We start from the raw sequence: 144,179 nt of genomic DNA on the forward strand, positions 1-144,179 counted from the left end.
TTCTGGCACAATATGCTCTTTTCCAATAATTCGGTCTCTATTACAATCTCAAACAGCTTTTCGGTACCGGCTCCGGTTACCTTCACTACTATTTCCATTTTCTCAAAATCTCTTATCAACTCTCCCAAAGACATTATCATCTTGAGTCTCTCCTTTTTACTAATGGCATCAGCCACCATATTGGCTTTCCCCGAATGATAAAGAATCTCCCAATCATAATTCTTGATTAGCTCTAACCGCCTCCTCTGGCGTATGTTGAGCTCTTTCTATGTAAGAATGTACTAGAGCACTTATGGCTTAGGTAATTCTCGCACTTCTTTCCATACAAGTAGTGCCTCCAATCTTTAGGGTAAAACTATTGCCACGAGCCTAAGCTCATGGGCGGGGATATCGAATTTCATATTACCTTAATTGTCTTGACGCAGACGCGATTATCTTGCTGTGCTAAGAAGCACCCTAATTCCTTATGCGAAGCGTCACTTACAAATCACAAAATCTCCTTTTTCCATCCGGCAACGCCAACATAGGGGCCGTCACCAACCTTTGCTTCAGTTCTTAAAAGCTGTTCTCGCATTTCTCTGTCTATTCGAACTTCTCAGTCTTATGAGTAAGCCACGTTAAAGGGGCTACTATCTTTACAAACTTGAACGAACCTCTGGTAGTGACCGGCCAATCCTACCTCTGGTAGTCGACCCAACCAGGGTCATCAATTCATCAGTGGTCCTTTATCCAATCTCGTCAGAATCCTCCATGGGATCCTCCTCAGCAACTATCCCTTCTAGGACAACATCCTCAACCGCTACATCCTCAATATCAACATCATCCGGTCCTGCGTTAGGACGCTCTATTGGATCCACAATCTGATCTCCAATTAGTAATAAAACATCATCGCGTTGATGTTCCTCAACTTCAGGGTTCGGAGTCTCGCTACCATATACGATAATGAACTACGCTTCTATCGCTACATTTATAAGGGTTCCCATAAGGGTTTTAACTGTCAGTACTACGTTAGGTAGTCCGACTATGAACTTGGCAAGAGTTCTTATTATCTTAGTGAACTTATTATCTTAACGTCCCTTCATCTCTGAGGTTTATAACGCTTAGCTCTGATACCATTTCTGTAACACCCCCAGATCCGGGGTCGGGGATCCGGGTCGTCACGGTCTTTCTTTCCACAATATCACTTCACTTAATTAATAATAAATAACCTTATGCTGTGACCCCACACTAACACACACCACAACCCGTTATAGTCTCAGAGATGAAATTTAAATAAGTACAAGTCTTTGAATCCACAATTTAAAAGTTATTACAACCCAAAATGATTACTTGATAAATTTACAGTTAATTGCCATTATCTGCCACAAGTTATAATTATACATAATTGATTCTCAAAAGTAGATGGTCTGATCTACAATAGATCTACCTCTGCAGCTATAGTAGCTACAACATCAACGGGAAGACGCGGGACGCTTCCCACGCGCTTGCGCTGGGTCTGCTGGAGTCTGGCCATCTTTCCTAACTGTTGTTGTGTGATGAAAGAAGAAAGCAAGGGTGAGCAGCAAGCCCACCAAAATAATATGTATAATGATTTACAATATATGAGCCTACTCATAATACTCATGAAAGTCTTGGTCAAAAGAAATGAACCAAGTTGATAACTTAATGCGATGAAGTCGCAAAATATTCAGTATATATACATATATACTTTTCAAAATATTGGAAGTCCTCTTCCATGCATAATATACACAAAGTCCTAGTGTGTAACTGTATGAAAAAAATATCGTTGCAAGGTGATCTCATATATCTAACCTTGTCTCAACGTTTTTCTGAAAATCTTTGTCATACATAAGACAATTATTAATTAGATATAAGTTTAAAAGATGAGGTTACCAAATACCCCAATATACTTATATCTTTCCCAATACTACTTGAACTACCACCGTTCAAGTTATAATCAGTTTCAAAAGTTCATCACATAGATGAGACTACAAGACAAGATTTGAATAGATTCAATCTTTGAAATATTATTGAATGAAATAAAGTTACGAGATACTTTATTTAGTCCCAATATATATATATATCCACATATATATATCTCTTAAACATTTCCTGGAACCTCTGTTATGTAAAGTATGAACAGAGTTTGAAACATCCAATGAATTTTGGAAAGGAAAAGAATTTTGGCATAAACCAGATATCTTGCTGATCAGGCAAAGATACCAATAAGTAACCTTTTCTACTGTAGATGGATGAATTCCTCACCGGTCATCACCCTGGCCGCATTAGGACCTCGCGCTAGACCGTTACCCGGCCCCTCACGCGTTGATGGACTGCCACCCAGCCACTTACACAATAATAGACCGTACCCCGGCCTGTCGCTTATGCCGACTCAATCAAATGGACTTACTTCCCGAACATTGGGCAAGTAATCAAATTGTTTTCTCAAAACAGCAACCTCGTTGCGAATATAAAATACACCACAGAGCCGGATTCCCCAGGTTTTGAGCGAGTATTTAAATCCCCTTAAAAGGAAGATCTTAAATATAAAAAAAAGAGTTTTGGGATCCACTCTGACTTTTAAAAATCATTTTGAAGACTCGAAAACACTTTAAAGAGTGTTTGGAGTAAAGCTGATTTAATGAAGTAAATCAGTCCCCAGAATATTTAGAAAATGACCGAATATTATTATTTAAATAATATTCCCATAAAGAATAATCTTTTATAAAAATAATTGAAGTAGAAGTATTAAAACTTATACTTGAAACGAGTATTAAATAACCAAAGATATACTTATATGAAAGTATTATCTTTATTTGAATAATCGAAAATAAGTTTGATTATTAACAGTTTATTCTCTAATGAAATAAAGAATATATTTCAGCAAATAATCGGAGTCATAGATCCTCAAATGAATATTCAAATAATATTCATTAAATAATATAAACTGAGTCATAAGTCCTCGAATGAATATTCAAATAATATTCAATAATAATATATAAAAGAGTCATAAGCCCTCGAATGAATATTCAAATAATATTCAATAATAATATAAAAGAGTCATAAGCCCTCGAATAATATTCGAAATAATATTCAAATAAATAAATAAAGTTAAAGTTATCGAATAAACCTTATTCGATTAATAGTTTGGAAAACTATAACCATATATATATATATAAATATATATATATATATCCATATCCATATATACAAAATCTACTCGGGATCCTCGACTCCCGGTTTTAGAAAATATTTTCACCTTTGGGTCCCTATACTAAGGGTATATGCAAGTTACCGCTATCCTCTAGCATAGGTATTATCAACTGAACCAACAGATATATTTCAAGAATATGAAACAGGCATGCATATATACCATATCACATGCTACAATATATCGCAAGAATTTGCTAAATAACCAATATGCATTTATCGCAAGATCATGCATATACAAATGTATACATCACAACAACAGTATAACGGATAGAATACTTGCCTGAGCGACTGGGGGTTACGAATGGCTCGGGACGAGTCTGGTAACCTATAAACAACAAGTAAGTTGGAATTAAACCAAAATCACTTGTAATTCTATACTTTAACTAACTTAGACTCTAACGCTTGTTTTGCGCTCACTGATTTGCTTAAGTCGCTCGGGTACCCTCGGCTCCACCATTTTTAATAATTTAACCTTTACGAGTTTTAAAGCGATTCCTTCGAGAGTGTCTTACCAACTGCCTAACACACTTACCATAAATGTTTCATACATTAATTAACCCTTTTTGGTCTTTAACCTATGTTTCAAAGTAAGGCGAGGGGAAAAGTTTCGTTCGCGAAACGCCGTTACTTGAAACGGTCGTTTCTCCTAAACCGTGCATCGGAATCGAACGAACTACATATCAAAACGAAGCTCGTAACATGAGCTATCTAAACATGGCAGTGGTCATAATCTAGCAGGGGGTTCTCGGGTCCTAATGTTATGCACAAAAACAGTCCAAAGAAAATCGGACGTTACGACGGCTATGTTTACGCGATTACCAATGTTTAAACTACTCCAATTAACCACCAACCAACTCATAATCATCAATACAACAAAACTTCACCTAAACCATACCACATCAGTCCATAATCTCCAAGGTTTTCAACTCAAACAACCACAATCAAGACCTATGAACTATAATCAAGCTTCAATTACCAAAACACTTCCAAATCAAACCAAACTACTAATAATCACAATCCATGCTTCTCATTTCACAACACCAACCATTAAACTTACTAACAAATAAAGTAAAGGCTAGGGTTTGAAGTTTATACCTTCCTTGGGAGGTGTTAAGTTGCTAGGAAGCCTTAGGGAGCCTCCTACAAGCTTGATCTTTCCAAAGAAATCAAGAACACAAAGTTAGGCTTTGAAGTTTCTAAAAGTCCGATTTAAAGAACTGTAAAAATGAGGGTCTTACCATGATTATTTGGACGAGACTTGTGAACAAGAGTTGTAGGCCATCTCAATACCTTTCCAATGAGCTATAGAACACAATATTTGAGTGAGAAATGAAGGAGATACAGCAGTTTTAGTGTTCTGATTCTGTTTTGGCCGAGAGCATGAAGAACAATGCCTTGGTTTCTTTTTGATTTTGATGAAAAATGATTTGCTTGGCTTGGTTGCTTGGTTTTTGTGCTTGCTTTAGTCAATTACCTTCTTGCCCTTGAATTTGTGTGGTTACAAAGCCACCACACCTCCTTCCTTCCCATGTCATGCTTATGTCACCTTGCACATGTCATAATGCTCCCACTTGTCCACACCTTGTGGTTTGATGATGTCACAATCCCTGGCTTCTTGTACAAGCTTGTCTCTTGGTCACTTATTTATTTTACGGTTCGCTTATCTTTCGTTCTCGTTTATCGTTTGAGGGATCATACCCGGGATCTTATTACTTAGGTTCCCTTAACCTTTCTCAATATATTATATTCCTTTTATGATCCTCTCCTATAATCCTTTAATTTAAATCCTTTTTATCCTGTTACCTTATACTCAATTCTCTCCGTATCTTGTGAATTTCCGGGAAAAATCAAAGTGTTCGGATTTGGATTCTGACGATCTTTACATACACTTATATCCCATATAAAGTACTAATAAAATCTCAGAATATCCATATCAGAACCCCTACATAGTGTGGCATGAAAAGTTTTCTCATTCAGCAAAAACACTATTCATAAGGGTTTCAAAAATTTCCCAAAAATTGGGGTTATTACAGATTATATACTGCCAAGGGAGGGGTAGTATGGTAATTAGATATCTCATTTCCGATTCACTTTTTATTCTTAAAAGAAAACGAATTTGATTTGCAAATGTCTCACTCGGAAAAGATGAATTTGATACGAATGAAAATTTTAAAACGTGAATCTCGAAATTAGCTTTCCAACCATTACTCATAATAAGATTTTGAGCGTACGGTTGATTTTATATGATTTTTACAAGTTTGTGCTAATAATAACACTTTATCACATACAAATCAATTTAAAATGCAACGATCACCAAATAAATCCGTCCATCATTTTTAGAAAGTCTACAGGATTATTACGAAGATAACAGAACAAATCTCATGTAGTTATCTTACTCAGATAATTTTATAAAAATGTGCGAAGGTTAAATAAACCTTTATTTAAATCAAATAATTCCTTTAAATCCATAAAAATATCAACAGATCATGTAATCATGCGTACAGACAGGCAAACACACATATGAATACATCACAACTCATGTCTGATCATAAAAATTATTCTTCTTTAATATTATTCCTTTTTACGCGTTCCAGGTCACGTTATGCCTGACGGCCCGACGCTCAGCGTTTCAATTACGCTTCTCATTATCATTATCGACAGACACGTCACTAGGACGCAATACTTCACTTAAACATTCATTTCACACAATCATACATATTTCACATTTTATATACTTTAAATCCTTATTAGGACGGGTTCCAACTACCTGACGGCCCGACAACACAGCTTAACTCCTAAGCCGACTCTTTAAATTGAAACGCTTTTACTTACGCTCCTAGATTCTAATATAAAGTAACGACAATTAACCATCACTTAATCACATAATCGTAATCACTTCACATAAATCACACTTTATTGACTTAATTACGTCGTAAAATTCTCAGTCGTCACACCTGAAGTCTGTTTACAGGTCACTGAAAGAAGTTCATTAATATGTTCATGCCTCAGTGAAGAATAAAGGTTAAAGACTTTCAGGGTTTCAGAAATGATGAAGATTTTGTGTATAAGTGCTACCAGAAGATTTCAGTGTATTAGCATTGATTGGAGATAGACAGTTTTTAGGAATATGTTGTGAACTTGATGATAAATTAAACAAAACACCTTAGTAGGTTTAACTTAGTGTATTTTGTAGCACTCGACGGATGATCAAATATAGTCCTGACTGATGATTTAATATAGTACCAAAGGATGTTAATTTGACATCCACCGGGTGAGTAGTTTATGTAACAAATAAGTATTGTAGCACATTTCTGCAAACAACTTTGGATAGATTCTGTAGGAGCATATGAGTCATGTTGACTACTAGTGGATATGCAGAATATGTTGATTAATTGTAAATATAAGATGTCTTGTAATTCTGTATAATTGAAATGGAGTCAAGTGACAAATAGCTACCCGACGGATGATCAACAAAGCTACCCGACGGATGATCAACAAAGCTACCCGACGGATGACAAGCATGTACCAAACGGATGATCAAATTCAAATATCTGTTGATAGTGACAACACAGTCACATGCGTTGGGTGTTTGCAAAAGGAATGTGGCAGCTTGTTAAGCAGGGATTTGAGAACAAAGAAGCATTACCATTTCTATGATATTATGAATATATTCAAAGATGCTGGAATAGAGTAGTGAAGTAGCATGGAGTTAGACTAGATGTGTTTTGTTTTATTATCTTGTCTCATTGTCATGTAAACTTGGTGATATATAAACCAAGTGTAGCTTGTAGAACAATTATTTAAGCACATATATTTTTCAGAGAAACATTTTCAAGCTGTCTGTAGCATTTCTCTGTAAGTTTAGTTGTTCAAACTTGTAAGCAGCTGTAAGCTATTCAAGCTTCACAGAGTTCTCATTTGATATATATATATCTGGTGGATACTTTTAAATCCACCAGAAAGTTTTAAAAGCTTGTTTTTTTATTACTTTGTGTTGATTTATATAATTACTTCATTCCGCAATCTGCAAATCAAACACATATATATTTGTCGAGTTAGAACTGTTTTAAAATAATGAAAAATTAGCCAGAATTATATTCAACCCCCCTTCTGTAATTCTTGTTGTATTATTAGGGAATTACAATTGGTATCAGAGCAAGCTCTTGAAGTACAAAGAGTGTAAAGATCACAACAAACAACAAGATGAACAAGAAGGATGTTGGAGTCAAAATTCCATTTCTAGACAAAGATAATTATCACCACTGGAAGGTGAAGATGCACCTACATCTTCTTTCCCAAGATGAGGCCTATGTGTATTGTATAGAGAGAGGTCCTCATGTGCCAATGAGAGCTGCAACAGGCAATGAACCATATGTTCCCAAGCCTAGGCATGAATGGTCAGATCCTGATATTGAGCAAGTCGAGAAAGACAAGAAGGCCATGAATATATGAGTTGATAGTGATATGTTTGATAACATCATTAATTGCAAAACAACCAAAGAGGTTTGAGACACAATCCAGATTATTTGTGATGGTACTGAGCAAGTAAGGGAGAATAAGATGGAGTTGCTAATTCAGCAATATGAGCACTTCCACTGTGAAGAAAGTGAGTCTCTCACTGAAATTTTTAGAAGATTTCAAAAGCTACTAAATGCTCTGAAGTTTCATGGAAGAGTCTATCAAACAAAAGACTCTAACCTCAAGTTCCTTAGATCTCTTCCAAAAGAGTGGAAGCCAATGACAGTCTCATTGAGAAATTCTCAGGATTACAAGGAGTTCACCTTGGAGAGACTGTATGGCATCCTAAAAACTTATGAGCTTGAAATAGAGCAAGATGAGAGGATGGAGAAAAGAAGGAAGAAAGGAAGAAAGGAGGGTCTATAGCACTGGTTGCTGAGTTAGAGAAAGAGAAAGAGATGAAGGTAGAAGCTGTTGAGTCTACATCAAAGGTCTGTGAAAGTAAGGGCAAATGGATGGTAGCTGCAAATGAAGATCATTTGAGCCAAGATGACATGGATGATATTGATGAACATTTAGCATTCCTATCCAGAAGATTTTCCAAGCTCAAATTCAAAAAGAATTTTAGAGCAGCCAAGCCAAGTAGAAACATGGTGGATAAATCCAAATTCAAATGTTTCAAATGTGGCTTGGCAGGGCATTTTACAAGTGAATATAGAAAGTCTGATTCTAGCAAGAAGAAGTTTGAGCCTGTCGATTATAAACAGAAATACTTTAAGTTGCTCAAAGAAAATGAAAGGGCTTTCATCACACAAGAGAATGACTGGGCTGCATATGGTTTGGATGAAGATGAAGAAACAAACTATGTCAATCTAGCCCTGATGGCCAAGTCTGATGGAACAGAAACAAGTTCTTCAAATAATCAGGTAATCACCACTAACCTAGCATATTTATCTAAAGCTGAGTGTAATGATGCAATCACTGACATGTCCACAGAATTATATCACTTGCGTGTTATACTTAAGTCCCTCACTAAGGAAAATGCTAAAATTAAAGAAAATAACTTGTTTTTAAGTGAGAGGAATAATAAGCTAGAGTCTCAGTTTATTGAATTTGAAAAATTGAGAATTGAGTGTAAGATTGCTAAGGATGGATTAACTGAGTCCTTGAAGAAAGAAGAGATTTTAAAGAAGCAGCTTGAGAGAGAACAAGAAGTGATTAAAGCATGGAAATCATTCAGAGATGTCCATGCTCAAATCACTAAAGTTCAAGGTATTGAGTCTTTTTATGATGCAGCCTGAAAGAAGATTAAGGAGAAGCTGGAATCCAATTTGGTTGAAGGATTGTTGACAGATTTGGACTCGACAGATGATGGAAATGATCCGTCGGATAATCAAAAGGATTATCCGTCGAGTGATAAAGAGCCACATTCGTCGGCTGTGAGTAAACCTGTAAGCAAAGCTAAGCTTGCCAAGCTGAATGAGAAATATGGATCAGTTTCCAAAAACTTTGTTCCAGGAGAATCAAGTCAAGTGAAGAAGGAGAAGAAAGTTAATGTTGGTCATTTGTCCATCAAGAAATTGAATGACAAATTAGAAAAGATTGAGGTTAAAGCAGAAGCTAAAAAGAAAAAGAATAGAAATGGGAAAGTAGGAATTAACAAGCATAATAACTACAACCTGATAAATATGCACCAAGAAAAATATGTGTTAAATGTGGCAGTATTAATCACGTCTGTTAATTGCAAACTTGCCATGCCTACTCCTATGTCTGTACCTCCCTTTTTTCCCAACATGACTGTCATGCCTATGATAGTTATGTCTACTCAGAATATGAATGCACAATTTGCTAATATGCCATTTGCACCTAATCCTTATTATGCTGTATTTAGTATGCCACAAATGCCATTTAGCATGCCTTACTGGAATAACATGTTTGCAAATAGCATGCCCTTTCCTGTTAACCAAAATGTGCATGAAAATTCTGTACTAATGACTGGTTTCAAAGGTTCAACTCAAATGACTAAGGATTAATCAGAAATCCCTAAGTCAAATGAGATCAAACCTAAAAAATTAAAGAAGAAAGCTAACAAGGCAGGACCCAGGGAAACTTGGGTACCAAAATCAACTTGATTTGATTTTGATGTGTGCAGGGAAACATAAAGAATCTTTGGTATCTGGATAGTGGTTGCTCAAGGCACATGACTGGGATATGGCTTGATTTCAAAAGACAATGTCATCATTGAAGAGGTTGCCCTAGTGGATGGTCTCAGGGACAATTTGTTGAGTATCAGCCAGCTTTGTGATAAGGGCAACTCAGTAACCTTCAATTCAGAAGCCCGTGTTGTAACAAAAAAAGAGCAACAAAGTGGTTCTCACTGGTGTGAGAAAAGGAAATGTGTATTTAGCTGACTTCAACTCATCTAATGCAGAATCCATCACTTGTCTTCTCAGTAAAGCAAGTCAAGATGAAAGTTGGCTATGGCACAAGAAGCTGTCCTATCCAAACTTCAAGACCATGAATGAGCTTGTCAAGAAAGAAACAGTTAGAGGTATTCCTCAAGTGGAGTTTACTAAGGATGGATTGTGTGATGCCTGCCAGAAAGGAAATTAGATTAAAGCATCATTCAGAAAGAAGCTTGATTCAACAATTAAAAAACCTTTGCAATTGTTACATATGGATTTATTTAGACCTGTCAATGTGTTATCTATCTCAAGGAAAAGATTTTGCCTAGTAATTGTTGATAATTTCTCAAAGTTCTCTTGGACATATTTCCTAAATTCTAAAGATGAAGCTAGTGAAATCATCATCAATCACATAAGACAAGTCAACAATCATCCTAATATTAGAGTAAGAAGAATCAGGAGTGACAATGGAACTGAGTTCAAGAATTCTGTGATGAGATCATTTTATGAAGAGAATGGGATTTTGCATGAGTTTTCTGTAGCAAGAACTCCACAACAAAATGGAGTAGGTGGAAATAAAGAACAGATCCGTTATTGAATCTGTAAGAACAATATTTGAAGAATCAAAGTTACCAACATATTTTTGAGCTGAAGCTGAGAATACTGCTTGCTACACTCTGAATATCTTTTTAGTTAATCAAGCAAATTGCATGACACCCTATCAATTATTCAAGAATAGGAAGCCAGCTCTATATTTTCTTCATATCTTTGGCTGCAAATGTTTTATCTTGAGGAATCAAATTGATCAACATGGGAAGTTTGATGCTAAAGTAAATGAAGGAATTTTTGTTGGATATGCTGTGGGAAAGGCATATAGGGTCTACAATCTAAGAACCAACATTGTTATGGAATCAATACATGTTGTGTTTGATGAAAAAATGATTGAAGGAATGTAAGATGGAGATTTCCATGAAAGCCTCAAGTTTGATAATGTGGAGATGGTTAGTGATGACAGTGATGATGAAAGTGATCAAGAAACAGTGAATAAGGAAAATGCAGAAAAATCTATAACTAATGAAGCACATAATTCAACATCTGTCGAGTTACAAAATACTTCATCCATCGGGAGACAATTTGCCTTATCCGTCGGGAGACAATCAGCTTCATCCGTCGGGACACAAAGTTCATCATCCGTTGGAACATTAAGAGAAGCTGAAAGTCAGAATAGACCACCTACAGAAAGTTCCCCTTTCTCAAATCAAAGATTCACAATCTCAGGGGGAGTTTCTTTATAATTAAAACTCAGTCACACATCAAGACAATAATGAGGCCTCTTCATCTAGAGCTAATCTACCTCAACAAAGAAAATGGACTAAAGATCACCCTTTTGAGCTCATCATTGGTGATGCATCTTCTAGAGTTCAAACAAGGAGAGTAACTCAAGAAGAATGTCTATATATCAGCTTTCTATCTAAGGAAGAACCAAAGAAGGTAGAAGAAGTTTTGTTGGATCCTGATTGGATTTTAGCTATGCGGGAGGAGCTAAATTAATTTGAAAGGAACAAGGTATGGAAGCTGGTACCCAAACCTAAAGGAAAGAATCCAATTGACACCAAGTGGGTATTCAAAAACAAGATGTATGAAATGACATAGTGGTCAGGAACAAAGCTAGATTGGTTGCTAAGGGCTACTGTCAACAAGAAGGAATAGATTTTGATGAAACCTTTGCTCCTGTTGCAAGACTTGAAGCCATCAGAATCTTCTTAGCCTATGCAGCTCATGCCAATTTCAAGGTCTATCAAATGGATGTCAAAAGTGCTTTTCTGAATGAAGATTTAGAGGAGGAAGTCTGTGTTAGTCAGGCCCCTGGTTTTGAAGACCCAAATTTTCCAGAATATGTCTACTATCTTTTGAAGGCACTTTATGGACTGAAGCAAGCACCTAGAGCCTGGTATGACACTTTATCAAAGTTTCTTTTGGAAAATCACTTCACAAGAGGTACTGTTGATAAAACTTTATTCTTTACAAATGTTAATGGCTCTAGTATACTTGTTCAAATCTATGTAGATGATATTATATTTGGCTCTACAGATGAAAACTTTGTAAAAAAATTGCCAAATTGATGCAAAGTAAGTATGAAATGAGCATGATGGGAGAACTAACTTACTTTCTTGGTTTGCAAGTTAAGCAAGTTAGTGATGGAATATTCATTAGTCAAACTAAATATATTCATGATCTTTTAAAAAAGTTTAATCTAATGGATTGCATATCTACAAAAACTCCCATGGCCACTGCAACTAAGCTTGAATTAAATACTACTGAAAAGTCTGTGGATATTTCAAGTTATAGGGCATGGATGGCTCACTTCTATACTTAACAGCTAGTAGGCCAAATATAATGTTTACTACTTGTCTTTGTGCTAGATTTCAGGCTGATCCTAGAGAATCTCACTTAGTAGCTATTAAGAGGATTTTCAAATATCTCAAGGGAATACCAAAACTTGGCATTTGGTACCCTAAAGATTCTGGTTTTGATCTAACTGGTTATTCAGATGCAGATTATGTAGGTTGTAAAATAGTCAGAAAGAGTACAACAGGAACCTGTCAATTTCTAGGGAACAAGCTTGTGTCCTGGTTCAGTAAAAAGCAAAATTCAGTTTCTACTTCTACAGCTGAAGCTGAATATATTGCTGCTGGTAGTTGCTGTGCACAGATTTTATGGATGAAAAATCAATTGTTAGACTATGGTCTACAAGTGGATAGAATTCCCATTTTCTGTGATAACACAAGTGCAATTGCCATCACTGAAAACCCAGTGCAACATTCAAGAACAAAGCACATAGAAATCAAGTACCACTTCATAAGGGAACATGTGATGAATGGTATTGTGGAACTTCATTTTGTTCCAAGTGAAAAGCAGCTTGCAGATATATTTACCAAGCCACTTGATGAATCCACCTTTTCAAGGTTGGTAAGTGAGTTAGATATGCTTAATTATTCTAGAATTATTTCAGATATTTTTGCAAGTTTTGATGCAGCCAGAAATTTAATTGATTTTTCTGAGTTGGATGAAATTTTGGCTAAGTCAAAATTTACATCCCGACAGATGTTCATTATCCATCGAGTTTGATCATCCGTCGAAATATTATTTGTTAATAAAAGTCAATTACTTTTCTAGGTTATAAAATAACCCGACGGATAACTGATTTATCCTCATCCGTCGAATTGTCTCAATCTTAGCCGTTACAACTCTGAACATTATCCATCGAGTATACTTACAGTTTGTAAGCATGACACGATGGATAAGTGACATAATTTTTACAGTTTATTTATTTTTAAACGGCTATTTTGGGCAATTTTGATTGGTTACTTTACTTCACTTTATTATTTTTGACAGTTTATTCTTGAGATAGTATAAAACCTGAATTTATTTTTATTCTACTCTTTTATCATTCTCAATTCAATTGCTCTAACTTCCTTTCTTCTCCAAGCAAAAATTCTCTCTGCAAATTTCTCATTCTCTAACAATGGCACCAGTCGTCAAAATCATGTCTCAAAGTGGATATATCTATGAAAAGAACAACTTCACAGCTCTTGTGAACAAGGAGATTCAACAGTCTGGAGAGTTTCACAAGATAATGGATTGTGTGAAGAGCTGTAAACTCAGTTATGCTGGATCACCCACAATCTACTGTGAAGTTATGGAGGAGATATGGTCAACTACAGTGTACAACTCTACTGACAAGACCATAACTTTCAATCTCAAAGGTAAGCAGTTTTGCATTAATAGTGACATTGTCAAAGCAAGCTTTAGAATTCCAGATAATACTGCTACTGTTCCACACACAGACACTGATATAGTTAACATGCTAAATTCCATGGGCTATGCACTTTCCACCTCTAAGTTAAGTAAAATTAGTAGGTTAGGTCTTAGAAAAGAATAGAGTTATCTGTGTGATGTGGTAACTAAAGTTTTCTCTAGTAAAATTAGCAATTTTGACTCTGTTAACATTTCCATGCTTTACATGCTTTACATACTAGTTATTGATAAGTACTTTAATTTCAGTGACTTGGTCTTGTTTGAGTTAGGTTATAAGTTAGGAGAGCTTAATAAGAGAGGTAAAAGTGTCTATTATGCTAGATTCTTTATGATGCTTGCTAACCATCTCATTGAGAACATTGAAATTGAGAACCCAACCAACAAGCTGAATTGGTGGGTTCAAGAAAGGAGAATTATTGAAGATCTTAATAGAGAAAATCACCACAAAAATGTGCCCTTATTCTATTTTCCAGTCATGGAGGGACCTTAGGTAAGTGAGGTAAGTACTAATGTCTCCACTCTTCCAACCTCACATATTTCTTTTCCTTCAAGTGTAGCAATGGCATCTGTGTCAATGACCCAATAGATACCTACCCAAGCTACCAAAACAAAAATTTCTAAACCCAAAACTAAGAAAGCCCCCTCTGGTTTCTTTCAAAAGAAATAAGTTGCAAAATCCACTAAACACAAAGAGGGGTGTGTGAAGGTGAGTGAGCAAGGTGAGGGACAGGGTGAAAATCAAAGAAACCCTAAGGATAAGGCTGGTGAAATGAGTTTACTCAAGCCTAGCCACATCAAAATTTCCCAACAAACTGTGGTTGTTAATAAGTAAATAAGCTCAATTCTAGTTTCATCCTCCCAAAAGGATGTTACTATTGAAACAAGCTCCCAACCAGGAGCACAAATCAAGAGGGCTAGGGACACAAGTTCACCACAAACTTATGCTAGAAAGAAAAGATCAAAAACCTTTGGGGATGCACAAGGAACACACACAGTGCAAACTGGAGCTAAAGACCCAGTCACTGCACCATCTCAAAGTCAAATTGATGTGGCTCCAATAAATGTGAAGTCACAGCCAAAATCTCTAACAATTGAAGCACCTGAAACACCAAATTCACCCACACACTCACTGGATGTTGACATGATCAATACATCACTTTCAAATTCTTCATCTTTAACTCTTGTGGAGAAGCCAAAAATCCAAGCAATTGAGCATCATCTTTTAGATGATTTATTGGCTCTGAAAGGCATATGTCATAGCCTACTCGTTTATTCGAGTATTTAACTCAACTCAAATAAGAATGTAATAAGTAAATAGTGGATCTATCATCAGAGAGATCTCACAAAGTAACATCTGTCAAAGAATAAAGAAACATTGTTCATCTGCAGACTTGAAGATTCACTGGAAGAAGTTCAAGAATTTGATCATGCCTCAGTGATATAAATCAAGATCGTGGATTTAATCAAGTGACAGAGATCTCGTCAGGGTATCATTTATTACAAGGATTCAATCAGAATATCAAAGTTAAGACATGAAGAAACATCACGGAAGTTAGTCACTCATGAACCAGACAATACATCGAGTGTCAGCATTGAAGTGGCGGAATTGATTCATAAGTCTCAGTGACTTTCAGAAGATTGTCAGAAGAATGGATGCTGCTCAAGGTTAGTATTAATTCTCTATTAATTAATTAAGTCATATAATTTAATTAAGAAAATAAATTATATCTGCAAAGATTAATTTATTGATTAATTGAATTAAATTGATTAATTAATTTAGAATTAATATTAAGGATTTACAAGATTTTAATTGGTTTAAAATCTGCTTAAATTCAGCAAGACAATTTATTTGAACTAGTATGACAATCGGTATGACAATTGATAGTCATACCGAAAGTCATGCCAAAACATTTAATTGTCTTATTAGAATTTCTGTTTAGATTAAAATCTGTTATTAATTCAGCAAGACAATTTATTTGAACTAATATGACAATCGGTATGACAATCAATAGTCATACCGAAAGTCTTGCTAGCTCATTTTAATTGTCTTGCTAGTTGTAAATTTTGTCATACCGAAAGTCTTGCTGGCCAAAGAGATTGTCATGCCAGTACATGTTTACATTCGGCTGTTTGATAAAAAGGAGCAGAAGTCTGTTATTTCACAATCAATCAAAAAACACAGAACAAAAACTCAAGAACAAAAGAAAAAGGAGCAGAAAAATATTTCATCTCATCTGCAACTTCAAGATCAATTTCTAGATTGTAAAGTTAAATTCAATCAACTAGAAATACTTATCTTGTTCTTGTGTATCAATCTAGCGGATTAAAATCCCTAGAACTTAATCTCAAATCGCATTTAGCATTTGATCTTTTAATTACAAAAATAGAAAAAGTTCATGTCAAATTTATTCTAGATTTGTAATAATTGATTTGAGATTAATCCCTTGTAACCGATACCGTAGTTGTAACACCTTTCAAGTTTAATAAAAGTTTTATTTAACTTGAATTTTGTTTCACAATTTTATTCCGCATTTTATTCGACTAAACGGTATTGTTTGCATTCAACCCCCCCCTTCTACAAACAAATTGGGACCTAACAATTGGTATCAGAGCCTTCTGATTAACGTACAAATCTAGATCCTAGACTTTTGTGTTTCTTTCACTTCTTGAATTTTTTTTATTCACTCAAAAAAATTCATAATGACTACACAAAAAGTTGGAACCGTTAAAATTCCACTTTTCGATAAAGAAAATTATGTTATGTGGAAGAAGAAGATGCTACTGTTTTTACAGGTTGCTAATCCCAAATATTTGCAAGTGTTGAAGAAGGGTCCAAAAATTCCTATGGTTATGGAACCAGAGGTAATAGAAAATGATGTGGTGATCACCAAAGCGAGAACTTATGTGAAGGATCCTGAGGACTTCTCTCCTGCTGAAATAGAAGAAGCTTCCCTGGATGCTAGCCTTCAATTAATCTTAGTAGATTCCCTTAATCCCCTGATGAATAGACATGTGATGAATTGTAAAGATTCCAAACATATCTGGGAAACTATTGAGATTATTAATGAAAGCACAGAGGAAGTTAGGGAGAACAAACTAGAAATCCTAACCTCTGAGTATGAATACTTTAAATCCAATCCAGGAGAAGGAATCACTGAAGTGTTTGAGAGGTACAATGCATTGATCAACAACCTGAACATTAATGGTAAATACTATTCCATCAGGGAGGTCAACAAAAAGTTCCTTTTAACACTGCCAACTCATCTCGAACATAGAATCACTGCCATAAGAGAAGCAAGAGATCTGAGTGAGATTTCTTTGGAAAGGCTCTATGGTGTGTTAAAGACTTATGAGTTGGAGCAGATTCAGCAGAAGGAAGTTTACGGGAAAGGAAGAGTGGTCAGCACGTCTACTGCTCTAGTAGCTGATGAACAACAACAACAACCACAATATCAACAACAATCTCAACAGTCAGAAAGAATGGTACAGTCTTCCAAGGTTGAAGATAATGTGATAGTAGCAGAATTTGATTCTCCTACTACAAATCAATCAGGAGATGATTATTATTCCTTGGAAGAACTGGAGCAATTGGAGGATGAGTCAATGGCCCTGATTGTCAAGAGATTCTCAAATGTCAGATTCAAAAGGAATCCCAAGTTCAAGTACAAGTCCAACTACAACAGATTCCTGAAAGGTGGATCTTCATCCTCTAACACCAGCAGTGGTGGGTATAAAACAGGGATGGTTGATCGAAGCACCATTCGATGCTTCAACTGTAATGAGTTGGGACACTTTGCCACAGAATGCAGGAAGCCAAAACAAGCTAGGAAGAACTCTTACGATTCTAATCAGAAGAGTAAATCTGAAAGGGCGTACCTGGCAAAGGGAAGAAGCTGGGATGATACTGACAGTGAAGATGAAGAAGTTGGGAATCTTGCTCTCATGGCTAGTAATGCAAGCACCTCATCGTCAAGAAAAGAGGGCATTAAACAGGTACAACCGGTAGTGTAGATTTTTGACAGCGGATCGTCAAGACATATGACCGGAGATAGAGCCCTGCTATCAAATGTGGTTGAGAAAGCTGGCCCAGTGGTTACCTTTGGAGATAACAGCAAAGGTTTAACGGAGGGATATGGCTGTTTGCTAGCTGGAAATGTTATCATTGAAAATGTATATGTTGTGCAAGGACTTGAACACAATCTGCTTAGCATTAGTCAGTTCTGTGACAACGGCTACAATGTTTTATTCGACAAGCTGAAGTGTCAGATTCTGCACAAGAAAGATGAAAAACCCTCCTTAATGGGAATCCGGAAAGGAAATCTGTTCGTAGCTGACATGAACTCTGGAAGCAATCTTGAAGTCAATTATTTCTATGCAAAGGCATCGTCAGATGAGAGTTGGCTATGGCACAAGAGACTTTCTCATCTCAATTTCAAAACAATGAATTCTCTTGTCAAAAGAGAATTGGTAAGAGGTCTGCCTCAGCTGGAATTCTCTCCAGAAGGACTATGTGAGGCTTGCCAGAAAGGAAAGTCAAAGAAAGCAAGTCACAAAGGCACTGACACATCTTCCATAACTGGTGTTCTGCAATTATTGCACATGGATTTATTTGGTCCAGTTAATATCCTTTCTATGTCAAAGAAGTGTTACTGTCTTGTGATAGTTGATGACTATTCCAAGTATACGTGGGTTTTATTTCTTCACTCTAAGGATGAAACACCACAAGTTGTGATTGATCATATCAAGATGATTGAGTTAGATTCTAACGTCCCTGTTAGAGCAATAAGGTCAGATAATGGGACAGAATTCAAGAATGCACTTCTCAATGGATTCTGTACAGACAAAGGGATTACCAGACAATTTTCAGCTCCTAGAACCCCTCAGCAAAATGGAGTGGTAGAAAGGAAGAATCGTACATTGATTGAAGCTGCAAGAACGATGTTAAGTGAATCAGGTCTTCCAATGTACTTTTGGGCTGAAGCTGTCAATACTGCATGTTATACTCAGAATCGAACTCTAATCAACAAAGACTTCATTAAAACTCCTTATGAGATTTTGAATGAACAGAAACCTTCTATCAAATACTTTCATGTATTTGGTGCCAGATGTTTCGTGCTCAAGGATGGAGATGATCGTCGTGGTAAGTTCGAGGCAAAGGCATATGAGGGTATTTTTGTTGGATATGGAAGAAGATCATATAGAGTATATATCATTGATCAACACAAAGTAACTGAAAGTGTCAATATTACATTTGATGACACTAAACTCCCTAGTATCCAAACTGAAGATCCTTCTGAGAAACTGAAGTTTGATGATACGTCAGATTCAGAATCAGAACATGGTCAAGTACCTGAGGTTGTTGCTGGTGAAGAACCTGTTAATCCTGATGATACTCAAGGTAATAGTGATGGAAACTTTGGCAACAATGGAGATACCACTGCTACTGACGGAGAATCTTCAAGTCAACATGGCAATAACTCAGCGGGAGATGCTGAAGGATCATCTAGTAGGACACAACATCACAATGAATTTCAAGGCGAATCATCAAGATCAAATCTTCCAAGACAGACTGTCTGGAATAAAGCTCACCCTTTTGAGTTGATTATTGGTGATCCAGATGTTGGAGTCAGAACTAGACGTGCTACTCAAAATGAGTGTCTGTTCTCAGGATTTCTTTCTGAGATGGAACCTAAGAAAATTGAAGAAGCACTGACTGATCCAGATTGGGTGATTGCTATGCAAGATGAACTCAATCAGTTTGAAAGTCAGCAAGTCTGGAAACTGGTACCTAGGCCTGTACACAAGAAAGCTGTTGGTACTAGGTGGGTATTCAGGAATAAACTAGATGAAGATGGTGTGGTTACAAGAAACAAGGCAAGACTGGTAGCTAAAGGGTATTCTCAAGCTGAAGGCATTGATTATGATGAAACCTATGCTCCAGTGGCTAGACTTGAGGCCATCAGGATATTTCTGGCATTCGCAGCATTTTCAAACTTTAAAGTTTATCAAATGGATGTCAAGAACGCCTTTCTGAATGGAAAGCTGGATGAAGAGGTATATGTAGAGCAACCTCCTGGTTTTGAAGATCCAGATCATTTGGATTTTGTCTTCTTTCTTTTCAAGGCTATCTATGGGCTAAAACAGTCTCCAAGAAAATGGTATGACACTCTCTCTGAATTTCTTATTGAAAATAGCTTTATTAGAGGTGTCATAGACAAAACTCTCTTTTCTAAAACACATAAGAAGGATACTATATTAGTCCAAGTCTATGTGGATGATATAATATTTGGGTCTACTAATGATAATCTCTGTAAGAGATTTGCTAAGTTAATGCACAGCAAGTTTGAAATGAGCATGATGGGAGAGCTGAAGTTCTTTCTTGGATTACAAGTAAATCAAAGGTTAGATGGAACATTTATTTGTCAATCCAAGTATCTCAAGGAACTCCTCAAAAAGTACAATCTAGAGGATTCTGCATCAGCAAGGACTCCATCAACTACAGCTGTCAAGCTTGGACCATGTGAAAACTCCATTAAGGTAGATGTCACAAGCTACAGAGGTATGATTGGCTCGTTACTCTATCTTACTGCAAGTAGACCAGATATTATGTATGATACATGTTTATGTGCAAGGTTCCAAGCGGATCCTAGAGATATTCATCTCGTTGCTGTTAAACGAATCTTAAGATATCTTAAGGGAATACCAAATCTAGGTATTTGGTACCCTAAAGAATCTGGTTTTAACCTTGTTGGATATACAGATTCAGATTACGCAGGAAGTGTTGTTGATAGGAAAAGCACCTCAGGAAGTTGTCAATTCCTAGGAAGCAGGCTAGTCTCATGGTACAGCAAGAAACAGCAAACAGTTTCCAACTCAACGGCCGAGGCTGAATATATTGCTGCTGGAAGCTGCTGCGCTCAGATCTTGTGGATTAGGAACCAACTCCGAGACTATGGCTCTGTATTGAACAAGATTCCTATTTTATGTGACAATACAAGTGCAATAGCCATCACCAACAACCCTGTGCAGCACTCGAGGACAAAGCACATTGACATCAGGTATCATTTTATTAGAGAGCACGTCATGAATGGTACTGTTGAACTATTTTTTGTTCCAACAGAAGAACAAATAGCAGATATTTTCACTAAACCACTTGACGAATCCACATTTACCAGATTAGTTGGTAAATTGGGCATGTTGAATAGTTTTAGTGATTAATTTAGTTAATATCTGTGATCTGTTCTTGAATAAATTTACAAATGAATTTTTCATAAATGAAAAAAAATTCATTTGCAAATTTATTTTATCATTTTATCATATTTCTTGCTTATTTCTATGTAATATATATTATCTTATCTATTTTTATTTTCCCTACTTGTTAATTTAAAATATCTCAGAATATTTTATTTCCTCTAAAAATATTTTACTATGAATTTTATTTGCTAAAATTCAATAGAAATCTATTTTTAGAATAAAAATAATAAATTCTGATATATTGTCTTTGTTTCTGTAAATATTATAAGTCTGTATTTCAGTTTTACTATTTTGTAAATATTTTCTGATATTTTTACTAAGTTATATAAGTCTTTATAAATTTATATATGTGTGTGTTTCTGTGTTTAAAGCTGATATGACAATCGGCAAGACAATTGAAATTGTCTTGCTGAAAGTCATTTCAGTTTAAATTTTGTTTATTATATTATTCAGTACAGTTTTATACTGGCAAGACAATCGGTATGACTATCAATTGTCTTGCCAGTTATAAACCATATATATAATTATTTTCCTTTTATTATTATACTGGTATGACAATCGGTATGACTATCAGATTGTCATACCAGTTATAATTTTAGTATTTATTCTATTTTTTTCTTTTCCTTCTTTTGCCTGGTATGACAATCGGTATGACAATCCCGGATTGTCATACCAGCTGTAATATAAAGGCGTGTGATTGTTTTTTTTTTAAACCATTTCAACAGTTCATTTTTTTTTAGGTCGAACAGTTTTCTCTCTTCTCTCTCTTCGAACTAAAACCAACGAATTGCTTCTTTCCTTGCTCGAGTTTTTACTCAGCAAACTGAATCTTCACTCCTGTGATATATACTTACATATATATATACATACAGGAGTGCTGTCAAAATTTTCAAATTTTTTTTATATATATCAGTTTGCCCCTTCAAATTCAATTTGTGTTTGTTGATTTTGAACTTTTTATTTTTATTTCAATTTCTGATTTGTGTCTTTTAGTTTGTCAAAACTGCGTTTGTGAGTTAAGAATTTTAACGAGATACATTTCTGCCTAAATTTTTCGATTATAATTAATTTAATTCGAATTATTAAATTAATTTAATTAATTCGAATTTTCTTAATATTATTCTTAAAATTCTGAAAAGCGTGTGTCTTATTATTATTTTAAATGGCTCTCAATTTCCAAATTGTCGCGCATAATCAGGTTGGTTATTTTAATCCGGAAAAATGTGATGTTGAAAAATTTAAGCCATGGATTAGATTTTTAAATGACCATTCGATTGTTAGCTCTGCTATTAAATCAAATGTGATTTTAAACGTCGATCTACTTAGACTGATTTGCACAACCTCTACTGTGGCCGATGATTCAAAATCTTTTTCATTCACCGTCGCAAACACACAGTATGTAGTTGATGAAACAGTCGTCAATCGTGCGTTAAATTTTCCACTAGACAATTTCTGTAATTTACCCTCTGAAAATGATATCACAAATTTTTTCAATGCTATTCACTATCAGGGGGTGATCAATTTAACCAAACTTTCTAAATCAAATTTGGTGTCTGAATGGGATATTTTCTTCGATACACTTTCCAAAGTGTTTGCCAACTGCACAAAATCCAATTTTCATAACATCACTTCCACTCTGCAGTATATTGGTCTGGCGGTTGTTTTCAATCAAAGGATCAATTTTGGCAAACTACTTTTTCCCATTCTCTTGAGACGTCTAACTTCTGCTTTACGTGATCATTCTACAAATCGTAGGGTATCATGTTACTATGCTCGTTTTCTCATGCTTATAGCAGATCATCTTCTCACACCTGAACACCAAGCCCTTTTTGCTAACTCTGCAGTAACCGAACCCCCTCCAGTTAGCAAAAAGATTTACACTCGCCAAGACACAACCTTCAAATTCATGCAAGTTCCAGTACTTGTATCTGCTTTCATGGCCACTTATATTCCTTTACCTATTTTCAATCTTCCCGGTCATGAACAGCAACCTCAACCTCCAGTGGTTCAAGCCACCCAGGCTCCTCCAACATCAGATGCTCTTCCATTACAGGTAGTAATTCCTCACTCTCACTCCCTTCCTACTTCTGTTGAAAGACCCCCAGTGGTTGATAGGGCTGACCATGAAGTTGTAGAACCACAGCTTCAATCCCAGGTCATAGAGCCAAACACAGAGTCACATTCTATCTCAACCTCTCCCCCACTGTCTAAAATGTTACCCAGAAGATTACTAGGAAGTAGTACATTATTAAATATGAGTGAACCCTCAGCTCTGCCTCCTCCTAAGAAAAGAAGAACATATTCTGAGGCATCTGAAAGCCCATCCTTGTCCTCCCAACAGGACATGGACTTTGAAATGGCCAATGAACAGTTACTAGAGGCATTCTCTCAACAGGATGCATCTATTGAAATTCGCCATAGGGCCATGGCATCTTGTACTGAGTCAAGCACAATTCCATTACTCACAATGGAACCATACACTTCCCCAGCTCATACTCAGGACACACAGCGAGGAGTGCACATAGAGTCGATTACAGTGCCTGCCATAGTTACGGCAGAAGAGTAGTCACATGCTTCAGAGGGAAAATCTGACTCTCAGCCACCCTTAATAGAGTCATTTTCTCCCCTCCCAGATCAAACACCTCTGGCTCCCTCAAGGGATTCTCCACTCGCAGATTTATCTGGAGAAAGTGGAGGGCAACTCGGTCAATCTATCCCTGAAGCAATTCAGACATCTATTTCACATGAAATGATAGGTTTGACTGAGGATCGGGACTCGCGAATTCCCATTGCACCACCACTGACCTCTCTTGAAGAGGCTAGGGTGATTTTTACTGCAGGTACAGAAGAACAGCAACAGGAAGACTCCTCACGAGCAATTATATTGAGAGAAACACAAGCACGTGAGGTGAGTGAACCAAACACGAGTGAAATTCAGGTGAGAGCACACACAGACACAGATACTCAAAACCTGTTAGCTCAAATTGCTGCTCTAAAAGAAGAACTTGCTAAAAGCCAAGCTGAAGCTCAAGCATTCAAAGCACAAGTGGTTGAACGGTCTTCTTCTTCCACCTCTGTCAACAATCAGCTTGCAATCATAAGGAATGATATCTCAGATCTAAAGACCACTGTAATACCAAAGCTCAATTCTATTCAGGACACTCCAACTTTATCAGCTGATGACATATCCAACTTCTGCTCTCTACATACAAGAATGACTTCTCTTGAAGACCTCGTTGAGATGAATCATTCACTGGACTCCTCAAGATTTCTAAAGATAGAGACGGGCATGGAACATCTCAATGAAGGGATGAAGCACCTATATTACATGATCAAGAATTCTCATTGCCCTAATGAAGAACAAAGAGCTTATTTTGAAGGACCGTCTGGTGGAGGATCAGGCTCTGGAGGTGATGGAGGTTCCAAAGGAAGATCAGAAGAGGATCCCTCAACTAAGGGGGAGAAGAAAGGGAGTAGTGCCAAAGGGAAAGAAAAAGATACCTCTGCTGCAAACAAAGGAAAGGCTGATGATGTCTACTACAGTGGAGAACAGGATGACTTTGATATTTTTGACATTCCCACTGAACCAGTTCAGGAAGATAAAGATGGGTTATTTGAAGCTGAAGAGGAAAGTGATTTTGGAGAATGGGAAGAAGAAGCTCAAGTGGATCCTATGTTTGAGAAAGAATTTCAGAAGGAGCAGTCAGAGATGAAAAGAAAAGAAGCTGAACTCAAGAAGGTCTCTCAGATCATTGACATGAGAAAAGACATTCAAAGAACAGAAACTCTTCAAAAGCAACGTTTTCATGACATTAAGGCTCAAGAAAGGAGAAGAGATGTCAGACTAAAGATTGGTGAAAAATGGGATGAAGCTAGGAGAGTACTTGATATGCCTCAGCTGAGCACTAACAATGATAGGCAGTTCTTACATCTTCTTGACAAGCTGGAAATCTCAAATCCTAACAATGACATGTACATGAATGCTATCAAGACTGAAGTCTCAAGGATCACAGCTGCTTTTGATAGATCCCTAAATGAGATGAGCATTTTTGTATATTGTCAGAGTGAAGGATCATTCAAGGTGTCACTTCATCTATTTGAGAATCGTTCTTTGTCAGAGATTTGGGTTCTTTTAAACAAAGTCAAAAGAAGCTCAGAATTGAATGAAGTTCTTCGAGAAAGGCTTAAAGAGTTTGCCAGCAGGGCTAGTCCTCAAGTGGTCAACAATCCTCATCAGGTGAGATTCTTTAAGTCTGATTGTCTTCAAATCTGTCAGCTAGATGTACAATCTCTTAAAGACTACTCAGCTAAGCATCTGGTCTGGATGGAACATCATTTGAGAACTGCTGGATATTCATCCATGTTGAAGACTCAAGCTGCTGACTTGATTCAAGCTTATTGTGAAAAGAATGTTAAAAGGTACAATCAACTCAAGAATAAGCTGAAGTCAGTTGGAGTTCAACCAGTCAGACCAGCAAGCTTCACTTCAGAAAAGGATCGTGTCTTTGACAAGGAATTGCTTCAAGATTTAGAAGAAGGTGAAGTCAGAAGAGAAGACAACTGAAGTCAATTAGCTCAAAACTCAATGTAATATGATTAGAGCTTTATGAATCAAGATAGTCTAATGTAGTTATATGTTCAGGCTAGAGGAACATCTATCTTGTATTCACTTGTAAATTTCATTTGGAATCTGGAAAATGTTAAATATAATCCAGAACTTTTCTGCTATTTACTTTACATTACTGTTTATATCTTTTTCTTATTTGTTAGTTGAGTTATCCTCTAGGTATTTGTTGTTATTGTCTAACAAACAAATCGGGGGAGATTGAAAGGCATATGTCATAGCCTACTCGTTTATTCGAGTATTTAACTCAACTCAAATAAGAATGTAATAAGTAAATAGTGGATCTATCATCAGAGAGATCTCACAAAGTAACATCTGTCAAAGAATAAAGAAATATTGTTCATCTGCAGACTTGAAGATTCACTGGAAGAAGTTCAAGAATTTGATCATGCCTCAGTGATATAAATCAAGATCGTGGATTTAATCAAGTGACAGAGATCTCGTCAGGGTATCATTTATTACAAGGATTCAATCAGAATATCAAAGTCAAGACATGAAGAAACGTCACGGAAGTTAGTCACTCATGAACCAGACAGTACATCGAGTGTCAGCATTGAAGTGGCGGAATTGATTCATAAGTCTCAGTGACTTTCAGAAGATTGTCAGAAGAATGGATGCTGCTCAGGGTTAGTATTAATTCTCTATTAATTAATTAAGTCATATAATTTAATTAAGAAAATAAATTATATCTGCAAAGATTAATTTATTGATTAATTGAATTAAATTGATTAATTAATTTAGAATTAATATTAAGGATTTACAAGATTTTAATTGGTTTAAAATCTGCTTAAATTCAGCAAGACAATTTATTTGAACTAGTATGACAATCGGTATGACAATTGATAGTCATACCGAAAGTCATGCCAAAACATTTAATTGTCTTATTAGAATTTCTGTTTAGATTAAAATCTGTTATTAATTCAGCAAGACAATTTATTTGAACTAATATGACAATCGGTATGACAATCAATAGTCATACCGAAAGTCTTGCTAGCTCATTTTAATTGTCTTGCTAGTTGTAAATTTTGTCATACCGAAAGTCTTGCTGGCCAAAGAGATTGTCATGCCAGTACATGTTTACATTCGGCTATTTGATAAAAAGGAGCAGAAGTCTGTTATTTCACAATCAATCAAAAAACACTGAACAAAAACTCAAGAACAAAAGAAAAAGGAGCAGAAAAATATTTCATCTCATCTGCAACTTCAAGATCAATTTCTAGATTGTAAAGTTAAATCCAATCAACTAGAAATACTTATCTTGTTCTTGTGTATCAATCTAGCGGATTAAAATCCCTAGAACTTAATCTCAAATCGTATTTAGCATTTGATCTTTTAATTACAAAAATAGAAAAAGTTCATGTCGAATTTATTCTAGATTTGTAATAATTGATTTGAGATTAATCCCTTGTAACCGATACCGTAGTTGTAACACCTTTCAAGTTTAATAAAAGTTTTATTTAACTTGAATTTTGTTTCACAATTTTATTCCGCATTTTATTCGACTAAACGGTATTGTTTGCATTCAACCCCCCCTTCTACAAACAAATTGGGACCTAACAGGCTCACTTGCCATTTCTTCCTGAGTTTGTTGAGACATTTGTGCCTAATTTTTTATCAATCTGCACAGAGTCTACAATAGTCTCCACTCCAAACTCATTCATTTCTTCTATCCCATGGATATTCATCATCCGTCGAGTAGTGATTGTATCCCGACGGATAAGCCTAACAGCAGACATCAGTCGGATAGCCATACTACTGTCCCGATGGATATTCATCATCCGTCGGGTGTCTCTGCACAACTTCAAATTTCTTCAATTCTCACAAGTGCATAAGACTTAGTGGTAGTGCAATCACTCTTAGGACTGAGGGAAGGGAGTGAACTGAGTGAGAGGCTGGGTGTAATAACCCCAAAATTTTGAACTTTTTGTAACCCTTATGAATAGTGTTTTTGCTGATATTGCTGAATAAGAAAACTTTTCATGCCACACTATGTAGGGATTCTTTTATTGTTATTCTGAGATCGTATTAGTACTCTATATGATAAATAAGTGTATGTAAAGATCGTCAGAATCCAAATTCGAACACTTTGATTTTTCCCGAAAATCCACCAGATATCGAAAGAATTGAGTATAAGGTAACAGGATAAAAAGGATTTAAATTCAAGGATTATACGAGAGGATCATAAAAGGAATATAATGTATTGAGAAAGGTTAAGGAAACCCAAGTAATAAGATCCCGGGTATGATCCCTCAAACGATAAACGAAAACGAAAGTTAAGCGAACCGTATAACAGATCAGCGGTCATTAGCCAAGTAATTAGAAGCTAATCAAAGAGGTTAGTGAGGATGATGTCATCAAACCAATAAGAAGAGGATAAGTGTGGGAGGATGACATAACAAGGTGACATAAGCATGACAAAGAAAAGTGTGTTGTTGGTTGATTAAGAACCACACAAAAGTTACCATGGTAAAAAGTAATTAAAACAAATCAAAAGCAACCAACCAAGCCAAAAACAATTCATTTCACCAAAACACAAAGTTGACTTCTCTTTTCTTCATCAAAGCTCTCGGCCTCTCTTTGTTTTCAAGAAGAAAAAAACCAAAATCTAAGATCCAAGCCTTGTTAATTAGTGAGGTAATTATCTAATACTCCTTATGCATAGATATAGCTATCCTATAAGTTTGAGCTTCTAATTCATTCACAATCTCTTCCTAAAAATCATGGAAGAAGAGGGTGAATAGTGTTTTTCAAGAACTTAAATTATTGTTCTTGAGTTTTTGTTTAGATTAAGCTTGGATAAGGACTTCTAAGGGTGATTCCAAGCTAATTACTTGATTCTTCACTCTCCAAGGAAGGTATAACCCCTCCAAACCCTAACTTTACTTGAGTATTAGGTTTAGTTTTGTTGTTATGGTTCATGAGAAGCATGATTCTTGTAGACTTAGAGATTGGTTGGTTTTATTATGTTTTGGAGTTGTAAATCTTGATGATTAGTTAATAAACTTAAGTAAACTCTTAGTTCATGATTGAGAAATAAGTATGAATTGGTAATATTGAGTTTTTGGGGCTGTTGTAGTATGGTATGGATGGATTTTGGTTGTATGAATGAATTGTGGTTGATTGGTGGTTGGTTTGGAGTAGAATAAAATTGGTAATCGCGTAAACATAGTCGTCGTAATGTCCGATTTACTTTAGACTGTTTTTGCTCTTAACATTAGGACCCGAGAACTCCCTGTTAGATTTTGACCATTGCCATGATTAGATAGTTCATGTTACGAGCTTCGTTTTAATATGTGGTTCATTTGAATCCGATGTACGGTTTAGGAGAAATGACCGTTTTAAGTAACGGCGTTTCGCGAACGAACCATTATCCCTCGCCTTAATTTGAAATATAGGTTAAAGACCTTAAAGGACTAATTGGAGTATGAATCATTTATGTAAAGTGTATTAGGTAGTTGGTAAGGCACTCGCGAAAGAATCGCCTTAAAACCCTTAATGGTTAATTTATTAAAAATGGTGGAGCCGAGGGTACTCGAGCGACTTAAGGGAATCGTTGAGCGCAAAGTGAGTGTTAGAGTCTAATTGGTTAAAGTATAGATTCATAAGCGACTTTGGTTTAATTCCAACTTATATGTTGTTTATAGGTTACCAGACTCGTCCCAAGCCATTTTTCACCCCCAGTTGCTCAGGCAAGTTTTCTACCCGTTATACTGTTGTGATGTATACATATGTATATGTATTATCTTGTGATAAATGCATGATGGTTAATTAGCAAATTCTTGCGATATATTGGAGCATGTGATATGGTATATATGCATGCCTGTTTTGTAATCTTGATACATATATTTGTTGATTCAATTACTTATAAGTTGCATAATACCTATGCTAGAGATAAGCAGTAATTGCGTATACCCTTAGTATAGGGGACCCAAAGGTGAACATTTTCTAAAACCGGGAGTCGATGTTCCCGAGTATATTATATATATATATATACTTATATATATATTGATATAGTTTTCAAAACTATTAATCGAATAAGTTTTATTCGATAACTTTATTTTATTTAATGAATATTAGTTGAATATTCATTCGAGGACTTATGACTCCGTTTATTTTAATTAATGAATATTAGTTGAATATTCATTCGATGACTTATGACTCCGTTTATTTTAATTAATGAATATTAGTTGAATATTTATTCGAGGACTTATGACTCCGTTTATTTACTAATTAATATTCTTTATTTTATTAAAGAATAATGTTTCGATAATCAAACTTATTTTTGATTATTCAAATAAAGATCATACTTTCGTATAAGTATATCTTTGGCTATTTAATATCCATTTCAAGTATGAGTTTACGAACTTTTACTTCAATTATTTTTATAAGGATTATACTTATGGGAATATTATTTAAATAATAATATTCAGATATTTTCTAATATATCGAGACTGATTTATTTCATTAAATCAGCATTTCTCCAAACATTCTTAAAAATGTTTTCGAGTCTTCAAAATGATTTTAAAAGTTAGAGCGGATCCCAAAACTCATTTTTTTATATATTTAAGATCTTCCTTTCAAAGGGGATTTAAATACTCGCTCAACACCTGAGGGATCCGGCTCTGTGGTGTATTTTATATTCGCAACGTGGTTGCTGTTTTGAGAAAACAATTTGATTACTTGCCCAATATTCGGGAAGTAAGTCCATCTGATTGAGTCGGCATAAGCGACAGGCCGGGGTACGGTCTATGAAGGTGTAAGAGGCTGGGTGACAGTCCATCCACGCGTGAGTAGCCGGGTAACGGTCTAGCGCAAGGTCCGAATGCGGCCAGGCTGATGACCGGCGAGGAATTCATCCATCTACAGTAGAAAAGGTTACTTATTGGTATCTTTTCCTGATCAGCAAGATATCGGGTTTATGCAACAATTCTTTTCCTTTCCAAAAATTCATTGGATGTTACAAACTCTGTTCATACTTTACATGACAGAGGTTTTTAGGAAATGTATAAGAGATATATATGTGGATATATATATCGGGACTTAATGAAGTATCTCATAACTTCATTTCATTCAATAATATTTCAAAGATTTAATCTATTCAAATCTTATCTTGTAGTCTCATCTAGGTGATGAACTGTCGAAAACTCAGTATACTTTGAACAATGGTAGTTCAAGTAGTTTTATAAATGATATAAGTATAGTGAAGCATTTGGTGACTTCATCCCTTGTTTTTGCTTATATCCAGTAAGTAATTATCTTACACTTGATAAAGGATTTTAGTAAGTTATCCATTTAGATACTTGCATTATTGTTTACACTATATATTATCTTGCGAGCTGTAATGCTCACTCTTGCTTTATTTCTTCATCACACAATAACAGTTAGGAAAGATGGCCAGACTCAAGCAGACCCAGTGCAAGAGCGTGGGAAGCGCCCCGCGCCTTCCCGTTGAGATCATAGCTGCTATAGCTGCAGAGGTAGATCTATCTGTAGATCAGACCTTCTACTTTTGGGAATCAATTATGTATAATTATAACTTGTGGCAGATAATGGCAATTAATTGTAAACTTATCAAGTAATCATTTTGGGTTGTAATAACTTTTAAATTGTGGATTCAAAGACTTGTACTTATTTCAATTTCATCTCTGAGACTATAACGGGTTGTGGTGTGTGTTAGTGTGGGGTCACAACATGAGGTTATTTATTATTAATTCAGTTAAGTGATATTGTGGAAAGAAAGACCGTGCCGACCCGGATCCCTGACCCCGGATCTGGGGGTGTTACACTGGGTTGCTCCCAGGCAAAAGGAGAGAATATGAGTGAACAAATGCAGTCCATTTCTTCAGGACTGGCAAAAGTGAGTGCGGGGAGTCCCACCTTAGATGGTGAAGGTGAGGGTTGAGGGTGGGAAGCCAAAGGGATCCCTTGATGCAAAAGAGAGAGATATTGAGATAAATGCAGGTACTGGAGAGATAAGGTTGGACACCATTGCTAGTGAGTCAATGAATGTCAATGATGCAGAAAGGAAAAGACTATTTCAGCAAGAATATTAAGTTGTCATAGATTCTATTTCCCTAGATGCTGAGACATTTACTCATCCTGTTACAGCTTATCAAATATTAGCTGTACAGGACAATGAGGAGGCTGAAAGAATTCTTAATTTGGTGTATACTACCCAATCTCTACAAAGAGCAAATGATGCAATCACTGCTATACCTTCAATTACTGGCAGTGATTTTGAACTAGCTGAAGACTCATTTGGGGATGCTGGTGGAGATGATGAGGAAGACACCATGAGCATAGGGGGAGATGCAGATGTCCCTGCCTGGATGCTAATAAAAGAATGCTCCTACTCACATCTTCAATAAACACTATTCAAGCTGATTCATGACACCCAAACAGCCATTTAGACATCTACAAATGCCAGCACAAAGAGGCTACTAACAACACATCTTGAAGCACTTCAGCTGCATAAGATTCAAGCTCTCCAATACAGTCAAAGTATGGTTGAAATCAAGCAGGAAGTCTCTGAAGTAAAACAAGCTTTCATAGCAAGGTTGGATGCTAGACTTCCTGGAACCACCATGACTGAGATAGCTCAGAAGCTAAGGAAGGAGGCTGATCTCAATAGAAAGGTTGAGGCCGTGGACTCTAGATTATCTGATGTAGAGAAGTCAATGGCCAAGATACTTACTAATCAAGAAACTCAGACTGCTTTGCTCCAACAGTTGGTGGCTGCTCAACTCCCTTCCACTCTCCAACTTGATGCTGACAAAAAGGGGGAGAAAGGCACATCTAGTGATGGGGAGAAACAGCTCAACATCCAAATCAGCAAAGTAATTTTGCCAATAATTGCTTTCACAAAGCCACCAGCCATGGACAACATTGACATCATAAATCTGGCAGCAGCAAAACTGGAAACAAATGACAAACTGCTAAAGATTGATGTAGCAGTAGCCGAGAAGGAGTTAAAAGAGAAATGAAGGAAAATAGATGCAGAAATTTGGACCAATTCAGATACCAGACAAAGTATTCAATCATCACTCTCAAGTCAAGCACATCTCTGTGAATCATATGAGTCTGAATTATCTGGAAAAGGGTCAAACATCTTGCATCAAATCTCCAAAAGAAAAACTGATCATGAAGCCTAAAAGAAACTACTCAAAGTTTTCAGACAAAAATCCTATGGATATTGTGTATGAAACCTAGGCCAGGTGAGAAGAAGCTGTTGGCTAGGTCAATTGCATTTTATAAAGATCCAGCTGATTCGGCACTTAAAAGAAGATTAGCCAAGATTTACAGAAATGGTAAGGAAATTTGTGTGGTGGCTGGACACCCTATGTTTGCGGAAGCTAAAAAGGAAGAGAAAGAAAGAATCAGGCAAGAAAAGAAGCAAGCTACTCTGGATGCTAAGAAGCTCAAACAAAAGAAGAAGCAAGCTGCTATCTTGGCCAAACTTCAAGCTGTAAAGACCACAACTGAGATTTCTGCACAACCATCTGTGATTGCTGAACCTCAAGATCAAAAAGTGCAAGATGAACCACAACAGAAAAGAAGATTCAGATACAAGCTCCACTCCAAAAGAAAATTGGACTTCAGTGATGAGGAAATGGAAGACTACATTCCCAAAAAGTCTACAACTTCAACTCAGACATCAAAACCCCCATTGGTATTTGAAAAATTCAAGGTGGTGGATCCAATAAGGAATATTCATGGTGAGCCCATAATTCCAAAGGATGAGCCAGTAGACTGGGATAGTTTGCCAATTCCTGAACTAAACTTTTCAATCTACAACAAGCCAAAGAAGACAAAGACTAGAGCAAGCAAGAAAGTGAAGCCTGTGACTCTCAGATCCAAGGCCCTAACCAAATCTCAATCTACAGTTAACAAGGGAGATTTGTTATACATCTGTGGCATCAAGGAGTTCTCTGACATAAACCTCTACTTAGATGAATTGGAAGAAGTAAGAGGAATTGATGTTCACAGACATCTTCCTGAAAGGCTGGTGTTTAAATATTAGGGAGGAAAAGAGATAATATGGCCACTTCACAGGATTCTGCTAGAAAGCCAATCTGTTCTAATAAAGATCTACTCATCTTTCAAAAAGAACTTTGGATACAATGTAACAGCAAGGAGATTAGTTCTAAAGAAGATTGAGGAGCTGAGGAGTAATAAAGCTAAAGATGCACTACGAAAAACTCTACCTATTCCCTTCACATGAAAGAGAGTGCATTTGAGGTCTTATTGGCTGATGGAATTCAGGGATGAAAAGGGAGTAAGAAGATTCTTCAGATTGGAGGACCAATTGAGTATCTCTAGCAATGAGACTCTATTGGAAATGCAAGAAATGCTAGATCTCTCAGAAGCTGATGAACTTGAGTTCCACAGACAACTCCAAAATCAGATGGAAGAGAACAACAAGAGGCTTGGGAAGAAATCCAGACAATCAAGGAAATAAACTTATCTGCTCAGACTAGAGGAGCACCTTGATAATGATTGTGAGCAACTTCTTTGTATACTTTTCTTTGTTCAATTTTCAGTAAATATTGTAGTACTTATCAGTTTTATCTACTATTTCTTTATTCTGTATCTTTAGGATGTTTTGTTAGCATCAAGTTTCTCTTAATTTATGGCTACAATTCCAGTAGACATAAATTGGGGGAGATTGTTAGGAATATGTTGTGAACTTGATGATAAATTAAACAAAACACCTTAGTAGATTTAACTTAGTGTATTTTGTAGCACTCGACGGATGATCAAATATAGTCCTGACGGATGATTAAATATAGTCCCGACGGATGACAATTTGACATCCACCGGGTGAGTAGCTTATGTAACAAATAAGTATTGTAGCACATTTCTGCAAATAACTTTGGATAGATTCCGTAGCAGCATATGAGTCATATTGACTACTAGTGGATATGCAGAATAGGTTGATTAATTGTAAATATAAGATGTCTTATAATTCTGTATAAGTGAAATAGAGTCAAGTGACAAATAGCTACCCGACGGATGATCAACAAAGCTACCCGACGGATGATCAACAAAGCTACCCGACGGATGACAAGCATGTACCCGACGGATGATCAAATTCAAATATCTGTTGACAGTGACAACACAGTCACATGCATTGGGTGTTTGTAAAAGGAATGTGGTAGCCTGTTAAGCAGGGATTTTAGAACAAAGAAGCATTACCATTTTCATGCTATTGTGAAGATATTCAAAGATGCTGGAATAGAGTAGTGAAGTAGCATGGAGTTAGACTATATATGTTTTGTTTTATTATCTTGTCTTATTGTAATATAAACTTGGTGATATATAAACCAAGTGTAGCTAGTAGAACAATTAAGTAAACACACACATTTTCAGAAAAATATTTTCAAGCTGTATTCTGTAGCATTTTTCTGTAAGTTTAGTTGTTCAAACTTGTAAGAAGCTGTGAGCTATTCAAGCTTCACAGAGTTCTCATTCGATATATATATATATTTCTGGTGGAAACTTTCAAATCCACCAGAAAGTTTTAAAAGCTTGTGTTTTTATTACTTTGTGTTGATTTATATAATTACTTCATTCCGTAATTTGCAAATCAAATACATATATATATTTATCGAGTTAGAACCGTTTTACAATCTTGAAAAAGTAGCCAGAATTACATTCAACTCCCCTTCTGTAATTCTTGTTATACTGTTTGGGAATAAAAACAGTGTATGAAGTATAGGAATCTAAATAATTGAAGACATGGTATAGACAGAGGTTAAAGAAGACAATTGCAGTCTTGAAGCTATACTCACTGACAGGAGTTCATTTATATGTTCAAGCGTCGGTGAAGAACAGTGAATGAAGTATTCAAGATTGTATTAACAATGAAGACGTTGTCTACAGTACTAGAAAGGATTCCAGTGAAAGTACAGTTGTTTGTTGACAGTCAGTGTTCGAATCAATAAAGTTGTTGCAAGCTTAACAATGTAATCAAATCTATACTACGAAGACCTGAATCAGAGCTAGCCGTCTGTGAACCAGACCAGTTGCACTAGGCGTCAGTATTTTATGAAAGGAATCTGAGTATTATCATTAGAAGGATTGTTAAATGAGGATTCGTATCATGAGTTACAGGTTTTATGATTCAGACGAAGACTCAAGTGAGAAGACTTAAAGATGGGACAACTCAGGGAATGCAGTGCTCTACAAAAACTAAGTCAAGGTGATCACTACCTTGTAGTAGGTGTCATCCTGATCAGTATATTGATCTTCATAAGCAATATCCTGGATGTACAGTTCATTATTTCAGTACAGGAACTGATCTTGACTTAGTGTGATACTCAGGGAATAAATGAGAGCAAGAATAATTTTACAAGTGCAGTTTTCATCCCTCTAGTCGCCATAGAGAAATGGGTTGAATTTTTTCTAAGGAAAATTCACCCTAGGTTCACCTTGGTCGCCATAGAGAAATGGGTTGAATTTTTTTTAAGACAAATTTACCCTAGTTTCACCTTGGTTGCCATAGAGAAATGGGTTGAATTTTTTCTAAGGCAAATTCACCCTAGGTTCACCTTGGTCGCCATAGAGAATTGAGTTGAATTTTTCCAAGACAAAATTCACTCTTGGTCGCCACAGAGCTTATATTACCTTGGTCGCCACATAAACCTCATCCACACATTTATTGATTTATCAATTGAATTATGTGGTAAACAATTGGCCACGTATTTCAACAGATATAAAGTCTACACTTTGAAGCAGAATGAACCAGTTGTATTGTTCTGAGTTTTATCTTCTTCTCCGACAAGAGGAGATAAAATTAGGAGCAAAGATTTTAAGAGAAGCTCAAGATTTTTCTATATCCATTTAACTTCTCACCGGAGTAACGTTATAATGCCCGATTTAATTCTTGTATATCTATAGGGGCATTATAATCGTTACCCGGTAATTAAATCCTTAGACAAACAAAAGCTAGATCATTGTATAGGATTTGATTTGTAATTTTTTGTAAAAGCAAGAACATTGGTGTTCTTGGATTGTAGCCGGTTAATTTATTTACGGGAGTGTAGCAACACCCCTTCAGGATTTATATATGAATATATACTTCCCGAAATATCTTGTGTTCCTCGATTTATATTCTCAAACACTATTCACCTCAAGAACACGGAACCACTAACCGTGTACTAAATCTATATCCGCTAAAGATTCGAAATAATTTTTAATTTAGTGATTATCGTATTCAACCCCCCCCCCCTCTTCTATGATAATTCGGGACCTAACAATGATCTATACAATGAGGTTGTTAATAAGGAGTCTATTTATACTAAAACCCTACATATTAGCATTAATTACAAAGATCTCCTAATTGATTTACAAAAATCTTCGTGATCACGTGCTTGCTCAGATTTTCCTTATAAAAAAAAATCCGCTCGATTCACCACGATTCCGCTAACTCGTGATGATATAGCACAAAATTATGACTTGTGCTCCAATTATTTTCATTTAACGACAAATCCCGAAAAACCTTCTTAATAACCTGCACAATCAAAAACACCGCAAAATCAAGCGTAAAAAGTGAAAATAACATACTGACTAATGAATATATACATCAATATTATACAATCAAAATGTGCAATCAATATTCTCTTAAAATTTATCTTTTATTTTTTAGACAATGAAATACTATAAAGACTAATGTCTATAAATATATTTTCTCAATATTTTTCAAAATTATTTTATGTAAAGAAGAAGACAAGGGCGATGAGGTGACGTATCTCATATCTAATTTATTTTTTGGAATTTTCTCAAAATTTAATATTATTAAATAAAAAAATTAATTCATTGATTATTGACTAATTAATAAATTAATGTTATGATATTAGATTTGTGAATAGTGAATTAGTGAGAGAGCAACTCATTGAAGTAAACATGTTTAACGAGAGAACGGCTTTTTAAACTTCTTGATATATTATTCATAATTTCACAATAACCAAAATCAAATAAGAAATACAAAAAAGAAAAAAAGAAGAGTAATATTATTTTAAAAGATCACTGCAAAGCGCGACTCAAATTACTATCTTGTTATTTTCCTAACTAAAGCCTCCCTATTAATAAAATTTCCTCTTAATAAATTATAATTTTATTATTATTCTAATAAATTAAACTTTCCGCTTAACTCAAATTGTCATCTTATTAGTCTCCAATAATTCTTCTACCATATTAATGAAATTTTCTCTTAATAAATTATCATCTTATTATCCTGCTAAAAATTTTCTATCCAACATTATTCATAAATCAAATTATCGCTAGAGTAAACAAGTTTTTTAATTAGAGAGTGATTTTTTAGACTTCTTTATTTATTAAGTCAAATTATTTATCGGAGTATACATATTTTAATGAGAGAGCGGTTTTAAATTTTTTTATTTATTATATTTATTAAGAATTTCAGAATGATCAACATCAAAATAAAAAATGCTAAAAATACAAATGTGAACATTATTTTAGGAGGTACAGCAGGAAAGAGCGGCTATTAAAGTAGTAAATATTAAATTGCTAAAAATGTTGCATTAATATTAGGGTACCCGAGTAAAGAGCATCGGTGAGTATTGTACAGATCGAATAATGCGCAACTATTTGGCAGGTGAAATATTGACATCCGACCAATGTTCGTACATATTTTATATCTTCCCTTCTCTTGTTTCTATTTCCGCTGATGTGGGAAAGCCTTGAATTAATTCTTGGTTAACATAGAGGGGACCAGACGTAATGTCAATTTTTTTAGTCATGTTTTTCTAATGAGTTTCTTTGTCGGAGTTGTATAGTTGCCCTGGTAATGTCAATATCGCTGAATTAATGACAAACCAACTTTTTTGAAATTCTTTTTAGATTAATTTTCAGAACAAACATACAATACCTTTGTGCATCTATAGTTAAAATCTATAGTTATAGATGGTTTTCAGGCCTCATCAGCTGTTTTTATTATTCACCCAATGTGCCTTGTCCATTTTAATATATATAATTTGATGTTAATATAGAATAATAATTATTTTCGAATATAATAAAAAGTTTAACAATTAAAATTTGAAAAAAAATTAATTTAAATTTGTTTATATGGTTAAATAATTTTGAATAAGTGTGATTTAATGTGTTTCTACTACAAAATTACTTTAAATTTTTTCATTAAATTTTAATGATTTTTAAGCCAAAAAATTTGTATAACTTCATTTTTTTTAACTGGGTAATTAATTTTTTTAACTATATATGAAAATGAAATAAATTATATATTTTATATTTTTTAAATAATGTAAGGGAGTGCTACCCATATTTATATTATAGAACAAAAAATAAAAAAATCAACCTTGTGTTGAAATAACAATACTATAATTTGTACTATATTTAGCACAAAAATATATAAATGAAGCTGTAGTTATCAACTCTTCTAAAAGTAAAAAAATGATAAATTGGATAAAATAGGTTATTAAAAAGTATGGGATACTTGGTGGTTAAATTTATATTAAAAATTATACCGTATTAAATCATTGGAGAAAATTTTATATGGTGATATTTTAGCACCAAAATGTACAGGAATATCTCCATCTATTTGCTGTAATAAATTTCAAATATTTTAAGGCACCAATAATGCGAGTCATCGTAAAAACTAGATCCTGCAGTTCGAAGCAAACAATATAGTTTAGAGAAAATCCCGTGCTTTGGTGTTGGGACTTATAGAGTACAACGAGCTTGCAATGCCTCGTGTCTCCTGTGGTAAAGGAGAGGCTCATGAGAAACTAAATCATAATAAATTAGAATAAGAGTAAAAACCCCAAAAAGCACATTACTAAAAGCAAGAAAGAAGCACATCCGGCATTAAACGGATTATGATTCATTGTAGATTTAACTGAGTATATTTAGCATTGTCCTATGTCCATGAATACGCAGGAAAGTAGTAGTTGTATTGTATCCATACAAAGTCCAGTGGTAGCTGGATCTTTGACTTTGAACCGTAAAAATTTTGACTGGTAGCTAGGCGTGAGAGTGGCATCTAACCTGGGTAGCACATATTGATCATACATGTTCCATGACGGTTTAAGTTGCCCTGTACATGAGTAGCATGCGGTGAGTTCTGTTCACATATTCCTCGTAAACATACAGTTTTAATTTATGCACGGACCAAACAAAGAATCTCATATTTTGTAGGGTAGCTCTTCCAATGCTCCAACTCCACTAATTTAACCTAACTGTCAATTGAATAGGAGTAGTAGACCGTACACCCATTTAGATGTCAATCGACCCCAGCAGTAATGATGTCCAAATTGATATGTCTTAAAAATTATTAGCTTATTCTTCAAAAAAATTATTGTATATTAGTCGTTATATTTAAAATTTCTATATAATTTTTTAATCAATAAATTTTTAAAACTACACTCTCTAGTTTATATTTAAAAAGACAATTTTGTTTCCCATACTAATTCCGGTTTACTTAAAATCAACTATATACCTCGTACTATATTCAATAATGTAATAACTATTTAAATTTTTTTTCTCAATTATAAATTTAAATGTCGTAATATGCATAATTTTTTAAATATGAACTACTATTTGAACAATTTTGAGTCCAAACATATAAATGACAAAGAAAAATGTAAGAGAGAGATTAAAAAGTGTCCCAAAATAATACTAAAAATATTTCTCAAATTCTAATGTGATGGATATAATTGGTAACGTTCCAATAGAATCTAATAAAGATGTTGACTATATTAGTTGGCTAAATTTATTTATTATTATCATTTTAAGTAAGGGGATTTCAAGTCGAATGATATTATTTTTTAATACTAGTATAGGTAAAACTATGCCTAACAAAAAATTTAGTTGAACAAATATGGCAATAATGTATAATTATCTAAATTTTTTGATAATTTTTTTTTACATTGGAGTGCTACAAATTTTACATATTAAATGTTTAGCTCACACATATGCAGGATTGGAAATGTTTTAATAATTAGAACCAGAATGCATATATATGCGTCAAAATCAAAATTTATTATATAGCATGTAATGTTATTTGGGAAAAAATGTTCTATTTGGTTGAAGGAAATTATCAGAGGAAGTTGTAACATAAGATTTGTGAATAAAGTTGCAGGAGCAAGATATAAATTAGATAAGATTAAATGTACAAAATTAAAAGATTAAGTACTTTTACGCATGAAAAATTAATAACACCGTAAGAAGGAATATAGCGCATCAACAGTGTGATCGATCCATAGTTCAAATTGTTTAGATTATAATAACTGAGAAATAATGAAAATCTACATGTCCTTTAAATAGTAGTAATTTTTAATTTATACTCTCTCTTTCTTCAGCTTCAATAAGTTTACCCCAATTAGGGGGCATGATAATCAGCTCGGAGTTGATATATAAATTTAATGTTAATTACTTAAATAATATTTTTTCCATCTTTTTGGTACATGTATAATTTATGGTAGCATATCCAATTTGGCGGTTGATAACTGTAATTCTGATTTTTCGTTTTAGGTCCGTAGGAATTAGTTGAGTTTTTTAATATTATAATTGTATCAGTCTCTTTTTTTTTATTTTTCTTTTATCCTCTCCTTCACTAGCCAAGTGTCCTCTGGGATAGTAGTTTGGTGACTCTTAAATGCTAGTAGGACACGTGAAAAAGAGGGAAGGAGGAAAGAAGTAGCAAGATATTCAAGTGAACTATATGTGTAAAAAGTGATAAATGATAAGATCATAGAGAAGTTAACGGTCACCGAAGATTAGACCTACAGCCAATGAGGGCATGACCATGCACTTAACAGACGTAGCCCTTTTAATTTTTACACGAACTGTCTAGATACAATGCTATAGGGTCTAGGGTCTCTTGTTAGGCAACCGGAACCATCAACATATACAGTCAAACATATGGAGCAGATATATGATAGAGAGCTAGTGATATATAGGATGACATACTCATTTGTTATATATATTTTGGTTAAGGTTATATAACTGGTGTTACAGATTTCGGAAATCGGAACTATTCGGTTGAGGTACCGATTTACGATTTATCGGACGATTTTTAAAAAATCGGATGATTAATCGGCGATTTATCAAAAATCAGTCAAATCGGACAAATATTTTTGATGAGCGATTTATCGGCGATTTTTGAAAAATCGGTTGATTTCTATAACAGAGTATATAACTACCAACTCTACACACTGTATCATCTTTAAAATTGACAACTACCATTAATAAATAAACCTATATTTTAAAACAGATTAACATCCATTTATAATCAATGGTCTTAGGTTTAAAAGACTTGTTTTATATATTTAAATTCTGACAAGGTACAGTTGGTTCACTCAACTTATAAGGTACTGCTATCTACCTATCCTCACACCTCAAGCTTTCACCAAACGATCGTTCGCATGTGTAATATTTCTATTAAAATTTTATTTATAAAATATATGTGTTTCCATGTTCTTATAATACTTCTATCCATTTCGTTCCTCGCTCGCTTAACTCCACGTACTCTACGGCGCTTCTAATTAATAAGTTTTGCTTGTTTCTTTTATCGTCTTAAAAGTTTAATTTCGGAACTGCAGAAAGACTTTGCACACGCAGAACGATCAAAATATGAGAAAACCTTGTCGTGAGAAAAGAGATACTAAGAAAGCTAGAGCTAATTCGTCCAAGAAATTAGAAGATGAGATGCTCGTACAAGATGTTGCCTCACCATCTCAGCCTACTGGTAATTAATTTTTTTATTTTCATCGCATGTATACATGATGTAGAAAATTATATATTGATTAGATCTAACTATTATCGTACGAGATATAATTGGTAATTTATACGAAAGTATAAGAGGTATTTGTAGGAGATCAGGGTGTTCGTACTTGGATATACTGCATAGCTAGGAACTTAGAAGCAGCCGAAATGATGTGATCAAAAAGAAAATTGTTGTTTGTAGATTTGATGCTATTGCAAGGACGTTTTAAAAAAAGGCTGATGACTGTATCTTTTTTTCCACGATTCCAACTAATTTTCCCCTTAAAACTGATATAAGTTTTTATATGGATGATCAGGTGTTCTTGGCTGCGGAAATAGTAGCAGGCTAAGGTGGATAAATGATCCAAAGCCCGACCTTAACAGCGAAAATTTTGGGGAAGATGAAGAAGATCTCATCATCAAGCTTCACGCGCTTCTCGGAAATAGGTAGGTGGTTTTTGTACATCTTTTTATATTTAAGAAACCTTTTTATAGGTTTTTCATTTGATTAAACGGATTGAATGTATAAATATCCCCAGTAGTAAGGTTATTTGAAAATACAGGTGGTCGTTAATTGCTGGAAGATTGCCTGGACGTACTGATAATCAAGTGGAGAACTACTGGAACTCTCACTTAAAGAGGAAGCTTACAAGCAGAGGAATGGATCCAAATAATCATCGTATATCTCACACTCTTCGGCGCCCCGAAAATCAAACTCTAGAGATTAATAATTCTGATGATAGCAGCAGCTGTGCAACTTCTGCAATGTCTAAAGCTCTGAAAAATCATGGCAAAAAATAAGATGCATTTATCTACTGGTAAAATAGAGCTAACTAGGTCTTGTGATAAAAAAAGCTACCGGTTGAGTTGCCTGATCTAAACCGTGAGATCACGATAATGAATAATAATTACTCCCATGCAGGTGCGCAGGAGATGAAAAGCTCCGCTGAATTTGTTTTAATTATATGCTCTTTGCAGTATGCCTTTATAACATAAACGGATCTGATATAGGTTTTTATATTATAATCCATTAGCCAGGAATCAGTGCACATGATAAATGGAAACGAGTACTATGTACATACCACACATGAATGAATGAAATTATAACACCTTCCCGTTTTAGAAGTATATAGTTGAACCTGGATATAAGTAATAATTAATAAAGTAATATTATTATTAGAGTAATTGGCAGTTTGTACCCTACTATTATTTTCATTTTTTCGATTTGGGCCTATATTATTTTTGCTGTCAGTTTGCACCCCGAACAATTATTTTCGCTTCTTTTTGCACCCCACGGTCGCTTTTCCATCCAACTGTGACGTTAAAGTTAACGGGAGAAGGGGTAGATATGGAAAAACACTTTTGAACGGCTCTTTTGCAATGTGTATGTCCTATATATATATATGCAGCCCCTTTCCATTATGTACTATCTGTGTTCTTCTTCTTCCCTCAACAAATCAGGCCCAAACTCTTTACTCTCAACAAATCAGCCATAAGAAATGACTACAAGATGTTATTGTCTAAAATTTGCAGCACAACAGACGGCTTGGACAACGGCAAATGCGGGTTGACGTTTCTTCGCATGTCCGGATCGCAGGTGCAATTTTTTCCAATGGGTAGATGGCCCTTTGTGTCACCGTGCTCAAGTTATCATTCCGGGACTTATTCGAAGAATTAATAATCTCGAAAAAGAAATCAAGATTTTCAAAGTGATAAATGAAAATGTTGTGGAGATTGGAGGAAAGGGGAAATGGTGTAGCAAAACCATGACTTTCCTAATATTGACATGGATATGTATTTTCATTTATTTGTGTTCTGATAAGGAGTAAATATATTTGTCATGACAGATGTTTGTAATGAAACTATTCTTAAGTCTCAAGTTTTTAGCTGTTTTTTGTATGTTGTGGAAATTGTATGTTTGGATGCAACTGAATTGTACAATGCAATAAAAAGGAAAGCAAACTTGAAACCGTTAGTATTAACTTCAAACCAACCGAATCCAATAATATTTAAAACATTGCACCAAACTGCAGCCACATAAAACTACAAATGGACCTAGAGTTAATGTTTGGTTTTAACAAAAGAGCACAAAAGTAGGTGCATATGTTCATTTAACATTGGTCCTTCACTTCTTTTGCTTTCCCAAAATTTTCTTCTTATGAAGCCTTGTTGCTTCCAAATTCCTCAAAGATGTGAACTTTCGACCTTCGACTGGCGGCACACCCAAATTCTTCTTCTTCCCAGTACTTGGGCCTGGTGCCCTGAAGGGCTTGATAATTCCTCCATGATTGGATGCATTTATATTGGTCCTAGCCTTCTTTGGTGTGTTTTGCACCTCCTTCCTTGGCTCCAGATCTGACTCCATCCTGACTTCCTTCATTCCCTTCACAGATGGGTCCTTCATTGCCTCCTTTTTTGGGTTCTTCTTTGCCTCCACTGTTGGCTTCTTCTTTTCCTTCTTCTTTGGCTCCACAGAAGGCTGTAATGTAATTAAATGAGTTGTTAACTTTAGATGTGTTTAGACATGAATTGAGTTGTAATTGATTACCTTTTTGCAGGTTCTTTTATTGTGGTCATGGCCCTGGCAATTGCCGCATCTTGATGCAACTTTTGAGGTACTTTCTTCCACACCTTCTTCTTTATTCTTTCTCTCCTCATCAAATTTCTGGCAATGAAATAGCTCCAATTAGTCCCAAAATCAGACCATTTGCATAAATAAACCAAAAGCACAGTGATATATACCTTAGCTTCACATGTTCATGTGTTGTGCCCCAAAGCCTTACACCAAGCACACTGATTTGTTGTGCCACTCCTTTTTAACATTGTTGGGTCATTTTCTCTTGTCTCAACAACATCAGTGGCTGTGTTTCTCTTCTTTTTAGGTCGACCAGGTGCCACTCTCAGTTTTGGAGGAAAGATGGGAGTTTCATTTGTATCCTCCCAAAACTCCTCTCCATTTAGTGGTTCAAGTACATGGTTATAGACCCTTAGGTACCAATCTTTGTTGTGACACTCATGCATGTATTCTAAAGGGCTTTGTTTTTGAAAAAATATACAAGCACAAGCGCGGAAGCACGGTATACCTGTTAGTTGCCACTTTCTACATGCACAAATATGGTGCTTCAAGTCAACAACAACTTGGTGGCCACCTTCTGACATAGTAACTAGGTATTTGTGACCACCATTCCACACAGGACTTGCTGTTCCAGCCATTTCCATTGCTCTATTTCAAAATAATATTTAGTAAGTAAGTCAATCTGTTTTATACCGAAAAAAATAAGTACATATCATTAGTACATACTTGTGCAGTTTCTTAAGAGGCTTAGTACAGAATTTAGTCCTCCTTTGCTCCATCTTCTGTTTCCTTCTACTAATCATCTCCATGCATGTATTATGGATTTTGGTGAACATAGTGACAATGGCCATATCCCTGAATCTGTTAATGGCATTATTGAATACTTCACAGTTATTATTAACAAAAATGTCTGATTTAGAGATATCTTTAAATCCAGACCTACTCCACTGAGACCTTGGCTTAGATGCCAACCAATCATGGGCCCTCGGTGCAATCTGATAATAATATAAAAACACATTAAGAAAAACAGTCTACAAACAGTCTAAAACTAGACTAAATATCAGTCTAATAATGCACAAGAGAAAGAAACATATATACCTTTTTCAATTCTGCCATATTTTTTTGGAAGAAATAGTCTGTAGTTGATCTAGCAGCTAGCCATAGAAGTTTCCTCACTCCAATTCCCTTGTGCTCTTTCCAAAGATTTCTGTAGAGGTGCATCACACAAAACCTATGTTCTGCCATAGGTACTTGCTTCTCCAATGCATTGACCAAGCCTTTTTGTCTATCATAGATGAAGGTGTAAGTTCCTTCATGCTCCATATGCAAGTCAGCTTTCAGAAGGCCAATAAACCAATCCCAAGAATCATTGTTCTCTGCCTCTACTTGTGCCCAAGCAATTGGGTACATCCCATCATTAGGATCAGTCCCAATTGCTGTCAATAAAATCCCACCTAATGGTCCCCTAAGGTGGCACCCATCCAGACCTATAACAGGTCTGCAGCCATCTAAGAACCCCTCATTCAATGGACCTAAGCAAATGTACATCCTTTTAAATCTCATGTTTCCATCTTCCTCTTGCTCAGACATGATTTTGACAGTGGAGGTAGGAATTTGTTTCTTAATCTCATTCCCAAATGCAAAGACCTTAGCATATTCAGCCTCATGCTTACCTGTGATGTTATCTCTAGCCTTTTTCAGTGCCCTATATATCATTGACAAAGAAATTTTACACTTTACATCATTCACAACCCTAGCATGAAAAGCAACTGTTGCCCAGGTTGGGTTCAGTCTTAATTCATCCTCATATGTCTCTGCAATCCATGTAGAAGTTATACACTTCTGTTCCCATGTGGGATTACAAGAGTGTGTCTTGCATAATGTCTTTATCTGAAAGGTGTCTATCCTTCTATGCTTTATACCATAACATTTCCATTCACATCCAGGTGAGCACATCCATTTCACCTTATCAGTATGATTCTTCTTAAGACTAATGGCCCTCTGATTCTTGATTACATACTTTCTAACTGCTGCTCTAAACACCTTACCACTTGTAAACAACATACCAAGCTCAAACTTAGGGTCATCCATATCAGTGAACTCATTAAACTCAGGGAATTGTGTGTCAACCTCATCACAGGAGTCAACAGCCATCCTCTCATCAGTACTGTCAAAACCACCCTCAGAACTTTCTTCATCAACAACTTTTGGTTCTTCACATTCAACTCTATCACCCTCAACTTCATTCAAACCTTCATCATCACCTATATCTGCACTGGTTCTCACTTGTTCTTCTCTGTCCCCTTCATATGCATCATCCCTAACTGCTTCTTTTCCTTTTTTACTTGACTGTGCTTGTCCTTTTTTAGTTTTCTTCTTTGGCTGACTACTCTGACTTACAGGTGGACCATCATCTTCATCAAGCACTACAGGAGTGTCAACAGTATTCTTGAACAAGCCCTGTTAGGAAACAATGCACCATATTTGAAAATGCACCATCAAGCAGAATTTATGAAAATGCAATAATTAAAAATTGATAAGGAGAGTTAGATATTACCCTTAGCATTGAGTATCTTCCTCTTTTCCTGGTTCTGAAAGGAGGATTGGGAGGTGGTATTCTCTTCTTCTTCTTTTTAGGACTAATTTCAACCTCACGCTCACTGGAATCCATATTTGAACTATCTCCATTAAAACTCACATCATCTTTCTCTTCATCCCCCTCACAGTCATCTTTCCCCACTTCTTCCTGTTTTCCTTTTGCTTGACACTCTTCAATCATACTCTCAACTCTTTGTATTCTCTCATCAGTGTTAAATTGAGTGAAATCAAAGTCAAGCAAGTCACTATAATTATCTTTGGCAGTGGTATAAACTTGAAGGCACTTAGTGTAAACTAACATATCCAACATGGTCCCAACATCATCATCAAAATCTAATGGATTTATAGTATCAACACATAACTCTCTCTCAGGAAGGGAAAACCACAGATCATATGAACCCTCTCCTATGCCTATTTCATTACACATTGAGTCCAAATCAACCATTCTAAAATTTCTAAGAGAGCACATATCAAAAAATTTGCATTCCCCGTCAATGTACGCAGTAAAATCTTGACTAAACTCTCCCCCATATAACAGTTTAATGGAGAAATTAAGTGAATAATTTGAAACAAAACCAATTTTGTATACATGTAAACAATAATATCACAACATAAACACATTGTCACAGTTAAAAAAGACCACGAATTGGACAAAAAAAACCCTAAAAACTCAGATGACAAAGTAACCCCACTTGTATAACTGATAACTGAAATTGCTAGATGACAAAGTATTTAGGGACCACAAATTGTTCAATAAACAATAGAAACCCTAAAAATCATGCATGCAAACATATTGGGTTTAATCGATACCATAAAAACACTATAACCAGACTTGGAATAGAAATTTACCCCCATATTCTGGTATTTCAGCATCATCTTCCATTATTGGTGCTTCAATCACTGGGATTTCAACTCCTTTGTCCAACACTTGTAGCCAATAATCCTCTGGAACTTCATTCCAACTTATTGTTATCAAGTTATCATCACTTACTACTCGCATACGGCCTCGCATTTTCTCACAGTTGTCTAGGGTCACAAATTAGGGGTTTCAATTAGGGGTTCACAAATTAACGGAAATGAGAGAGTGGTTAGGTTTAATTGATGTGGAGTTTGGTTTCCTGTTTTTGTTTGTTTTACTCTGTTTTTTTGTTTTTAATTAGTAATTGACTAAAATGCCCCCATTCTCGTTAACGTTAACGGCACAGTTGGATGGAAAAGCGCCCATGGGGTGCAAAAAGAAGCGAAAATAATTGTTCGGGGTGCAAACTGACAGAAAAAATAATATAGGCCCAAATCGAAAAAATGAAAATAATAGTAGGGTACAAACTGCCAATTACTCTTATTATTATTATTATTTTCAATCACGACATGGACATCGTATATTATTGATTATAATAAAGTAATAAACTCATTTAAGTAATATTATTTTTTCGATTCCACCTGTATTCATGGTTGTAAAAATCGGTAATCGGCACTAATCGGTTTAGGTACTGATTAGGGATTAATCGGCAAATCGGAAGGATTAATTGGAACAAAAATCGGATATATTTAAATATTTTAATAATATTTAATATATTTATCTTATTTATTATGAAATATATAATTCAAAAATAATTTATAAATATTAATCGGATTTCAAAAAATTGACCGGCCAAATATTTTTTAAAGATTAATCGGGGATTTTTAGAACAGTGCACGTATTACTTTAAATAGGTTTAACTGTATACTGGGATTTTGTTTACTGCCGGATAATAATTAAATTCACACAAAATATGTTAAACATTTGTTTCTTGATTGGTACATAATTTTATTATATTATCGCACCCATGTTTTGTTATTTTTTTTTCTAGAAAAGAAGTTAAGAACTTGTATATATTTTTAAACTAGTTAAAAATAGATAATTTGATATTTGAAAATAAAAATCTAACATGATTGGTCGATACTCCTCTTGTCTAAAGTTGTAATTCGAATCGAGGCTTAAACTAGTATCAAATCTGAACTCGAACACAAATTCGAGTTCATTTAATTAAATTAGTCGAGCATAGGATGTGCCAAATCTTACCTAACTAGGCTCGAAATTCGAAAATCTATAGTGACTCGAACTCGAAAACAAATATAATTTCATTAAATTTTACTGAATTTCATTTTAGTATTTAAAAATTGAAATATAATTATATTTTTTTTTATTAATTTGTAAATTGAGATTGAAAATTGAGAAGCTCGTGAGTGTTCGATTCGGCTTGTTAAAACTTGACTAAATTCGCTCGCGAGTAAACTCGACTTGACTTTAAACTAAGCTTGTCGAGTTTAGTTAAAACTTTGAGCTTGTTGAAGTTAAACGAGTGATTCTACTCGTTTAAAAATACTCAAACTCGAACTCGTTTATTAGTAATTAATGGGGTTATGCAGGCTAGAATTGCAGTCCTACTTTTGTTCATTACAGGCTTATAAGGTTATTCTAAGACAGAAATATGAATGACATGTTTTTTTTGTGTTTTTACTTTGACATCTAATAAAACTTAGGGAGGCGGGGTAACTTGTTAGAATAATAATATAAGATCCTGAAAATGTTCTTACTTTAACAACTTAAAATTTTAAAACGACTAATTTCTTGACATGGTATCAAAGCTAAATTTGGCGGATGACTCAGCCGATCCCTCCCACCCCCAATATTTCTCATAATTTATCGTGAACACTAAAGATAAATTAATGTCAAAAAATGGGCGCCCGTGATTCATTCTTTAACTCGTGAATGGGCTTTCGAGTGAGGAAGAGTGTTAAAATCGTTAGAATTTTCAAAAACAATATTAATATGCATGAAAAATTATCCATGTATCATATTTTAAGTCTCGAATTTTGCTGAGTTGCCGTAACATAGCTGATGTGGCAGCACGAAATAATTTAATTGATATAATTGGTGTAAATTCAAATGGTCTATTTTCATAGTAAATATAAATTGACATTTTGTAACTATTTTGAAAATCAATTTTATATCTATTTTCCATTGTTACCTTCAAAGATAAACTGATCTTTATCCAAGCCCTCCGTGATTCCCATAACAAAATAATAAGGGCATGTGCTCGAGTAAAAAGAGATAAATTCAGGAGTATGTGAATCAATGGCCGGAGTCGGGAATGGTCTGAATTTAACTAAAATTAACGAGCTACCCTGAGCTTGAGCTTCAGTAGAATTTAAAGTACTGTTAAAAATTTAAGTAATTTTAGGGGTTTATAGAGGGAACCAAAGGCTCACTCTCACAAATTATAAACAATGAAGTTTCTTCATCGTACATTCGAAATAAACACCTTTTAAGTTTTATCAATTAATTATTTCCTCCGGCGCCACTTTAATAGACGAAGAAGTTAGAAGCTTCCATTTTGGAATGGGCCTGTGATATTCAAAATACATTGGCAGCTTCTGTCGCTTACCATAATCACAAAAACAGTTATGAGAGTCCAGCTGCCATGTACCCATGTACCATAATCACTTTTATTGTAAGTAAAAGTGAAGCATTAAAACACAAGTCCACCTCCTGGTTGTTTCATGTACATCTCAAAAAACAATGTTAAATTTTAGAAGAGACAATGGATATGTATTTCAAATTTCACAATAAAATTTCATAAGAAGCTCTTCGTCTTGGACAGGTCAATATTTTCTTCGTAGAAAAGCCTAAGGTCACCTGGGTTTTTTTTGTTTAATTACCTATGTGTGATGCATAAAATATTGTTTTAACAGTTTAGATTGTTGGGTTTTGTGGAGTCTATTAATTAAGCCCATGAAAATAGACTATTCAGATTCAGATTAGTTTATGGAATAGTCTCCTTTTCAGATTTGGACTGTAATTTTGATTTATGCCTAATTTCTTCTCTTATAAATACTCATGTAATTGTAAAATCATAACACAACAAATTGTGAGAGATCAATACAAAATTAGTGCGGCTTGTGGAGTAGGAATTTCCGAACCACGTAAATCTTTGTCTTGTGTGATTGTCGTTTATTTTCTTGTTCTTGTTTATTCGCTTTGGGTTTTGTTTTCGTTGTTGTATACTCAACAACTGGTATCAGAGCCTAGGTTTTCAGGCGAGTGGGAGCGATGGCAGAAGACGGGAAGGTAAAGATCGACAAATTTGATGGCAAAGATTATGGGTTTTGGAAGATGCAAATTGAGGATTATTTGTATCAGAAAAAACTACATGAACTGCTGGAACAGAAGAAACCAACTGCAATAAAGGATGAAGACTGGAAGCTTTTGGACAGGCAGGCTCTAGGGGTTGTCAGGTTGACTTTGGCGAAGAACGTTGCTTACAATATCGTCAAGGAAACGACAACTTATGGTTTGATCAAGGCTTTGTCAAACATGTATGAGAAGCCGTCTGCTTCAAATAAGGTGTATTTGATTCGCTTGTTAGTTGCCACTAGATTGAATGAAGGCGATTGTGTTGCTGATCATGTGAACGAATTTAATTCCATCCTAGCAAGATTAGCATCGGTGGATATTAAATTCAATGATGAAGTACAAGCCTTGTTGTTGGCATCCTCATTACTAGACAGTTGGTCGGGATTTGTCACTACTATAAGTAATTCATCTGGAAGCGGTAAGATGACTTTTGATGGAGTTCGAGATTCGATTCTTGGAGAAGATATTCGTAGGAAAAACTCAGGAGAGTCGTCAGGTTCCTTGTTGAGTGCTGAGAGTAGAGGCAGAAAGTTCGAAAAGGGGCAGAATAAGGGGCGTAGCAGATCGAAGTCACAGAAGAGAGGACAATCCAAAGATCGCAAGGATATTGTTTGTTGGAATTGTCAGAAGAAGGGTCACTTCAGGAATCAGTGCACGGCTCCCACGGCTCCAAAAGGAAAGAATAAAGAGGATAATTCAGCTAACGTAGTTGAAGAAGTGGAGGATGACGATGCTTTGATTTGTTGTGTTGAATGTTCGGTTGAATCATGGGTTATGGATTCTGGTGCATCATTCCATGCTACCCCTTGCAAGGATTTAATGTTAAATTTCAGAATTGGAAATTTTGGTAAAGTTCGTCTTGCTGATGATGAGACTTTGGATATTGCGGGCATGGGAGATATTAATATCAGAACCTCTTTTGGAACTAGTTGGACGTTGAAAGATGTAAGGTACATTCCTGTACTGAAGAAGATGTTGTTATCTGTGGGTCAGTTAGATAAGGAAGGGTATCGAGTTACTTTCGAAGACGGACAGTGTAAGGTTATAAAGGGGAATCTAGTCATTGCTCGTGGAGAGAAAAATGGGACTTTATACATTGTTGAACAATCTAGCTATGAAGCAAATGCAGTTGCTAATAAGATTGAGTCTTCAACATTGTGGCACAAAAGGCTTGGTCATATGAGTGAAAAAGGTATGAAGCTGTTAACTTCGAAGGGGAAGATTCCAGAGTTGAAGAATGTGGAAGTTGGATTCTGTGAGCCATGTGTTCTTGGAAAGCAGAAACGTGTTACTTTTGCAAAATCAGGGAGGACCCCCAAAGCTAAGAAGTTAGAGCTAGTTCATACAGATGTATATGGTCCAACAACAGTTGCGTCGTTGGGTGGATCTCGCTACTATGTCACTTTCATTGATGATTCCACTAGAAAGGTATGGGTTTATTTTTTGAAGAATAAATCAGATGTGTTTGCTACTTTCAAGAAGTGGAAGACTGAAGTTGAAAATCAGACCGGTTTAAAAGTGAAGAGTTTGATGTCAGATAATGGAGGTGAATATAGTAGTGATGAGTTTAAAAGTTATTGTGCGGAATTTGGGATTAGAATGATTAAAACTATTCCAGAGACACCACAACAGAATGGTGTTGCAGAGCGCATGAATAGAACCTTGAATGAGAGGGCCAAGTGTATGAGATTACATGCAGGGTTGCCAAAGATGTTTTGGGCTGATGCAGTTAGCACAGCTGCGTATCTCATAAATAAAGGACCTTCAAGTTCTTTGGGGTTCAAGATTCCTGAAGAAGAGTGGCAGGAAAAAGAGGTAAATCTTTCACACTTGCGAGTTTTTGGTTGTGTTTCTTATGTGCGTGTTAAAGATTCCGACAGGGACAAGCTTGATCTGAAAGCAAAGAAGTGTATCTTTATTGGTTATGGCTCAGATGATATGGGTTACCGTTTTTGGGATGAACTGACTAAGAAGGTCGTTAGAAGTAGATATGTTACTTTTAATGAGAATGCAGTGTATAAGGATAAGCTTGTAGTCGATTCTGAGTTTACAAAGGAACAACCTGAGAAAGAGGAAGCAGTGCTTGAAGATATTACAGAAACAGATCTTGCAGGAAATAGTGGGAGTTCGGAGTATGTTGATGACAAGGTTCCAGTAACTCCACAGACTGAGGTAAGAAAATCTAGCAGAAGTGTGAGGCCACCACAAAGATATTCTCCTTCAACATATTATATATTATTGACCGAGGACGGGGAGCCTCAGTGTTATTCAGAGGCAGTACAAGTGAATGATTCAGTTCAGTGGAAATCAGCCATGGATGAGGAGATGAGTTCTCTTGAGAAGAATGAGACTTGGTCTTTAATAGAGTTACCAACAGGAAAGAAGGCTTTACATAATAAGTGGGTGTTCAGGATCAAAGAAGAACATGATGGCAGCAAGTGATACAAGGCAAGGTTAGTAGTCAAGGGTTATCAACAGAAAAAGGGTATTGACTATACCGATATATTTTCTCCCGTTGTTAAGATGACTACAGTTAGAATTGTGCTAAGTATTGTGGCTACAGATGAGTTACATCTAGAGCAACTAGATGTTAAGACTGCGTTCTTACATGGTGATCTTGAGGAAGACATCTACATGGTTCAGCCAGAGGGATTTCAGGTAGCTGGGAAAGAAAACCTTGTTTGCAAGCTTATAAAAAGCTTGTATGGTTTAAAGCAAGCACCGAGACAATGGTACTTGAAGTTTGACAGCTTTATGATGAAGAATGGGTACACAAGGAGTGTTATGGATCATTATTGTTACTTTAAACAGTTTGATTAATCTTATATCATATTGTTGTTGTATGTTGATGACATGTTGATAGCAGGATCAAATATGAGGGAAATCAACAGGTTAAAGAGACAGATGTCTGAGGAGTTTGAGATGAAGGATATGGGTGCAGCAAAACAAATACTTGGTATGAGCATCATAAGGGATAGAACTGAAGGTACTTTAAAATTATCTCAAGAGAAGTATGTTGAGAAATTGTTACAGAAATTCAGTGTCCAGGATGCAAAGACCAGAAGTACACCGTTGGCGAGTCACTTTAATCTCACAAAGAAGCAATCACCTAAAACGGATGAAGGCAAGAAAGATATGGCTAAAGTTCCTTATGCATCTGCAATTGGCAGTTTAATGTATGTTATGGTGTGTACAAGGCCAGACATTGCTCATGCAGTGGGAGTTGTTAGTAGATTTATGTCTAATCCAGGAAGAGAGCATTGGGAAGCAGTCAAGTGGTTGTTACGCTACTTGAAAGGCACATCCAAGGTTGCACTATGTTTCAGTAAGAAAGATGTTATCTTGGAAGGGTTCTCTGATGCAAATTTGGGTGGATGTTTGGACACAAAAAAAAGTACAACGAGTTATATTTTCACTTTGGGTGGCACCGCAGTTAGTTGGATGTCTCGACTTCAAAAGAGTGTTACTCTTTCAACCACAGAAGCAGAATATATGGCTATCTCTGAAGCTAGCAAGGAGATGATTTGGTTGAAAAATTTTCTTGAGGAGTTGGGAAAGAAATAGGCGGACAGTGCTTTGTATAGCGACAGTCAGAGTGCTATTCATCTTGCGAAGAATCCCGTGTTTCATGCTAGGACGAAGCATATTCAGCTGAGATATCACTTTACAAGAGAGTTGATAAGCAATGGTACTTTGTCCTTGAAGAAAATCCTTGGTTCAAAGAATCCTGCAGATATGTTGACTAAGGTGGTTATGAATGAAAAGTTGAAGCTTTGCGTAGCTTCAACTGGCCTTCAAAATTGATTGATGAGAAGGTGCTGCACTAGTTAGAGTTATTGATTGAAGAATTGATTTTACTAGACTTACAAGAGTGAAGTGAAGATTGGCCAGACTCCAAGTGGGAGATTGTTGGGTTTTGTGGAGTCTATTAATTAAGCCCATGAAAATAGACGGATTAGTCTACTTTTCAGATTTGGACTGTAATTTTGATTTAGGCCTAGTTTCTTCTCTTATAAATATTCATATAATTGTAAAATCATAACACAACAAATTGTGAGAGGTCAATACAAAATTAGTGCGGCTTGTGGAGTAGGAATTTCCGAACCACGTAAATCTTTGTCTTGTGTGATTGTCGTTTATTTTCTTATTCTTGTTTATTCGCTTTGGGTTTTGCTTTCGCTGTTGTATACTAACAACATTATAATAACATTATAATAACATTATAATAACAAAGAAATTTAGCAATTACATGATATCATTTCCAACTTCATGCGGTACACAGTGTATCAAGATATCGTTATAATTTGGTTAAGAGTTTATTATGTTGTTGCACTAACTTTCAATTTTCAATTCTTGCTCTTCCCAAGAATTAAAATATTGTTAGGGTTAAAAAACGATGACCTGGCAACTTTTCTAGTCGGCGAATCCATATAATCGTTTACTTTTCCTAGTAATTTGTTTATTGTTTCAGCTAATTTGACTGGAAAAAATCAATTCATTAAACTTACATTCCTGTACTTTCATGAAACCTACGATTGTTAAAAGATTCATATGCTGAATATCTAGATTCGCGTATTGCTTCGATATTGAATATGTAAGTGGACCATATCTGAAGTATCAAACCATTAATTGTAATCTGATTTTTATCAAACCATTGGGTGACTGATTCAGTTTTTTTTTTTAATAAATTCGATTTGTTCTTGAATTGGCAGCTTCAAAAGACTGAAAACACAAGTGAACATGCCCTTAGGATCTTCACCCTACAGCTTTACGGCCCAGAAATTCTTATATACGTGGTACATTCTTTATCTCTTTGCTTTCCAGTCTGTCCCTCTCTGTCTTCTCTCTCGCACCTTCCTTTATTCTTTCCGGTCGTCTTAACCTTTAATATTGCCTACCATCTCTATAATGCCATATTATAATAAGTAAACACCAGCTCTTATTTTTTAAAACTCATCCTCCCATTGTCAAACAATTGACCTCTCACAGAGAACTAATTAGAACTCCATCACTCCTTCTATTGGTAATTAAATACCAACTCTCCAATTGCACATAAATTAAATTATTTAGCTACAAAAAGTTTAAACAAAACTATTTGAATACTTAGTTTCTAGAGAAATTATAAAAAATGCTAATTTTTTTTACAATTTTACTATTTATGAAAATATTTGCAAAAATACCATGCAACAAAAATCAACCACATATGTAATTAGTTGCATGCATGCATTTGAGATTACACGAAGTTGCAGAAACTCGTGTTGAAATTGCATGAAATTGCAGAAAATCGTATTTTTGTAAAAAAATTGAAAATAGTTTTTTTTCAAATATAAAAATATTTTTACAAAATTTTTAAAAAGTGACAATATTTTTACAAAATTATTTTTGGACTTGTTATTTTTCAAAAGATTCCTGTGCTCTATTTAAGTTTTTTTTTGTTTCGTTAGAGAAATATTATTAGTTAGAGTCTTAAAAGAAGGGTGACTATACAATTTTCTATATTAAGTGAGAATTACAAATCTTGGATCAATTATAACGTAGATTTTACCCTAAACTACAATTACTTGTAAAATTATAAAGACATAAAGATCATGCGTTGGACGAGGATTGGTTTAAAATGAATGCAAAGTGCTTAGGTTTGTTGAGCTTTTCTCCTGCAAAGATTAGGGGTATATATCTCACATGCATTTTGTCCGTTTGCTGACTGTTAGTTGTATATTTTTGTTCAGCTTTCAGGAAAAAATATATTTTCTCTTTTAAATAATAAGTAAAACATTTTTGAACTCAACGTTTTTTGTTAGTTTTTATTATCTTTATTTATAACAAACTTTTTTTAAAAAATATCAATAATATTTTCTTTTTTAAGTATTTTTTCCGTATAGTTCTGAGAAAAAAATATTTGGTCAAGTTTTTTTATAACTTGCATGAATTTTAAATTATTATGTCATTATTATTTACCAATATTATACTTAATGATTTACTTAAAATTTTATAATTTTAATAATAAAAAGGAATAAATTTGTTTCCCATACTTAGCACGGGAAAGGTACTAGTTTATTTTAGCAATTGGGCAGATTGGTTCCAAATTTCACGAATTTGTGTGTACTGTGAAGTATCCACCTTAAAAAATGTAGTAGTAGAAAAGAATGGCATTTTGTTTTTTTTTTGGCAAAGAAAACACCACACCTAATAAGCCAATATAGAAGTAATGTATGTCTGTGACACCTCAAAGTCTTGTACTGTAATTCTCTTGTCAGCACTGGTCTGGACCAGAAAGCTGTCCACTTGATCCTCCCAAATTTATGGTCTTTATTTCATTCAAAACCAATCCTATATATTAATTCCTAAATTATGCTACCTTGAAACACAAACAATCTACTGTCATGGCCAACACAAATTCCTCCGGCCACACCACTCACATTGAATCACTCCTCTGTCTTGTTAAAGATGTCACAATAATCTCCGCCGCAGGCTACGATGGTCCTTTTAAGAAAGATTGTATGGACCTCTCCCGGAGGATTGTTCTGCTCTCAAATTTATTCGAAGAATTCTTACATTTCAAGGGAGAATCTAGGCTGCAAGATAATTTGGCTTCATCTTCAACTTGTTCTTCTTGTTTGTCTGATTTCACCGTAGTTCTTGAAGCTGCAAAGGCACTGCTTGCATCTGCTGGTAGTTTTGATCCCAATATCTCCCCAGTAAGTTTTTCTTTTGTATGTAAGAGATGATGTATATTGTACATAAGTACAAGGCTAATGATTACAAATGCATCATTGCATTTTTTGGTAATGTGAATAGATGATTGATGGCAGAAATTTTAAATTTTACCTGCATTTCTTTCTTTTTAGTATGATAACAATATTTTTTTCTAAGTATATATTATAAAAACTGTTGTGTTACTCTAGCTGTAACATCATGTTAGGAGCATTATGCATTTCTGGAGTTAAAATGTCGAATACACACAATACAGCTAAATTTGACATTTCTCAGAAGTGACTTGAATTATAGGAGATAGATGATAGCAAGAGGCACATGGATCACGTTGCATCGTTATCATTTATCACTAGTAGGGTAAGTAGACCCTTTTTCATATTAGAGTTCAAACTTATGGAACTTTTTACTTATTCTAGTATCCAACTGCAATAACTAAGTTCGATAACATGCTTGTCAAATCCCTCCAATTTTTATCTTAATAAGATCTCTTTAATGGTCATGAAATCCTCCGAGTGTTATAAATAGTATCATTTTATTTCTGATTGAAGGAAGGTTCTGCAAAGAAAATCGCCTTTCAATTTCAGTGCCTGACATGGAAATTGGAGACAGCTCTGAGAAACTTATCATATGATCAATTGGACGTTTCAGAAGAAGTACAAGAACAGGTAACTCTTGAGGATTATCTTAGATTACCTTATCTCTTTAAGCATTTCTACATAATGCCTTATCACTCAGGTCAATTTGGTAAGGGAACAACTGAGAAGAGCCACTGAGAGATATGGTGGTCCTGTAACTTCATTATCGCGTGCCTTATCCCAGCCAGCGGTTGGTGATGTTGATATGATAAACAGGACAATTGGAGGCTTGCATGTGGAGGATATTTGTAATGTGGATGGGGAAGTTACTAAAAATTTGGAAAGTGCTGTAATTGGAACTACTTTTAAAGGCTCTGACAAAGGTCAGATGACTCATTGTTTAGAAAGCAGGACACATACTTCTGCATTTTTAGGTGACCGTTTACTTAGTAACTCCGATGATGCCAAAATAGAAAACTCTGCTAAAAAGAGCTCAGAGGAAAAGAAGCTCATTCCTCCAGATGATTTTCTCTGCCCTATTTCTCTTGAAATGATGAGAGATCCTGTCATCGTTGCCACAGGACAGGTACCATTGCATTCCAAATGTATAATCATCTAACTTGACCTATATACAACTTGTTCTTCGCAAAAGAAAGTATCTTCTGTCTAATTTATTTTTAATTCCATGTTCCTCTCGATTGTCCAGACATATGAGAGATATTGCATACAGAGATGGATAGATTGTGGCAATAAAACATGTCCAAAAACTCAACAAAAACTTCAACATGTGACTCTTACCCCAAATTATGTACTGAGAAGTCTTATTACTCAGTGGTGTGTAAAGCACAATGTTGATCAACCAACAGCACTAGCAACTGGGAGGATGAAAAGAAGTGATGGAACATTTTCGGATGTTAGTGAAAAAATTGCGGCCATCGAGGGGCTGGTCCGCAAGCTGTCAAGCCATTCAATTGAGGAATGCAGGGAAGCAGTGACTGGAATTCGAACATTGTCCAAGCGAAGCACTGGTAATAGGATTTTAATAGGAGAGGCAGGAGCAATACCAATTCTTGTCCAATTATTGATGTCAGAAGACAGCATAACGCAAGAAAATGCAGTTACTTCTATACTCAATCTTTCACTCTGTCAGAGTAACAAGGGGCGCGTCATGTTGGCAGGCGCTATTCCTCTTATTATTCAAGTCCTCAGATCTGGAAGCATCGAAACCAAAGAAAATGCTGCAGCTACCCTTTTTAGCTTGTCACTTGCTGATGAGAATAAAATAATAATAGGTGCATCTGATGCAATACCAGCTTTGGTGGATTTGCTACAAAGTGGAAGCACGAGAGGCAAGAAAGATGCTGCAACAGCCTTATTTAACTTGTGTTTATATCACAGAAACAAAAGCCGGGCTGTTAGAGCTGGAATTATTACAGTATTGTCAAATATGCTCAAGGATACAACTAGCTGCATGGTAGATGAAGCGCTGACTATACTTTCTGTTCTTGCAAGCCACCAAGAGGCCAAGGTTTCTATTACAAAAACAATCACAATTTCTGTCCTGATAGATCATTTAAGAACAGGTGTGCCACAGAACAAAGAGAATTCAGCTGCCATTTTACTTACATTGTGCAAGAGAGATACCGAAAACCTGTCTTGTATAAGTAGGCTTGGCGCAGTCATACCCCTGATGGAGCTTGTAAAATCTGGCACAGACAGGGCCAAGCGGAAGGCTATGACATTGTTAGATCATCTTCACAAGTTGAAACAACTCTGAGCAAGTCTGCAGGGAGAAAGCATTATTTGATTTTACTTTTAGTTACTGGTGAATATTTATGATTTTACCAACTAATGTATAAATCAAGTAATTTAATAGCATACGCAGGCTAGCGTTGGATGTATTCATTTATTCTCTTCCATGAAATGCGAAAAAAAAAAATTGATTAGATAATTTGCTTTCTTGTAAGTTTAATTCAAACACGTAACGAGTACGATCAAATAACTCAAATGTTTAATGTATTATTAATTATCGTCCTAAATTCTGGATTCAATTATCGCTCACCCTCTAGATTTGTTAGATTTATTAGAATAGATACTCAATGTGTAGAAGCCTATATAGTCAAAAAAATATCAGACACATATTGGATGTCGATTTTAGAATTTTTCTCTTGCAAAAACAATACAAATTAAAAGAGAAAAGAAAATTGGTTGTGATTCCTGACGAGAAAATACCTCTGGAAGAAAACAGAGTAACCAGTTCAGAAGCTGCAGCTTAGCAGCTGGCACCACAGTTTATTCTTATAATGCCCCTTTCTGGGTTAGTACGCTAAAGTGAATTTTAAGTACATTTTTTTTTATTAAATCATGTTATATTCAACAAGGATTACATAAACTTTTTACTCCTTTTCCCTTATTCCCTATCAGAAAAAGCAGATCAGAAAACTTATCATACGAGAACTGCTCGTAAAAAATCAATACATAAAATATACAAAGACTTTTCTTCATATATTTTAGCACACTCCAAAGAAATGTTAAAATATCGAAACTATTCTCAAAAACTAAGTTTTCATCGTATTATTAGCTAATCACATTAAATGAAAAGTCATAAACTGCTATTCTCTTGACTGGACTAGTGACCGTGAGCAAAACATCTACAGTTTTCCATAAGTAATCAATTTTTTAAAGATTAAATTTAAGTACAATTTTATTATTAAATCAAACTATTATCTTTTAAAAAAAAATTACATAAAATATAGTATAACCCTTTTCCATTATTCCCTATCTAAATGTAGACCAGAAAACTTAATATTTAAGTACAGATGAAATTACAAAGACTTTTCTTTCCAAGTTTCGTGAATTACCTGTTTAAATAATTTTCTACTGTTTTTCAACAAATTATTAAGTAGGCAAACGTCTTTATTAAAATTAAAATGATGGTATAAAAACAAAAGCTACCTAATAATATAAACCCGTGACAAGCTAGATAATTACTTAAAGAAAATCACTAGCTCTTCCAAACTGATAAAGACTGTGCATGGCATGTAGTAATAATTCTTTACCAAAATCTCATTAAAAATGTGAGGAGTCCCCATGTTATGTAAGATGGTCAAGCTTAAACATCTAAACTATTCAATTGTTATATTGACACATGCAGTAAAAAACGTTCTATATTCTTGGACCAAACGTGAATGACAACTTAAACATCTAATAATGCTGTATTTAGTTTGGAGCAAACGAAATTATATAATAGTTTACCCATATTATATGGAAAATGTTAAGAAATTCTAAATTTTTATTACAAAAATTTTCCCAAATTTAATATGTCATATTAATAGTTGACAATTTTCCTAAAAATAATATTGGATCCTACATGTATTCATTTGCGTAAACGAATCAAAATGTATGCTCATATTATTTGATAAAATTTTTGAAAAAAATATCTTGATATCTAACATTACTTATATTATATATATAGTATATAATAACTTGAATGGTATTTGCAAAATTTCTTGAATTGACACCGCGAGTGCCGCGACAAATTATCAAACAGTAATTAGTATAAAAATGATTAAGTGGCTAATCATTTCCGTTCTCCCAAACGAGCAGTTAGGTCACTAAAAAACTCTCGTCATCGATCAATTTCTACGTTGAATGCAGCATACTTTTGGTCGACGACATGACAAATCATGATAATGGCTTTTCAAATATGAAGATTAAGACAGTAATGAACTAATGATAGAATTTATATAATTAATAAAACGTGAAGGTGCGGAATGGAAGTGAAATTAATGCAAGTTGTGGTGAGACGACGACATACACCAACCAATTTGATTTTTATATCTACACATAACACATATATCAAGCCCCCACGTCATAGCTCATTATAAGGAGGCCGGCATGCCTCTATCAAATTGTCCCTCTGCATGTAAAGGAAAACTAAAAATGCATTCAACATCTTTTTATAGGAAATTAGAAACAAAATAAGGGGAAAAAAATAAAATTCAATCTCAGGCCTGAAGTGTAACAAATTACTGGTACACCTGTGGGGCGGATCGGGACGAATTCGAAAACTTTTAATTAGGGAGGTATTCAGTAAATTTTGAGAAACATCATTTTCTATTTTAATTTTTTCGGGACACCTATAATTTTTTAAAAAAAAATAAATAATAAAAAATGTAAAAAATTTATTTACGAGGATCCCGTATCGCGGTACAAATTACCAAATTCTCCTATATATGTCAAACACCTCTCTATAGTCTATATGGATACTATACATATTCAACCATTTGCATTCCTTATTTGACCTATGATTATCACCTTGTGTTATCTCTACCTGACATATAATTAACCACCTCCATATTGTATATTGTGTACAAACGTTTAGTATATTTTCGTATTTTCGTGTCCCCTTATTTGTGATAAGGACTACATAATTCGGAATTCATATATTTGTTTTTACTCGTTTTAGTACATTAAAGTACACAGATTATATATGAAGAATATTAATTGTTAAAAAATGTAATATATAATTAAGTGGTTAAGTGCTCACTCACGTAGTTAATAAACAATAAAATATATTTTAGTATTTACAATTATATATATGTTATTTAGAATAGGTAAAATTCACATTTGGTATTTAGTATATACATGTATATTATATATTTTTAAAATTTTAACTATTTATTTATTCCGTGTACTTTCGTTCTGTGTCGTGTACCTATATTGGATACTCAAGTCTAACAATAATTATATTCGCGTTTTTTCGTGTTCGTGTATTTTGGTATTCGTGTACCAAATTTTCGAAATCAAATACTAATTATTTAATTATTTATATCGTTTTGTACCGTATTCACGTATCGTGTATATCAGTATTGACACGTCTGCAGCTCCGTACCTTTGCCCTGACTAATCAATTACTTCCCGACAAAAATTTCTTGTCATATATTCAGCATTTCCGATAAAAACACCAAGACAGAAATTAAGCAACTATTGTACAACCGAATAAGTTGCGATGGGTAACACCTTAGGAGGGAAGAAAACAACAAAGATAATGAAGATCAACGGCGAAACACTCAAGTTAAAAACCCCGATTCAAGCCGGTGAAGTGACCAAAGATTACCCGGGTTTTGTTTTGTTAGAATCGGAATCGGTTAAGCATTTCGGAATCCGAGCAAAACCATTAGGACTTCATCAGCAACTTAAACCTAAAAGGCTTTATTTTCTGGTGGAGTTGCCAAAATTTCCTCAAGAAAATGCACCAAGAAAGGTTAGGTCAGGGATTATCATGAGTGCTAAAGACAGGCTCGATAGCTTGATGCTAGCTAGGCGTTCGATATCGGACCTTACTTTATTGCAACCAAAGAGCAATATTTGTATTGAGGAAGGTCAGGATGAAAGTGGATCGAAAACGAAGATTAAAATGAGATTACCTAAGGCGGATGTGGAGAAGTTGATGAGAGAAAGTAAAAATGAAGCTGAGGCTGCTGAGAAGATCATGCAACTTTACTTGAGCATTAATTCAAACGATGACAAAGCTCACGAGCATGGTTCGTCGTCGGCGGCGGCTCAGCCGCAAGTGCATCGGAGGGAAGGGGGTCAAGGAACGATTAGTACCGGTGGTTTCATCGCGCGCCAGGTACAAAACTAGCTTTACTTTCTTTTTTTTTTGGTTAAGTTCGTTATTTTTATTTATTTATTTTTGCAATAGAATGATTTTTCTGCTATGTTTATAACCTTTTGACTGCATGCTTATATATATGTTTGTGTTTGTAGACCTATATTCATTCGATTATAAAAGCTTAACCATTGCATTTGACTTAATTCTTTTGTTATGGTTTTAGTATTGAGCTTTCACATTTTGATTATGACTTTCTTGTACTAGCTAGACTCTATGTATTCGATTCTTTAAATTTCTTTGAAAAATAATAGAAGTGTTTTGAATCGAATGGAATCCTATTTTAACAAATTAATTACTGCTACTGTTAGTTTTAGTGCTGTCCTATCAAATATGTTTTCATTTTATACACATTTTAAAGGATTTAATCGGGTAGCTAGTTAAAAAAATATTTCTTTTATAGATTATAATTAAGATGAAAGAAATAATTAGTTACACAGTCATAACTACTTAAATCGTGTCCTAAAAAATTAAGCCATCATTAAAATGAAGGAAGAGAAATATGAAATTTAAAGGCCCAAATGATATAAACAATTATCTAACTGATATGACAAATGAGACAGTCTCTTATGTAAATGGGACAGACCCTTTACGAATGAGACAGACAATGAGATAGTCTCAATTATTCTGCAGTAAATAAATCACTGAAATAAAAATGCAATAATAAAGAAAATAATCAATGCAGAACATCAAGAGTTTTCACTTGGTTCGGCCCCTACACCTAGTCTATGGCCTACATCCAAGTCCCTATGCCAACTAACATAGAGAATGTATTATATCAACTTTAATAAAAGAACTTACGGTCTTTTCCTTGATTACAAATATAGCACTTGAAAGAACCCTTTCCCAAGCTAAACTTCCTACCTAGCTAACCGCTATTCCTTAGCCCTCTAGCTACCTTGCTATACTTTGGAACCAAACTTGCCACAACCCGGCACAAAGTCGATATGAAAACACGAGTACAAGTGTAAACAAATTGATTACAACTCAAACTATATCTTGTTCATTGGATGTATATCTCGGGTATAAAGAACAAGAAGTGTTTTCAGATATAAAGAATTGACGTGAAAGCATTAGTTAAAATCTGAACATGTGAGTTGTATTTATAAGTAAAGTTCTAACATATATATTTTCAAACAAAGGATAAGATAGATAAGATTTGAAAACAAGTTTATTTGAAAATATTTGAATTAATCTTGAAAGTTAATCTGTTAGTTTGTTTGAAATAGATAAACCAAGTAAAAGATAGGTTTTGAATAATTCAAACTAGATTTATAAGATAGGGTTTGTTTGAGATAAGCTTAAAATATATTTATCCAGTCAAAACAAGATTTACATAAAACCCTAATCATTATCTTGTAGACTTGCAAAACATCCGGATAAGTCTTGTTGAATCAAACTTGTTGCATTAAATCATTCTGTTTGAGACATCATCAGAAATCATGAAGCTAACAATCTCCCCCTTTTATGATGATGACAAATTGCTCCCCCTATCAAAAAACACTTAAAGCTCCTGGAGGTAGAAATTAGCAATAACAGAATATATATAACAAGTATGATATGAATGCAATAATGTGAATGCGACAGTAAGATATGTTAAGGATAAATGAGATAGTATGCATATAATGAGAATGAGACATACAAATGAGACAATCTCAATTATATATAAAACTTAAAAATCCAAAGAACAACCCACCCATTCAATCAGGGTGTCCAGTTGTCTTTAAAAACCATTCATCAAACAAAAACTTAGTCTGATCACAGAAACAACTTAAAAACCATCCATAACACAAAACCACATAAAAAACCCATAAAAACCATAGTCCTAAAAACTTAACAGAAACAAACAAATCAAATTCTCCCCCTTCATCACCGTAAAAGGAGTCGTCCACATTAACTGGAGCCTTCCCTTTGTCTTTGCCCGAGCCCAAAGCTTTATCCTTGGCTGTTGGAAAGACAGGAGCAGAGCCATATTCCGAGAAGAGCTTGTCAAAAGCATCTTGAGCTGGTGCTTTATCGTCCCGTTCACGAATCCAGTCAAAGATCTTCGCTTTGTATTCTTCCCGCGTCATACCGAAGACCGAAGGTGGAGGGATGGCAGGAAGTGGCAGAGGAGCTGTAATCTCTTCCAACGTGCAATCGCCAATCCAGTCACGTTTCTTATGCCAGTACATTTTGCTCTTGTCCTGTATAGCGGACAGCTGCTGCGACACAAACTTAATCTCGGAACCCAGCTTAAAAAATAACTTAACAAACTCTTTTTCCCAGGCCTTTGCCGAGGAAACCAGACCTTCTTGCAGAGTCCCAAACTCAAAGTCCATTATTTTGGCCAACTTGACATCAGAAGCATGCAACACAGAAAGCTTTGCATTGATTGAATCCAACGACGAACAGACAAACTTTCTAAATAACTCAAAAGAAACATTCATAATAATGACTTGTGAATTCAGTGATCCAAGAGTCTCAACAGAAGTAAAGTGTTGATTAAAATTAGCCAAAGAAACTGAGTTTTCATTCAATTTGACTAACAGTAAATTTAGCAGAGAATTTGTAGGTCGATCAGAGGGGTATGAGGCATAGTTTGGGGATTTTGGAAGTCCACCAACTGGCCTAAGAGTTTCATCAAAATGCAACTCATTGGACTCGGAAACAAACAAATTATTTGCTGTTAAAACAGACAAATCAAACAACGTGCTAATTTTCTCAGACTTAACATAAGCAACAGACACACAGAAATATCTAAACACTTTAGACAACAAGGAAGGGTACGGCAAGTGCACCGACTCGTGAGTCGAGCAATGATGCATATTTTTGATAATCAGGGAAGACACATCACAAGGAACCTTTTTGACAAACATAGAAATTAAAATCGAATCTTGAAAAGTGATTCGATCTCGACCACTTTTACGAGGCAACAGATTTGTGTGAAACAATTTAAAAACCAAAAGTGAGAGTGGAGTTAAATCTGATATCGATGGTTTGATGGATACATCAACAAACTTCTCGCCAACAATTGCTTTGAGTTGTTCCTCGTACTGAAGCCCGGGAACATCAACAAATGCCTGGTGCGTTGTGAATGGACACACCCCTTGGTCCGACAAACCTCCGATTATGGCAAGAGCATCAGCCTTTAAAACGACAGGAGTCCCTCGAACATTGGAAAACACAAGGCCTTCCTGAAGCAATTGAAAATTTGCATAAAACTCACGGACAAGCTCTGGATAGATAACCTCTTCCGGTGACAACAGCGATTCATAACCTTGGAACTTGAACAAATCATACACTCCAACTCGGGTTAACAACTCAATATCATAAATCCGCTCTTTAAGAATAGGCTTGGTTAATATTTTGGAGCCGTTTTCTTTTGCATGTCGTTCAAACGAGTCAGGAGATGCTTCGTTTAACGCTTCGAAAATAACGGTAGTAACACGACAACGCTTGGAGCCAGATGGACTGGCGGTTGGGGTTTGGTTAGCGGTGGATCTCGAACGACGAGCCATGGAAAAGAGAAGTTGAGGGTTAAGAGAGAGAGAAAAGACGATCTGTGGAGAAAATATGAGGGTAAAGTGAAGAAAACGAAGAGGTTAAGAAAGCGAGTTTAAATAGGAGTGGGAACTGAAGAGTTAGAGATGGAATAAGAAACGAAAGAAGAAAAGAAGAAGTGATGTACTGAAAAGAAAATACATGCATGAAGTACAAGGAGATGAAGAGTCTAATCAAACGATTTCCTAAATCTATTCACCTTCTACGCGGATACACACGCGTACAAATAAAATATATATTAAAAAAATGCTATTAAACACACAGTCACGAACATGAATGCATGTAATAGTTATGAATTAACACGGAAACTTAATTCTCTATTAATCACAAACAAAATAAAAGATACACAACATATAAACATTATAGCATAATTCATAATTAATTATATAAAATTACATAAAATCACATAATAAATTACAATGAACACATACCTAATTCACGACGTATTATACAAAATCTATCTTCAGCTAAAGGCTTAGTGAAGATATCTGCACGTTGTTTCTCAGTAGAAATATAAATAAGCTCAATATTCCCTTTAGAAACATTATCTTGTAGAAAATGGTGACGAACATCAATATGCTTAGTACGAGAATGCATGACAGGATTTTTAGAGATATTAATTGCAGAGGTATTATCACAATAAATAGGAATATTTGTATAAGAAATACCAAAATCCTGCAATATTTGTTGCATCCACAAAATTTGAGCACAACAACTGCCAGCTGCAATGTACTCTCCTTCAGCTGTAGAAAGAGCTACTGAAGTTTGCTTTTTCCTATGCCATACAACTAAACAATCTCCTAAAAATTCACAAGCACCATTTGTGCTTTTTCTATCAACCTGTGACCCTGCATAGTCAGCATCTGAAAAACCGATTAAGTCAAAGGAAGAGGAACTAGGATCAAATAATCCCAAGTTACTCGTACCCTTTAGATATTTAAAGATACGTTTAACAGTATTCAAATGAGATTCCTTAAGTTGAGACTGAAAATGAGTACACAAGCATACACTATACATAATGTCAGGTCTTGAAGCAGTTAAATATAACAATGAACCAATCATACCTCGAAATTTAGTGACATCTACATGTGTACCTTGTTCATCCTTTGTAAGCTTAACTAAAGTACTCATCGGAGTCGATTTAGGTGTGACATGATCAAGTGCAAATCTTTTGAGTAAATCCTTTATGTACTTGCCTTGGTGAATAAATATTTCTGCATTAGACTGATTAATTTGCAGACCTAGGAAGTATTGCAATTCACCCATCAAACTCATATCAAATTCTTATGCATGCAATCAGAAAACTACTTACATAAAGATTCGTTAGAGGATCCAAATACTATATCATCTACATAAACTTGTACTAAAAGAAAGTTATCACGTTTATGGAAATATAAAGAGAGTTGGATCGAGTGTACCAAGAATGAAACCATTGTTCACAAGAAACTGACTGAGACGCTCGTACCAACAACGAGGGGACTGTCTCAATTCATAGACAGATTTCTTGAGCTTGTAAACATAGTTAGGGTACTTTTCATGAATAAAACCTGGAGGCTGCTTCACGTAGACTTCTTCCTTGAGAAAGTCATTTAGAAAAGCGCTCTTGACGTCCATCTGATAAAGCTTGAATTTCTTGTGAGCTGCAAAAGCCATTAAAATTCGAATAGCTTCTAATCGAGCTACTGGAGCGTATGTCTCGTCTTAATCGATTCTTCCTGCTGGTTGTATCCCTGAGCAACTAAACGAGCTTTATTTCGAATGATATTTCCATCTTCATCTTTCTTATTCTTGAAAACCCAACGAGTACCAATGATCTTGGCATCCTGAGGAGGTGGGACGAGTTCTCAAATGTCACAACGCTCGAACTGGTTCAATTCTTCCTGCATTGCCACAGATCAGTGTTCATCTGTAACTGCTTCTTGAGCATTCTTTGGTTCGAACTCAGCAACAAAAGCACAAAATGCACATAGATTATGAAGTCTGCTTCGCGTAGAGATTCCTTGATCCAAATCTGTAAGTAGATTATATGGTGGATGATTCTTTACTGTTCTGGAAGACTTTGGAAGACGAATATTGCTCATTTCTTCTTCGTTATAATTGTCTTCCTGGAACTGAATAGGAGTTATCTCACTTGAATGAGACGGTCTCATTTCAGCTTGAGAAGAGTTATCCAAAGGAGCAACAGATATCACATTTGAAACACTATCAGGAGTCTTTGGAGAACCAGAAAATTCATCTGAAGCTTGAGTAGATCCTGAAGAATTATCAGAAGACTGCGAAGGACCTGGAGAGTCTTGACTGTTTGAATTGTCAGAATGAGACTGACTCTTTTCAGAATGAGACTGTCTCAATTGGGAATGAGACGGTAGATCTGCAGTGTCTTCATCAATTTGAGATATATTCCTTGAGGATTCATTGAAAGCAATATTGATTAATTCTTCTACTTTGTTCTTGACAGAATTATATACACGATAAGTTTTGCTTATCGTAGAATATCCCAAGAAAATTCATTCCGTAGATTTTGCATCGAATTTGTCTCGATTATTTTGAGTATCTAAAATAAAACACTTGGAACCAAATACTTGAAAATAACTAATATTTGGAGTCCTTTTCTTAAGCAATTCATAAGGAGTTTTAAGAAAAATAGGACGAATAAGTACTCTATTTAAGACATAACAGGAAGTGTGTACCGCTTCAGCACAAAATTTTCTTGGAAGCTTACTCTCATGCAGTAGAGTTCTCGCAGTTTTCTGTAAAGTCCTGTTATTGCGTTCAACCACTCCGTTCTGTTGAGCAGTACGAGGAGCTGAAAATTCATGAGTAATTCTTCTTGATTTGAAGAAGGTTATGAAATCCTTCTCAAATTCACCTCCATGGTCACTACGGATCGTCTTGAGCTTGTATGAATACTTAGTCTCAAGGTTAGTAATAAGATCCTTAAACTCAACAAAAGATTCATCCTTAGTAAGTAAGAATAGTACCCAAGTAAAACGAGAGTAGTCATCAACTATAACGAATGCATAATTTTTACCACCAAGACTTACATACCTTTCTGGACCAAAAAGATCTAGGTGAAGAAGCTGCAAAGGATCAGTTGTCGAAACACGATTCTTAGCAACAAAAGATGTTTTTACATGCTTTCCTAGCTGACAGGCTGAGCATGGTTCAATCTTCTTATATTTCAGCTTGGGCAGACCTCGAACCAGACCATGAGAAGAAATCTTTCTAAGAATATCCATGTGAACATGACCTAGACGTCGATGCCAAAGATTTTGCTGATCTTGAACAGTAGCAAGACAAATTTCCTCCTGATGTTCATCAAAATCTAGCATAAAAATATTTCCTTTTCTTTTGGCAACTAAAGCAAACTCGTTAGTCTTGGTACCAATATAGCATACATCTTTATCAAACTTAACTTTATGACCAACATCAGTAAGTTGACATACACTAATAAGATTGTATTTCAAACCATCAACTAAACGAACATTAGAAATAGCAAACCTGTCATTACCAATTGTGCCTTTTCCAATAATTCGAACTGTGTTAGAATCTCCAAGAGTAACTAAACCACCTTCCTTGGCAACTAGAGATAGAAACTTTGATTTATCACCCGTCATGTGACATGAACAACCATTGTCGATGATCCATTTATTTCGCGGAACATGGACCTTCTAGCAAACCTCATCATTGTCATTGGAGCTGTCCTCGAGTCCTGCAAAGCAAAGTTCAGCCACTTCATCATCTGAAGCGATCTCCACGTCAGATTCATCATCACTCCAAGTAATTAATTCCTTCTTTTTGTTCTTCAGCTTGTAGCAATCGTTTTTGAAATGTCATTTCTTTCTACACTCAAAACAAGTGTCCTTGCTTTGATTTGTTTTATTCTCCTTGCTCAGATTAGATTTGAAGTCCTTCTTTGGAAACTGTGACTTCATAGGTCGTTTGGAGGCATTCCGTTTGGCAAGAAATTTTTGAAACTTCTTGGTCAGAAGAGCGATCTCTTCATTAGAATCATCAGGAGACTCATCAGCTTCGGCATTGAGTGCATGAGTCTTTTTACGAGGAGCTTCATCTTCTTCATCATATCTTCGTAGCTGATTTTCGAACTTTTCCAATTCACTGAAGAGTGTTAAAGTGTCCATGGTTGAAAGAAGTGTCCAATCCTACAGAATTGTAACCTTTGGAGCAAACTTCTTTGGCATTGCTCTGAGGATTTTCCTATTGATCTCAGATTGAGGAATGATCCTTTTTAGAAGTGAGATAGAGTTCATCAATGTGAGGAATCTTCCTTGAGCATCTCGCACGCTTTCATCTCTTTACAACCCGAAACCTTCATAGTCACTCATTAGCATACTTAATTTTACTTCACGTACCTTAGAAGTGCCTTCGTGACTGACTTTGATCGTATCCCATATCTGTTTGGCAGTAGTACATGTTGATACTTTTCATAATTCGGTAGCTACCATGCCATTAAGAAGTGAGTTCATAGCTTTATCATTGGAGTTCATTGCATTCACTTCTTCAGGAGAGAGATCTTTGAGAGATTTAGGCTTCCCATCTTTCATAGGAATTGTAAAGCCATTTTCTTCAGCATCCCACTCGAATGCATCACGCTGGAGAAAGATCTTCATCCGGAATTTCCAATCATTGTAATTTTCAGCACCTTGGAGCAGTGGTGGATAATTGTTTGAATACCTATCTGGTTGAGCCATGGATCGCTAGCAAAATAAACACTAAAAAGAGAATTAAATGCACCCACTCTGATACCAAATGAAATATAAAGGCCCAAACGATATACACAATTATCTAACTGATATGACAAATGAGACAGTCTCTTATGTAAATGGGACAGACCCTTTACGAATGAGACAGGCAATGAGACAGTCTCAATTACTCTGCAGAAAATAAATCACTGAAATAAAAATGCAATAATAAAGAAATTAATTAATGCAGAACACCAAGAGTTTTCACTTGGTTCAGCCCCTACACCTAGTCTATGGCTTACATCCAAGTCCCTATGCCAACTAGCATAGAGAATGTATTATATCAACTTTAATAAAAGAACTTACAGTCTTTTCCTTGATTACAAATATAGCACTTGAAAGAACCCTTTCCCAAGCTAAACTTTGGAACCAAACTTGCCACAACCCGGCACAAAGTCGATATGAATACACGACTACAAGTATAAACAAATTGATTACAACTCAAACTAAATCATGTTCACTGGATGTATATCTCGGGTATAAAGAACAAGAGGTGTTTTCAGATATAAAGAATTGACGTGAAAGCATTAGCTAAAATCTGGACAGGTGAGTTGTATTTATAAGCAAAGGTCTAACAGATTTATTTTCAAACAAAGGATAAGATAGATAAGATTTAAAAACAAGTTTGTTTGAAAATATTTGAATTAATCTTGAAAGCTAATTTGTTAGTTTGTTTGAAATAGATAAACCAAGTAAAAGATAGGTTTTGAATAATTCAAACTAGGTTTATAAGATAGTATTTATTTGAAATAAGTTTAAAAGATATTTATCCAGTCAAAACAAGATTTACATAAAACCCTAATCCTTATCTTGTAGACTTGCAAAGCATCCGGATAAGTCTGGTAGAATCAAACTTGTTGCATTAAACCATTCTGTTTGAGACATCATAAGAAATCATGAAGCTAGCAGAATATACTGTAACGAAAATACAATTGCATGTTTGGTCACTTCTAGATATGTTAGCACTTGTCAGGTGTGAAATTGCAGTCTTTGTAGTGCCTGTTTGTTTTACTTTAGGTTAAATTAAATTAGAGCATTAACTGGTATATGGACTGATGCCTATAATTTTTAGGCGAAGTCATGTTTTGTCATGATCGGTACTGGCTTGTTATATTAATATTTTTATTTTGGATAAAAATTAATTAAAACAACTAAGCATGTGGGAATATTTAATTTGCGTGACTAATGCAAGTTCGGTTACTGCAGAGGCGAGTGGATTTCATGCCCATCAACGAGGGAGAGATTCAAGTTGCAGTGGCATGAAATTAAACTGAAGCTGCAGGTTGCAGGCTGCTGCGTATATAAATTCTTTATTTTGAATAAATAAGAGCATGTCCTCTCCATCTCTCTCCCAACTTTGTGCAGAGCTAGCTCTCGAATGATGAAAAAAATGTGCTTTAATTAGTTTTCGTTATCGAGTGAAACCAGGAAATACTGTTAATATCTAAACAGATTACACAACTCACGCACACATACTGGGTTTATATACCAGTTTGTATATGAATGACAGAGAGATAGAGCAATGTCTTTTGTTATTAAAACAAGAGATATTGATTACAATAAGCAAAAGCATAATATAAGGAAACTGAAAACATGCTAAGATAACTACTTCATCTCCTAAAAACTTGCAGCTACACATATCTTCCTAAACAACTGAAACTACCAGTACGAGATAGTCTTTTATTCCTACAAACTAGGATGACACCTGCATGATATAAGTAAACCATGTTTTAAATTAAACTAACATATTCCCCCTTAATTTAAAACATGTTTCTGTAAGCTCCTGACGCCCAGCAAAGCACGCATTTTTTCAAACTTAATAGTACTCATTCCCTTTGTCAGCACATCTGCGCGTTGCTCCTTAGTGTTCACGTACCTGACAACAATTTCCTTTCATTCAACATATTCGCGGATAAAGTGAAAACGGATATCTATGTGTTTACTCCTTCCATGAAAAACAGGGTTTTTCGCCAAGTTTATCGCAGATTTATTGTCCACATATATAATCACAGGACCAAGCTTGCGCCTGGTTATTTGACTCAATAAGTTTCTTAGCCATACACCTTGATAAGCTGCAGCAGTTGCCGCCATGAAATCTGCTTCACACGAAGACAAAGCCACGCATCATTGCTTCTGTGATACCCAGGTTATGAGGATCTCATCTAAGTAGAATGCCATCCCTCCTGTACTCCTACGATCCTCCACGTTCCCAGCTAGGTCGCTGTCCGAAAAACCAGATAGAGTATAGTTACCCGCTCCTCTCGAATAGATTAACCCAAGATCCAACGTCCCTTTTATATACCTCAGGATTCGCTTCACAGCCGTTTGGTGCAATGCAGTAGGGCGTTCCATGTATCTACTGACTATACCAACACCGTATGCTATATCAGGACATGTATGCACCAAATATCTCAGCCCACCTACTATGCTTTTGAATTGGGTGGGATTCACAGCCTTCCCCTTCTCATCCTTGTCAATCTGAATCTTTGTCTCCACGGGATACTTAACTGGTTTGCAGTCAGACATTCCAGCTTTCTCAAGTAATTTCGTTGCATACGCTGTCTATTTGAGTTCAATTCTTCCCTCCAGTTGACTTACCTCGATGCCCAAGTAATATGATAGCTTGCCTAGGTCACTCATTTCGAACTCATCTGCCATTTGCTTCTTAAAGTTCTTGATACCTGAGACACTAGTTCCCGTTATTAGCAGATCATCTACATAAACACCAACGACCAATGTTTCATCTCCTCCTTGTTTTGTATAAACGGCATGCTCATATGGGCATTTACTAAAACCCAGGCTTAAGAGATACTTGTTCAACCTCGCATACCACGCACGTGGTGCCTGAAGCAACCCATACAGCGCCTTAATAAGTCTATATGCCAACTGCTCTTTTCCTTTTTCGATAAAACCTTCCGGCTGTGAAACAAATACTGTCGCTTGTAGTTCCCCATTCAAAAAGGCCGACTTTACGTCCAAATGGTGCACCTCCCAGCCATCTTTAGCCACTAAAGCCAACAACAATCGTACTGTTTCTAACCAAGCAACTGGGGCAAACACTTCATCAAAATCTACGCCTTATTTTTGTACATAGCCCTTTGCCACGAGTCTCGCCTTATGCTTGATAACTTCACCATTCTTGTCTCTCTTCAATTTAAACACCCATTTTAATCCCACTGCTCTATGCCCAGATCGTAGTTCTGTTAACTGCCAAGTATTATTCTTCCTTATAGCTTCGATTTCAACCTCCATTGCCTGCTTCCATGATGGTTCCATAATCGCTTGTTTAAAATTTGTTGGTTCATTAATGCCAACAAATAACAACTCGTCCTCTAGTACCATTTGTTATATCTCAGCATAAACATCATTAAGCATTCTAAACTTCCTAGGCTCTGTACTTTCATCATACATATCAGTATGACTACTCATTCCTTCAGCAGATTCAGGCGTCGAGTTCGGTATAGAGGTTCCCCGGTGTTATGTGTTGGTGTGGCAGGCTCCACCAATGTGACATCCTCATTCTCTGTGACATCCTCATTCTCGCTGACCGAATGAGTGGCTGGAATAGTGAATATATCATGGTTAACAGACACCTCTTGACGTTGTATTTCATTCTATTCCCAACCTTTATGCTCCTCGAAGATTACATCTCGACTTACTGAGATTTTCCCAGTCAATGGATCAACCAGCCTATAAGCCTTAGTTCCAGGTTCAATTCCAAGATGTACCATTTTCTGACTTCGATTGTCGAGTTTAGTGGTGTGCACTTTGTGCAGCTTCATGTATACAACACAACTAAACACACGAATATGTGTCACATCTGGCTTCTTTCCTTTCCAAGCCTCATACGGGGTAATTCCTGACACCGCCCTTGTTGGCAGTCGATGTAGTAGATAGGTAGAATGTCTCACAGCCTCACCCCAGAGGTAAGATGGCAATTTCCTTTCCTTTAGAAGATTACGAGTCATTTCCACGACAGTCATGTTTCGTCTCTCGACGACCCCATTTTGTTGGGGTGAATAAGGGGCTGTGAAATGATGAGTGATACCAGCCTCATCACAGTAAGCTGTAAATTCCTTTGACATAAATTCGCCACCTCGATCTGTTCTCAGTACCTTGATTTTCATTTTTGAATCTTTCTCGACATTGACTCGAAATTTCTTGAAAGCTTCGAACGCTTCACCCTTACTTTTAAGCATAAAGTCCACATCATTCGACTAAAGTCATCGACCAACAAGAAGAAATATTTGTTACCTCCTGCTGTACTAGGTGAGATTGGCCCATACAAATCACCATGAATTAATTCCAAAGCTTGTTTGGCGTGAAAAACAGATTACTGAGGGAATGGTTTCCGTGTTTGCATTGACATCAAACACCCAACACATACTTCTTTAGGCTTCCCAAACTTTGGTAGTCTGTAAACCATATTAGCTTTGGACATCACCATCATGGCCTGGAAATTGACATGACCAAATCTGGTGTGCCAAAGCCAAGTCGATTCCTCCACCTTTGACATCATGCATGAAAGAACACTGGTTTCTAGAATTATTTTGTACAGTCGGTTTCCCGACCTTTTCACCTTCATAATCAATCTCTTTAGTTCATCATAAGTCCACATGAACTCGCCTTTCATTACTATTTCCTTTCCTGTTTCTGAAAGTTGTCCAAGAGATATAATATTATTGCAAAGATCAGGAATATAATATACCTCATTAAACATCAATTCCTCTCCATTTTTACAAATAAAGCCAACTGTGCCTTTTCCTTTGATGTCAACAATAGATCCATCGCCAAATCTGACCTGGCATGTTACTCCTTCGTCCAAATTCTTGAATTTTCCTCGATAACCAGTCATGTGATTGCTAGCCCCATTGTCAAGATACCATATATTCGACTCGACCCTTCCATCACTACCTTTCCTCAGCTTTAGTGTCAGTTCCTTTTCATTCAGCAATAACTGTTTCTTTATTTCTTCTGGCTTGCATTCTGTAAATAACAGAGCCGGTTCTTCGTCTTGCGTTATGTGTAGATTAGGTTCAATATTTTGTTCTCGATCTCTTTCCCCCTTATCACGACGTGGTTTACGACATTCGGCCGCATAGTGTCCCATAAGACTGCAGTTGAAGCATCTGACTTTGCTTCGATCACGTCCCCACCGGCTGCTCTGGCTTTTTTGACCTGAAGGAATCTCAGTTCCTCCCTTTCCTGACCTTTTCATCCATTCTTCTTTTGTAAATAATAATTGCCCGTCACTATTCTCTCTCTTTCTCCATTCCTCCTCAGTTAACAACAGTTGTCCCCCACTACTTTCTGTCTGTCATTTGAGTCTTTCTTCGTGTGCTTTAAGCGACCCCACTGTTTCTTCAACAGTCATCGACTCAAGATCTCCAAACTGCTCAATGGTAGAAGTGATTTGCAGAAATTTTGGTGGTACAGCCCTGAGTAGCTTCTTTACAATATATGCTCCTGTTATATTCTCCCGCAACGTACGAATATGTGTCACCAATCCATTAAGTTTCATACTAAAATCGTCAATCGATTCCGTGTCCTTCATATTTAAGGACTCAAACTCAGCCTTTAGTGTTTGGACCCTAGCTCTCTTCACCCGATCTACTCCCAGACACATCTTCTTCACTGCTTCCCAAGCTTCCTTGGATGTTTCTTTGTCGGCTATTGATAGCAACATATCCTCTGTGATACCCTGGTAAATTGCTGCCAGTGCTGTTTTGTCAGTCTTCTCCTCAATCTTGTCTTTCTCGTTTGCTGGTTCAACAGCCTCCCACACGCCATGAGCTTGCATGAACACCTTCATCTTCATGGACCATGCAGTGTAGTTGGTCTTTGTCAATATTGGGTAATTCAGTCCAACTAAGTTCTCTTTGCTCTTAACTGTCTCCATCGTCTTTGTTTTGGATATCGTTTCTATGGATGTTGCACCCTTGGGCATATACTTTGGCATACACCCTTTGAGGCTCTGATACCACGTGTTAATATCTAAACAGATTACACAACTCACGCACACATACTGGTTTTATATACCAGTTTGTATATGAATGACAGAGAGATAGAGCAATGTCTTTTGTTATTAAAACAAGAGATATTGATTACAATAAGCAAAAGCAGAATATAAGGAAACTGAATACATGCTAAGATAACTACTTCATCTCCTAAAAACTTGCAGCTACACCTATCTTCCTAAACAACTGAAATTACCGGTACGAGATAGTCTTTTATTCCTACAAACTAGGATGACACCTGCATGATATAAATAAACCATGTTTTAAATTAAACCAACAAATACAAGTTATTCATAGATTTAGGTCATAAAAATTGTACTATACTTAATTTTTACCGCCCTTTCTAATTATGTTCTTCATTTCCACTTTCAAATCTGATGACAAACTTTATCTTACTTCTTCCAACTAATTATCAGTTGCATATATAATTTGTTATGATTATTATGAATGAACTCTACTTAATTGATGCGATGCCTCATGACATGGACATTTTAATTGGTAAGAAATTAGAAAAATAAAATTAAGATATCAGAAAATATGTAACTAAATATGTTACATTCAGAAATAAGCTTCCCAGTCGACTATAAATATGTTACATGCAAAAATTAAGTACCGTTTGTTATTAAACTTCAAAAAATGAATAAAAAGATTCATGTGTTGTGTGGATGTGCTGCACACTGCACAGTGCTGGGTTTTGGTCATTAAATAAGTTTTAAAATCCAGCAATATTGGAGTGTACATCTAGTGCTTGGTAATGGTTAATGGGCAAGGAGAAAGTCACTTGCACTATACTTAATTTCTGTTCTGAATAGAATGATAGTGGCCCAGAAACTGCTGCCGGCCTGGCCCATTGGCTGATCCATATTTTCTCGCATTATATTATTTTGCTTGTTAAATGTTGATTGAAAATTTAAATTATACAGTAAATTGTTTCTGACTTCTCTGCCGGACATTCTACATTCGCTGTAAATTAAAATTATTACACGATTCTCAGATAAATATTTTTATGTAGCTGGCCTAAATCTTAAACTAAAAGTTCTGGTACTGGTCAGTTAATATTCAGAAAAATTTATATTTTTTATTAATAATCAGAATAATATTATATTTTGTATTGAAAGAATACTCAAAATATACCATTTTTCACCTTCAACTGTCCAAAATGCCCAGATGCACGCGAACCACCCAAAATACCCACGAAATACGCATTTAAGGAATACATATTCAGCCTTCTAAAATTCAACAAAGAACACGCATGTTGCACATGCGTATTCACTTTATTTTTTATAAAGAATACGCATATTCAACATGCGTATTCATAAAAAAACAAAAACTAAATACACATGTTGAACATGCGTTTTCTTTGTTAAATTTTTAAAATCTGTATTCACATATCTCACGTGCGTATGCATTGGGTAAAAAGGGCAGAGCATCCCGCCAAACTGTATTTTGGGCATTTGCCCCCCAAATAGTCGGTATTTTGGTTTTTCACCCATTTTGTATTTAAATATCAAATTATCAAATTTTGATATTCACCATATAATCATCAAATTATATTTAAATATACATTTTAATCTGATTTATTATTTATAAGTATTATTTTAATATTTGATGTTAATATTTTAATTTTGATCCTCTTTGGCATAGATTATTATTTATAATATTAATTTGATATTTTTAATCTCGAGTCCCCCAATTATCAACTGTTATACGGTGTTTACCTTTTATTAGTGTAGTATTCGGGTCCATATATGTTCCGCAAATAAAATATCTAACAAATAAAATATCTTGGAAAATGTGTTATCTTACAAAACATATTTAACAAATAGTTAAACCTTGTACATTTACAAGCATATAATATGTATGTTGTGCAACTATTTTGCAACGGGAACATTTGTTTTCTTCAAATTAAATATATTTTATAAATAATATATTATATAATGTTTTACTTGTAAAATATATGTGATCGTCAGAATTTTCAATAAAATAGTAAGTTTGTAGAATATCATTTAAAATTAATATATTTTACGATATTTGAAGTTATACATTATTTGCTCAACTCCAGGACTTCAATAAAATATATTCAACATAACTTAACCCTATAAGATAATATAAATAAACAGAAATATATAATTTGCAGTAGCATACTAACATCTGTGCTTTTTCTTATCTACCATGCAGGCATGGGTGGGTAGCAGCATAGATGATATTACGGAAACAACTAAAATTTGAGATAAAATCTGCTTAGACTTGACAATATATATATATATATATATATATATATATATATATATATATATATATATTGTCAATGCAGTCTAGATCACATTAGCATATATGCAGGCAAGATGTTACAAGCTGCAGTTCAATTCGTGTGATCGATCTTCTACACCAACTTAATCTCAAACACAGATTAAAAAACGTAGCCTCCCCATATTTATTTAGTTCCACGCATTAGTCACCTTAATAGGTTACTATACTGTTCTTCACCCTATTATTTATTTTTCTCCTCTTATGTTGTGTTTGCCCAGAAGAAAACGAAAAGAAATTAGTAAAATCGATGAAAATAATGGAGTTTAGAAAAGTAAAATGAGTGAATGCAAATTTGTAGTGATCAAAATTCAAATTCATCGATTTCTCTCATTTTCATTTTTTCCTCTAACAAACACAACATTACTATTTAAGCACATAAAGTATTTAACAGTTTTTTTTTGTATTTATATACTCAGAACATGCTCGTATATATCTATCTGAACAAGCTTGCTTGGTTCTAGATGTATGCGTGCGTGAAACTGACATCTCATGAGCTAGCCGTGATAATAGAGATGTCAAAATCAAATGTTGATGGAGTAATGTATAATTGAACTCGTGAAATATCTAGATATATGTACTGTAAACAAAATTTTGAATTAATTTTTCGATCACGAGACTATAATAAATTTAAACACAGTTCATATCGAGAGATCAGCCCTCCTACAGAGCATTTCCAATAAATTTCTCATCTATGCTTTTAATATAATATATATAATATTCATGCTTACCGACTTATTGTGTATTTTTCTTCAACAATATTTTTTTATTTCTACTCTTAATTAATTTTTATTATCATATATAAGTTGAATTTATATAGGTGAAAAGATAGCAGACAAAGAAATAGAATGTTTTCATAAATATATACCATAATTTTATTTAAGAGTGAGATTGAAACTCTTAAAAATGAGAAAAAAAAAGAAGAGACTCGTAAGAGTGCTAAAAATCTCTTGAAGCAAATTTTTTTTATCTTTTTCCTCAAATTTAAAGTTAACAGCCAAGTCAAGAGACTATTAAAAATATTCCCGGAACTATGCATGAGTCATGTTATGGCTCCTAATATGTTATCTTTTTATTATCGGTCTTTCTAATATGTGCCCAAGTGCACATAATAACCACCGACTCTCATAACTTGGTGTATTTTGATTGGTGGAGTCGTTGTAAATGTAGGGGTTCATCAATATTTATAATTAGAGAACCAATCAAAATGCAAAAAACTCATGGAGTTAGTGTTTACTGTGTGCTCAGTACTCTTGAGCACACATTAAAAAACCCGTTTTATTATACTACTAGTAACAGACAACTACGATATCTAATCCTATGTACGATAGTTCAAATATTTACGATTCTCACCCCGCTAATAATTATTATAGGTGCTTTTGTGAAGCTCATTGCACACATTATTATAGTGCCCAATTATTAGCCGTGCAATCTGTGCAAAAAAATTGCAGAAACCGGAGAGTCTGGCACAAAAAAGGTGACCCTATAAGAGTATAGTACAAGAGAAACTATAATGTGATCGGAAAGTGGTGATCACTGAGATGCAGGCAGCTAACATGATTAAATCGACGGCAATATGTACAACATGATATTACAGCAGCACCTATATCATAGTAGACGTTAGATCAAGTTACCTTTTTACCCATTTGACAACCCCTAGCCTGTGCAGTGTGTGTATAGTGACACCATCAAGCAAGCTTCTAGTAGCAAAGTAGAACGAAATTCACATAAACCTTGCAAACCACGTTTGACTTTATTACTCCATATGTGCCCCGTTACTAGCTAGCTCTGACGCCTGTTACCGGTTTTGGAAAAGCATATCTTTTTCATTACAAGACAAACAGCAAAAGTATCACTACTACTTAAAATTGGATAAGAAAGTTGAGCTTTTAAAAATAGTACAGTACTAAAATACTTCTGTTAATACGTCATTGTTTAAAGAGCAAAATGAAGTTTTTAAATTGTGTAATTTGTATGACTTTATTTTGAAAATAGCAAAATATGTATCTAAAATTAACAAAAGACATGTATTTTGTATATAACAGTTAATTTCATTTAACATGGTTTATGAAGACTAATTATATAATGTAAGATGTGTACTTAAAGATTCGAAACGGTGCAAATTATGTAACTTAAGTTTGAAGTAAAAATAAAAATTTCGTAATTTCAAAATGCACTCTTTTAAAAATATTTATTAATTTGAAATGATATTAGAAAAAGAATCAATTTGAAGTTGAAACACAAAATAAAAATAAATTTAATGGGTTTAGTTTTATTTTATTTTCATTCTATCTTGAATGATATTTAATTCACTGATGGTATAAAGGAATAGTACAACTAAAATTATTCAGGAGAAAAGAGCTGTTTCGAATTATGTATTTTATTTCATCTATTTATTTTAAGATCTAATAAACTTTATTACATTGATAGTTAAGTATGATGACAATCAAAATTCAGATTAAATCCCTCTTGTGCTTATTATATACTCCCTCTGTCCCATTCAATTCTCTACATCACTTTTTACACGCTTTTCAATGCTCCTTTAAAGTATAACTCCATTATATTTTTTTAAAATTTCTTTTCTGTATAAAAGTTTTATGTTTAAAATTTTATTCAAAAAAATACATTACGAAACTATATTTTATAAAAATCTCGAAATACGTGTAAATAGTAAACGTCTCGAAATCAATGGGACGAAGGGAGTATAAGATATTATATATAAAATAATTTATTACATGACATAAATTACCCGGTATGGAAAGACACGAAAATTTAGAGTTTGTATTTATATTTTGGATACACGATACGAAGGTAAATTGAACACGAAACTACACAATCAAGATTTAATATCGATTTTGTGTTTTCGCTACAAGTACACGACTTATTACATATATAAATTGTTAATAAAATATTAATATATGTAATGAATATACGTAGGGGTCAGCAAAATTTGAATTAAAATCAAAATCGGGCCGAAAGCGTCAAAAACCGATTAAAACCGAACCGACCCAATTTTTAATATAGATAAAAATATAATTTATAATTTATATAAATTTAAAAACTAAAAAATATGTGCATATTTATTTTTTAAATTATACTTGATATTTTTAAAATAATACTTGATATTATAATGTTCTATATAAATGTAATTTAAATATTATATATATACATATATACACATATATTTAATATTTATCTAAAAATATTATATCTTATTTTTGTTTATTTAATTTAGTTTATATGAATATTTAATTTTGCACGATAATAGGACACAAAAGGGAAAATATTTTGCTATTCTCAAACTTCAGTTACAAAATCGGCACCATTTTGAATCCTGAGAACACATCTTGCATTCAAAAAGAAAGTTTCCACTAATGGTATTAAAAAATTTAACAGGTGTATACATTTTGCATGCTTTATGGTAACTCCAGCTTTATGATAACTCCACGTACACATTTTGCTATTTTTCAAATTACAGGTACACAACTTACACAATTTGTAAAGTTTAGGTACACATCTTACATTTTATTCTTGTTTAAAATTTAAATAACACAGTATTTCATCTTTAATTTATTTTATCTGCTCAGAAATTTAAATATTTACGTACTAGCAATTCCAGGAAAGTGCAAATTTGTAAAAACAGGTGAAAGATAAGCTTTTGTGAGTTAAGAGAGATAGTACTACTTTAGTATTTTAATTTTAAAGGTTTGGTCAGGGATTACAAGGTACTTTGAAGTGTGTAAAGCTGGAAAATAAGGGCAAGTTTCTGTAACTGTCAACGATCTCTGAATACCACAAATTTCTTCATCCGTCATTAGTAATTTGGTAATAAGTCCTGGTCTACGCACATTAGCAGCCGGCGCTCAGGTCAAGGACGACACACATGTCATAATTTTTAATTAAGAAACTGAAAATGTTGGTAGTAATATTTTTATAGAATCAGGTTCAGGGAAACACAAAAATCTTGGGTACAAAAAATTGTCCAAACTCACGATTTTTTTTGTAAAAGAGACATGTATAACGGGACGGAGGAAGCATAAGCCGAGACAAAATACTTGCAAAGTGAACAATTCATTGTGACATATTTTAACAAACCCACAACTCCCACTCATCCCTATTTCTAAATTGGCTGCGATGGCGTGCTCAGCTAGTAATGACGTATTATTTAAGTGAGAGCTTAGTTTTCAAAGTCTTATAAAAAAGGGCAAGCGCACAAACTGTCACTCTAACAAACTCAAGCTTCAACTCCCATCATTTTCAAACAATTCCCACAGTCCTCCTACAAGCAAGCGCCAGTCCATTTCAACTACCTTCTACCAATATAAGTATACAACACCCCGTATTGTTACAATTGTGTTAAATCATGATTCTTCAAAGTTCATTTGTGCTGAGGAGTGTAAAGGTTGTGCTAATTATAGGTATGATACTGTTAGGAGGAATGGCTACAAAGGGAGATTCAATGAAAGTGAAAAGTATGGAATTCTTCAGTTCAATTCAAAGCGAGCTTCCCAGAGGTCCGGTGCCTCCTTCGGACCCTTCTCCGTGCCATAACAGGGTTAAGCTTACGCACGAAGGCTCGCTGTCTTATGGCCATACTCATTTCGTCATGTGTCCATAATCAACTTCTAATTAATTCAATCAGTTACGTTGTTGTCGCAGCTGCTACCTTCTAAATTTTCTAATCCCTAGTCTTTTTAACAAAGTGAATACCTCTGTTCTCCTGATATTAGGGTTCGAGTATTGGAAGAGAGGCAAAAATCTTGTAAATCAAAGTCGTCTTGTTCTGCATCAGCCAAGCTCCGGAGGCCAAAATGTAGACTTCGTGAACCATGTTAAATGCGTTCTAAGTAGTGCAGTACTTGAAGAACAAAACTTTTTTGTTCTTTTCCATGTTCATATCATAGTTGAGTTTGCTTTTTTTCTTTTTCATATTTTGTAATCTCTTTAAACAATAACTTTCCGTTTTTTTTTTTTTATCATCACTGTCATGAATTTGATATTGTAGTTATGCATTCTCACATTCAAACTAACTTTCTGTTTGTAATGTACCAATAAAATGTTCGGTTTGAAAGCAATCTGATTCATTCTAAGAGCAGAGCATCTTGAACATGTTTCTTTTCTACAACTATGTATTTGCGTCCGGTCCTGCTTAGACCTAATAAACATAATGCATCTGATAAGTGTGGCATGGGGAATACGTTTTCTCCAAAAAATTAAATTTTATATTTTTCCATTATTCATTTTTAAAAAGCACATGAAAGTGATCCTCAAAATTCAAAAATATAAAGAAATATTTTCAAAATTTGTTTGATGTTCCATAAACTAAATTTTTGGATCCGTCCTGAACATAATCGATCAACAACGCTTTGTAGTGTATCAATCATTGTGCTATGGAATTGTGTCAAGATTAAATTCGCCTAACTCGAGCATTTAATCAAACTAAATATCTTGATTAACAGTTAGATCGACTTTAAAATGATATATGTACATTTAACGATTTACACTTTCGCAAGTAGAATCGCAAAAAAAGTGACTTAGTTCAAAATTCAAATGGGCTATGATGGCAAACTAGTTTGCAACAATTTAATCACCAGGTAAATAATTTTAAAACAATAGATTTATTAATAAAAAAAAACATATTTATATACTAAGAGCAATACTATGGTCTCAAAAATTAAATTTTAAATTATTCCTAAATTGACATATTTTAATTTATGGCTTCTTTTGATATACACTTGTCCAATTTATTTATAAAGGAACAATCAATAGCTAGTAATTAACACATTATTATCATTCAGGAATAAATTCGAAAATTCTAGCATTCAACAACTTTTTATATATGTATCTTTATATAAAAAAAACTTTTTAAATATCAACGCTATTCCATTTATAGCCAGGAGAGAGATGAGTTTGAATTAACACCAATTGCCCGGCCCAACATATAACATGATAATAATTGAAATGCAAGTCTGCAACAACAATGGCTGATTAATGAATGTTGTTTGGTTGTAGCCAGTTAGAGACCTGTTAGCTGAAAATGGCAAGTATTATATAGATATTAAAAATACCCCTCCAACCCTGACAGCTGTAGCAATATTTTTACATATCTTTTATCTAGTCTATATTTGTTGATTATGTAGTATTTAAGTAAAAGATCCATGTCAGCTTTGTCTAATTTAAACATCTCTCTACCTAATTTAAACCTAAACTCATTGATACATACATATATTTATATTATTTAAAACACATGTTTTAAAACTCTTATTTTATTTTTAATATATGTAATTTTAATACTTATTTTAAAAATTCTAATATTATATTATAATAAACTATGCTTCACTTATAATTTCTATATATTTGTAAGTAATGTTTCTATATATTAATTTTATTATACTTATAATTATAATAATTTTTTAATTTTATAATATTTACTTTAAAATATTTACATAAATATAAAAAATAAAAATATTGTCATTAAATATCTTTATCTAAATAAATGTTTTATTTTCAATTGTGTTGAATATAATTAGCTTAAATTTATTTTAATTGTATAATTAAAATTAAAAAATAAAATAATATTCTGGATATAGCTAATGAATATAGCTAACATCACTCGAGTATAAACCCCTACGGGTTCAACAAAATTTTAGCTAATTATATTTTAGCTAACAAGTTTACCTAATAGTATTGGAGATGCTCTTATATGGAATAGGGAATGTACAACATTAATTATTTTCGAGGAAATGGGTTAAATTGCTGATAAACTGACAGTTTTCTAATATGAGTCGTATCCTTTTTAAAGTTAAATCAAACAAAAATTAAATCAAACACGAGAATTTCATAACTAGTACTCCCTCTGTTCCTTAATACGTTTCTCATTTTGACATTTTACACTGTTCACGGTAAGTGATTGACTACTAATTTACATCTAATCTATAAAAGCAAATATAGTCATGAGTGATTTTGTTGGATTCGTATTTATGAATATTTTAATACAGTAAAATTTTTATATTTAATATTATTACAAAATTAAAGATATTAAAATTAAAAAATATGCATTGACAAACGTGTTCAACACAAATGAAAAAGGTTTTTAGAAACAGATGGAGTAGTAAACAAGATGTAGTAGAAAGTACATACTACTATGATTTACTCGCATCTTTCTGTTGGGTTGTATGAATCACAAAGATGTGAACCGAACGAATGTTTTCTAGGGGGTACAACTGCAATGTTACTCCGTGTACTGTCACATGCTCTGTTAGCCGGACTCTGTAAATAGATCAAAATTAAAATTAAATCATTCCATACAGCAACAAATCACATTGGCAAGTAACTATCTACTCCTTCCTCCCTCATTTCCTAAAAACGTTTCCTATTTGTGTTGGACACGTTTGTCAATACACATTTTTTTTTGTTAATATCTTTAAATTCGTATTAGTATTAAATATAAAAATTTCACTGTATTAAAGTACTGATAAATACGAATCCAACCAGATAACTCATGACTATATTTGATATTATAGATTAGACGTAAATTAGTAGTCAATCGCTTACCATGAACAGTAACGAAAGTCAAATTAGGAAACATTTAACGGGACGGAGGGAGTACTAATTAGACATTAAGAATTATTATTAAAAGAAAGTGTAGACCAAAACTTCTCACCCGTGAGTCAACCATGTGATTCCCACGTGCAGAGCTTTAGGCCACCAGCCCTTCACAGAAGAATTTTGGTCCCATTTAGGTAAATTATTACATGAAAATTTCCAAGACTATCTCGAAAGGGAACCAAGGAGAGGGTAGGTAGCTTCGTTTTCATGTTGCTATGCTACTGCTACCTACCAACTTACCTTCCCATTATTTATGGTTCCTTCCTTGCGCTTGTATTGTATTTATACATGAACATGCAATGGTTCATCAAACCATACATGTAGTACTACTATTACATATGATATGTTCCATATCAGAATTCATACATGAAAATGTAGTAGCGAGCATAGATGATGCCACAGCGGAGGTGAAGAAGGGGGGGGTGAGTGATTTCCATGCTATGGCTTGTCAAGTGAGCACTCCTCTTGAATTTCACCTTTGTTTCGTTGTCTGTTCGGCCTTGAGCTATATATGCGGACATATACTTAAGTACATGTATAGTCAGTCATATTAATCAAGGGGGAGCAGATAACGAATGTGAGGTAGCAAAGCAAGGATTGCTTGTTTCACAAGGCTTTTGCATGGAAACCAACACTACGTTGTCCGACAAAAATCACCGGGCACAGGCAAGTGTTTGCATCTGCATGGTGAGTAGCCCTGCATTATAAAATGTTACAGCAGTTTGTTAAAGATTATCTGACAACAGGTTCACAAAAATGCAATGTATTTCTTGATGACACATGCCCCAGTGAATAAACGTCCAGGGTTTTTCTGTTCAATTTTACATAACTAAATTGATACTAAATATTCTGTTTCCTCATTTTTGGTTTTTAATAATTTGTAATTTTTACAAACACGAAAACTTCTTAGTTAAATGTCAAGATAATTATTAATACTGCATATTAACTAGGAGGTAGGGTAAGTAGACTGTAGACTGAGGGACTCCCCGTAGGGGCCGTATCACTTACTAATTTTATTAGTTATTGCAGAAAGTATACGGTAAGCAGGGACAATTCAGCAGCTCACTGCACCTTGGTTATGTGTGCTGAAAATGGGCTAAAAATGTGACTCACGTGTCTCATTCATATCTATATATTTTTATTTTTAGCATGTTCATTCAATTTTATACATTATATACAATTTAACTTATTTTCTTATTTTTTTCTCACAACATTATACTTTTTCTTAACCTTTGTGCCAAAGTCAAATGTATACATTCTAGCGGGATCGGAGGGAGTATAAAAATCATTTTAAGAGGCTCGATCATCTACAGTTATTGCTTCAAACATTTTTGGTAGATTGCAAATCAAATGAAGAACACAAGTATTAACATGCAGGGAGGTCTCTGGGGTAACAGAAGATGATCTATGCACTGCACAAGACTACAAGAGTCTCCAGAAAGAGAGTTTGCAAGAGATTCGAATTTATTTAACAAAAAGAAGATGCAATTTTTTTGAATAATTATTTTTATTTGTAAACCTAGATATACCAAGTAATTGAGCACCTAATTAAGACCGGTGCTATGCAATAATTTTGTAAAAGTTTAATATATTTTTACAATTTCTTTAGGATTTTAAATTATTCATGTGCTCGATGGACTACCAGTATTTTCCTTCTACTTAATTTGTAGAGAATTTTTGTTTACATCTTCATATCTGTTCTTACGATCATCACTAACTACTATCTGAGTAATCAATACGGAGAAGATGGAGGCGTTTATGTGGCGCTTCTCAAATCGTCTCATTCTATTTTTCTAATTTTCTCAATTTTTTGAGTTAATAGATATCAAAAATTACAATTACCTTATATTCACCTAAATATATTATCATCGTTCATAATATTCTCCTAAAATTTCTATAAAATCTTTCATTAAGATTTTTGAAATCAACTTATCATTATATTATCCTAAAACTTCTACTTTCTATTTAAATCAACTTACCATCCTAATATTCTCATAAATTTCGTTTTTACTACAATTTCTCCTCTTTTTCCTAAAATCAACTTACTATATTCTATTCTTTTAACCTATGAAATAATACAAATATATATATATATAAATATTTAAAGGTGGTACAAAACGGTTTTAAACTTATATAAAGGAGAAGACGAAGGCGTTTAGGTGGCGCCTATCAAATTATTTCATTCTATTTTTCTAATTTTCTCAATTTTTTGAGTTAATAGATATCAAAAATTACAATTACCTTATATTCTTCTAAATATATTATCATCGTTCATAATATTCTCCTAAAATTTCTATAAAATCTTGCATTAAGATTTTTGAAATCAACTTATCATTATATTATCCTAAAACTTCTACTTTCTATTTAAATCAAATTACCATCCTAATATTCTCATAAATTCGTATTTACTACAATTTCTCCTCTTTTTCCTAAAATCAACTTACTATATTCTATTCTTTTAACCTATGAAATAATACAAAAATATATATCTATAAATATTTAAACGTGCTACAAAACGGTTTTAAATGTGGAATTTCAAATTTCAAATTCAAATCCAACAATTCATTATTCTGATCATCAGAACGGGTTGGGCATTAATTAAATTATTTTGCATCCTTAATATCTATCAATTATAGATATTTATTTCACAATCGCTTTAATCACTCAAATCATATTCAAGAATTTAGAGAATATATTCTAAGGCCGCCGCGAAGCGCTGCTTATTCGACTAGTTTATTTTTTATAATACAAGTTTATGCACATCTTGAATAATTTCAGAAAAGGCTAGCAATACCATAATTACAAGAATGCATCATAAATCCATAGCCCTATATTTAATCCAAGCTTTTACTTAAAATCTAACTTTTTGATATATAAATAAATAAAATTTTAAAACTTATACCAAATATTATCAATAACTAGTTCACGTTAGAAAGATAACTGACAAGACAACACTCAACACATTAGAAATAAAAATGTCACTCAACGGTTCTCTCGGTTCTATTGACGGTAAGAAATTTTAGAATGGACAAGCTGGAGCAACAGGATCAGAGGAGCTAGGAAGCTGATTCATGATGGGGGAGTTAGGAAGAGCAAGAGCGATAATGGAGAACTGATACTCAAAGGACTTTGTGTGGGCTCACAAAGATTTGTTTCATAAGAAAACAAGCGAGAATTTCTTCAAAGGGTAACAAGCAAGAAGTTACGGAAGCACTCAATCAGATTCATTGGCGGAGTTTGAAGGCTACGGGAGGTTCTGTTATCAACAATCTGTGTAAAAAACAAATATACGTACATGTGTGTGTGCGCAAAACATATAATCAAATAATAGAAAAAAGAACGGAGACATGAAGCGTATTGCGAAGGATATAAAAACCCGAGCCCAGTGCGAAACTGTCTCCTTAAAACCTATTAGCCCTCACCGTAATGTGCGAGCAAAAAGCCTCCCAGGATAAAACGGATTGCAATGGCGACGTCGAAGGCTGACACTCTCAACGAGCGTGAAAGCGAACAAGAAACTATCATGGGTTTGAGGGTATGTGTTTAGGAACGGCTGTGTTTTTGTGTGTTTAACCCTAACGCCCCAGAGGTGTTTATATAGGGAGGAAAAACTTGTGCGCTACACAATTTCCATAATTAATTAAAACACGTTAATTAATTAGGTCGGTGTAATTAAGTCAGTGATCAATTTATTATCATAATTAATTAATTCGACCGACACAAAAATAAAAACGTAAGCCAATTTATTTGAGCTCAGACCCGGCGGAAAATAAAAATTAGCAAAATTAGTCCGGCATTATTCGGGCCAATTTTCTCCTACATTCGTGTTCACACGTCGCACACGCGGGCAAACTCGAAGGTTTCGCAAGCCTCGGTTTTCCTCTCGAAAGCCCACAATTCGCACCCCCTGCGCGCCCACGTAGGTGATGGAGCAACATAAGTGAACACTACATATATGTGTTGCTATATAAAGCTAAGGAAATCTCTTTTCCTTTCCAATGTGGGACTTAAGGTTTTGTAAAATGTTGATCTTGAACAGCTAAGGCAAACGGAGGAAGACTTTAAAAGACAACAAATGCTGATATTGTTGTTGTGTCTCAAGTACTTAATGAAGATGATCATTCAAACAGACCAATCAGAGGTATAGTTATAAGGGAAATCAGTCAGGCAGAAGATGAAAGATCTCTAAGATCACAAGCTATTGGAACTGCTGACATGAAGCTTAAAGGAAATGAGAAGATAGAAGAAAAGTCAAGGATTTCAAAGTCTAAAGTCAAAGTTGGAGTCAGTATCTGAGGAATTTAAAAAATTAAACTATGATAGATTTAATCTATACAGTAGTTCAAGCTCTTGATACTGAAGAAAATTTACTTGAAGTATAAATCATTCAAGCTGGTCAAAGAAGAAAGATTTCTGGAAGCATTTTGAGCTGAGGAAGTGAAGTTAATCTCTATCATTGCCTAAGTTAAAGAAGCAGTTCAGGATGAAGAGTTAAAGTCTGATATTCACTGAAGCAAGATTGAATATGCACACTTGATTCTTGCATTTAGATAGTTTTGACATCATCAATTGGAACTTGTCCATAATTCCATAATGAACAAGTAGGGGGAGATTGTTAGAAACAATTGATGATATCAAACAGAAACTATCAGAAGTTCATTTCAGAACTTATACGTCAACGGATGTTGATGACAACATCAACAGATGTTGAAATATCAACATATGATAGGATATCAACGGATGATTTCAACAGATGATGATGTCAACGGATAATGAAATCAATATTTGTCACATCAGTTGATCTTTGAGGAGGAAAATGAAACAGGAATTTCAAGTCGATGAAGGACTTTATCTCAGAAGCAATAGTATAAGTTTCCTTGTTGTTAATAGAATAGGATTCCTTATACATTGGTAGTTGTGCTCAATATAAAGTATAGTTTAGGTTCATGATATAAGCATTGGGACATTGCTATATCATTTGCATAACCTAGCAGCTCTCAAGGATATTTGTTCATACTTTCGAGAGAGTACTTGTGTAATAAGTTTTTATAAGATTAATATAAAAACTGTTGATTATGTTGAAATTTTGTCGAGTTGATTATATTAATTGTATTCACCCCCTCTACAATTGATTAAGGGTCTAACACTCGGGAAATATAATGAGCCATAAATTTGTTCACAAATATTATAATCAAATTTATTAGTGAATTTGAGGTATAAATTATGTTATGCTCAACATATACATACTATACTAAACCTTGAAATCATGTCAATATGAAATGATTTTTTCTAGAAATGAGTTCTTTTCAAAATATATATAAAATTAGAGTGTACCTACCCATTATATTCTATATAATTGTTGTGAAAAAGTTAAGTATGGTCGTCAAAGATAAAAGAATAAATTTATTTCTATTAGTTAAGGCAAATTGAGTAATATTTTCTGAGAACAAAACTTAAAACTTTATAATCAATTACATGGTTACACAGGAACTTTAACTTTCATGTAACTAAGTTACAATTACAAGTTTCGAGGTAATTAAAAAACCTATATTTGGTTTATTACTATGCAATTATAAGTTACATAGTTAAATTTGTTAAGAAATTAATGTTTTTATACTCGATAACTATGTAACTTGTGGTATTTATAGTGGACCGTGCTAACTAAGTTCCAATGTCTGACAGTAAATACAAAAATCTTGGAATTTGGAGTTCTCTTATTTATTCTAAAACGGTTTTTCTAATGTGTGCCCAACAGCACACAATAAGCACTAACTTTGGTACATTTTGATTGGTCCTCTAATCATAAATATCGATGGACCCCTGCATTTACAACAATTCCATCAATAAAAATTCATCAAACTCATGAAAATTAGTGCTTATTGTGTGCCCTTGACACACATTAGAAAGACCGATTCTAAAATACAACGAACCAAATGCCGTAACTATTTTTGATTATAAGGGATTTCAAGTTATTACATCGAAACAAAAGAGGCCAATAATTACAAAGATCATAACGAGAGGTTGTTGGATTGAGGGTAGTTTCGTCTATTAGTCTATCACACTTCTCAAGCTACTTGTAAGTACTGTAAATAATTATGAGTAACCGGGAGCACTTCAATTACCGGTTATCCAAAGGAGGATTTGGAATACAAATCCGAAATTCCCAACACTCGCAGCCAAATCACAGCCGTTAATCTGGCTGACAAATGGCGTCGGCGTATTCCTCCATTAATCTGGCAAGGGTTGCTGCATCTCCGGTCATCGCCTCAACTTACTCCGACGGGAAAGTTCAAAGTATAGTTATTGCTAAACGAGCTGCGGATCTTCCTATCCAGGTTCCAACTAACCTATTTATCATAATTTGTGATTGATTTATTTCAATTTGTATTTAGTTAGTTATAAATTTAAAGCCTCACTTGCCTGTTTAGGTGTAAAAGAAAGAAATGGTCACAACTCACAACATTGTAGACTTGTAGTCAACGTATAGCACTCATTTTTAGTTTAGTAGGATTGAATTCTAGTTTAAACATCTACGGAAAAAAGTTTAAGAGTGGTAAAATTGTTCACATTTCGTTTCGTCCTGGCCTCATTTCAATTATTTCGACCAAACAGAGTGCTAAATTGATTTAATTGATTAGGAAGTATGAAGGCTACTCTAGTACATAACTTAAAAATATGGTTGACACTTTATTTTATTCCGAAATTCCTCCTCATTGTTAACCTTATTAATGAAAGTTATAGTGCCAGGACTAGACATTACTGTCTTATGGCTTATCTATAAATAAAACATAAGATATTGGCTCCAGGACTAGAACAAGAGAAGATGGGACCTAATATAGTTTGTAGAACTTTTAGTAACTTGCAGGTTTAGAATTCAAAGCTTGTATAATGAATACGCTTATTCCCAACTGAGTGGAGCTTGGGAACGAAAAGGAGATCAAGTAAAATTACCCTTTTTGTATTAGGAGCTTAAATACCTGTTGCAAAGTGATTACAGTTCGAAGTAGCTAAACTACTTGAATTCTTTGTAAGTTTCTGTGCTAAATCCACCACTTGGTCCATCCAGGTTCAAATGAACTAAGAAAACTTTTGTTGCCCTATAAATTTGGCTACTTCTCAAGAACAAGATATGGCTTTCGTGACTACTTGTATCTTGGCTATGAAACATCTATGTTCTGATGTTTGCACCAAAGTTAAAATGCAAGGAGTTGCTTTTTCGCTTAAGATGCAATTAACGCCAAGTAGCTTCTGATTTTTTCATTCTGCTGCCTACTAGGTTGGGACATAACACATTAAGACATCAGCGTTAAGTTGGGCTCAAGTCTCTATTGAACTTGTATCGTTAAAATTAATGAATGTCACGTTCTTGTATTCTTGGTGCATCTATATAAAGTGGTAATACCGATCTCATGTTTTTACAAATCCAAATTTGTTACTATGTGATACTATTACAACCTCGAGACTGCTTGTTCTTTCCTATAGAATTGTGCTACATGACGACTTATCGCATTAAGTGGTGATTCTTCTTATATTTTATTTTCTGTTTAAGGTTACAAATGAGTTCAATGTCATAACTCATAAATAGCATTAAACTAAGCACAAATAGCTAGCGAGTGGTATGGGCAAATTCTGTAGAAGACTGTTTATATTTATTATAGTGGTTCATCTATGTCAGCAAGGTTTAGAATCGTGTTATTTATATGACTATGAGACTACAGTGCGGATAATCCGCCTGTGCAATTAAAATGATTTAGTTTAGAAATCGATATTGTCCGACACCAATAAAAAAAATTATCTCTTTTTACTAACAAAGTTAGCCCTAATCTGTTGTTTCCACAGGTGAGAAGCAAAGAAATACAAAAAGAGCAGGCATTGAAATCCTTGACCCCTGTTTCGCGAAGAAACATGGCAATGCAATTAGCTATTTCCTCTTTAGCCACCATTACTATCATTTCACCTGTTCCTGCTGAAGCACGTGTTATTAAACCTGAGATCAAGAGGAAAATATTTGAAAAGCTTAAAATGCTAAGGGAAAAAGCTGGTTTATCAAATCCAAATACTGAGACTGAAGAAAAAACTTCTCCACCGATGGAGGAGGAAAAAGAAAAAGCTCTTACCCCACCTTCCGTATCACCTTTTTCAACCCCTGCATCAGACTCTGTTGTTGAGGTCAGTGTTTCACATAATCAATACTGATAATAGTTAACTTGATGTTCATGTTTGGCAGGAAATTAGAAAAGTTGTAACCTTCTAAATTGTAGCAACCAGAATCGAAATAACGAAAATGCCAGTGTAATCAGAATGTTTTGTAAAAGTATTTATATGGTAATACAAAATGCCATATCATTTTGTGTTTGTGATGCAGCTTTTGTTTTTTTGTATCGACTGTACAAAATACAATATATTTTATTTGCTTAAAATATACCAGTATCTCTTTGTTCCCGTGTTAATCCCTTACTCCCGAGTTTTAAAAAGGTAAGAAAACAAGTGTAAGATAACTAAAGTACTTTCATTTCCTCTCGTAGTTGTGCTCCCGAGTTTTTAAAAAAAATGAAAACAAGTGGTAATAAATGAAAATTTGACACATCTTCGCTCCAAAAATGGGATGAATGGAAACTTGCTTCCCTAAAAAAATTCTGGAGCAAGGCCTAATTTTTACAAGATATTGAGAATTCAAACCTCTCGTGCGTTTATACTTTAAACTTCTGCAAAGGTAAATATACCTGTGATTTAGAGGTATACCTGTTGAACCTAGATTGAGATATAGGTTGAGAGGGATACTCACAAATCCCAGTTGAGGGCTTGAAGTGTTCAAATTTCGGTGGGTAATAAGAAAGTGAATTTTCAATCTCGGTTCTAGGTTGAGAGGGATACTCCCAAACCCTAGTGAGGGCTTGAAGTGTTCAAATTTCGGTGGGTAACAAGAAAGTGATTTTTCAATCTCGCTACGGAACCGTGCTACTTTTCTTTCATCTGGCTTAAGTAGGTACATCCAAAAAAAGAAAGAAATAATAAAATTCCGATATTGACCATTTTTAATTTTATACAAAAACTTTAAAAACATACACACAATTACACAATGGTTGAGAGCTGACACACCAAGGAACAAAATTATCAGTATCCATTAAATCAAAACTACATATCCAAAACTGTTGTCCAGTATTTTATCAGTATCCATTAAATCAAAACTACATATCTAAAACTGTTGTCCAGTATTTTCGTGTATATGATTAACAAAACCTGAAAACATTGGAATACAAAAAAACTATAATAAATACAAATAGAAAAAAAAAACACTCTAGGCATTCTTCTTGTTCATGTTAGTGACAAGCTGGCGCATCTGAAATCTCCAAAACATAAAATAAGCCAAGCCCAACCCAATCAAAACAAATATCCAAACCGAATCTTCTTTACTTTCTTTCTCTGACTCGATCTCAACGATCCCAAACTCCTCTCTTTCCGTATTTCCCATTATGCCCTCTTCTATATGACCATATAACACATATACCCTATGATCTCCACCTATTGTTACAGCACTAGCGAACCGATCTGCATCGAGGGTAGTTTCGTCAAAAACTGCACCCTCGCTCCAACTACTATCGCTCTTAATGAAATACGCCTTTTCTTTTGACGCAACCACTACGACGCCGTCTCTTCTAACGGCCATTCCGTCGGCTCCGTTTAACGGTTTATTTAAAAGAACCGTCCGTGCTGAACCGTCGTCAACGTTGACTTTAAACATTTTGCCTGTATTTGATTGGACGACTAATAGATAGCCTTTGCTGATATAAACGACACCGTTTAGACCGCACGAGCTGTACGGCGTGTTTGGATCAACTGCGGACTGCGAAAATATCGGAGATCGTGAGAGAACGGAATACTCGCCGTCTTTATTGACTTTGTAGATGAGATTTGAAGCGGAATTGGTGACGTAAGCATTGCCGGAGAAATCAACGGCGACGTCGTTTGCGCCGGCGGTGGTGGAGGTAGCGTTGGAGTCAGGGAGGAGCGTGAGGAAGATGCGATCACCGGTTCGGAGATTGTAGGCGGCGACGGCGGGAGATGACGGAGAGTGAACGGCGACGACGATTCGCCGGAAATACGTGTCGACGGCGAGGCCTAGAAAGGCTGAATTAGGAGGAAGAGAGGTGTCGGAGATGAGAGTATCGACGACGGCGGCGTCAGAGACGGATTGGAGCGTAGGGCGGCGGAGAGAGCCGATGATGAAGTGCTGAGAGGATGGGTCCCAGGCGAATGATTCGGGGTAGAGATTAGGTGATCGGAAGTTGATGACGTGAGCGTCTTTAGAATAAGATGATTGAATTGAGATTGAGAAGGTTAAGATGAGTATGAGAATCGTTGTTCTGGTGGCGATGAGATTGGTGGATATGAACATGCTTGTGAAGAAATAAAAATGGAGAAAATGGGGTTATTTTTTAACGGCGAATATAAGAAAATAAGACCTGTTTATTTTGATGGGTTTTAATGTTTTATCTACAAAACTCCCAGGAGTAAGCATATTCTATTTCTACCATTCCGAAATAGTGATTTAAACGATTCAAAATACACCTACCGCCACCGGTTATCCCAGAATAGTTTTTTTTTATTTGAAAAGTGTTATTTTCAGAACAGTTTTTTTTTTATTTTTATGATAAAAAATGAGAAAATACTTTTTTTCCAAGAGTTGTTTATGTGCATACATGTTGTTCTGGAAATAAAAGTTTCCTTTTATTTTTAGACATTGAAATTTTATATTTTTTATAACAAATTTTGATTATAACTGCTCATTAAATTGGAGAAGTTGTTTATACTTTCCTTACACCTATGTGACTTTCATTTTTCTTCAAAACTATTTTCAAAAATAAATTATAAACATACTATTTTATGCATTTTGTGTGAGAATATTTTTGAGAATTGAGTTCTATATATGTAACATCTTGATTTTCTAAATAATGATTTATTTCAACAAATAAATAAAATATTTCATTTAATTTAATAATTCATACTCTTAATTAAGTTTTAAATATTCAAGGCTAGATTAAAATAATTTATGATTCATTTATTTGTAAGTATCATGTCAATTGCCATGTAAGCTCATGTTTCATGCCGCTCATATTTACATGAAAACATGACAGATATATGAGTTAACTCCATCTTAATTTACTTGCCTGATGTTAATTCTCTATAACTCTATATATTGTTTTCTATTCTTATTCTTACCAACCAAACAAAACAATCCCCTTGTTCTTTTTTTCAGCTAATCAACAATCCCCTTATTCTTTTGTTTCCTTGCACACTACTCATTTCATTATACTCTTCTATAAGCCTTCCATGCCGATCTTCCTGCAACATATTTTTCTCAACCCAATATGAATTCATATTGCAAACAAATCATCATCACCCTCTTGATATCTATAATTCATATAGCAACCGTCACCTCCCAGGTGTGTCCTGACCCATGTCGGTACTCTCCACCTGCAATTCCAACACCAGGGCCTCCAGCCAGTTCAAATAGCCCTCCGTCACCAAATAAACTCACTACTGCAGGCCCTCCAGCCGGTCCAAATAGCCCTCCGTCACCAAATAAACTCACTACTGCAGGCCCTCCAGCCAGTCCAAATAATCTTCAGCCATATAATCCCACTAATGCACCATCGCCGCCAGATAATATGGTGCCTTGGTTTCCATACTACAGAAGACCTTTGCCCAACTCAGATCAATCTTTATCAGCATCACTTCTTATTTCGGGATGGGCAGCGATCCTCTCCACAATCTATCTTCTTCTTTTTTCTTACTATTTTTTTTCAAACTAAGTTACATGTCAAGAATCTAGGTAATTTAAGAGATAGTATCGTATTGCAACTCTCTGTAATAATGCGTATTTCAGCCTTCAAGTTGTGTGTTGAGGACTCGAAGTAACCACTGACTTATTAATTTATATCATTTCCTTGAAATTTTTACTTGGCGCGTTCTTTTTCAATATTGGATATAATTTCGTTAGATATTTTCCTGACATTTTAAAGTTTGGGAATTGTTTCCGAAACTAAATACTAAAAAGTGATTAGTTTAACTAGATAGTTTAAGACAATCTATAATATTGTAATAAATTAACAAACGATCCTTCAAATTCATCAAACTGGTAAAAAAACTTGTCTCGTTAAAAATAAAATTCACCAAACAGTTCATGTATTTTACATGGACATCTATAGTTAAACATGTATTAAAGTCTTTAACATTGGCTCCCCAAGTATTGATTCAGCAGTTAAATTCTTATTTTCTTTACGGGGTGTCAGAATTCGACTCCCGGATATGCGTGTGTAAATAGTTAACAAAAAAACTTTAACATTGCGTTAAGAGTTAAAATTTAAAAAAATGAGATGCCAATAGTTTTCATCGAATCAAATTTTACAATGCGATTTTATTGGAGCCTGATAAATTTTTAATGGTCTATCAATTAAAATTCTCTATAAAATAAAAATGATAGTGAATATTGAGCTCTAGAACCCATTACGGGATGTCAAGAGTTCGACTCATGAGGTGTGCGTGTGTAATCGATTAACAAAAAAAACTTTTTACATTGCGTTAAGAATTAAAATTTTAAAAAATGAGATACCAATAGTTTTCATCCAATCAATTTTACAATGCGGTTTTTCTGGAGCATGATAAGTTTTTAATGGTTTACCAATTAAAATTCTCTATAAAATAAAAATGACAATAAATAAATTGATTATTAAACATGCTCCCAAAAAATCCTCAAGAAATTAGTTAAAATTTGAAAGCAGTGTTGTAAAAAACGCAAATCAGACCTAAGTGAGGTCACCTTCTAGCACTAAATCGACGCTTAGGCGGTTTTAAAAGTGGACCGTTAATCGAATTATAAATAAAAATAAACAAATATGTAAATATTTAATAAACATGCTCCCATAAAATCCTCAAGAAATTAGTTAAAACTCGAAAACAGTGTTGTAAAAAGTGCAAATCGGACTGTGAGATCACCTTCTAGCGCTAAAACAGACGCTTAAGCGGACCGTTAATTGGATTATAAATTAATTAATAAATAAATATGTATATATTAAAAATATTTAGTATTTTTTGAATAAAGAGATAATATTCACATATTATAATAACCAATACAATCATCATTCATAAAGTTATAATCAACTTAAAAATTAAAAGTAAAATATTAAATTACAACTCTTTAAAAAATAATATTTATTTTTTTTAATTATTTTTATTTCCCCACTTAATTTGCCAAAGACTTCTTAAGCGGTCAAAATCCGCTTAAACTTTAATAAACGCTTATATATTCGATTTTGCATTAATTTAAGCATTTATATTTCCGATTTCACTTAAATCATCCTTAAACATCGGCTTAATGCGCTTTTTACGGCGGTGTTGTTTGAAAGATGATAACCGATTTAGATCTACAGGAGACTCCAGTACCTGTGCAACACAATTTATACCAATCCAGTCGAAGGCCCTTTTTTCTATTAACAAGCCCATCTTCATATCAAATAAAATGCGTGAAGGAAATTATGGCCCATGTATCCAAATCTCACACGAAACATTGGATTAGTATAAATTTAAAAAATATGTATAATAATATTTAAAATTATTATAATCTGGAAAGGAAAAACGGAAAATCAAATTATATTTGTATAATTTTATTTTTAGGTGGTATCGTGCAAAAAACAAATTGTTTACTATTTTTTTAACTTTTGTTAAATTTAATTGAAGAAACATAACTATAAACTAAATATAATTTTTTTAAAATCTAAATAGTTTACCTGAAATACTAAAATTAACACATTTGTATTTATGGTAGAGAAATTATTACAAGAGAAAAATATTAACAAAAAATATCATATATACATGATAGAGGTTTTTAAAAAAATGTTTTCAGAAGTTGAAAAATTATCATTACAGTTCAATCAAATAACAAATTTGAAGGTATACTGTAAATTTTAAAAATAGTTTTTTTTTTTGCCAAAAAAATAGTTTTTTTAATAGCTTGCGATAAAACTTTCTTCCCACACAAATGATTTTTTTTCTACAAACTATACTTGTATAGAGGGATTTATTTGGCGAGAAGCTCTTGAAGATTCAAGTTAAGATTGACACAACCTTCACTGCAATTTGTTTCCCTTGTCTTTTGACAAACAAACTTGTATATATAACCCTACCTCTAGTTGGAGGTTGATAACTCGATCACATTACCCAAAATATAAGTTTTTGACTTTTTACCGTATTTTAAGGTGTATAAAAGTCATAGTTTAACATACTTTTTTTTAAATATTTTTTTCTTAAATTAAAATTTAATATTATGTATATTTTTAGTTATAAAAAGAAAATTTGAAAAATAATTTATGGAACTATCATTTTTATTCATCTTAAAATATCTGTAAAAAAATTAAAAAAACTTGTATTTTGAGACGGAGGGAGTATCTCACATCCAGAATAATTAATGAACATATGTACACGGAATTTTGATATAACTGAATCTTCACACCCCTTCGTTCTCAAAATCAAGCTAAACACCACATGCCCCCGGCATGGGCGTCCACATGAGCAAGGAGACCCGGTGACTGGCCCCATTGTTTATTTAATTGCTATTTGTGTAATCCTTCGATTTTATTCAAATTTTCTTAACTTAAAATTTGAAAGTCAAATTATTTAAATTTCGGCCAGCATAATCCTTACAAAACGAAGACATTTAAAAACAAGCCAATCCAAGGTTGTGAATAAAGTTAATGCCATTGACGAGAGAAAATTAATTATAACACTCCAGATTTATCGTGGTTAAATAACATAATTACCTTTAATTTTCAGGTAATTATAAGCTGCTGCTGCCGTTGAACAGAGGTTCAACAGCAGAGATAAAGCTGTATTTTTGTATGATTAATGAACGGAGTTAGCAAAGAACCAAGCAAAATGACATCGAAATTCCTTTTCGAATCCTGCCAAATGTACTTGGAAAATAATCATAGTCATACGTGCCAATATGCAAAAAGTGAATACTCAAACCCCTTTGTCAATTGCCTATATACCCTATATATAGTGATCAAGTTCAATGTAATTTTACAGGGCTGGACTCCATTCCTTGGCCAATAATCCATGTTTTGATAAGCCAAAACCAGCTCTACAGTTAATCCAACTGTTTCCAGATGAGGTTCAGTGTCCGGGTGCGGCTGGACTCTTAGAAACCCACTTTAATCCATTACTGAGATATGATCTCCATTAATTTACGTATTTATCCTTTAGTTATCAAGGTTAATCACGTTTTGTGGAGATAGAATCCCATTAACAGTCCATTTCGTGTAGATAAGGGTTGTTTTCCTATATTCCACGAGGTACAGTCCTAGTTGAAGACTACCTCTGCCAGTCGATGTACGCTATTCCTATTAACTGAGGTATGTTGAAACTCCTGCATCAGCACCTCACCATCCTTTTACCTATCCAGGTGCTTCCAGCACCTCACCGACATACAATGACCTATTCCTGATGTATCTCAATACCTTCTATGACCCTACAGACCTGTTTACAGTCAACTGAACCTCCTGGTCAGCTACTGTTAGACCAAGATCCCTGCACCTTGGTGCAAGTACCTCCAAAACCATGATCCTTGGAGCAAAGAACCTCATCAAAACCTGCATTTTTTCATAATAATCAATTCCAATCCCTTTATGGGCCTTAAATCTAACCCATGCAAGATTTTGGGCATAACAACTACCCTCGGTTCCTTGTAGTATTGAATTCAAGAGGAACTAGAATAACCCCTTGACCAACCAATATCACATGTTTAACTAATTGGAGCTCCTACTCCTCAAATGTACCTATAACCTTTTACCTATATAACCCTGGGTTAAACCATAAACCCAGTAACAACCCACATGTTATAGTTTCCAATTTTTATATAACTCCTGCTCTTAAAATGTATCCCATTCATTGTATCAAAACTTTCAAAGTCAACTTTCCTTACATAAGACCTTTATATCATTAGGCTCATAACTCCTATATGTAGTTACATTCATCTGCTTTGAATGGACATCTCCCCGGAGCTTTAACTTCAAACATGAACCTATAAATCCTTATGTTATTTCCAAAACCTTAACTCTATGAGGTTCCTCATTGCTTGAGCTTCTAATTCTCTCATGAATCCCCACCATGATTTCTTTTATTCAGTCTGAGCCAATAACACGTAACTCATCCCGAGATTCCATTCCCGTTTCAACTGAATATATCCAAAGGTCCGAATTAATTATTCAGTTAGCTAATTATTTGTATTGATGTTGTAATCCAAATAGAACTTAGCTTCCTAGCATTCAAAATAATTCAAACTGGACTAAAACCCTTCAATTTCCCTTGGTATACGTGAGTAGTTACACCCCTTCCCAAGGCCTCCTTCCTTTGACCAACGGAAATGCGCCATGTCGCAAGCAACTCTTCTGCTTCTTATACCTATATAAACACTGAGTCTCTTCTTTTCTTTCTTTTTAATATCCCTAAGCTACTCATACACGCATATCTGTTCACCTTCCCGTCACTGTAAGCTTTCTCGACGGTGTAGATTCCGGCGATTCAACCTTCTAGTTTCAAGCCTCGTATCAATCATCAAATCAAGGTAATGACTAATCTCTTTTATCTGTCCTTTTCTAAAACTTGTACTGAAGTGAAACCCTCTATGCATGTTCGATTTATAACCACCATTTGCATATACAGATCCTAGTTTATATCCACATGCATACATGTGACTGTGATGTTATCCTTAATCTGTGTCATTATACCTGGTTATGCTATCATGTCATGACTTTTATGATACTTGATTCTCTTTTGTAATGCTTCATTAGCCCTTTGTGTCTATTCATCTTCTCAAACACAAACACGTGGCTCCATGTGCCTTGCTTGTGATTCGGTATCTGCTTGTTTGTTATTTTTTTATGCACGCATAGGATTCAATTTAGAGCTCTGCCTCCCCAATCTCTTAACACCGTAGTCTTTATACGCATGTCAATTTGAGACCATTGGTATGCTTAATCTGTTTACGGTTGCCTTAGGTTACATACCCTTTAGGTTAGCATGAGAATCTACACCTGTTCATCTAAAACCTGGACTGGGTTGTAATCCCAGAAGCTTATGTGAGCATACTCTCACACCTCTAACTTGCTCGATCAATTGTCTAGATGAACTTCCTTTAAACCTTGGTAGGTTCACTATGAGCCCCTGAATCACAGACTTCCAGTTTAACCCATTCTTGTCTCGTGACGAGGTTCCATGTTTTCCTAACCCCTTGGGAGTTCATATACCTTTTGTTTCCAAGGGAATAGCCTGCGGTTTTGCTCACTCTGCCTTGCACCTTTGCAGATGTCAAGTGGATCCGCAGTTGATAGCTCCCATCGATCCATGACGAAAGAAGCTTCCCCATTAACCTGTCTGACATCAGCTCCACACCAACCGCACCTCCTAAAACAGTCAGCTCTAGGACCCGCTCAAAAGTTAAAGTTGTTAACCCTGAGCGTTCCATGATCGCAGTCAAACGCTCCCCTTGAAGGGTTTTATCACATACACGGAAGCATGGTTAACAATTAAATAACATAAAACCCTTATTAATCGCATATGATTCATGAATATAGTTATGGATCGATTATTAACCTTTAAAAGCGATCTAAGGATGAAGTATAGAGACTCATAGCAGCTGCTACTCAAGTGTGAAGCACTCTACCGGTATCCACCAAGAGATCGAAGCAATTGAGGAAGGAAGAGGCTGAGAGAGAAATAGGGTTGCCTCCTTTTTTTTTCTTTGTAAACATTAAGGTTGGTCAAATAGGGATTATAATGGTATATTTATAGATAAAATTTCAGCTAAAATTTTTCCATAAAATTATTTACCCCATATCTTGATTAATCCATTAATTAATAATTAAAACCCCTTTTAATCATTAATTATTTTTCTAAACTCTTTAGAAAATAATTCTCTCCATAATTTAATTTCACAAATAAAATTCTTAATTAATAATATTAAAAAAGCATCTTAATTATTTTATAATAAATTAAATCATATTTAATTAATTATAAAAACTAATAATCAATTATTTATTTCATAAATAAATAATGACCGGCTATTATTAATTTAACTCATCCACCAATAAATCATTCTCTTTATGGTGTGACCCTGTAGGTTCAATATTAAAGCTAGTAGTAGAAATAAATAATAATACCATTTTATTATCATTTATATGAGTTCTTTAATTTATTAAATATAATTAATAAATTAATCATATTTATTCTACATCATGAGGGATACTTCTCAATATATCGCGACTATCTGGATAATATGAATTCACTGCTTAGAATACCAAGAACCTATTCAGTGAATAGTTACCGTACAATATATTCCTTATACCCTGCAATGTCCCGATTAAATACAAGGCATGGATCTCGTGTCAAGTCTATCTAATTTAATCATATATTTTCCTCTTCGGTACGCCTAGTTATATTTAATGCAAATAAGAAACTTCTTTCTAATTTCATTCACTCTGGCCAGAGATTCCTGAACTAGCATAAGTGGAATAACATATGACATTCTCTTCTTTCAATAGAAGGGGCAGATGCTTTATTGAGCATTCACTATCTTCGTGTACAAATTCCTACACCCAGAATAACCCTTATTATTGTCCCTGGAGACTAAGAACTAAACCAAACTATAGTTCGGTGCACACAAGATGACTATGATGACCTCAAGTCTAAGGACACTTGTACAACTATCACTATGTGAACAACTACTGACACGTGAGTGAACTCCATCAGTTGTTCAGCTGTGCGAGTCATGTTCAATGAACTTATTCTATAATAAGCACCTACATACTAGCTATAGTGTCACCACACAAATGTCTATGAGAACAGACATCCTTCATAATGAAGCAATCATAGTATGTACCGATCTTTACGGATTACTAATTATAAGTTAGTAATCCTACAACCAGGAACTATTTAAGTTCAGAGTTATCATCTTTTAGGTCTCATTATTATGATCTCATCATAATCCATAAAAGCTTTACTCTAAACTATGGTATATCTTATTTAAACACTTAAATAGATAAAGCCCGTAATAAAAACAAAACAAGTCTTTTATTAATATAATTGAAATCAAAATGGATTACATAAAAGTTATTCCTAAATCATCATACATGATTGCACTTAGGATGCATCTCTTTCAATCTCCCACTTGTACTAAAGCCAATCACTCTGGTATCTAATACCTATCTTGTCTTTATGACGGTCAAAGTGACTTTGAGAAAGTGGCTTTGTTAAAGGGTCTGCTATGTTGTTATGTGTGTCAACTCTCTTGACGTTGACATCTCCTCTTTCAACAATCTCCCTAATTAGATGAAAGTGCCGCAAGACATGCTTGGAATTCTTATGAGATCTTGGTTCCTTAGCTTGTGCTATTGTTGCATTGTTGTCACAATACAACACTATTGCCTCTTCTATGCTAGGAACAACTCCCAACTTAGAAACAAATTTCTTCATCCAAACAACTTCATTTGCAGCTTCACTTGCAGCTATATACTCTGCTTCCGCTGTGGAGTCAGCCGTCGTTGACTGTTTGGAACTCTTCCAACTAAATTCCCCACCATTTAGGGTAAACACATACCCTGACATGGATTTACTATCATATATTTCTAACTGAAAACTAGAGTCTGTATACCCCTTTATTTTCAACTCAGAACCACCATAAACAAGAAAAATTTCCTTAGTCCTTCTCAAGTACTTCAGGATGTTTTTCACCGCTTTCCAGTGTTCTTCACCTGGATCGGACTGAAATCTGCTTGTCACACTAAGCGAGTGAGCAACATCAGGCCGAGTACATAACATCGTGTACATGATAGATCCATAGATCCTATTGCAGAAGTATAAGGAATCCTACTCATACGCTCTCTCTCCTCAGATGTCTTTGGAGACATTTTCTTGGAAAGAGAAACTCCATGGCTCATGGAAATGAGTCCTTTCTTAGAGTTTTCCATGCTATATCTCTTTAGAACTTTTTTGATGTATGCACTTTGGGTCAAGCCTAAAATTCTCTATGATCTATCTCTATAGATCTTCATTCCAAGAATGTAAGATGCCTCTCCCTAGTCCTTTATCGTGAAGTTCTTAGATAGCCACACTTTGACTGATTAAAGCATCAGTATATCATTCCCAATGAGAAGTATGTTTTCCACATACAGTATTACGAATATTACCGCGCTCCCACTAACCTTCTTGTAGATGCATGGTTCATCCATATTTTTGATGAAATCAAAATCTTTGATTGTCTATCAAAACGGGCGTTCCATGTGCCAGAAGCTTGCCTCAGTCCGTATATGGATCGATTCAGCTTATAAACTAGATGTTCATTTCCTTTAGAAATAAATCCTTCTAGTTGTGTCATATACACATCCTCTTCAAGTTTCCCATTGAGGAAGGTCGTTTTCACATCCATTTGCCAGATCTCATAGTCATAGTAAGCCGCAATCGCAAGCAAACTCCGAATGGATTTAAGCAAGGCTACCGTCAAATAGGTTTCATCAAAGTCAATCCATTGTCTTTGTTTGAATCCTTTTTCCAAAAGCCTGGCACTATAGGTCTCCACCTGGCCATCTGCTCCAATAGTTCTCTTATATACCCACTTGCACCCAATAGGCTTAACACCTTCAGGCACCTCAACCAGAGTTCACACTTGGTTGGCATACATGGAGTCCATTTCGGATTTTATGAAACTCTGCCATTTCTCTAAGTCTTCACAACTCATAGCCTCATCATAGTTCATATGGTCTTCTCCATCAATAAGTGACAAGTCATTGTCATTCTCAATGACAAGGCCATAATACCTCTCAGGTTGACGAGCCACCCTATTTGACCTACGCACGGGCTGTTCTACAGAAGGTTGTACTTTCTGAATAGGTACTTCCTCTTGAACCGTTGTAGGTTGTGCTTCTTAAACTTTATTAAGTTCAACCTTGCTCCCACTGTTCCCTTCAAGGATAAACTGTTTCTCCAAGAAGGTCGCGTGTCTGGAAACAAACACCCTTTGTTTGGTGTAAAAGTAATATCCTAAAGTCTCTTTTGGATATCCCACAAACCTACATTTTATGAATCTTGATTCCAACTTTTCAGGTTCAACTTTCTTGACAGAAGTTGGACATCCCCAAATCTTAATCTGTTTAAGAATTGGCTTCCTTCTTTTCCATATCTCATATGGAGTTTTTGGAACAAATTTAGAAGGTACCTTGTTCAGTAAATATGTTGAAATTTCTAAGACATAAACCCAAAGGGATACTGGAAGATCTGTACAGCTCATCATGTACCGAACCATGTCCAACAAAGTTCGGTTCCTCCTTTCAGAAACTCTATTCAATTGTGGAGTTGCAGGAGGTGTCCATTGTGATAGTATACCATTTTCTTTGAGATGACTTAGGAACTCCCCACTTAAGTATTCACCTCCTCGATCTGATCGAAGAACTTTAATACTCATTTTGGTTTGTTTCTCTGCTTCATATCTATACTCTTTGAACTTTTCAAAAGCTTCAGACTTGTATTTCATTAAATACACATATCCAAATCTAGATTTATCATCCGTAAAAGTAATGAAGTATGAAAATCCTCCCATAGCTTGTGTTAACATTGGTCCACATACATTTGTGTGTACCAAGCCTAACACGTCCGCAGCTCTCTCTCCATGTCCAGTAAATGGAGATTTGGTAATCTTACCCATGAGACATGATTCGCATACCGAATATGATTCAAAATCAAATGGTTCAAGTAACTTATCATGGTGTAATGAGCGTAATCTTTTCTCACTAATATGACCTAGCCTACAGTGCCATAAATAGGTCAGATTTTCATCATCTCATTTTCTTTTATTAGTTTGTTCAATCTGAAGTAAATTATTTTCTAAGTCGCATCCATACAAACCATTATTTAAAGTACCACAACCATAAAGAACATTATCTCTAAGAATAGAACATTCATTATTCTTAATAATAAATGAAAAACCATCCAAATCCAACATAGGAATAGAAACAATATTCCTCATAATAGAGGGAATGTAATAACAATTATTCAAAATAATAGTTTTGTCCGTAGGCATATGTAAACTAAATGTTCCTACAGATTTGGCGGCAAACCTTGCTCCATTTCCCATGCATAAAATCACCTCATCTTCTTCAAGAGTCCTACTTCCCTTTAGTCCCTGCAACAAATTGCAAATATGAGAACCACTGACGGTATCTAATACCTAAGTAGAAATTTGACTTAGTGACATATTAACTTCGATCATGAACATACCTTAATCAGAAGGGGTAGTCTCACTAGCCTTCTTCTTTTTTAACTCTGTAAGATGAGCCTTGCAGTTTATCTTCCAGTGATCCACCTTGTTATAGTGGAAGCAAACAACATTGCTTTTGGGGTCTACATTAGCCTTTGCTGGAGTAGGCTTACTCTCACCAATCTTCTTATTTTTCTTGGGAAAGGTCCTCTTCCTTTTCTTGGAAGTTGAGCCTTCTCCAATAAGAAGAACATAACTCTTCTTAGAAGTAAAATTTGACTCAGCAGTTTTCAACATGTTATGGAGTTCAGGCAAGCTGACATCCATCTTACTCATGTGAAAGTTCACAACAAACTACGTTAATGAATTTGGAAGTGATTTCAAGACCAAGTCTTAGCTCAGCTCCTCATCCATGGCAAAACCAAGTTTCCCCAAACCTTCAATCAAATTGATCATTTTGAGCACATGGTCATTCACATATGTCCCCTCTGCCATTTTACTGCGGAATAGCTCTTTTGATATCTCATATCGAGCTGTCATCCCCTCCACATCATGCACTAGGATAGTGTATGCATCCATGTGCTCATGTTGCTTCTGAAGCTCAGGGTTCATAGATGCCAGCATAATACACTGGATAACATTTTCCTCATCTATCCATTTACGATATTCTTGATGCTCTTGATAAGTTGCATCATCATCGGGGGCTTTAGGCAATGGTGAGTTTGACACATATCCCATCTTCTCAGACTTAAGAACAATTCTCAAGTTTCGAAGTCAATCAGCAAAGTTGGGACCAGTCAACTTGTTAGCATCAAGTATGCTACGGAATGATAATACAGAAGACATGATATCTATAAAATCTAAAAATGAAAACATATAACAACATAAGCACATAAATAATTCAATTATTACTCCACCATATAAATCGGGTCTGTATCCATTGGTGGCTCCCACTATTTAATCTATGTTATACAACCCTCTAAATGTATAACTAAGCATTCATAACGCTAGCGAGAATAAGGATCCTATTTTCCATTACATCACCTCGGTTGTGGCACGAAATGCAATGTGATATTCTATAGGTAGACAACTCTTGTCAATTACATATTATGTTATTCCCTATAATCTTTTAACCTCTGGAATCATTGAGTCTCGTCTATAGCACGACTCACTCAATATTTTAAATCAAGTCAAACCCAACATCTTGTATAATTAAATTAGACTTCCAATAGCCCACGGTTGTGGCACGTAACGACCATTGGAACCCAATTTATCATACACATCTCATGTGATAGAAAAACATCTCTTAATCTCAAAACAAAGCCCTCGGCTGTAGCACGAAAAGACAATGTCTCAAAATAAGAACTCGACTTTCTGTTATGCTGGAAGGCTATGACCGACACAATCTCGTTATGTCATTGGCCAATTTACTACTTGATATTATTTTATGATGGATAATATTATGTTACAACCATAATCAAATTATAAAGAGATTCTCTTTTTCTTGAACGAAATAAAAAAATGATATAACAATGGATAATTCCCAGGTGGTCGGAGGGGTCACATCGGTCCCGCTTAAAATCCAACGGCCTAGCCAGAATTTCCATATCCAACATCAAAAAATATTTCATTCTATGTATCATAAACATAAGAATCTCATGATTGTATTCATAATATTTATATTATAATCATGGAACACTTCCACTAAGCCTAGATTATCTAACATACGCCTTATATCAATTAAGTTCACCTAAATCTATCATCGCATGATAACTCAAGCATATATCACATCTAAAAGTATAAAAGAACATATATCTAGGCATGTCATAATATGTAGCGCAATTATATACAACTGTACGAATTATTCATGCATTTAATATTATCAAATGAAGTATTAAAAACACTTTAAGGGCTATAATCACTTACAAGTAAATTTATTAAAAATATTAAATAATCTCAGCAGGCGCGTGTCGAAAAAACGAATCCAACGGTACCTTACACGTCTCAATCGGAGTTTTGACGCGTCCGTACGAGCAAAAACAAGATTGATTATTCGTTGCCGCCCAGCGAGAGGCGCGCACGCGCCCCACGCGCCTCACGCGCCCCACGTGAGAAGGACAACCGCTAACACTGCCGTACCGCCTGTCCTTTTCAGATCTGACACTTTCAGTACACGGAATTCCGTGTTGTCATTGACCATGATTACAATAATCATTACAATGATTATTCAGATTATTAGTTTTGTTAAAAAATAATTTTTAATCACTTTCATAAATCAGAAACAAATATTCTGTATATCAAAAAATTCAGAAACAAATATCCTACTGATCTACAATAATTGTAGAATCATATTCCGGGATTAAAAAATATTTTTATAATTTATTTATATTTAATTCATAATAAAATTGATTAAAACCGCAAACACGAATAAATCGATAAAAATTTCATACAACATAATAAAATTATGAAATTTTTATCACGAATCTAGATACATACAACATTCGATCTGATACCATGAAGGGTTTTATCATATACACGGAAGCATGGTTAACAATTAAATCGCATAAAACCCTTATTAATCGCATACGATTCGTGAATATAGTTATGGATCGATTACTAACCTTTAAAAGTGATCCAAGGATGAAGGATAGAGACTCCTAGCAGCTGCTCCTCAAGTGTGAAGTACTCTACCGGTATCCACCAAGAGATCGAAGTAATTGAGGGAGGAAGAGGCTGAGAGAGAATTAGGGTTGCCTCTTTTTTTTTCTTTGTAAAAATTAGGGTTGGGCAAATAGGGTTTATAATGGTGTATTTATAGACAAAATTTCAGCTGAAATTTTTCCATAAAATTATTTACCCCATATCTTGAATAATCGCATAAATCCATTAATTAATAATTAAAACCCCTTTTAATCATTTATTATTTTTCTAAACTCTTTATAAAATAATTCTCTCCTTAATTTAATTTCACAAAATAAATTCTTAATTCATAATATTAAAAAAGCATCTTAATTATTTTATAACAAATTAAATCACATTTAATTAATTATAAAAACTTCTAATCAATTATTTATTTCATAAAAAAAATATTGACCGGCTATTATTAATTTAACTCCTCCACCAATAAATCATTCTCTTTATGGTGTGACCCTGTAGTTTCAATATTAAAGCTGGTAGTAGAAATAAATAATCTATTTTATTATTATTTATATGAGTTCTTTAATTTATTAAATATAATTAATAAACTAATCATATTTATTCTACAACGTGAAGGATACTTCTCAATATATCGCGACAATCCGGATAATATGAATTTACTCTTAGAATACCAAGAACCTATTCAGTGAATAGTTATCGTACAATAAATTCATTCTACCCTACAATGTCCCGATTAAATACAAGGCATGGATCTCGTTTCAAGCCGATCTAATTTAATCATATATTTTCCTCTTCGGTATGCCTAGTTCTATTCAATGCAAATTAGAAACTTCTTTCTAATTTGTTTCACTCTGGCCAGAGATTCCTGAACTAGCATAAGTGGAATAGCATAGGATAGTCTCTTCTTTCACTAGAAGGGCAGATCCTTTATTGATCATTCACTATCTTCGTGTATAAATTCCTACACCCGGAATAGCCCTTATTGTTGTCTTTGGAGACTAAGAACTAAACAAAAGTATAGTTCGGTGTACACAAGATGACTATGATGACCTCAAGTCTAAGGACACTTGTACAACTATCATTATGTGAACAACTACTGACACGTGAGTGAACTCCATCAGTTGTTCAATTGTGCGAGTTATGTTCAATGAACTTATTCTATAATAAGCACCTACATACTAGCTATAGTGTCACCACACAAATGTCTATGAGAACAGACATCCTTCATATTGAAGCAAACATAGTATGTACCGATCTTTGCAGATTACTAATTACAAGTTATTAATCCTACGACAGGGAACTATTTAAGTTCAGAGTTATCATCTTTTATGTCTCATTATTATGATCTCATCATAATCCATAAAAGCTTTACTCTAAACTATGGTATATCTTATTTAAACACTTAAATAGATAAAGCCCGTAATATAAATAAAACAAGTCTTTTATTAATATAATTGAAATCAAAATAGATTACATAAAAGTTATTCCTAAAGCATCATACATGATTGGACTTTGGACACTTCTCTTTCACCCCTTCCCCAGCTCCACTAGAAGAGGCGGATCTTAACCCTTTGAACTGGACCATTTCTGAGGAAAAAAAAAGCAACCACCCTTCCCTCAATGCTCCTACGTTTGATCCATACCTAGTTGTTGAACCTGACCCTGAGAACCTCGAGAATGATGCCACAGAAAGTGTTGAGTGGCATTTATGACACTTTATAACGCTCCATAAAGCTCTGAATTGGTGTATTTGTACTCAAGTTGTTGGTATTTTAATGTATTTTCTAGTGTTTTTGCATTTCAGGCATTAATCCAGAATTCAGGTGAATTATCATTGATTTGATGCTAATGTTGTGTTAGGATGGTGTCCAAGGAATAAAGTCTCGTGAAGACCAACTCATTGCAGCAAGAAAAGAAGGCAATTTCAGTTTTTCCAAAAGACCGGCGCGCCCGCGCTATGCTAGCGCGCGCCCACGCCAGGGAAGCAGAATGTCAGCGCGCCCGTGCTGGTGAAGCGCACGGCCGCGCCAGGTCGGAATTCCAGATTCCTGTTTCAAATAGAAGACTATTTTTCTGGGCTTTTGGATTAATTGGGTTGCTATTTAAGGACAACAAAAAGACGTTTTTCACAACAGAGCCAAAGGAGAAGACGACAAGAAGACCTATAGCACAATTCAACGAAGGCGAAGACGATCTAGTTTATTCTTGTGAATATTTGTTCTAAGTTGTAATCTTGGATGCTCGTTTCTTATTTTGTTGAACCTAATACTCTGAATTACGTACTTTGTTTATTATTTGTTTTATAAAGACTACGTTTATTATACCATGCTTTCATCGGAACCCACGTTGACGATGAGTCCGATTATGGGCTAATCATTATCGTGGGGTTCTAACGGATTTTTTTATGGATTTCTTTAGTTAATTCGTTTTGATACCTTAGTGTGTGGTGATTGTATGATACCTAGTTTGGTTGTGCTTAATCGTCTTATGAGCGTCGCGAACTTATAAGATAGTGTGTTAATCTTTAATGAAGCGAAAGTGAATTTAAGGGTTTAGAACTTCCATGGTAGCATAGGTTCATGTATGAGATATGCATGATTCGTAGGTAATTTTAACCATCTTATTTGCCTTATGTAATTGTAAAAGATAACTTGTGCATTAAACCGTTATGTTGTCAAATTCTATAGACAAATAGGGTCTTAAGATAATTGGTGACTATTCAACTTCTATCTCTTTTGTGGATGTCTGGTAATATTGTATGTGTAAAACGAAAGTTGGCGTATACAGTTTCGTGTTATCTGATTAGTGTCATCACAATTACATGCTAAGGTTAAGAACAAAGAGGCTATTGAATGAAGTATTTAATGAAGTTAGAATCCCATATTTGTATCATATATTATTCAAACCTTTTTAATATCTTAGTTTAGGTTTTTGGTATAATCTTTTAGTTAATTTAGTATAAATCACCTCAATTTGTTATTTGTCTTAGCATTGGATAATAACCATACTAGTGTAGCATAGATACATTGATTAAAATTAACCTCAGATGATCCCTATGGGAACGAACTAGAATTTATTATATATTAATTGCGATCACGTATACTTGCATGAATTTTAGCGCGTGTTTAGCGACTAACAGAAAGCGACACCAACTCCGTTGCCTCCAGACACACTGGCCTGTTATATGATAATTTGGACACCTCCATGAATGGAGTCAAACTTGCCAACCTTTTAGCTTCCTATAACCCTGGATGTCACCTTGTGATTTCTTCAAGGAAAGAACGATGTCACAGATTCCACAACTTTGATCCTGAACAGGCCATCCCTGATGCAGTCTTGTCGGCTCACCATTTCAAAATTGGCCTAACTATGCCTTTACATCATTTTTTGATTGAAGTGTTAGAAAGATACAACCTTGCACCCCTCCAATTCACCCCAAATTCCTACCGAATGACCATGTGCATGTACATCCTGTACCGTAGGGAGTTCGATGCCATTTTGCCCGCATATTAGTTGAGCTATTTTTATTAGCTGAAACCTATTGGGAAAAGGTTCAGGTAGCTTTTACCTAGCTGGATGGGGAGTTCACGAAGGTAAGTGCATAGGTGGAAACAAGAGAGGAATGTCTGGTTGGCAGCAATATTTCTTATACTACTATGAATGTCCCTCTTATAGGAAAGACTTTAACTTGTCCCCTCGTAAGTAGTTGACAACCCAGTTTCCTAACTAATCTTTAAGAAACCTTTATTTCTTTAAGTAATGTCCTTCACTTTGATTGTTCCTGTAGAGACCCCTGTGATGTCCCCGCTAAAAGGCGAACTGTTAAGGCATGCTAAATGAGCACTTAACCTGTCTTCCAAGCTAGGAGATGGTACCAGTCTGTTGGCTGAAGAAAATTTGGAAAAATGTGGTTTTGTATCAAATGGGGTTTCAGCTCACGAAGCTAGGAACTCTCAACTGATAGGTTAATACATGCATCTTATTTTCTTCGATATTATTTTGTTTTGGTCATCTTAAACTTCTGTACATATTCCTATTATATCTTTTAACGCCTTCTCTTGACTTGAACTACAAAAATGGCCTCTGGAATTCACGCAGCATCAAGCAAACATTCAAATACGAAGATATCTGCTCAGAAGAAGAGGATGTTAGTCATATTGCATCTTTCCCCATCACCAAGGTTCCTCATTCCACCTCGACCCTAGACAAATCTGGAACCTCTTTGAAGAGGAAGCTTTCTCTGTCCGCCATCGACCAAGCAAGAGCCTCACGTTCTAAGTCTGGAAAAAGTTGAGGAGTGGTGCAGTTGTTGAGGGCACCGGGAAAATTCAGTTACTGACATAGATGCTCAAGAACCAGGTTCCAGAAGAGACAATCGCCCAGTGGGATAAGCTGAAGGTGGGAAAAGCTGCACCTCTGATTACCCTTGCAAATGCCCAAAGTTTGTTCCTACAGCTGAAGCACGGAGAGCGGATCACTGAAGCTATCCGCGTGGATCAAAAGCTGGAAGATGAGGTGAAATAATTGAAGACCACCCTGAAATCCCGTGATGATGATAGAAAGAGAGTTGTTGAGACCCTTCACAAGATTAGAACTTCTGAATCCAAGCTGTTGAAAGAGAATGGTCAGTTGAACCAAGCTGTTGTCGCCCTTAACAGGGATAAAGAAGAGGAGGTTGCCGAGTTGGCTAGAAAGATCCACGAGCTGGAGCTGAAAGTCTCCAAGCTTCAATCTGTGGTGGATAATAAAAAAGCTATGCTTTTAGACGCTAAGAAGGCAAAGTATAAATCTGGATGTGCCAGTGGGTGAAGGACTTCATAAAATCCACCATTGATGTCTTCCCTGATTTGGAATGGTCTAGGCTCGGCGAGGATGCTGCAAAAGATGCTGCGAAGATCCAAGCGGAGAAGGTGGCCAAAGCTGAAAAGACAATTCCTACTGAGACCACAGCTATAGCTACTTCGAATGAAGCCCCAGCCGCCACTACTCCAGTTGAGACGTGCGCCGATGATCCTCTAGCCGGTCAACCTACTATCGACGCCATCATCAAGATGGCCATTGATACAGCGGCCTCTCCTTGATTGCCTTTACCATGGTCAAGTATCCTTTTCTTTTTATTAAGAACCTTATTTTAAGATGAACTTTTGAACCTTCTGGTGTTTGACACCAAGACTGTTTGTGATGAGGGTGTGGGCTCCTTAGAAAGCTTCACAAGTTGTAATGCTACTAGATCTCCCCTTCCCCTAAACTTGCTTTAATCTTACCTTCGTACTTTTATTTTAATCATGCTTTATAAATTTTACTTCTTTATGCATTACTGAAGTAGACAACATATATGCGTAGCTTAAGGTTCTTAGGAGCACACCTAAGTTAGAACTTGTAATCTCCTTAACCCATGTTCATATACTTAGGCTACATGCAGCTTAGACTTACCTAAAACCCGCTTAGTTGTAATATTAGGATCCATTTTCTTTACCTTCTAATTCTACTATTAACTTTTTAAAGATTTTTGCTTACTATTATTGCCTTTTAGTGGATAAAAACACACCTAAACCATAAGGTACCCTTTAGCACCTTACAACACCTATTCTATTGCCTTACGATATTTTATTATTTTGAATGAATACCCACTAAGAATTTCCTCCCTAGAACTGTTATTTCTTACTTAAAGTTAACCCAATTCGAGTTTCCTTCAACCATACCTACACCCCGAGCCTCCTAGGCTCTAACCTAAGCATCGAATTCCAACCGTTCTAGGTATCTTTACCTTTAAGTGTCTGCATCTAATCCTGACTCATGAAGTTAACTTATGCTTAACAAAATCATACCACATGAATAATAGCCTTTTTTTCATGGTCTATTTCAGATCCATTTTACATACTAAAACATACCTAGGTATTTACACGCTTTTATGGTTCAGTTACTAATTCGTCAATATACCTCTTATTTTAGCACATGCCTCTCTAAAAGTAAAGATTTTTTATTTTAATTGTAGTTTCTTTTTAAAGGCAAATACGAGGCTTTCTTTTTTTAAAGATGTAGGTATACACCCGCAACTCTATTGTAACTTTTACAATATTATCTTTTCTCGAAAATTACCTAACAGATGTTTACCCTAAAATTCAACTCCTTCGCATATACCTCAGCTGAGCATGATCTTTTTTAAAATGAACGTATACTTTAATTTGTTCATTGTACCCTTATTTTTAACTAGTCATAACAGCAACCAGGGCTCAAGTTCCAATACATAAGAACACCTTACATGATTTTATTAATAGTGACTATAAATCCCAATAAAGTTAGCCAGGTAGAAACTAATGGGATATTAATCTAGTCTTTGAATGATGTTAAGTCAAAACGAGGTTTATACCAATAGCTTCATTCTTGAGGTACCTCACCAAACGGATACCCCAAGCTGAAGCCAACATACGAACCTAATATACAACATTGAATCTAAGCTTGCTTACTCACCATTACTCGCAAAGTTTTTTTTAAACTTACCTAATAGTTTTTTTAACATACTGCTAAATAAATTACAAGGTTCTATAATGACTAATCAACTTATTAGATCTACTCTACGCATGCAATCATACAGTATTTAACAAAATAAATTAAACATCAGAAAGGATCAGGATTACCTCACTTAGATTTTCTACTACCTTCTATAGTCCTATGACCTCCTCTAATACCATTCCAATTCCTACTCCAAGGTTCGTATTTGAACCCGAACTTACATCCTCGTAAGTCCTTGAACTTAACAGCATCTATGTAAGCCCCTATTCCTTGTGCAAGTACCTCGCACTCCGACCATACTTATGCAAAACCTCACAGGATCTACACTAGCTCAGCTTTCCTGAGATCGACATGCACCTGTGGAAATCCTATAGACTCGTATTTTTCATACGAACCTATCCATCCAGGTTCACAGACCCAAGAAAACCTTATCCAGGAATCGAGTATTTACTCAGATGCATCCTTTTCCCACATATCAGTCGACATGTTTTTGCATAAGTAACGCCTTACTACCCAAAGGAAATCACGTAGGCTAAAATATTTTGGGTCTTCCAATGTATAAACCATACATCTTATGTATAAACCATACACATTTTGGTATATAAACCATATACCTTCCCATCCAGGTATGCAATTCCTTGCGTACATCCCTCATTTTCCTAAAATTATATGTTTTTCCAAGACTCCTTTGTGCTTCCATGTCATTTATTTGACAAACCAAAACCATTTTGAGGTATGAATCTTTAGACACACCTCCACATAATGTCCATATCCAAGGTACAGAACCTTTATAACATGCATTCATACAAGTCATACATCCAATAATTATAAGAATAATTACCATAAAATTTAAAATCTACCAGATTTTAAGAGCCAAAATCATATATTCATCCGAAATCATATGTTCAACCAAAATTATAAGTTCCATATGTCCATTACCCCCTATTTTTTTATCCTTAATTCATTAAGGTGAAGAACTATAGCAGACGAACCTTATTGATACAATCCATCCATATATGCATTCAGAGTTAACCAAACAACGTAAAACCAATATATGTGAACTAAACTTCATTTTTTTATTCCAAAAAAGAAAACAGGAAATCCTATCAGCGAGATTTACATGCACTACCCCCGAGCCTACCAAAGCAATCAGCTATCATACGGAATTCGAACCTATCATGGAAACTACAACTAATAAGTTGCTTTTATTTTCCCATGCCTGAAAGATGCCTACTTGAAATAGATGTCAAAGAGAATTTACTGATAATACCTCTTAAGGTGCTTAGCATTCCAAACCCTGGGAATCAGCTTCCCATTTAAATCTGTCAAGTGGTACGTTCCTTCCCACAGAACTGTCTTGATGGTGTAGGGACCTTCCCATTAGCACCAAAGACACCATGTCCAGGAGTCCTCATATTTGGCATCATCCTTCTTAACACCAAGTCCCCAACCCTTAAAGGTCGAGCTCGAACCTTCTTATCAAAATATTTCATTGTACGTTGCTGATAAGCTGCCAGCTTCAGCTGTGAATTCTCACGTACTTCTTCCAACAAATCCAGATACAAACGATGATTAATCTCATTGTTGTTTAAATCATAATTCTCTCTCCTGAATGAACCTGCTCCAATCTCTACAGTTACCATTGCCTCACACCCGTAAGTGAGTGTGAAAGGAGATTCACCTGTTATGGTTCGAGGTGTGGTGTTATAGAACCATAAAACCCTATGTAGCTCCTCTGGCCAACACCCCTTGCTTTCTTCAAATTTTTCCTTTAAAGTGTGCTTTGTGATCTTGTTAATGGCCTCGGTCTGACCATTACTTTGTGGATGGCACACTGCTGAGAACCCTTTCTTTATGTGAAGTTCCTCACATAACTGTTTCATCTTTTTACCGTCAAACTGCTTCCCATTGTCATAAATTAACTTGTAAGGTACTCCATACCTGCACACAATAGCTCTAAACACAAATTCCTTGAGCTTTGTTATTGTAATAGTAGCTAGCGGTTCAACTTCTGCCTATTTGGTGAAGTAGTCTACTGCAACCACTACACATTTCACCCCACATTTTCCTTTGGGAAGCTCTCCAATCAGATCAATCCCCTACACAGCAAATGGCCATGGACTTGTAAGAGGTTTTAATGGCACTGCTGGCTTGCTGTTGAAGTTAGCGTACCTCTGACAGTGATCACAGGATCTCGTATAGAGGCAACAGTCTTTCTGTAAACTAGGCCAATAGTATCTTTGGTGTAATATCTTGTGAGCCAAGGAAGCTCCTCCTGAATGGTTCCCACAGATCCCTTCATGATTTTTTCCCATGATATATTCACATTGCTTTCCTAATATGCACCTCAAAAGTGGCTTATTGAAGCCCCTTTTGTAAAGAGTTCCTTCATACACCACATACCTAGTAGCTTTATACTTTAATTTCCTTGCCACTTCCTTTCCTTCTGGAAGAATTCCATTTGCTATGTAGTCATAAATAGGACTCATCCAGGTTCCCTCAGCTGCTACTTCAACTGTGGCAGTCTCCATTTTGGGGATGCTTGGTTGTTGTCGCACTTCCAATGGGATGACACCTAATAAGGTAGCTTCATTTTGTGAACCCAACTTTGCGAGAGCATCTGCATCTGAATTTTATGACCTTGGGATCTGTTCCAAATATACCTCCTTAAATTTGTTCATCAAATCCTGCGAGTACCTCATGTATAGGTCTATCCCGGACCTCTAGCCTGGAAACCTCCTCGAATGTGCCAGACCACAAGCATTGAATCAGTATAGACATTAAGATTCTCTACTTTCATTTCCAAGGCTAGCTTCAGGCCTACAATCAGGGCCTTATATTATGCATCATTATTTGTTGCATAGAAATCAAAATGAATTGCACTTTGCAGTATATGTCCTTCTGGGCTTAGCAGTACCACGCCTGCACCGGCTCCTTTACCATTCACTGCTCCATCCACATATAAGGTCCAATAGGGTGAGCAGTTTTACTCATCCTGAACCTTCATTTTTGGTTTAGCTACACATTCATTACCTTCCACAGAAAAGATCTCTGGAAATTCTAAAGGAAATGAACAAGGGCTTGTCCTTTTATAGCTGTTCTTGGCTTGTAATCCACATCAAACTGACCCAAATTTATAGCCCATTTCATCAACCTTCCAGAAGCTTCTGGCTTATGAAGAACCTGCCTTAATAGGTATGAAGTATGCAACTCTATCTTATGAGCTTGAAAATATGGCCTGAGCTTTCTAGCTGCAAGTATCCATGCATATGCGAGCTTCTCCATGTTGGTGTATCGAGTCTCCGCATCTAATAACCTTTTGATGATATAGTAAACTGGGAACTGAACCTTGCCTTCTTCACATACGAGCACCGCACTAATGGAATACTCTGAAACTGCCAGATAGAGAATAAGGACCTCTCCTTCCACATGTTTAGACAACAATGTGGGCTTCCTAATTGCTGCTTTAGCCTCTAAAATGTAGCTTCACATTCTGAATTCCACTCAAAATTCTTTCAATTCTTGATTGCTGCGAAATATTCCTTACACCTGTCAGATGACTTTGACACAAACCTGTTTAAAGCAGCTACCCTTCCAGTTAGACATTGAACCTCCTTGATAGTTTATATTGAACGCATCTGAATTAAAGCCTTTATTTTTGCTAGATTGGCCTCAGTACCTCGATGGTTCACTATGAACCCTAGGAACTTCTCTGATTCAACCCCAAACACACACTTTTGGGGATTAAGCTTCATTCAAAAGTTTCTCAGAATATTGAACATCTCAGAAAGGTGTGCTACATGATCAGTTACAACCTTTGATATCACCAATATGCCATCCATATACACCTCCATTGTTTTTTCAATTTGGTTTTGAACATTCGATTAACCAATCTTTGATAGGTCGCACCTGCGTTCAACAGCCAAATAACATCCTAATATAACAATAGAGACCTCTATCTGTTACAAAAGAGGTATGTTCTTTATATGTCTTATACATGGGAATCTGATTGTAACCAGAATATGTATCCATGAAGCTGACCAAAGCGTGTCTAGATGTAGCATCAACCAACTAATCCATTCGAGGCAAAGGGAAGCTGTCCTTGGGACATGCCTTGTTAAGATCTGTGAAATCCATACAAGTACGCCATTTTCCATTTGGCTTCTTTTCCAAAACTGGGTTAGAAAGCCATTTTGGGTAGTAAGATTCCCTAACCAAACCTGCCTTCAACAACCTGTCCACCTCCTCCTTCAAAGTTGTAGTTCTATCCCCACTGATAGCTCTCCTCTTTTATCTTACAGCCTTCTTTTCTGGATCGATATTAAGATGAGGACAAATAATCTTTGGATCTGAGTGGCACCAAGAAAAGACATCTAGGTTCGCCTTCAAGAAATTAATCAAAGCTTCCCTCACCTCTACTACCAGCTGCTGTCCAACTTTCAAATCCTTAGTTGGGTCAACTTCATCTACAAATATGGAGACTGTACCTCCAGCAGCACTTGTTGCTTCCTTCACCTCAGGCATCCTCAGATCCAAATTAATCTCTAATGGAATCACTTTATCCTCTTTTTCGAGCGATTCAGGTGTGTTTTCAAGACACTCAAAATCACTATCATTAACCTCTTCAATAATCCCTTCCATCGAAAGGTCACCATCTTCTGAAAGTTTTGATGGGGATGCTTGTTGAGTGGCATTTATGACACTTTATAATGCACTAATAAGCTTTGAATTGATGCATTTATACTCAAGTTGTTAAGTGTTTTAACATGTTTTCTAGTGTTTTTACATTTCAGGTATTAATCTGTGAATCAGGTGAATTAGCGTTGATTTGGTGCTAATTTGGTGTCGAAGTGATGTTGGAATAAAATCTCGTGGAAAGCCGGCTCGAAGCAGCAAGGAAGAAGATAAAATCTGAGTTTTTCCAGAAGGACAGCGCGCCTGCACTGTAATAGCGCGCGCCCATGCCAGGATTCCAGAAAGTCAGCGCGCCCGCGCCCGTGCTGTGATAGCGTGCGGCCGTGCCGGTGCGAAAATCCTGAATCCTGATTCTAATGCGATTCTAATTGGGGAGACTTCAAGATTGGTTAGGGCTGCTAGATATATTCAAATAAGAACATTTTTAAGATATATATCAAGAAAGAGACATATCAGAGAAAAGAAAATGACGGCAAGAGACCTATAGAACAATTCAACAAAGGCGAAGATGATCTAGTTTATTCTTTTGAATCTTTGTTTTGAGTTGTAATCTTGGATGCTCGTTTCTTGTTTTGTTGAACCTATGTAATTGTTATAAAGACTACATTTTTTATACCATGCTTTCATCGGAACCCACGTTGATGATGAGTCCAATCATGGGCTAATCGTTATCGTGGGGTTCTAGCGAATTTATTTATGGATTTCTTTAGTTAATTTTTTTGATGCCTTAGCATGTGGTGATTGTATGATATCCTAGTATTGGTTGTGCGTATTCGTCTTATGAGCGTCGCGAACTTATAAGATAGTGTGTTAATTCTTAATGAAGCGAAAGTAAATTTAAGGATTTAGAACTTGCCATGCTAGCATAGGTTCATGTATTGTGATGCATGATTCGTAGATAATTTTAACCATCTTACTTGCCCTGTGTAATCAAGATAGATAACTTATGCTTAAACCGTTATGTTTCCAAATTCTATAGACATATAGGGTCTCAATATAATTGGTGTCTATTCAACTTCTATCTCTTTTGTGGATGTCTGGTAGTATGGTACTCGTGCAATGAAAGTTGGCGTTTATCAGTTTTGTGTTATCTGATTAGTGTCATCACCATTGCATGTTAAGGTTGAGAACAATAAGGCTATTGAATGAAGTAATTAATGAAGTTAGAATCCCAGGTTTGTCATATATATTAATTTAGTCAATCTAATTCTTATAATTATAATAGTTAGCGTAATTCCTAGTTATAAAAAACCACAATTTGTTATCGTCTTAGCATTGAATAATAACCATATCATCGGTGTATAAGTGCATAAATTAATTAGTCAACCAAAGCAGTCTCTGTGGGAACGAACTAGAAAAGATTCTATACTACTTGCGAACTCGTATACTTGCGTGTATTATTAGCGCGTGTTTAGCGACTAATAAGTTTTTGGCACCGCTGCCGGGGAATGCAGTGTTGATTATTTTTTTTAGTTTATGTGTTTGTCATCAGTGGTCGTTAAAGTTCATTGACTCAGACATTGTTACTTATCTGTTTTCTTGTCTTATTTCAGGTGATCTAGCGAGCGTGTATGCATACGCGTTCTCGGACTCGTAAGAGAAATCCGGATCAAGCCGAGAAAGAAGCGATAGTGGTTCGAAGAGAAGTCTTTGAAGAAGAAGAGAAGGTAGAAGAAAAAGAAAAAGTTGAAGAACCAGTGGTAGTAGCGATGGGAGATCAAGCAGAAAATCCTAAGGCTTTGATGGACTATTCTCAACGTAAGATCAATGACATTCAGTCAAGCATCATCAAACCAGCCATCTCGGCTAACACTTTTGAGATGAAAGTAGGCACGATTCAGATGATACAGAACTCAGTTCAGTTTGGGAGTTCTCCTACTGAAGACCCCGACATGCACATCAGGGATTTCATCGAGATCTGTGATACTTTCAAGTTCAATGGTGTGACTAAAGATGCTATCAAGTTGCGACTCTTCCCATTCTCTCTTAGGGACAAAGCTAAGTGCTGGTTACATTCTCTACCACCGGGGTCTATCACTAAATGGGAAGATCTTGCTCAAAAGTTTCTTACTAAATTCTTCCCTATGGCGAAGACTGCAGCAATCAGGAATGTTCTTACTTAATTTGCTCAGCAAATTGGAGAATCTTTGTGTGAGGCTTGGGATCGAAATAAAGAGATTCTAAGGAAGTGCCCACACCATGGCAACGCTCAGAATGCGGTTCAACAGCCTTATCAGCAGTATCCAGCTAAGTAGTACAGCCCCCCAGGTTTTCAGCAACCGCAATATGCACCAAGACAATAACTTCAGCTGCAAAAAGCTAATGAGAAATATGAATTAGAAGAGTTGAAGTTGATGTGCAATAATCAAGCTGTTTCTATCAAGACCTTGGAAAATCAAATCGGACAAATTGCCAACATCTTGCTAAATCGTCAACCTGGTACATTGCCTAGTGACACCGAAGTGCCAGGAAGGAAGGAAGCTAAAGAGCAGGTAAAGGCAATCACGTTGATGTCTGGAAAGGTTGCGAATCCCGAACGAACTCAAGAGTTGACTGAAGAAGCTGGGTCTGAGAAAGAAGTAGAGCAGTAGGATGAAGAAGTGAAACCAAGAAAGACTACTGTTGAGCACATTCCTCCTGAGGGTAATACAGGGGAGAAACAGATCTATCCTCCACCGCCTATTCCTAAGCGGCTGCAGAAGAAAAAGCTGGACAAGCAATTTGAGAAGATTCTGGAGGTGTTCAAGAAGCTTCATATCAACATACCTTTCGTTGAGACTCTTGAGCAGATGCCTAGTTATGCAAAGTTTATGAAAGGTATTCTCTCTCGGAAAGTGAAGCTCGATGATTTAGAGACTGTCGCTCTCATGGAGGAATGCAGTGCTGTGTTGCAACAGAAGTTGCCTCCGAAGCTTAAAGATCGTGGAAGCTTCACTATTCCGTGTACTATTGGAAAAGTGTCTTTTGACAGATGCTTATGTGACTTGGGAGCTAGCATCAATCTGATGCCCTTGTCAATCTTCAAGTAGTTGGACTTGCCTGATCCAAAACCGACTTATATGACCTTGCAGTTGGCCGACCATTCTATTACATATCCGTGAGGTATTATGGAGGATGTCTTGGTCAAGGTTGATAAACTCATCTTCCCTGCTGATTTCATCATTCTGGATTTCGAGTAAGATAAGAAGATTCCCATAATCTTGGGAAGACCTTTCTTGGCAACTGGACGAACTTTGACATATGTGCAGAAGGGTGAGCTTATGATGCGAGTACTGGATCAGGATGTAACTTTTAATGTGTTCAAATGCTATGAAATTTCCTACGGATAATGAGGAGTGCCTAAAATTGGAGTTGGTTGATTCTGTGGTTACTTCAGAACTTGATCAATTGCTAAGGTCTGATGCCTTCGAGAAAGCCTTATTGGGAAATTCAGATAGTGAAGATGATGAAGGTGAAGAACAATTGTAATATTTGAATGCTTCTCCCTGGAAGAGGAAGATTGATATGCCTTTTGAATCTCTTGAAATGGAGGAATTGAACAAAGCTTCTAAACGCCTCAAGCCATCTATTGAGGAAGCTCATACTCTTGAGTTTAAGCCTTTACCTGAGCATTTGAGGTATGCATTTTTAGGTGATGCATCAACTCTGCCTGTTATTATTGCATCTGACCTTTCAGGTAATGACGAGGAAAAGCTTTTGGGGATTCTTAGAGAGTTCAAATCGGCAATTGGCTGGACTATAGCAAATATCAAGAGAATCAGCCCTTCTTATTGTATGCATAAAATTCTGCTAGAGGAAGGTAGCAAGCCTACGGTCGAGCAGCAAAGACACCTCAATCCAATCATGAAGGAAGTAGTAAAGAAGGAAATTCTTAAGTGGCTAGATGCAAGGATCATCTACCCTATTTCTGATAGTTTATGGGTAAGCCCAGTTCAATTTGTGCCAAAGAAAGGTGGTATTACTGTGGTAGCAAATGATAAGAATGAGCTTATTACTACTAGAACAGTCACGGGGTGGAGAGTTTGCATGGATTATAGGAAGCTAAACAAAGCCACTAGGAAGGATCACTTCCCTTTGCCTTTTATTGATCAGATGCTTGACAGGTTGGCTGGTCATGAGTACTACTGTCTTCTAGATGGCTATTCGGGTTACAATCAGATTTGTATCACTCCAGAAGATCAGGAGAAAACTACCTTTACTTGTCCATTTGGTACTTTCCCTTTAGACGAGTTTCTTTTGGTCTGTGTGGCGCACCAGCCACATTTCAGAGATGCATGATGACCATCTTTTCTGATATAATATGCCAGAATGTGGAGGTGTTCATGAATGACTTCTCTATATTTGGCGATTCTTTTGATGAATGCTTGCAAAATCTTGGACACGTTCTCAAGAGGTGTGTTGAGACCAATTTGGTTCTCAACTGGGAGAAATGTCATTTTATGGTGCGACAGGGCATTATTCTTGGGCACAAGGTCTCTAGTAAGGGTCTTGAGGTGGACAAAGCCAAGGTGGGGGTCATTAAGAATCTTCCTCCACCTATTTCTGTTAAAGGAATCCGCAGTTTTCTTGGTCATGCGGGTTTCTACAGGCATTTCATCAAAGACTTTTCTAAGATTTCGAAGCTGTTATGAAGTTTTCTAGAAAAAGATGTCCCTTTCAAGTTTGATGACGAGTGTTTTGTAGCTTTTGAGACATTGAAGAAGAGTTTAATCACGGCACCCGTCATAACTGCACCTGATTGGAGCCAACCTTTTGAGATGATGTATGATGCAAGTGACTACGCAGTTGGAGCAGTTCTTGGGCAGAGGAAGAACAACATATTTCATGTGGTCTACTACGCTAGTAAGACCCTTAATGGCGCTCAACTAAATTACACTACTACGGAGAAAGAACTTTTGACTATTGTCTATGGTTTTAAGAAATTTCAATCTTATCTACTTGGGACTAAGGTGAAAGTTTTCACTGATCACGCCACAATTCGATATCTCGTCTCAAAGAAGGACTCGAAGCCTAGATTGATTAGATGGGTTCTTTTGCTCCAAGAATTTGAGATAGAGATTAAGGACATAAAAGGGACTGAAAATCAAGTCGCTGATCATCTCTCGTGTTTAGAGAATCCTAATGCTACTTCATTGGATAAGACATTGATAAATGAGTCTTTTCCCGATGAACAGTTGTTTGGAGGGCAAGAAGAAGAACCGTGGTTTACAGATATTGTGAACTACCTTGTGAGTAATATCATACCTTCTGACTTACCTTATGCTCAAAGGGAGAAGTTTCTGCATGAAGTGATGTGGTATATGTGGGATGAGCCGTTCTTTTTCGACAAGGAGCTGACCAAATCATCAGGAGATGTATTCCTTACAGCGAAACGGGGGGAGTCTTACGAGATTGCCACTCAACGGCTTATGGAGGACATTATGGTGGAGAAAAGATAGCAGCTCGTGTTCTTCAAGCAGGTTTCTTTTGGTCGACCTTGTTTAAAGATGCTTACCAGTTCGTTTTGAAATGTGATTGATGTCAACGTGTGGGTAATATGTCTAAAAGGGATGAGATGCCTCTAAATGTGCTTCTCGAGGTTGAGGTCTTCGATGTTTGGGGAATTGACTTCATGGGGCCATTTGTCTCATCTTGTAACAATCAGTATATATTATTGGTAGTTGATTACGTGTCAAAATGGGTTGAAGTTAAGGCGTTTCCAACGAACGATTCGAAAGTGGTGCTTAATTTTCTTCACAAGCAGATATTCACGAGGTTTGGAACTCCAAGAGTCATAATCAGTGATGAGGGGTCGCATTTTTGCAATCGCAAGTTCACTGCTATGATGAAAAGGTATAATGTGAATCATCGCATTACCACGACTTATCATCCTCAGATAAATGGTCAAGGTGAGGTTTCTAATAGAGAGATCAAGCGTATTTTAGAGAAGGTTGTATGTCCATCGAAGAAAGATTGGTCTTTGAAGCTTGATGAAGTTGTTTGGGATTATAGAACAGCATATAAAACTCCTTTGGAAATGTCGCCGTTATAGTTGGTTTATGGAAATGGGTGTCATTTGCCTGTGGAACTCGAGCATAAAGCATATTGGGCTTTGAAGAAATTGAATCTGGACTTGGATGCAGTTGGAAAGAAGAGGATGCTTCAATTGAATGAACTTGACGAGTTTCGACTTCAAGCTTATGAGAACAACAAAATGTATAAGGAGAAAGTCAAGAGGTGGCACGATAGGGGTCTAGTGCTCAAATCATTCGTGTCGGGGTAACAAGTTCTTTTGTTTAACTCTCGTCTCCGACTTCTTTCCTTGAAAGTTGAAGTCAAGATGGTCAGGGTCGTTCAATGTCAAAACTGTGTTTCCACATGGAGCGGTGGAAATTTTTGAGAACGATCCGGGCCAAACATTCAAGGTAAATGGTCAAAGGTTGAAGCATTATTATGGTGATACAGCGAACCGCGAGGTGGTTAGTGCCGTTCTATTGTCCATTTGATCTCGAGATTTTACGTCGAGCTAGCGACGTAAAAGAAGCGCTTCTTGGGAGGCAGCCCAAGTTTTTGTACATTAGTAGGTAGAAGAAGCAAGAAGAAAGGAGAAAAACACAAAAAAAAATCAGAAAAAGAAAAAATTCAGGGCCAACTACAGAAGTTGGGCGCGCCCGTGCTGATCAAGCGCGCGGCCGCGCCATTTTTCCAGTAACCAAGCGCGCCCGCGCTGATCTAGCACACGCCCACGCCGGTTTTCAAGAAGTAGCGCGCGCCTGCGCCGGGTCCCTGTTCGGAAAAAAATAAAACAGCAGATTTACAAGGTAATTTCAGGACTTTTACTCTAAATTCAATTCCAACCCGAATTTTACTCGTCCACATCCCATAACTCCCTCTCCCAATCAAACCCGTTATTCCCACAATTCCCATAATTAATTCCCACTTCTATTCCTTATCAAATTCTCACCTCTCCACCTATAAATACATACACTTATATACAAACTTCTCCACCATATCACAAACTCTCAAACACAAATTCTCTCTAAACACTTAAGCTATTATTCTCTTTTCTGCGATCCCGATGGCACCCAAGAGACAAAGAACACAAGTAGGCAGCAACATCGATTCTTCATTCGCGGGTAGTGTGAGGCCCAGGTTTTCTACTCCTGGGGCTGACGAGGAGTACACGAGGCTTCTCTCGATGCTTATTGCTAAGGAGCGAGGGTTTTTTCCATCAGAGAACAATAGTAAGCTTTTGGAGATGATTCTTGAGATGGGCTGGGTTCCTTTTTGAGAGGCTCCCGTTGTTGTGCCCATGAGTGTTGTGCAGAGTTTTATGCGGAGTTTTATGCTAACGCAAAGGCGGAGAAGAATGGCTTCACGGTGGTTAGGGGGATGACTGTCGAGTACAGTGCAGAGGCTATCAGGACGGTGATTGAGCAACCCGCGAGGAAGGTGGGTCAGGACACATGGAACGATAAGACTCTGGAGGACTTTGATTTGGATCTGATCATTGCAACTCTGTGTATGCCTAAGACTCATTGGAAGTTCAAGTGGGGCACTACTGATTACTCCACGTTCCCTGCTTCGTGCATGAATAGGTTTGCACGTGCTTGGAACTCGTTTATTTGTGCTAACATCATGCCATCTTCGCATATGCATAAGATTACTGTGGAGCGTGCTCGTTTGCTGTGGGGGATTCTGTAGGGTGATTACATTGATTTGGGGATGGTGATTTACCAGGGGATTTTGAGATTTTTGAGAGGAGGTACTACAGGTGTTATTCCGTATGTGTCTGTAGTGACGAAGTTGTGCGTGGCAGTTGGTGTTCATTGGCCAGCACATGAGCAGCTGCAGCTTCCCAGCACTCCTATTGATAGTTCTACGCTGCATAGCATGGTTGAGTGGTATGGCGACAAGCCCGATCCTAAGGGGCTTGGGTACTCTTATGCTAATCTTCCAGGTGGTGTGCCTATGGAGGAAGCTACAGCGGGAGGTTCTCAGCATGCCCGTCGAGCAGCTTGGAGAGCTCAGTATGGAGAGGAGGCTGATCCATCACAGCAGGAGCAAGAGCATGAGTTGCAGGAAGGAGCTGATATGGGAGCTGGTTTGAGTTCGACGCAGTACAGGCGTCTAGCACGGAGGATGGACGCGATGCACAACATCCACAGTCGGTTTGCACATGATCTCACCCAGGCACTTGGGACAGCTTTTAGAGCCACCGGAGTTGACATCCAGTGGCCAGTTTTTGGTGAGGATTCCGTGTATCCTCTGGCACCCTCCAAACCCGGGTCAGAAGTTTGGGGTCCACACACACACACGCCTTATTTATAACCTTCTTATAGCAATAATAAAGATAACAATAATATGCAGTGACCATATTTACCAACTACCACGGATCGCAATAGGTTAAAGTATGCACACAAGCCACACATCTACTTATATTACATACTGTTCAAATCCCAACTATTCCAAACTCAAAACTGAGTATTAAACATTATTACAAACTTTTACAGACTTAAATTATCCCAAAAGAAACCTACTAGCTTAGCTCGATCAACCTGAACCCCTAGCTCTCGCGCTAGACTGGGGATCCGCGGTACCAACTGGTTCCTTCTTAACTGGAAAAGAACAGAAATAATATTACACAAATGAGCTAACTAGCTCAGCAAGTCACAATGACAAAACTGAGAATAATGATCATCAAGTGAACATGTTTATGATATCAAGTGAACAATGGATTATGATTTATAATTGGATATTATATTTTCAGGTTAAAAACCAAGGTTAGGCTGCTGATCAGTCACGCACTAACCCCGAGCAAAGCACACAACACTACTCTAACTACTGGATCCAAGGCACACATTGGCCTAACTTGACCATTATATGGTCTGACCACGAATCTGGTCCATAATTTTATAAAAACAATCCAATTCTAACATAATAACAGAATAAGCAATAATAATTAATAAATAGAATCATTAAAAACAATGAGTGTTTAACATTGAAAGGGTTTCAATCCTTGTAAGGATCAATAAGGTAATTTCAAAGCTTGGATGCTGGGTAATGAAAGAACTGGATAACAAAGGAATCAATGTTTTAGGGTTTCAAGGATTTGGTCTTTCAAAGCATAAAATACAAAGATTTGATTGTGTAAGCAATCTGGTTCAGTGTTTAATATTTAGTTTGTATGTATTTGTGGAGTAGGATCGTATACTTGAGGTTCGTGTTTGGGTATACAACAATCAATGGTCTAGAAAGAATCAGGTTACGACTCAAGATCAATAACTGGAATCAAGGTTTAGGGTATAGTACTTCAAAGCACTTGCAATATCAACAAGACTATCAAGTACTGCAATATCTCGAGAAAGTTCAGAACACTTGCCTGGTATTAGCTTACTACACTGCACTCGCTTCCAATCACAATCGTCTTACTCCTCAACTACCTGTTTCCCTTTCCTATGCCTTGCCTCTTCTGCTCACATATCATAAACATCTATCAATAATCGACTCATAGAGTTCTATTCAACACATACTTCTATCTACCCTTCGTTTTACCCAAATCCGATTAACGGATTGAAAGTTATGCAATAATCAAGTAAACACCGAATATATAGACTGATAGCCAACCAACAAGTCACATATAGCACATAATACATTACGTAATCAATGATATATTATTTATAAAGAAGTCTCGGGTCATAAATAGGCTTTCTGATATTTAAAATGATTTTTAAAACATTTTTCGGAATTAAAACGGGTCATTGGATCAATTTCGGGTTAATAAACAGGGTTCGGTAGGCCAATTCTGGCTCCGAAACAATTTTATACTAATTATCGAGATTTGGAAATAATTTAGAATAATATTTTAAAACTCGAAACTATTTTTCGGAATTTTTAAATCATTTTTAAATAATTAAATCTAATTAAATAATTGATTAAAATCAATTAATAATTAATTAAATCAATTAATCAATTAATTTAAGAATTAATTGACCAATTAATTAATTAAAAATTAACTGAAATTAATTAACTAATTAATTTAGATTTATTTTTTGAATTAAAAATAATTTTCGGAATTAAAATAATAATTTTCAGAATTTTCAGAAATTAAAAATGAATTTTTATAATAAAAATAAATAGGAAATATGATTTTTAAACATTTTATAAACAGGAATCCTATTTTTGAAAACTTTTCAAACTACAGGGACTAAACTTCACCATCTTCAAAAATACAGGGACTAAACTGCAATTTTGCAGTTTCAGTCGCCGGAAAATCGGGGGTGGCCGGAGAACTCACCTCCGGCATCCTCCCACCACCATCACCTCCAGAATTAAACTACACAACACCATGAACCTATATCTGCAATCAAAATTCATCAATAACCCCAGACTTGGCCGGAATTTGATCAAGAAACTCGCCGGTTTCCGGCGGGTTCGCGTAAACTTCAAAACACAACTCCATTCTCTACAGACCTCATTGATTCATGAAACTTGTAAGACTAGATTGCAAATTTCACAGAGAATACAATACACTATACCACAACATCAATCTATTTCAGAATAAGAAACCCCCAAATTTCAATTAAGAACATTCATACGGGTTATAAACCCTAATTTTAAAATTCGAAAATCAAACTCAAATTTGAACATGTTATTGAACTCCAAATCAGACGTATAATATATCAAAATCATCAGGAAAACAAGCTCTACAACATGCAATCATCAAGTCATACAAACAATCATCCGAACAAAAATTCATATTTTTAATAAATTTAATTTCGAAAATAAATAAATTTCCAGAAAATAAACCTTTGATTCTGCAGTGAAACAAAGCTCAGAATCTGATAGAACACTTCAAATCCTTCGTTTTGGTTACTCAAGCTTTCAAAAAAGAGATCGGTAACGCCTTCGTTTTGCTGTTTGATTCTTAGAACAGTTTATGTAAGTAGGGTTTTTCTCTGAAAATTATAGAATTAACTATCTGCAAATGATTTTGATACGAAATAAAATACGGAAAAGGCTATTTATATTTACGGAATATTAGTATCCCATTTTTATAAAATAGATTTTAAATACTCGGAAAAAGATTTTATAAATTTCATATGATCCTTATAAATCCATAAATCAATATAAAAATAATTAGGAAGATATGACAATTATCTATATTTTATTTTGGACATATAAAAATTAAAATACTCAATTAATATTATTTTTGAATATCCAAGTACAGATAACATTTAACAATTAACTCACAGAATAGATATTGAACTCACATAATAATTATTTAATAGCAAAGTAATTACACGATATATCCCGGATATTACATATCCGCCTCCAGACTGAAGGATTTTTAGCACATAAACGCAGCGAAAACGTAAATTTAATCTTAAAAAAACTGAAACCCTCCGCAGGATCCATGCGAAAAATAATATTTAATTCGTAGTTCAGTGTGTTTATCTTAAGAAGCTTTACGTTAATGGAAAGATAGAGGTCTTTAATAGCAATCCAAGAACGATGAACGGAGATCCTTAGGAGCTGCTCCTCAAGTGTGAAGCACTCCACCGGTATCCACCAAGAAAACGATGTAATGAAGGAGGAGGAGATGGAGAGAATTAGGGTTTTGTAAATCTTTTTGGTTGAGGCAAAAATAGGGTTTATAATAGTATATTTATAGGCAAAATTTTCAGCTGAAATCTTTCCCATAAAATATTATTATTATTAACCCTTTATTATTCTCACTAATAATTAAAACACCTTTTAATTATTAATCCTTTTTCTAAACTCTTTAGAAATAATTCTCTCACTTGATTTAATTTCCAAAAATTAAATTCTTAATTAATAATATTAAGAACCTTTTCTTAATTAATTTATAATCAATTAAATCTCATTTAATCAATTATTAAATTTGCCAATTAATTATTTATTTCATAAATAAATAATTATCAGCCATTATTAATTAATTCCTCCACCATTAAATCATTCTCTTTTATGGTGTGACCCTGTAGGTTCAATATTAAGCCGGTAGTAGAAATAAATAATAATAAAACTATTTTATCATTATTTATATAAATTCTCTAATTCATTAAATATGATTAATTAATTAATCATATTTATTCTACATCATGAGGGATACTTCTCAGCATATCGCGACTATCCGGATAATACGAATTCACTGCTTAGAATACCAAGAACCTATTCAGTGAGTAGTTATCTTACAATCAATTCCTTCTACCCTGCAATGTCACGATTAAATACAAGGCATGGAACTTGTGTCAAGCCTATCTTATTTAATCACTTGCTTTCCCATTCACTATGCTTAGTTCTATTTAATGTAAATTAGAAACTCCTTTCTAATTTCATTCACTTTGGCCAGAGATTCCTAAACTAGCATAAGTGGATCAGCATTGAACATTCTCTTCCTTCACTGAAAGGTATAGATCCTTTATTGATCATACACTATCTTCGTGTACAAATTTCTATACCCAGTAGAGCCCTTATAATTGTCCCTTGAGACTAAGAACTAAACCAAAGCATAGTTTAGTGTACACAAGATGACTATGATGACCTCAATTCTAAGGATACTTGTACAACTATCACTATATGAACAACTGCTGACACGTGAGTGAACTCCATCAGTTGTTCAGCTGTGTGAGTCATGTTCAGTGAACTTATTCTATAATAAGCACCTACATACTAGCTAAAGTGTCACCACACAAATGTTTATGAGAACAGACATCCTTCATGTAATATCCGGGATATATCGTGTAATTATTTTTGCTAATAGATAATTATTATATGTATTCGGTATCTATTCTTGTGAATTATTTGTTAAGTTTTAAATGTGTTTGAATGTTTAAAAATATTATTAATTAAGTATTTCAATTTTTATATGTTCCAAATAAAATATAGATAATTGTCATATCTTCCTAATTATTTTTATGTTGATTTATGAATTTATAGGAATCATATGAATTTTATAAAATCTTTTTCCGGGTATTTAAAATCTATTTTATAAAAACGAGAACCAACCACCGTTATCCGTTTTTACGTTTTTAGAACTCGAAACTCTTCCGAGAACTCCTTCCTAACCGAATTGTAATATTCCGAGCATATTCCATGTTTCGACTTTTTCGATTCGGCGTACGGTTTGTCCTGTGCGGGTCCCGGCGCAACATTTTCGATACAATATTCATTTCGGTAAATCAATAAAACTCGTATTTTCGATAAACGGGAGCTTTTTATTAAAATATCATAATTATCACTTTGTAATACGTGTAACCAGGCGCTGAGACCAAGACCGCAGTACAAATTGTACTGATTTGGATAATTATCTCGAAAATCGGTGCCGTTTGGATCAGATTTTATAAATAAACGTACCATTTTATATCCGGAATGATCCAACGGATACTAATTTCCCGTAATTATAAATAGCCTCTACCGTATTTTATTTTGTACCTGAAATCATTTGCAAACAGTATTTACAGAATTTCTACAGAGAAAATACTATAATTATATTATGTTCTTCGTAATCAAACACAAATTCGGAGGCGTTATCGATATCCGATTTTGGCGCACATATACTCAAAACGAAGCTAATGAAATCTAGAATCCAAATCTTCCATCAATTTTAACCCAGAAACATCAGGTGATTTTCTATTTAATTATTTATATTCGAATTTCTTGGTATTTAAATTATGAATTTTTGTACGGATGGTTGTTTGAATGATTTGATGATTGTATGTTGTAGAGCTTGTTTTCCTGATCATTTTGGTATATTATACTTCAAATTTGGAGTTCAATAACATGTTCAAATTAGGGTTTGATTCTCGAATTGTATAATTAGGGTTTATATTCGTTTGAATGTTCTTGATTAAAATTGGGGGTTTCTTATTTAGGGATTATCAGAAGTTCTAAAGGGGTGGGTTTTGTTCCCCTTGAAATTTGCAATCTAATCATATATAGCATGTTATCAAACGATTCTTGAAAAGTACGGAGTTGTCTTTTGAAATTGTCGCCGGGTTTTGTTCGGGTTTGGCCGGTTTTTGGCCGAAAGTTCGACTGGGCAATTGTTGATGATGTTTGTTGACTGATTTATGCTTCTGGGAAGAATCTGAATGAATTTCTGTTAAGTAACGAACTCAACCCATCAGTTTTTAGGCAGATTAAGGCCGCCGGGTTGACAAGAACCCGCCGGATTCTGGAAATCGGTCGGTGTTCTTTCCAACCTGTTTTCCTGTCTTGACCCGCGCCTCAACCCGGTTCTGACCCGGGTTTGATCCTACTTTTCCTAAATCAAAAATCAGTAACCTGTTTCTGAATTTTCTTTTTACAAATAATTCAAAAATCCATTATTTAAATTCTGAAATTCATTTTTAATTTCTGAAAATTCCAAAAATCATCATTTTAATTCCAAAATTTATTTTTAATTCAAAAATAAATCTGAATTAATTAGTTAATTAATTTAGTTAATAATTAATCGATTAATTAGTCAATTAATTCGAAAATTAATTGATTAATTGATTTAATTAATTATTAATTGATTTTAATTATTTATTTATTTAGATTTAATCATTTAAAAATGATTTAAAAATCCTGAAAAATAGTTTCGAGCTTTAAAATATTATTCTAAATTATTTCCAAGGCTCGATAATTATTATAAAATTGTTTTCGAAGCCGGAATTGGCCAACCGAACCCTGTTTATTATTCTGAAATTGATCCAACGACCCGTTTTAATTCCGAAAAATGTTTTAAAAAGCATTTTAATTACATGAAAGCCTGTTTATGACCCGAGACTTCTTTATAAATGATATATCATTGATTATGTGACGTGCTATGTGTTATATGTGACTTGTTGGTTGACTGTCGGTCTATATATGGTGATTACTTGTTTATAGCATAACTTTCGATCCGTTAATCGGATTTGTGTGAAACGAAGGGTAGATGGAAGTGTATATCGAATAGAATCGTATAAGTTAAATATTGATAGATATTTATAATGCCTAGCAGAGTAAGCAAGGCGTAAGAAAGGGAAGCAGGTGATCAGAAAATAGAATTGACATGTAGAAAATACAGCAGGTAATCAGAGGATAGAAGCGAGGCATAAGAAAAGCAGATGAGTGATTGTTGAATGGAGTCATTAGACAAGTACAAGTGAAGTTGAAATCGATTATGATAAGGCAAGTACTTCTAAACCTTTCTCGAGATTTATTGCGAATATTTCTAAATTCTCTTGTGACCTATTGTTAATATTCAAAGTAGCTCTATTTTATATTGGAAATACTTCGAATCCTTCAACCTTGAACCTGAGCCACATCATTTGATCTTTGAGCCATAAGCCTTATTCTTTGTAAACCATTTCTTGTTGATTTACCAGATACTAAACCACACAAATACGATACTACTCCACAAATATATATCCATCAAGTACCAAATACTGAAACAGAATTGTTTGAACATACAGAAACTTTTATATTCAACCATACCTTGTGATATCAAAGTACTAAAACCTTGTAAAACACTATTCATCTAATACCCGATTATCCTACCGGCTGGAGGCCACTTCTTTTATGTACTTTGACATACCCTTTCGGTAACCATGAATTTTTATTATGCTCTTATACAAATGTTTTATTGTTATTGATTATGATCCGGTTTATTGAACTCTCTTGTTTATCATATTGAAATGCTTTAGAATTGGATAGTTTTCTTTGTATGGACCGGATTCGTGGTCAGACCATATCGATGGTCAAGTTAGGCCAATGTGTGCCTTGGATCCAGTAATTAGAGCAGTGCTGTGTGCTCTGCTCGAGGTTAGTACGTGACTGATCAGCAGCCTAACCTTGGTTTTAAAAACTTAAAATGAATATCCAATTCTATTGGTTGTTTAGCAAGAAACTTGATTCCTTTGAATCATCTCGTTTATTATTGTTTGACCTCAGTTATTGATAATATGACTTGCTGAGCTAGTTAGCTCACTCTTGCGAATCTTTTTATGTATTCTACAGTTAAGAAGGATACGGTTGATAGCGAGGTTTTCCAGTTCAATGTTCGAGCTAGGATTCCAGATTATGATTGATCGAGCTAGCAGGAGCTTATTGCAGTAGTGAGGTAGTAAGGTTGTAAGGATAATTTCATATCAGTTGTAAATTAAATTAGTTGGGATTTGGTACGTTGTAATAAAAGTTAAGGTTGTGGCTTGTTTTCATACTTTAACCTGTTGCGATCCGTGGTTATGTAAAGCAGGGTCATTACAAATAATATTATATACATGTTTATATATTAAATATGTGTTATGGACCCCAAACTTCTGACCCGGGTTTGGAGGGCGCCACAGGTTGGTATCAGAGCTACAGGTTATGAGTCACTGAAACTAGCCTAGATTGTCGGGATTGGGTAGAGGGTTAGGATTAGGAATAGGAAATAGAAAGATAGGTCATCGCGAGGTTGAGTGCGACTCTATATCAAGTCTTCAGCATGGTTTATGTTGCGATTCGGGATTCTTAACTAGCGACGTGATATCCAGGCAACGGCAATGGCAGATTCTGATTTCCCTGCATCAACTGATCGTTTGGAGCTTTTCGTTTAAGGATCGTCATCTTCTTCCAGATTCGATTTGCGCCTTGTTCTTCCATCAATATTAATGGTATTACCTTCTATTACGACAGTTGCGCCTCTTAAAGTTATTTAACGTTATTCTATCATCTCTTGATATGAGACTACCTATTCAAACACCTTCATTTGCTTATTCTTGTCCTTTGAACATTCAACTATGAATGTATCTTTTCTGTTTACTATACACCCTATTCTATCAATGAAACAACAGCATTTGCGAGAAGGGACACGATAGCAACAGTAAATGGTGAGTATTGAGATTAAGGTGAGAAGGAATTTAGAAAGAAGATTCAAGTGTTCCGGAGGATGGCTGTTACCAGGTTACAAGAAGCTATTAGTAATTAGGACACATATGACTAGCTTGTGGAATGGAGTAGATAAGTATTGAAGAGAAAGAGTTAGAGGAGATTAGGGATCTGAAGATTTCTTGAAATTAGAAAATGGTGTTGTAATGATGGGATATATATTTTAACAAGATGATGTGACATTAGCTGACTTGTTGACTATTGGATAGTCTGTTCCACTTAATAATTGCAAAGTGGTTAACTGGAGTACTACCAGTATGGGAGCCTTAATGTGAAGCTACGAATAAGATAACGTGCAACGACAGCGGAAGTGTTCATTAATTACAGAAAGAAATAGACCCCAATGAAAGAGAGGAGATAAATGGAAGTGAATGGACCTTTGAGTGATCGTTCTTTAACTTGGTATTTGGTCATAAGAAGGAAAACAACCAACTCATATAGTGTGGACAACCAGAGGTGTGATTTTCAAAATTTTCAAAATTTTTAACGAGTTTTCGAAAAAGATTTTTTTTAACAAAATTTCTAAAAGCCTTTTTGAATGAAATAAGTTTTAAACCTTGGTTGTCAAGTTACTACTTGAGTTTCTTATTTGTTAAAAGACCCATATTATTTGGAAGGATGTTGTTTCAAACTCAGTATTGTTAAATTTGGAGAACGAGGTAACCTGCGATTATGAAGAAGTGGGTGCAAGTATTGTCTGATGGGATTAATAACCGAACCAGTGTACGAAGTAACTATTCATCCAATTGCTGGGATTATCAGAGTTTGAAAAATTCATTGATTAAACGGAAGCCTGAGCATGACCAAAGAAGATTGGAAAAACTTCCATACTTTTCTAAAGGAAGAATATTATTAATAAAATGATCGTTATGTTGAATGATTCATGGTTATTCCAAATTAAAAAGAGGAAACTCAAGGTGATCTGATAAGAACACTATTATGATTGAATTGTTAAAGTATTATACGTGTAGGTGCAACGTTACAGACGCGAGATTTAACAAGTAAGAATCTACCATAATGCTTAGTTGCGAAGGCATTTTAGCATACTTCTAAAGTTGTTATGTGATACAATTGGGATATGATCGATCGATCTCGAAAGATGAATACAAGTGAAATGTGGATGGTGACCAATGGTATCATTCTTGTCCTCAACATTACAGCGTATATTCTTTTTTTTTTAATTCCTAAAAATGTATGAACTCCTTTTCTTAATAAATTCTTTCTGGTGACATCAAAATGGAGGATTTTGCATTTCTTTCAAATTTAATTGTTCACCTCAAGTTTTGCTTTCAGATTGGGACAAACAGTGTTATGATGAGACACTTTGTCGGAATGACGAAGAGTCGGGTGGGACGCCACCTAATCATGTACTGTATGCCATACGGTATAAAAGACTGGCCATCTTAAGTACCAATGTGGTTGTCTCATTCATATTCAAACCATTACTTCTTCTTTCTCTTCAACTCCAAGTTTATTAAAATTGTGAATACTTCTAGTTCTTTCGTTATACTGTTGTTCCTTGCAAGAGCTTTAACAAGGGCATATGGTGAGAATTGCAAATCACTGGCCCTAGCCAGGGATGCATTAACAGTCAAAGGAATCTACTTCAATAAGGGATACATCTCCGAGAACGAAAATTTGCAATATTTATTTAAAATATGGATGTGATGACGTGGGAGATTATTGCGGATACCTTATACGTTAAAGTGTTAAAAGATGTGGGAGCAATTTGATCATATATCTCTCAAGGTAAGATGAATTATTCTGTTGAATCAATAAGTTTATGACTAAAGGACTAGCAAGTTAAGAACGTGCAGTTATTGAATAAGTAAGTACCAATGGTGGAATCGATATTTCTGGCAATAAGTTTTGAAGAATTGATATCATTTGAGATAAGAGGATTTGACATTATTTTAAGGAATAGATTAACTATTCAAGTGTGATGCCCAGGTAGACCGTTGTGATGGAAGATAGTTCTGAAGACGCCAAATGAGAACATGAAGAAGTTTAAAGGATAAAGGAAAGTAAAGAACTTGTTAAAAATGACTTAAGA

The 144,179-nt window shown here is 35.2% G+C and overlaps 8 protein-coding genes and 1 non-coding gene across 14 annotated transcripts; 4 read left to right on the forward strand and 5 right to left on the reverse strand.

Moving 5' to 3' along the window:
* Positions 1-42,071: 42,071 nt before the first annotated feature.
* On the forward strand, positions 42,072-44,459 carry LOC141663806 (MYB-like transcription factor 4). Of its 5 annotated transcripts, none has more exons than XM_074469629.1 (4): positions 42,072-42,119; positions 42,351-42,496; positions 42,831-42,960; positions 43,077-43,698. In XM_074469629.1, exons 2-4 carry the CDS (start codon positions 42,382-42,384, stop codon positions 43,312-43,314), a joined length of 483 nt encoding a protein of 160 aa, XP_074325730.1. In that variant the 5' UTR covers positions 42,072-42,119; positions 42,351-42,381; the 3' UTR covers positions 43,315-43,698. The 5 variants fall into 5 exon arrangements, 4 of the variants coding, with proteins under 4 accessions (XP_074325730.1, XP_074325729.1, XP_074325732.1 ...); XM_074469628.1 differs by having other exon boundaries at positions 42,083-42,177; XM_074469631.1 differs by lacking the exon at positions 42,072-42,119 and adding an exon at positions 44,047-44,459 and having other exon boundaries at positions 42,189-42,496; positions 43,077-43,192.
* A 13,582-nt stretch (positions 44,460-58,041) lies between these two features.
* LOC141668886 (U-box domain-containing protein 11-like) lies at positions 58,042-61,100 on the forward strand. 2 transcript variants are annotated; one of them, XM_074475932.1, is made up of 5 exons: positions 58,042-58,558; positions 58,869-58,931; positions 59,123-59,239; positions 59,310-59,735; positions 59,856-61,100. In XM_074475932.1, the coding sequence occupies exons 1-5, from the start codon at positions 58,244-58,246 to the stop codon at positions 60,924-60,926; spliced, it is 1,992 nt and encodes a 663-aa protein (XP_074332033.1). In that variant the 5' UTR covers positions 58,042-58,243; the 3' UTR covers positions 60,927-61,100. The 2 variants fall into 2 exon arrangements, with proteins under 2 accessions (XP_074332033.1, XP_074332034.1); XM_074475933.1 differs by lacking the exon at positions 58,869-58,931.
* A 2,947-nt stretch (positions 61,101-64,047) lies between these two features.
* On the forward strand, positions 64,048-74,721 carry LOC141667583 (uncharacterized protein At1g66480-like). Its single transcript, XM_074474130.1, has 2 exons — positions 64,048-64,784; positions 74,336-74,721. The coding sequence occupies exons 1-2, from the start codon at positions 64,161-64,163 to the stop codon at positions 74,390-74,392; spliced, it is 681 nt and encodes a 226-aa protein (XP_074330231.1). The 5' UTR covers positions 64,048-64,160; the 3' UTR covers positions 74,393-74,721.
* A 3,725-nt stretch (positions 74,722-78,446) lies between these two features.
* On the reverse strand, positions 78,447-79,028 carry LOC141664707 (uncharacterized). Its single transcript, XM_074470661.1, has one exon. It carries the CDS (start codon positions 79,026-79,028, stop codon positions 78,447-78,449), a length of 582 nt encoding a protein of 193 aa, XP_074326762.1.
* A 16,120-nt stretch (positions 79,029-95,148) lies between these two features.
* On the forward strand, positions 95,149-97,503 carry LOC141668921 (uncharacterized). The gene is made up of 2 exons (XM_074475985.1): positions 95,149-95,396; positions 96,901-97,503. The coding sequence occupies exons 1-2, from the start codon at positions 95,268-95,270 to the stop codon at positions 97,255-97,257; spliced, it is 486 nt and encodes a 161-aa protein (XP_074332086.1). The 5' UTR covers positions 95,149-95,267; the 3' UTR covers positions 97,258-97,503.
* A 662-nt stretch (positions 97,504-98,165) lies between these two features.
* LOC141667902 (uncharacterized) lies at positions 98,166-99,619 on the reverse strand. The gene has a single exon (XM_074474544.1). It carries the CDS (start codon positions 99,455-99,457, stop codon positions 98,360-98,362), a length of 1,098 nt encoding a protein of 365 aa, XP_074330645.1. The 5' UTR covers positions 99,458-99,619; the 3' UTR covers positions 98,166-98,359.
* A 12,138-nt stretch (positions 99,620-111,757) lies between these two features.
* LOC141664708 (uncharacterized) lies at positions 111,758-112,102 on the reverse strand. The gene has a single exon (XM_074470662.1). The coding sequence runs from the start codon at positions 112,100-112,102 to the stop codon at positions 111,758-111,760; it is 345 nt and encodes a 114-aa protein (XP_074326763.1).
* Positions 112,103-121,860: 9,758 nt separating this feature from the next.
* LOC141664709 (uncharacterized) lies at positions 121,861-123,066 on the reverse strand. The gene is made up of 2 exons (XM_074470663.1): positions 122,939-123,066; positions 121,861-122,476 (listed from the first exon to the last, which is right to left on the reverse strand). Exons 1-2 carry the CDS (start codon positions 123,064-123,066, stop codon positions 121,861-121,863), a joined length of 744 nt encoding a protein of 247 aa, XP_074326764.1.
* Positions 123,067-127,329: 4,263 nt separating this feature from the next.
* LOC141670179 (small nucleolar RNA R71) lies at positions 127,330-127,436 on the reverse strand. Its single transcript, XR_012554421.1, has one exon. It is a non-coding gene; the product is annotated as a small nucleolar RNA R71 (small nucleolar RNA).
* Between the last annotated feature and the right edge of the window lie 16,743 nt (positions 127,437-144,179).

The sequence above is a fragment of the Apium graveolens genome, chromosome 6, assembly GCF_009905375.1.
Source record: "Apium graveolens cultivar Ventura chromosome 6, ASM990537v1, whole genome shotgun sequence".
NCBI classification, from domain to species: Eukaryota; Viridiplantae; Streptophyta; class Magnoliopsida; order Apiales; family Apiaceae; genus Apium; species Apium graveolens.

Excerpts from the sequence above, each read along its gene's own strand:
- LOC141663806 (XM_074469629.1), top strand. The coding sequence starts at position 42,382 with ATGAGAAAACCTTGTCGTGAGAAAAGAGATACTAAGAAAGCTAGAGCT. Across the intron at positions 42,497-42,830 it reads CTCACCATCTCAGCCTACTG|GTGTTCTTGGCTGCGGAAAT; the intron begins GTAATTAATTTT and ends ATGGATGATCAG. Across the intron at positions 42,961-43,076 it reads CACGCGCTTCTCGGAAATAG|GTGGTCGTTAATTGCTGGAA; the intron begins GTAGGTGGTTTT and ends TTGAAAATACAG.
- LOC141667583 (XM_074474130.1), top strand. The coding sequence starts at position 64,161 with ATGGGTAACACCTTAGGAGGGAAGAAAACAACAAAGATAATGAAGATC. Across the intron at positions 64,785-74,335 it reads GTGGTTTCATCGCGCGCCAG|AGGCGAGTGGATTTCATGCC; the intron begins GTACAAAACTAG and ends CGGTTACTGCAG.
- LOC141664707 (XM_074470661.1), bottom strand. The coding sequence starts at position 79,028 with ATGGAGACAGTTAAGAGCAAAGAGAACTTAGTTGGACTGAATTACCCA.
- LOC141668921 (XM_074475985.1), top strand. The coding sequence starts at position 95,268 with ATGGCGTCGGCGTATTCCTCCATTAATCTGGCAAGGGTTGCTGCATCT. Across the intron at positions 95,397-96,900 it reads CTGCGGATCTTCCTATCCAG|GTGAGAAGCAAAGAAATACA; the intron begins GTTCCAACTAAC and ends TTGTTTCCACAG.
- LOC141668886 (XM_074475932.1), top strand. The coding sequence starts at position 58,244 with ATGGCCAACACAAATTCCTCCGGCCACACCACTCACATTGAATCACTC. Across the intron at positions 58,559-58,868 it reads TTGATCCCAATATCTCCCCA|GAGATAGATGATAGCAAGAG; the intron begins GTAAGTTTTTCT and ends CTTGAATTATAG. Across the intron at positions 59,736-59,855 it reads TCATCGTTGCCACAGGACAG|ACATATGAGAGATATTGCAT; the intron begins GTACCATTGCAT and ends TCGATTGTCCAG.
- LOC141667902 (XM_074474544.1), bottom strand. The coding sequence starts at position 99,457 with ATGTTCATATCCACCAATCTCATCGCCACCAGAACAACGATTCTCATA.
- LOC141664708 (XM_074470662.1), bottom strand. The coding sequence starts at position 112,102 with ATGGGATATGTGTCAAACTCACCATTGCCTAAAGCCCCCGATGATGAT.
- LOC141664709 (XM_074470663.1), bottom strand. The coding sequence starts at position 123,066 with ATGGAGACTGCCACAGTTGAAGTAGCAGCTGAGGGAACCTGGATGAGT. Across the intron at positions 122,477-122,938 it reads TTAAAGTATAAAGCTACTAG|GTATGGAGTACCTTACAAGT; the intron begins GTATGTGGTGTA and ends TATTGTGTGCAG.